This window comes from Chiloscyllium punctatum, chromosome 49, assembly GCF_047496795.1.
Source record: "Chiloscyllium punctatum isolate Juve2018m chromosome 49, sChiPun1.3, whole genome shotgun sequence".
Classification (NCBI taxonomy): domain Eukaryota; kingdom Metazoa; phylum Chordata; class Chondrichthyes; order Orectolobiformes; family Hemiscylliidae; genus Chiloscyllium; species Chiloscyllium punctatum.
The window spans coordinates 28,395,948-28,540,126 of record NC_092787.1 but is presented as its reverse complement, the minus strand read 5'-3'; the positions used below and the strand labels follow the sequence as shown (position 1 = coordinate 28,540,126).

General features: G+C 49.0%; 6 protein-coding genes and 3 non-coding genes across 14 annotated transcripts in view; 4 read left to right on the top strand and 5 right to left on the bottom strand.

The window, feature by feature from the left end:
- The window catches only part of ppp1r26 (protein phosphatase 1, regulatory subunit 26), an 18,637-nt gene extending 947 nt beyond the window's left edge, over positions 1–17,690 (top strand). For both annotated transcript variants that reach the window (XM_072566065.1, XM_072566066.1), the window contains exon 2: positions 10,565–17,690. In XM_072566065.1, the coding sequence (XP_072422166.1) occupies positions 10,619–14,650 (4,032 nt within the window). In that variant the 5' untranslated portion in view covers positions 10,565–10,618 and the 3' untranslated portion in view covers positions 14,651–17,690. The remainder of the gene's footprint in view (positions 1–10,564) is intronic.
- Positions 17,691–39,606: 21,916 nt separating this feature from the next.
- surf1 (SURF1 cytochrome c oxidase assembly factor) lies at positions 39,607–53,258 on the top strand. 3 transcript variants are annotated; one of them, XM_072566061.1, is made up of 9 exons: positions 39,607–39,706; positions 44,547–44,622; positions 45,240–45,367; positions 45,647–45,729; positions 46,315–46,506; positions 49,224–49,296; positions 49,588–49,750; positions 51,514–51,595; positions 52,545–53,258. In XM_072566061.1, the coding sequence occupies exons 1-9, from the start codon at positions 39,677–39,679 to the stop codon at positions 52,609–52,611; spliced, it is 894 nt and encodes a 297-aa protein (XP_072422162.1). In that variant the 5' UTR covers positions 39,607–39,676; the 3' UTR covers positions 52,612–53,258. The 3 variants fall into 3 exon arrangements, with proteins under 3 accessions (XP_072422162.1, XP_072422164.1, XP_072422165.1); XM_072566063.1 differs by lacking the exon at positions 45,240–45,367 and having other exon boundaries at positions 46,319–46,506; XM_072566064.1 differs by lacking the exons at positions 39,607–39,706; positions 44,547–44,622 and having other exon boundaries at positions 46,319–46,506.
- Positions 53,259–53,361: 103 nt separating this feature from the next.
- On the bottom strand, positions 53,362–58,223 carry rpl7a (ribosomal protein L7a; the record flags this gene model as incomplete). The annotated part of the gene is made up of 7 exons (XM_072565607.1): positions 53,362–53,527; positions 53,881–53,950; positions 54,313–54,443; positions 56,443–56,522; positions 56,716–56,856; positions 57,202–57,351; positions 58,088–58,223. Coding segments are annotated over 7 exons (813 nt in total), but the record flags the coding sequence as incomplete, so codon positions are not given.
- On the bottom strand, positions 54,032–54,104 carry LOC140469705 (small nucleolar RNA SNORD36). Its single transcript, XR_011956213.1, has one exon. It is a non-coding gene; the product is annotated as a small nucleolar RNA SNORD36 (small nucleolar RNA).
- LOC140469704 (small nucleolar RNA SNORD36) lies at positions 56,000–56,078 on the bottom strand. Its single transcript, XR_011956212.1, has one exon. It is a non-coding gene; the product is annotated as a small nucleolar RNA SNORD36 (small nucleolar RNA).
- LOC140469707 (small nucleolar RNA SNORD24) lies at positions 56,929–57,000 on the bottom strand. Its single transcript, XR_011956214.1, has one exon. It is a non-coding gene; the product is annotated as a small nucleolar RNA SNORD24 (small nucleolar RNA).
- Positions 58,224–63,734: 5,511 nt separating the features above from the next.
- dnlz (DNL-type zinc finger) lies at positions 63,735–75,513 on the top strand. The gene is made up of 3 exons (XM_072566060.1): positions 63,735–63,971; positions 65,787–65,926; positions 73,597–75,513. Exons 1-3 carry the CDS (start codon positions 63,759–63,761, stop codon positions 73,751–73,753), a joined length of 510 nt encoding a protein of 169 aa, XP_072422161.1. The 5' UTR covers positions 63,735–63,758; the 3' UTR covers positions 73,754–75,513.
- Positions 75,514–78,427: 2,914 nt separating this feature from the next.
- On the top strand, positions 78,428–107,084 carry med22 (mediator complex subunit 22). Of its 3 annotated transcripts, none has more exons than XM_072566058.1 (5): positions 78,428–78,517; positions 81,150–81,273; positions 84,814–84,894; positions 94,432–94,640; positions 106,043–107,084. In XM_072566058.1, exons 2-5 carry the CDS (start codon positions 81,151–81,153, stop codon positions 106,275–106,277), a joined length of 648 nt encoding a protein of 215 aa, XP_072422159.1. In that variant the 5' UTR covers positions 78,428–78,517; position 81,150; the 3' UTR covers positions 106,278–107,084. The 3 variants fall into 3 exon arrangements, with proteins under 3 accessions (XP_072422159.1, XP_072422158.1, XP_072422160.1); XM_072566057.1 differs by having other exon boundaries at positions 106,037–107,084; XM_072566059.1 differs by lacking the exon at positions 106,043–107,084 and having other exon boundaries at positions 94,432–100,085.
- Positions 107,085–113,571: 6,487 nt separating this feature from the next.
- pierce1 (piercer of microtubule wall 1) lies at positions 113,572–142,227 on the bottom strand. The gene is made up of 3 exons (XM_072565691.1): positions 142,052–142,227; positions 114,925–115,003; positions 113,572–113,844 (listed from the first exon to the last, which is right to left on the bottom strand). Exons 1-3 carry the CDS (start codon positions 142,204–142,206, stop codon positions 113,656–113,658), a joined length of 423 nt encoding a protein of 140 aa, XP_072421792.1. The 5' UTR covers positions 142,207–142,227; the 3' UTR covers positions 113,572–113,655.
- Positions 142,228–144,179: the final 1,952 nt, after the last annotated feature.

Sequence of the window (144,179 nt, the reverse complement as noted above, 5' to 3'; positions counted from 1 at the left end):
GGTGAGGGGGGGTGAGTGAGGGGAGGGGGGGGGAGGGGGAGGGGGGGTGAGTGAGGGGAGGGGGGGTGAGGGGAGGGGGAGGGGGGGGTGAGGGGAGGGGGAGGGGGGGTGAGGGGGGGGTGAGTGAGGGGAGGGTGAAGGGGGGGTGAGTGAGGGGAGTGGGGGTGAGGGGGGGGTGAGTGAGGGGAGGGGGAGGGGGGGAGTGAGGGGAGGGGGAGGGGGGGGGGTGAGTGAGGGGAGGGGGGGGTGAGTGAGGGGAGGGGGGGGGTGAGTGAGGGGAGGGGGAGGGGGGGTGAGTGAGGGGAGGGGGGGTGAGTGAGGGGAGGGGGGGTGAGTGAGGGGAGGGGGAGGGGGGATGAGTGAGGGGAGGGGGAGGGGGGATGAGTGAGGGGAGGGGGTGGGGGAGGGGGGGGTGAGTGAGGGGAGGGGGAGGGGGGGTGAGTGAGGGGAGGGGGAGGGGGGGTGAGTGAGGGGAGGGGGGGTGAGTGAGGGGAGGGGGAGGGGGGGTGAGTGAGGGGAGGGGGAGGGGGGTGAGTGAGGGGAGGGGGAGGGGGGGGTGAGTGAGGGGAGGGGGAGGGGGGGTGAGTGAGGGGAGGGGGAGGGGGGGTGAGTGAGGGGAGGGGGAGGGGGGTGAGTGAGGGGAGGGGGTGGGTGAGGTGGGGGAGGGGAGGGGGAGGGGGAGGGGCGGTGAGTGAGGGGAGGGGGGGTGAGTGAGGGGAGGGGGGGTGAGTGAGGGGAGGGGGAGGGGGGGTGAGTGAGGGGAGGGGGAGGGGGGGTGAGTGAGGGGAGGGGGAGGGGGGGGGTGAGTGAGGGGAGGGGGAGGGGGGGGTGAGTGAGGGGAGGGGGAGGGGGGGGGTGAGTGAGGGGAGGGGGAGGGGGGGTGAGTGAGGGGAGGGGGAGGGGGGGTGAGTGAGGGGAGGGGGATGGGGGGGTGAGTGAGGGGAGGGGGAGGGGGGGTGAGTGAGGGGAGGGGGAGGGGGGGTGAGTGAGGGGAGGGGGAAGGGGGTGAGTGAGGGGAGGGGGAGGGGGGGTGAGTGAGGGGAGGGGGTGGGTGAGGTGGGGGAGGGGAATGAGTGAGGGGAGGGGGGTGAGTGAGGTGGGGAGGGGAGTGAGTGAGGGGAGGGGGTGGGTGAGGTTGGGGAGGGGAGTGAGTGAGGGGGAGGGGGTGGGTGAGGTGGGGGAGGGGGGTGAGTGAGGTGGGGGGGAGGGGGGTGAGTGAGGTGGGGGGAGGGGGGTGAGTGTGTGGGGGGGAGGGGGAGTGGGGTGTGTGTGTTGGGGGGTAGTGGAATGGGGTGTGTGTGTTGGGGGGTAGTGGGGTGAGTGTGTTGGGGGGTAGTGGAGTGGGGTGAGTGTGTTGGGGGGTAGGGGAGTGGGGTGAGTGTGTGGGGGGTAGGGGAGTGGGGTGAGTGTGTGGGGGGTAGGGGAGTGGGGTGAGTGTGTGGGGGGTAGGGGAGTGGGGTGAGTGTGTGGGGGGAGGGGAATGGGATGAGTGTGGGGGGAAGGGGAGGGGGGTTAATGTGTGGGGGGAGGGGAATGGGATGAGTTTGGGGGTTAGGGGAGGGGGGTGAGTGTGTGGGGGGAGGGGAATGGGATGAGTGTGGGGGGGAGGGGGAGGGGGGTTAATGTGTGGGGGGAGGGGAATGGGATGAGTTTGGGGGTAGGGGAGGGGGGTGAGTGTGTGGGGGGGAAGGGGAGTGGGGTGTGTGTTTTGGGGGGTAGTGGAATGGGGTGTGTGTGTTGGGGGGTAGTGGAATGGGGTGTGTGTGTTGGGGGGTAGTAAGGTGGGGTGAGTGTGTTGGGGGGTAGTGGGGTGAGTGTGTTGGGGGGTAGTGGGGTGAGTGTGTTGGGGGGTAGTGGTGTGGGGTGAGTGTGTTGGGGGGTAGTGGAATGGGGTGTGTGTGTTGGCGGGTAGTGGGGTGGGGTGAGTGTGTGTGGGGGGAGGGGAATGGGATGAGTGTGGGGGGGGAGGGGAATGGGATGAGGTGTGTGGGGGGGAAGGGGGGGGCGCGAGTGTGTTGGGGGGAAGGGGAGTGGGGGCGAGTGTGTGGGGGGGAAGGGGAGGGAGGGCGAGTGTGTGGGGGGAAGGGGAGGGGGGTGAGTGTGTTGGGGGGTAGTGGAGTGGGGTGAGTGTGTTGGGGGAGGGGAATGGGATGAGTGTGTGGGGGAGGGGAGGGGGGGAGTGTGTGGGCGAGGGGGGGGGGAGTGTGTGGGGGGAGGGGAATGGGATGAGTGTGGGGGGGCAGGGGAGGGGGGTGAGTGTGTGGGGGGGAAGGGGAGTGGGGTGAGTGTGTTGGGGGGTAGTGGAGTGGGGTGAGTGTGTTGGGGGGTAGTGGAGTGGGGTGAGTGTGTTGGGGGGTAGTGGGGTGAGTGTGTTGGGGGGTAGTGGAGTGGGGTGAGTGGTGTGGGGGGAGGGGAATGGGATGAGTGTGGTGGGGGAGGGGAATGGGATGAGTGTGTGGGGTGGAAGGGGAGGGGGGCGAGTGTGTGGGGGGGAAGGGGAGTGGGGTGAGTGTGTGGGGGGGAAGGGGAGTGGGGTGAGTGTGTGGGGGGGAAGGGGAGTGGGGTGAGTGTGTTGGGGGGTAGTGGAGTGGGGTGAGTGTGTTGGGGGGTAGTGGGGTGAGTGTGTTGGGGGGTAGTGGGGTGAGGGTGTTGGCGGGTAGTGGAGTGGGGTGAGTGTGTGGGGGAGGGGAATGGGGTGAGTGTGGTGGGGGAGGGGAATGGGATGAGTGTGTGGGGTGGAAGGGGAGGGGGGCGAGTGTGTGGGGGGGAAGGGGAGTGGGGTGAGTGTGTTGGGGGCAGGGGAGGGGGGTGAGTGTGTGGGGGGGAAGGGTAGGGGGGCGGGTGTGTGGGGGGGAAGGGGAGTGGGGTGAGTGTGTTGGGGGAGGGGAATGGGATGAATGTGGGGGGGATGGGAGGGGGGTGAGTGTGGGGGGGAGGGGAGGGGGGTTAATGTGTGGGGGGAGGGGAGGGGGGTTAATGTGTGGGGGGAGGGGAATGGGCTGAGTGTGGGGGGAGGGGAATGGGATGAGTGTGGGGGGGGTAGGGGAGGGGGGTGAGTGTGTGGGGGGGAGGGGAGTGGGGTGTGTGTGTTGGGGGGGTAGTGGAATGGGGTGTGTGTGTTGGGGGGTAGTGGAATGGGGTGTGTGTGTTGGGGGGTAGTGGGGTGAGTGTGTTGGGGGGTAGTGGGGTGAGTGTGTTGGGGGGTAGTGGGGTGAGTGTGTTGGGGGGTAGTGGGGTGAGTGTGTTGGGGGGTAGTGGTGTGGGGTGAGTGTGTTGGGGGGTAGTGGTGTGGGGTGTGTGTGTTGGGGGGTAGTGGAATGGGGTGTGTGTGTTGGCGGGTAGTGGAGTGGGGTGAGTGTGTGTGGGGGGAGGGGAATGGGATGAGTGTGGGGGGGGATGGGAGGGGGGTTAATGTGTGGGGGGGGAGGGGAGGGGGGTTAATGTGTGGGGGGGAGGGGAGGGGGGTTAATGTGTGGGGGGGAGGGGAATGGGATGAGTGTGGGGGGAGGGGAGGGGGGTGAGTGTGTGGGGGGGAGGGGAGTTTGGTGTGTGTGTTGGGGGGTAGTGGAATGGGGTGTGTGTGTTGGGGGGTAGTGGAATGGGGTGTGTGTGTTGGGGGGTAGTGGGGTGAGTGTGTTGGGGGGTAGTGGGGTGAGTGTGTTGGGGGGTAGTGGTGTGGGGTGAGTGTGTTGGGGGGTAGTGGTGTGGGGTGTGTGTGTTGGGGGGGTAGTGGTGTGGGGTGTGTGTGTTGGGGGGTAGTGGAATGGGGTGTGTGTGTTGGCGGGTAGTGGAGTGGGGTGAGTGTGTGTGGGGGGAGGGGAATGGGATGAGTGTGGGGGGGAGGGGAATGGGATGTGTGTGTGTGGGGGAAGGGGGGGCGCGAGTGTGTGGGGGGGAAGGGGAGGGGGGGTGAGTGTGTGGGGGGGGGAAGGGGAGGGGGGGTGAGTGTGTGTGGGGGGGAAGGGGAGGGGGGGTGAGTGTGTGGGGGGGAAGGGGAGGGGGGGTGAGTGTGTGGGGGGGAAGGGGAGGGGGGGTGAGTGTGTGGGGGGGAAGGGGAGGGGGGGTGAGTGTGTGGGGGGGAAGGGGAGGGGGGGTGAGTGTGTGGGGGGGAAGGGGAGGGGGGGTGAGTGTGTGGGGGGGAAGGGGAGGGGGGTGAGTGTGTGGGGGGGAAGGGGAGGGGGGGTGAGTGTGTGGGGGGGAAGGGGAGGGGGGGTGAGTGTGTGGGGGGGAAGGGGAGGGGGGGTGAGTGTGTGGGGGGGAAGGGGAGGGGGGGTGAGTGTGTGGGGGGGAAGGGGAGGGGGGGTGAGTGTGTGGGGGGGAAGGGGAGGGGGGGTGAGTGTGTGGGGGGGAAGGGGAGGGGGGCGGGTGTGTGGGGGGGAAAGGGGAGGGGGGGCGGGTGTGTGGGGGGGGAAGGGGAGGGGGGCGGGTGTGTCGGGGGGGAAGGGGAGGGGGGCGGGTATGTGGGGGGGAGGGGGAAGGGGAGGGGGGGCGGGTGTGTGGGGGGGAGGGGGAAGGGGAGGGGGGGCGGGTGTGTGGGGGGGAGGGGGAAGGGGAGGGGGGCGGGTGTGTGGGGGAGAAGGGGAGGGGGGCGGGTGTGTGGGGGGGAAGGGGAGGGGGGGCGAGTGTGTGGGGGGGGAAGGGGAGGGGGGCGGGTATGTGGGGGGGAGGGGGAAGGGGAGGGGTGCGGGTGTGTGGGGGGGAGGGGGAAGGGGAGGGGGCGGGTGTGGGGGGGGGAAGGGGAGGGGGGGGTGAGTGTGTGGGGGGGAAGGGGAGGGGGGGTGAGTGTGTGGGGGGGAAGGGGAGGGGGGGTGAGTGTGTGGGGGGGAAGGGGAGGGGGGGTGAGTGTGTGGGGGGGAAGGGGAGGGGGGCGGGTGTGTGGGGGGGAAAGGGGAGGGGGGGCGGGTGTGTCGGGGGGGAAGGGGAGGGGGGCGGGTGTGTCGGGGGGGAAGGGGAGGGGGGCGGGTATGTGGGGGGGAGGGGGAAGGGGAGGGGGGGCGGGTGTGTGGGGGGGAGGGGGAAGGGGAGGGGGGGCGGGTGTGTGGGGGGGAGGGGGAAGGGGAGGGGGGCGGGTGTGTGGGGGAGAAGGGGAGGGGGGCGGGTGTGTGGGGGGGAAGGGGAGGGGGGGCGAGTGTGTGGGGGGGGAAGGGGAGGGGGGCGGGTATGTGGGGGGGAGGGGGAAGGGGAGGGGTGCGGGTGTGTGGGGGGGAGGGAGAAGGGGAGGGGGCGGGTGTGGGGGGGGGAAGGGGAGGGGGGGGCGGGTGTGGGGGGGGGAAGGGGAGGGGGGGCGAGTGTGTGGGGGGGAAGGGGAGGGGGGGCGAGTGTGTGGGGGGGATGGGGAGGGGGGGGCGAGTGTGTGGGGGGGAAGGGGAGGGGGGGGCGAGTGTGTGGGGGGGAAGGGGAGGGGGGAGCGAGTGTGTGGGGGGGAAGGGGGGGGGCGAGTGTGTGGGGGGGAAGGGGAGGGGGGGGCGAGTGTGTGGGGGGGAAGGGGAGGGGGGGGCGAGTGTGTGGGGGGGAAGGGGAGGGGGGGCGAGTGTGTGGGGGGGAAGGGGAGGGGGGGGCGAGTGTGTGGGGGGGAAGGGGAGGGGGGGCGAGTGTGTGGGGGGGAAGGGGAGGGGGGGTCGAGTGTGTGGGGGGGAAGGGGGGGCGAGTGTGTGGGGGGGAAGGGGAGGGGGGCGAGTGTGTGGGGGGGAAGGGGAGGGGAACGTGGTGAGTAAGGTGGGGGTGTGAGTGTGTTAGGAGGGGAGGGGAGTGAGTGTGGTGGGGGGAGGGGAGGGTGGTGTGAGTGTGTTGGGAGGGGAGGGGAGTGAGTGTGGTGGGGGGAGGGGAGGGTGGTGTGAGCGTGTTGGGGAGGTTGGGGAATGGGGTGAGTGTGTTGGGAGGGGAGTGGGATGAGACTGGTGGGGGGGAAGGTGGTGAGTGGTGGGGGAGGGAAGGGGGTGAGTGAGGTGGGGGAGGGGGTTGAGTGTGGGGGGCAGGGGAGCGGGTGGAGTGTGGTGGGGGGAGGGGAGCGGGGGTGAGTGTGGTGGGGGAGGGGAGCGGGGGTGAATGTGGTGAGGGGAGGGGAGTGGGGGTGAGTGTGGTGGGGGGAGGGGAGTGGGGGTGAGTGTGGTGGGCGGAGGGGAGCGGGGGTGATTGTGGTGGGGGAGGGGAGCGGGGGGCGGGGAGCGGGGGTGAGTGTGGTGGGGGAGGGGAGCGGGGGTGAGTGTGGTGGGGGAGGGGAGCGGGGGTGAGTGTGGTGGGGGAAGGGAGCGGGGGTGAGTGTGGTGAGGGGAGGGGGGTGAGTGTGGTGGGGAGGGGAGGGAAGGGGAGAGGAGGAGGTGGTGAATGTGGTGTGGGGAGGGGAGGGGGTAAGTGTGGTTGGGGGAGGGGAGGGGTTGTGTGCTGGGGCAGGGGAGGGGATTAGGGGGTTGGGGGCAGGGAGGGGATTGTGTGTGGTCGGGGAGGGGAGGGGGTTGAGTGTGGTCGGGGAGGGGAACGTGGTGAGACTGGTGGGGGAGGGGATGTGGGTGAGTAAGGTGGGGGAGGGGGTTGAGTGTATTGGGGAGGGGAGGGGGTTGGCTGGTGGGGGAGGGGAGGGGAGTGAGTGTGTTGGGAGGGAAGAGGGTGAGTGTGGGGGGGAAGAGGAGTGGGGTGAATGTGTTAGGAGGGGTGTGGTGTGAGTGTGTTGGGATGGGAGGGGAGTGAGTGTGGTGGGGGGAGGGGAGGGTGGTGAGTGTGGTGGGGGAGGGGAGGGGGTAATTGTGGGGGGAGGGGAGGGGATAAGTGTGTTGGGGAGGGTGGGGAATGGGGTGAGTGTGTTGGGAGGGGAGGGGGGAGGGGAGTGGGGTGAGTGTGGGAGGGGGGTGAGTGTGTTGCGGGGGAGGGGAGTGGGGTTAGTGTGGTGGGGGGAGGGGAGGGGGTGAGACTGGTGGGGGGGAAGGTGGTGAGTCTGATGGGGGAGGGGAAGGGGGTGAGTGAGGTGGGGGAGGGGGTTGAGTGTGGTGGGGAGGGGAGGGGGTTGAGTGTGGGGGCCAGGGGAGTGAGGTGAGTGTGGTGGGGGGAGGGGAGCGGGGGGCGTGTGGTGGTGGGAGGGGAGCGGGGGGGGGAGGGGAGTGTGGTGGGGGGAGGGGGGCGGGGGGCGGGGAGTGTGGTGGGGGAGGGGAGCGGGGGTGAGTGTGGTGGGGGAGGGGAGCGGGGGTGAGTGTGGTGGGGGAGGGGAGCGGGGGTGAGTGTGGTGGGGGAGGGGAGCGGGGGTGAGTGTGGTGGGGGAGGGGAGCGGGGTGAGTGTGGTGGGGGAGGGGAGCGGGGGTGAGTGTGGTGGGGGAGGGGAGCGGGGGTGAGTGTGGTGGGGGAGGGGAGCGGGGGTGAGTGTGGTGGGGGAGGGGAGCGGGGGGGAGTGTGGTGGGGAGAGGGAAGGGGTGAGTGTGGTGGGGAGAGGGAAGGGGAGAGTGTGGTGGGGGAGAGGAGGTGGTGAGTGTGGTGTGGGGAGGGGAGGGGGTAAGTGTGGTTGGGGGAGGGGAGGGGTTGTGTGCTGGGGCAGGGGAGGGGATTAGGGGGGTGGGGGCGGGGAGGGGGTTGAGTGTGGTCGGGGAGGGGAGGGGGTTGAGTGTGGTCGGGGAGGGGAGGGGGTTGAGTGTGGTGTGGGGAGGGGAGGGGGTGAGTGTGGGGGGGGGGAAGGGGAGGGGGGTGTGTGTGGTGGGGGCAGGGGTGTGAGGGGGTGGGGGGTGAGGGTGCTGGGGGGAGGGGAGGGTGTGAGTGAGGTGGGGTGAGGGGGTGGAGGAGGGGGTTGAGGATGGGGTGGATGAGTGAGGTTGGGGAGGGGAGAGGGTGTGTGGTGGCGGAGAGGATGAGTGAGGTGGGGGAGGGGGGAGTGAGGTGGTGAGGGGAGGGGAGGGGGGTTGAGGGTGCTTGGGGGAGTGGGGTGAGTGAGGTGGGGGAGAGGAGGGGGGATGAGTGTGGTCGGGGGATGGAGGTGGGTGTGGGTGCTGGGGGGAGTGGGGTGGGGGAGTGGGGTGAGTGAGTGGGGGGGTTGAGCGAGGGGGGAGGAGGATGGGGGGGAGTGAAGGGGAGGAGGGTGGGGTGGGTGAGTAAGTGAGGGGGAGGAGAATTGGGTGGGTGAGTGAGGGGGATGGGGTGATTGAGGTGGGGGAGGGGAAGGTGGTTCAGCCCTGTGTAAAGTGTGGGGAGGGAGAGAGGGTGGGCGGTCAGTCATTTGGAGACGATGCCTGGGCTCCCGTTGATGCCCAGGACTGTTCTCGGCAGCATTTCAGTAAGCTGAGTTCATTTTTAATCATTTGTTAACTAAAAACATGATCAGTGTTGAAACATCTCTTTGATATAATGTTTCTATCGGGACCCTGAGATATTCTTCAGATAATCCGAAATTTGGAGAATCAAGGTTCCTATGAATATGGACTTTAGGACAGCATTTGATAAGGTCCACGTGATAGGCTATTACACAAAATACGGAGTTTCAGGGTTGAAGGTGATTTAGCTGTTTGGATCAGAAATTGGCTAGCTGAAAGAAGACAGAGGGTAGTGGTTGATGGGAAATGTTCATCCTGGAGCTCAGTTACCAATGGTGTGCCGCAAGGATCTGTTTTGGGGCCACTGCTGTTTGTCATTTATAAAAAATGATCTGGAGGTGGGCACGGTGGCTCAGTGGTTAGCATTGCTGCCTCACAGCACCAGGGACCCAGGTTCAATTCCAACCTCAGGCAACTGTCTGTGTGGAGTTTGCACATTTTCCCCATGTCTGCATGGGTTTCGTCTGGGTGCACCAGTTTCCTCCCATATCCCAAAAATGTGCAGATCAGGTGAATTGGCCATGCTAAATTGCCCATAGTGTTAGGCGCATTAGTCAGGGGTAAATGTAGGGTAGTGGGTCTGGGTGGGTTGCTCTTCGGAGGGTCGGTGTGGACTTGTTGGGCCGAAGGGCCTATTTCCACACTGTCGGGAATCTAATCTAATAGAAGGATGGGTTAGTAAATGTGTGGATGACACTAAGGTAGGTAGAGTTGTGGATAGTGCCAAAGGATGTTGTAGGTTACACAGGGGCATAGATAAGGTGCAGAGCTGAGCAGAGAAGTGGCAAATGGAGTTTAATGTGGAAAAATGTGAGGTAGTTCACTTTGGAAGAAGTAACAGGAATACAGAGTACTGGGTTAATGATAAGATTCTTGGCAGTGTAGATGAACAGAAAGATCTCAGTGTCCAGGTGCATAAATCCCTGAAAGTTGACACCCAGGTTGATAGGGTTGTTAAGAAGGCATATGCTGTGTTCGTGTTTATTGCTTGGGGGATTGCGTTTTGGAGCCACGAGATCACACTTCAGCTGTACAAGATATTGGTAAGGCCGCACCTGGAGTATTGAGTACAGTTCTGGTCACCACCGCATTATAGGATGTGGAAACTTTGCAAAGGGTTCAAAGGAGGTTTACTAGGATGTTGCCTGGTATGGAGGGAAGGTCTTATGAGGAAAGGCTGAGGGAACTGAGGCTGTTTTCATTGGAGAGAAGGTAGTTGAGAGGTGACTTAATTGAGACGTATAAGATAATCAGAGGGTTAGATAGGGTGGACAGTGAGAGCCTTTTTCTGCAGATGGTGAAGGCTAACACGAGGGGACATAGCTTTAAATTGAAGGGTGAAAGATTTCGGACAGATATCAGGGATAGTTTCTTTACTCAGAGTAGTAGGAACGTGCCTGCACATTTGTAGACTCGCCATCATTGGACGTTTATGTGGATAAGTGAGCTGAGAGCAGTCTTATTTTACAGACAAAAACAGAAATTGCTGGAAAAGTTCAGCAAGTCTGGCAGCATCTGTGGAGAGAAATCAGAGTTAACATATTGAGCCAAGCAACCCTCAGAACTCACTTCACCTGATGGAGTAGCGCTTTGAAAGCTTGCGATCTCAAATAAACCTGTTGGACTATAACCTGGTGTTGTGTGACTTCTGACCTTGTCCACCCCAACTCCACATCTGTGTGTGTAGCGTGAGGATGATATCAGGTTTGCTGATATCAGCCGTGGTCCAATAACACGCAGACACCCACAATCTGTTAATGTGTGACACATGACCACAATCATACTGTACCTCACCAAGGGTCTGTGTTCTAAAGCTTTTGACTTCAAGTCTCACTGTGGAGATGAGCTATGATGGATGTTGTTTCTGCCAGATTCCTGGAGATGTCTTCTCTTAGGTGAGACATTAAACCAAAGTACCTTCTACCCTTTCAGGTGGATGTAGAAAGCGGGGAAATTCTCCCAGGTGCTTTGACTGATGTCTCTCCTTTAAACAACATGACTAAAACATGATCAAACTAGTTATTTCGTTACAGTTTGTGGGACTTTGCCACATTTTTCGGTTAGAACAGTTGAAAGGACCTTTATTGACTGTAATACACTCATGGATTTCCTGAGGCCATGAAAGGTGTTATGGAAATGCAACTCTTTTCTTGAGAAATGTTGAGGGAGAAACAGAGAGCAAGAATATTTCTGAAGCACACAGCAATTTTTAAAATGTCACCAGTTTGTGCCGCAGCCCTTTTGATTATCTTTTCTCCCCTGTGCTATTTCATTTACAGGATGTGAGTGGAGGAACTACAGGGACCACGTGTCTGGGATGTCACCCCTCTGCTATGATGTTCTTCACGGGTTTGCCACCTGTCCCTGTGGTACAGACAGATTGGCATCCGTTTGGGGCGTCCCGAAACTTCAGCCTCCCTGTGAGCTTCCCTGACTCTGGAGAGAAGTTCTCTCTACAGAGTGCTGTCAGCGTGGATGTGAAAATGATCATCGAAAACTTGCAAGCTACTGACTCAGCTTGTGCCATGAGCAGTGAACCCAGCAGCCAGGCACAAACCAACACAGCCCCAAAACGGCGAAGTGAGGGCATGTTAGACAGAAGCTCCATCAGAATTTTAAAAGGGGCTGCTGTGGAAGAGCTGAAGCCTGCTTATCCATCCTGCACACACGACACGGAGGAATCCAACTTGGGTCGCTGCACCCTGGAGTCCGACAGTGATGAGTCTGTTGACCGAGATATAGAAGAAGCAATTCAGGAATACTTGAAAAAGAAAACAGAAAATCCGTCCTTCACATCGAAAGCCGGTGACACAAATGTTCTCCCAGGGGCGCACAGAGCCATTGAGAGTTCTGCTGCAAAGATCAGCAATGGTATTTCACAGGGAAACGAAGGGGTGAACCCGCCCAAAACAGGGCTTGACCTTGCGAATATTGTCAGCCGAGAGTCTGCAGGATCCAGATGCTCTTCTCCCTGCAGTATCAGCAGCAACGACTCCTTTGAACTGAGTATACAGGCAGAGATTGAAAGGTTCTTACAGGAGAAGAGGAATAGGGAGACTGGCAGCAACAGCAGCCCCAAGAGCGAGGCTGTTTCGGTAGGGAGGACAGAGCAGAAAGAAAATCTGGTGAAGGTAGGACAGAAGAAGAGAAAGAGGTACATCAAATCCAGTGCAGGGAACCAACGCCATCCTGTTCCACAGCCAGTGATCAACACAAACTCTCAGGTTCCTAAATCAAGCCAGTTTAGGAAATCTGAAGTTGTCTGCAGCAGTGAGAAAGGCAGTGAAGGAAACCCCAAGAGTAATAAAAATGTGACTAGCAGGAAAAAGCCAAGATCTCGGCATCGCTTTAAGGAACTCCACAAGAGCAGCAATACCCGGTGGGGTCTCAGTGCTGAGTCAAGGGTGAATCCTATTAATGCACAAGTAGAGTTGTCTGATTCTAGCAGCGACGATGGGATTGAAGAAGCCATTCAACTTTACCAATTGGAGCAAAAGAAAGGGAAAACTAAGGATGTAGCCTTTGTCCTTGGCTTATTACCTCACAAGTCCCCTCAAAAATATGCTGATATGACTTCTCATATGAGAAGCAGAGAGAAAGAAAGACTGCAGACAGCTGTGAGCAAGAGAAATTGTATCCAGAAGCCTGGGCGACCTTGTCCTGCCAATCTTTCTGATACTGACACGAGTGACAGTGATGACTGTTTAATACAAACCAAGAGAAATACCACAGATTCCAGGCTTGGTTGGAAAGAAACATTTCATTCTGAGACTCTGTCAGAATCTCCCCCAAAACGGGAAAGGTCTCTTATGACCAAAGTGCAGTCACCTGCAGACAGTATATTAGGTGGTGCTCCTTCAGAAAAGGGAGAGCATGCGGGCAAAGGCAAGACAAGCTGTGAAAACACTAATGTTGCCTCCCAGCAGGTCACGCTTTCTTCAGATAGTGAAAGCAGTTCTGCAGACAGCAGTGACAGCATTGAAAAAGAAATTCAAACTTATTTGGCTCTGAAAGCAAGCCAAAGCAGTCAGAAATCCAGCAAAGTCGGGACTGTGAGTGATCTGGACAGAAACTTCTCCCAAGAACCAAAGATTGAAGACAATCTGAACACCTCTTCATCTTTGTTTATTTCTTTGTCTTCGTCTTCATCTCAGACATCATTGTTACAAAAGAAAAGGCTGAAGAATAATGTCAGTTCTGATCATAAACTTGAAAAGGAGAAACTGAGAGAAAGTCAACCAAGTGAGTCCAGTGTGGAAGCTCTTGTGTTAACTAACAATTCAACTGTTACCTCCAAGATTAATCTTAAAGATAGTTCATCAGGGCAAAACATAGCTGACATGAGTAACATATGGTACAGCATGACTCTTAGTCAAAATCAAGAAAAATTGTCTCCCAAGGATCGGGTTGGAGAGAAACAGTCCACTGTTAAGGCTGTCCATGACTCTTGGCAGACAGATGAGAAGAGTAGCTCACTGGATAGTGACGAAGACTTGGATAGAGCTACAAAGGATCTCTTGCAAACCAGGAAGAAGCTGGGGAAAAGATCAAGAGATATGAAGAACCGGTGCAAGAAACGAGTGCGGTTTACAGGAGCAGAGGTTCTTACTTACTCTGAGCAAAGCACAGGAATCGGTGACAAAACGCTCAGGACCGCTGGAGAAGGCTACACTGTTAGCCACGGCCCCTTAAAAAGCTGCTTATCAAAAAGTAACAAGAGCGCTTGCAGACGTTATTTAGACTTGAAGAGTAAAGGGAATAAGAAGACCGAAGAGCATTCAGAATGTGAAGGCAACAGCAAAATGACCAGTATCAGAAATCTCAAGATTGGTTTGTCATGTGGTACTGCATTCAGCACAGCTGATGGGCCAACTTGGAAAAATATAACAATTGAGAACAGCAGTTCTGCAGATAGCGATGATGGGATTGAGCAAGAAATTCTGAAGTTCCTTGCTGAAAAGGCCCGAGCAAATAGCAGGTTGAACGAGCCTACAGATGATCCAAACACAGTGCATGGATTTAAAAGACAGGAGGAGGAGAACAAACAGTCGGAAATGACAGACTTGGACAGGGCTCTGTCTACCCTCCCTCAACAAGCTGAGGGATCTCAGAGGGTTAATATGAAGGGGCCATGTCGCTTGGAAGATGAGCCCACAGCTGGGTATTTTCAGAGAGAAATGGAAAGGGCTGGGACTGAAAGCAAGACCAATATTAACCAGCAGGATTTGCTACAGAACATTCATGGTACCTGTCGTGCCCAGTGCCAGAATGAAGACAAACACACCTTAGGAGAACCACCAGCAACTTCCAAGACTGAGACTAAGGCTGGAATTGTTCTAGGAAGTTTGCAAGTTGACAACATAGTCTGCCCAGGGAAAGGTGTATGCCGCAGTGATGTCCTTGAGGACAAAAAGATGACTACTAGCCCAGAGAACATTCAGAGGAAAACAACGCAGTCCTTGGCTTCTGAGCAGAGTGTGCCATATGTCAACTCCAAATTGTTGCTAACAGGACAACCTAAACTGCAAGCTGGCCAAATCAGATCTCCCAAGCAAACTGTAAACAAATTGTGGAATATCTTCCAGACTGACTGTCTCAGTGACACTGAATCAGTGAGCCAGGAGAATGGAACCTGCAGAAGGGGACAGTATTCCAGGGACAGTTGGTCAGATCTTGGTCGTGGTACAAACCAAAGCTCACCAGCTGTGGTTAACACTCTCTCCCATGTAGGCTGGGCAGGTAGTGCGAAAATGAAGAGTGAGAAAGGTAAAAATCAAGGTCAACCTTTAGCATCTCTGATGCCATCAGTAAGTGTTGGTGCTCAGTGCAGTGAAGTGAGCCAGCTACCTAGTATTGTAGGGCAAGAGCAAAGTGACCATAATTATCAGAGTGGAGTGAAGAGTGAGGAGAGGGAGTACAGTGATGCGACATTCACACACTCTAACTGTGAGACTTTGCATCTCTGCGAAATGTCAGGAGCGTGCAGCTGTTTGCCGATTGCTGAACCTACCATAGCCTCAGCCCACAAGGAAGGCAGCAGTGTAGAACAGAGAGTCGACAGTGTAGGAGCAGCGAGTGCAACAGAAACACTGATTGCTGAGGAAGCTTCTAAAGGGGAGGCAAGCAGCAAGTGCAAGAGTGGAGGAACTGGGGTTACTCTCCTCAGCCTTCAGTGCCAGCCACTGAGCCAGACTTCGTCAGGATCTAAGATTGAGGAGCAAAACGACAGGGGCTCAAGAGCAGAGGAGGCAGCACAGGGGAACAGTCCTGAAGCTTTTTATGACAGAGCTAGCGATCATTCAGATGATGACAGTAGAGTGGACACTGACAGGTCAGGACTGCAGAGGCAGGGGGCTGAGGTGTAAGTATATTATACAGTAGCACATCTCTGAATTATTTATGATACGGTCACAATGTTCAGTCTAGATTTCTTTTGTGGGACAGGAAGGTTATGATATGTAAGCTTCTGGATTAAATCAATGTTGTTGAAGGTGTATCTTTTATACTCTGTTAAAAGTAATTAATTTGATTAAGAATGCAGCTCTTTAGATAAACAAATTTCTTTTCAGAGCTGTAAGACCGTCCCCTTATCCACCCAGTGAAATGTGGTTGGGGTAGGCACTTTGTCTAGCTTCCAGCTCAATCTCTGCATTTGCATCTCCTGATCTCTGTGGACACATTCCAATCATTATGACCACTGCAGGGCACACTCTTGTTCCATTCAGTGATACTGAAGCAGCCTAGCATGGGTTCAGCATTTCAGAAAGACCTGTGATGAGCTAACTGCTTAGAGCCAGGGATGTACCAGCCAGCCTCAGCATCATGGAGGTTATCAGAGGGGAGAGACCAGCCCCAGTCAGTGCCCCTGCTCTGGGATAGAGACAGAGTGGATGCTCTCCTCCATTGCCTCCTGTGGGCTCACGGGTGAATGACAGTCAGAGATGACAGTTGAGATGACAATAGGGTTATATATCTTGAATAGAAATTACACCCTTGAGTTTTTTTGAACTTGCCTGCATGTAGGTAGCTGACACCTTCTGTGTTCGAGCTTTCTTTAATGCCTGGAGACTAACAAGGCTGTGTTTAGCTGTGCTTCAATTTGAAACTGGCAGCATGTGACTCAGGACCCTGTGAAGGGGAAAGGGGTGAGCAACATGACAGATCCTGCAAGGGGGCATTAATTTTATGTGTTTTTGTGTGTCAGTGATTCTGTGTACACATGTGCCTGTGGAGATTAGGAATATAGATGTTGAGAAATCAGGTATTTCTGTTTTCTGCAGTGAGACAATGGTGTAAGGGCTGAACACTCCTAGGTCAATTACAGCATAAGCAGGTACAGAGTAAAGCCCCATCTGCTCTACTCCCAACAATGTGCCTTAATTCTCTAAGCACTTCACGCCCTACTGTACACAAGTGTAATAGCTTGTCATTTCCTGTGCACTAGCCATCTTTTGTAGACTCTCAGAACTGAGATTGCTGATTCCTCTGTCAGACTATGGGCAGTCAGTGGCTGGAACCTACTTGCCCCTCAGTATGGCCACCTGCATCAGTCTGGATGTGAATACCCATGCCCAAGGTGAGACTGCCTGTTTCACACCGATTGCTATAGATTCGGAGCCTACACTCTCATTGACAATATTCACTGGATCATGTGTTCTAATTCAGTTAGTGAAGATAGAGCCTGAGAACTGATTGTTTTTATTCCAGTTACCTGTTGTTTTGTGATTAATTTTATTTCCAAAAGAGACCTGAGGGTTTGGGGTCTCCTTTACCCTAAGCTACTTGGCGATGTTAGCATTGGTGAGCAATCTCTGATTCGGGAGTAACTTCATTAAGAAGAAAAGTAGGCCCCACAAGTTTACATTGACCTGAGGGTGATGTTTGGCCTTTGGCTAACTGCAGGAACTCTCATTACCACAAACTCATTCTGTAAAGATTTAACAGCTAAACATTACTGCAGAGGTTTTCAAATGTAATGGGAAATGCTTTTGACACCAAAATAAATAATCTTTCTTCCCCTACCTTTCACTGACTTAGCAAATCTCAGGCAAGGATAGGCACTGCTATTTGTGGTTTGCCTAAGGATCAGAAGGGGAGGTCTCTGAATACCATTCAGCTTCAGCTGAGGGGAAAATTGGCTCAGCTATGATACCCTCTGGCCTATAACACTCAGGGTGTATAAACAGGGTGAGGAATTGTGGGGCAATCAACATGTGTAGAAAAATACTGCAGGAATGGAGGGAAGAGAAGTTAAGCAAATTTTGATTTTATAGAAAGCCAATGTTGGTTCAGGGCATTGATATATATGCAGACAAACACGCACTGGAAGCAAATTCTGTATTTTCTCTGAATTTGATATTGAAATGTGAAATCTGTACAGATGGTTCATACTCCAAGAGTATAGGCTTGCATTGAATTTAATGAGTTTTCTTAATTTTTTAGGTCTTTATATGTATATGTGAAGTCAAATATCATTATGCTGCAAAATTCCACTGAGCAACCCATAATTAGGTTTAAATGTATGGGTTCCAACCCGCTCTCTGACTCTGTCACTGCTTTGCCACAGAGGTTCAATCAGGAAAACTAACAAGTAACATTCCTGAAGAAAACACCTTTACAGTGGATTTTATAAAATGTGTGAACTGGCACGATGCAAATAACTTGAGGAAGATTTATTCTGTGCTGTCTCTATCAACCCAAAATGACAGTATAACTCACCAGTAGAATTCTGACCGACTGAGTCTGGAGAGAGTATGTCTTTGATTTACATTTCTCTGTGACATATCTAGAGATACATCCAGCGACTTACCGAGAAATAGCAACCCATTCCCTAGGATCAGCCTGATTAGAGTGGTAGCTGCATCTTTCAAAACAGTGCTGTGGCTTTCCATTCATGTACAGCAGCACAAGTGATGTGTCAGGAAGGTGTATAACAGCAGAGAGGTGACACATAGAAATCTGGCAGGCCTCCTGGCTCCTCACAGCAACCTCGCCGATCCAGAGTTTGATGACCTTTGGACTGGATAGGCATTCCAATAGTTTTGGTACAATTCCTGATGTTGGGGTGAAGATGTGTTCAAAGACCTGTCCAGCAATGCTCATGAATTGTTTAAAGTGGGATTTTTTTCCCCTGATTTTGGTCATTCTGAATAAGCTCTGATGACAGCACTGATATTGGATATTCTTTATCATTAGAATGTTGCTCCTGTTTCTGTTTTACATCAATTTTTATTTTTAGTGTACATGTCGCCAAATGCTGTCTTGTGAAATTTGCTTCTGATGTTGAAAGTACTCCTTAGTTTTTGCCTGAGGGGTATTGATGCACATACTTTTTAACAAATTTGTGAAAATTATTTAAATTATACAGTCTACATGACATTTACCTAATAAATAACACAGACCAGGGTTTGTGATGGTGGTGGTTTTTGGAGATGAACCTCATGGGGACAGAACTCTGTTTGTCACTGACCATTCTCCCTCTTGCTGTCCCTCTTTCTTCCCACCCTTGCTGACCTTGTAAGTGTGTATGAAGACTTTCTGTTTGCTATTTCTAATGTCTTCATCATAGTCATAGTTTGTAAATACTACTCTTTCACCGCCTTTATTAAAATTCACTCATGGCACCTGGTTGATGCTGGCTGGGCCAGCATTTATTGCCTATTTCTTGAGAATATGATGGTGAACTGCCTTCTTGAACCACTGAGGCCCATATGGTGTATATACATCCGCAATGCCCATAGAAAGGGAATTCTAGGCTTTTGACCCAAAGACACGGAAAGAATGGCAATATATTTCCAAGTCAGGATGTGAGTGACTTTGAGGGGAACTTGGGATGGTATTCCCATGTCCTTGTCTTTCTAGATGGAAGTGATTGTGGCTTTGAAAGGTGAATTTTTGCAGCGCATCTTGTAGATAGTACACGCTGCTGCTACTGAGTGTCAATGGTGGCGGGAGTGGATGTTTTTGGGCATAGTGCTGATTAAGTGGGATGCTTTGTCCTGGATGGTGTCGAGATTCTTGAGTGTTGTTGAAGCTGTACCCTTCCAGGCAAGTGGGGAGTATTCCATCACACTCCTGACTTGTGCCTTTTAGATTGGGAAAGGCTTTGGGGAGTCAGGTGAATTACTCGCCACAGTATACCTTGCCTCTGACCTGCTTTTAGAAACGTAGAATCTAGGAGCAGGAGGAGGCCAGTTGGCTGTTTGAGCTGCCAGTGCCATTCAGTAGGATCCTGGCTGATCCTCTATCTCAATGCAATATCCCCCTTTCTTCCCTCATATCCCTTAATGCCTGTAAAATATTGTTTTAGAATCATCCGTCTCTTTCTTGAATATATTCAGTGATTTGGCCTCCAGAGCTTCCTGTGGTAGAGAATTCCCCAGGTTCACTAGCCTTCAAGTGAAGAAATGTTTCCTTACCTCAGTCCTGAATGGTCTACCCCATATCTTGGGACTGTCTTCCGTGGTTCTCTACTCCCCAACCAGGGATAACCTTCTCCCTGCATCTAATCCGTCCAGCCTTGTTGGAATTCTGTGTGTTTCAATCAAATCCTCCTCATCCTTCTAAACTCTAGTCAATTCAAGCCCAGTTGAACCAATCCCTCCTCCGAGGACAGTCCTGCAATCCCCAATATCAGCCTGGTGACCTTCCGCTGCATTCCCTCTGTGGCAAGTATGTTGTTTCTTAGGTGGAGATACCACCTGCAATACTCACCTGTCGTCTAACCAAGGCCCTATATAATTGCAAAACGATAGCCTTCCGAGTTGCTTGCTGCACTTACCTGACTACTTTCATTGACTGGTGTACAAGAACGCCCAGATCCCTTTGTACATCCATACTTCTCAATATATCACCATTTAAATATTACTGTTCCTTTTTTTTTCACACTGAAGTGTGTAACTTCACATTTAACTACATTGTACTGTAACTGCTGAGTTTTTGCCCAGTAACTCAACTCAAGTTACGTTGAAGTCTCTTTGCCTCCTCCTAACAACTCTCAATTCTGCCAAGTTTTGGCATCAGCCGATTTAGAAATGTTGCATCAGGTTCCCTCATCTGGGTCATTCACGAATAGTTGGGGCCCAAGCACTGATCTTTGTGCTACCCCATTAGTCACTGCCTGCCACTTGGAAAAGACCCATTAATGAGTTTTGAGAAGATTTGTAGCTCAGGTGGATGTTCAGGATGTAGGATCAGGCAGCACTGCTGATGATTTCTGCTTCCTATTTATATGTTCGAATGTCTTTGGGTTCATAATGTCATTTCCTGTTCTTTTTCTCAGGGATGGTAAATGGGGTCCAAGTCAATGTGTTTATTGATAGAGTTCAAATTGGAATGCCATGCTTCCTGGGAATTCTCGTGCGTGTCTCTGTTTGGCTTGTCCTAGGATGGATGTGTTTCCCAGTCGAAGTGGTGTCCTTCCTTATCTGTATGTAAGGATACTAGTGAGAGAGGGTCACTACTCAGACCCCTTGCCAGACTACTCAGACCCCTTGGTATCATGGTAGCCGACAAGCCCATCAACACACTAAAACAGCAGCTAATGAACTTGAAAGATCCTATTCAGACAACAAGCAAAACTAATGTTATTTATAAAATACCGTGCAAGAGCTATAACAAACACTATATTGGACAAACAGAAAACTAGCCATCAGGATACATGAACTTCAACTAGCCACAAAATGACATGACCCTCTCTCACTAGTATCCTTCCATACAGATAAGGAAGGACACGACTTCGACTGGGACAACACATGCATCCTAGGACAAGCCAAACAGATACACAGATGGGAATTCCTAGAAGCATAACATTCCAACTGGAACTCTCTCAACAAACACATCGAGTTAGACCCTATCTCCCACTCCCTGAGAAAAAGAACAGAAAATGACATAACCACAGGAAATGACATCACCAACCCCAAAAAACCCAAACATATAAATAGAAAGCAGAAATCATCAGCAATGCTTCGCCCGGAGGCCCACTGAAGATGTTACCTAGTAGGGTGATGATACATCTGGAAATGAACCTTCCAGCTCAGCGTGCAAATCTACATCCAAGACCCATTAATTCCCACTCTCTTGTCAACTAATTCTCAATCCATGCTAACATGTTACCCTTATCCCATGTGCTTTAACTTTGCCCATATACTTCATCAAAAGCATTCTAAAAATCCAAACGCATTCCTGGTTCTCCCTTATAAATTGTATTAGTTACATTCTCAAAAAAATCCAGTCATGTGTTAAATATGATTTACCCATGCTAGCTTTGTCCAATCCTATTAATGCTTTCCAAATGTTATCCTATCACATCCTTTATAACAGACTCCAGGATTTCCCCTGCTGACATCACCCTAACTACTCTACAATTCCTTTTTTCCCCCTCCCTCTTTTATTTAAATAATAGGGTCATAATTTCCACCCTCCAATTTGTAGGAGCTGCTCCAGAGTCTGTATAATTTTGGAAGATGACCAGCATCCAGTATTTTCAGAATGATGTCCTTCAGTACCCGGAGATGTAGATCAGGTCCTGGAGATTTATTAGCCTCTACCCCATTAATGTCACCAGTACCATTTACTTATTAATACTAATACTAATTTCTTTCAGTTCTGCCCTCTCACTAGACCCTTGGTTCCCTAACGATTCTGGAAGGTCCTTTATGCCATCCTTTGTGAAGAAAGAACCGCAGCCTTCTGTCATTCCTTTGTTCCTCATTATACTTTCCCAGCTTCTGCCCAAAAGAGACGTACATCTGTCTTTACAAATCTTTTTTTTCACTTTGCATATTTACAGAAGCTCTTACCACCAGATCCTATGGTTCCCTGCAATTTTACACTCCTCTGTTTTACCATGAAACATCTTGGCCTTTTTTGCTGAATTCTAACATTTGCCCAATCCTCGAGCTTGCTTTTTCTGACATTTTCATATGCCTCCTCCTTGGATCTAGTACCATCTCTTACCATCTTTTGTAGGTAATGGTTGAGCTTTTATTGTTGTGACTGACAGGAATGAATAATTGTAATCCATGCATGCATTCTTTAAATATGAGCCATTGCCTAACTACCATCAGCCCCTTTGGTAAATTTCCCTAATCCATCATTGCCAATTTGTGCCTCATAAGCCTTTAGTTCCCATTATTTGGATTCATGACCCTAGTTTTAGATTCATTGACATTAATCTCCATCTTAATGAAGAATTCTGCTATATTATGAGCACTCTTTACAAAGGGAACCCGAACAACAACTTTGTTAATGAATCATTTCTGTTTGCACAGTTCCCTGTCTAGAATAAACTCTTCTCTGGTTGGTTCCTGAATATATTGGTCTAAAACAACCATGAGAGAACCCCTCCAAGAACTCCTCCTCTATAATACCGTTGCTAGTGTAGTTTATCCAATCTAGATGTAAATGAAAGTCACCCATGATTACAAAATAAAAACCAAAGGAATTGTGGGTGCTGTAAATCAGAAACAAAATCAAATTGCTGGAAAAGGTCAGCAGATCTGGCAGCATCTGTGGAGAGACATCAGAGTTCAGTGACCCCTCCTCAGAATCCTACAAAATCATAACAGCTAATATCTATTTGTGCTGCACATTCATCAGCAAGTCCAGACCGACCCTCCAAAGAGTAACCCACCCAGGCCCGTTCCCCTATCCTACTATCCTATATTTACTCCTGGCTAATGCACCTTACTTACACATCCCTGAACACTATGGATAAGGTATCATGGCCAATTCACCCTAACCTGCACATCTTTGGATTTGGGAAGAAACTAGAGCATCCAGAGGAAACCCACAAAGAGACGGGGAGAAATTAGGGATACTACCCTAAGGAACTCCTGCAGTGATGTCCTGGTGGTGAGATTACTGACCCCTAACTATCAAAGCCATCTTGCTTTGTGACCAGCAGAGAATTTGTCCCCTGATTCCCAACAATTCTGGTGTTGCTTGAGTTCCATGATAGCATACATGATCGGATAACAGATATGGTTATCACGAGCTGTCCCTCTCCTCTCCCCTCTGGAAATCAGCTCTTGTCCGTGTTTGAACGAAGACTGTAATGAGGTCAGGAGGTGAGTGGCCCAAGGAGAACTCAAACTGTGCATCACTGAGCAGGTGCTACTCGATTGCACTGTTGATGACACCTTCCATCAGTTTACTGATGATCAAGAGTGAGACTGATGGGGCATTAGTTGGCCAGGTTGGACTTGTCCTGCTTTTTCTGTAGTGGTCATACCTGAGTATTTTTCCACATTGTCAGGTAAATGCCAGAGTTGTAACTACACTTGTTTAGGGTTGCAGCAAATTCTGGAGTGCAAGCCTTCAGTATTAATACCAAATGTTAATGTATTAATATGTACAGTAAATAATTGAGGACCTCAAATGAATCTTCATTGCAGTTCACAAGTTACATCTCCAAAATCTGAAAATAACCCATTAATCCCGACACTCCGTTCTATAAGGCGGGCATTTATTGCCCACCCCTAATTACCATGAGATGTTGTCGGCAAACCACGATGATTTTGCACAGGAACAACCGCAGTGCTGCTACGTTTGAGCTGATCTGTGCCTCAACCCTGCCCAATCCATCTCCTGTACCTCAACCCTATCCAGTTCATCACCCCTACCTCAGCCCTATCCAATCCATCTCCTGTACCTCAGCTCCAACCAATCCATCTCCCAAACCTCATCCCTATCCAATCCATCTCCTGTACCTCAGCTCCAACCAATCCATCTCTTGTACCTTAGCTCTATCCAATCCTTTCCCTATCTCAGCCCTATCTAATCCATCACCTGTACCTCAGCCCTATCCAATCCATCACCTGTATGTCAGCTTTATCCAATCTATCACCTACACCTCAGCCCTATCTAATCCATCTCCTGTACCTCAACCCTCTCCACTCCACCTCCTGTACCTCAGCCCTATCCAATCCATATCCTGTACCTCAGCTCCATCCAATCCATTTCCTGTACCTCAGCCCTATCCAATCCATCTTCTGTACGTCACCTTATCCATTCCATCTCCTGTACCTCAGCCCTATCCAATCCACCTCCTGTACCTCAGATCTATCAAATCCACCTCCTGTACCTCACCCCAATCCAATCCATCTCCTGCACCCATGCCCTATCCAATCCATCTCCTGTACCTCAGCCCTATCCAATCCATCTCCTGTACCTCAGCCCTATCCAATCCATCACCTGTACCTCAGCCCTATCCAATCCATCTCCTGTACCTCAGCCCTATCCAATCCATCTCCTGTACATCAGCCGTATCCAATCCATCTCCTGTACCTCAGCCCTATCCAATCCATCTCCTGTATCTCAGCCCTATCCAATCCATTTCCTGTACCTCAGCCCTATCCAATCCATCACCTGTACCTCAGCCCTATCCAATCCATCTCCTGTACCTCAGCCCTATCCAATCCATCTCCTGTACCTCAGCCCTATCCAATCCATCTCCTGTACCTCAGCCGTATCCAATCCATCTCCTGTACCTCAGCCCTATCCAATCCATCTCCTGTACCTCAGCCCTATCCAATCCATCTCCTGTACCTCAGCCCTATCCAATCCATCTCCTGTACCTCAGCCGTATCCAATCCATCTCCTGTACCTCAGCCCTATCCAATCCATCTCCTGTACCTCAGCCCTATCCAATCCATCTCCTGTACTATCAGCCCTATCCAATCCATCTGTTGTACCTCAGCCCTATCCAATCCATCTGTTGTACCTCAGCTCTATCCAACCCTTCACCTGTATGTCAGCTCTATCCAATCCATCACCTGTACCTCAGCCCTATTCACTCCATCACCTGTACCTCAGTCTTATCCACTCCATCAGCTGTACCTCAGCTCTATCCAATCCATCTCCTGTACTCCTGCAATATTCAATCCATCTCCTGTATCTCAGCCCTATCCAATCCATCTCCTGTACCTCAGCCCTATCCAATCCATCACCTGTACCTCAGCCCTATCCAATCCATCTCCTGTACCTCAGCCCTATCCAATCCATATCCTGTACCTCAGCTCCATCCAATCCATTTCCTGTACCTCAGCCCTATCCAATCCATCTCCTGTACCTCAGATGTATCCAATCCATCTCCTGTACCTCAGCCCTATCCAAACCATCTCCTGTACCTCAGCCCTATCCACTCCATCTCCTGTACCTCAGCCCTATCCAATCCATCTGTTGTACCTCAGCCCTATCCAATCCAGCTGTTGTACCTCAGCTCTATCCAACCCTTCATCTGTATGTCAGCTCTATCCAATCCATCACCTGTACCTCAGCCCTATTCACTCCATCACCTGTACCTCAGTCTTATCCACTCCATCAGCTGTACCTCAGCCCTCTCTACTTCATCTCTTGCACCTGAACTCTATCCAATCCATCTCCTGTACCTCAGCCCTATCCAATCCACCTCCTGTACCTCAGATCTATCAAATCCACCTCCTGTACCTCAGCCCTATCCAATCCATCTCCTGTACCTCAGCCGTATCCAATCCATCTCCTGTACCTCAGCCCTATCCAATCCATCTCCTGTACCTCAGCCCTATCCAATCCATCTCCTGTACCTCAGCCCTATCCACTCCATCTCCTGTACCTCAGCCCTATCCACTCCATCTCCTGTACCTCAGCCCTATCCAATCCATCTGTTGTACCTCAGCCCTATCCAATCCATCTGTTGTACCTCAGCTCTATCCAACCCTTCACCTGTATGTCAGCTCTATCCAATCCATCACCTGTACCTCAGCCCTATTCACTCCATCACCTGTACCTCAGTCTTATCCACTCCATCAGCTGTACCTCAGCCCTCTCTACTTCATCTCTTGCACCTGAACTCTATCCAATCCATCTCCTGTACCTCAGCCCTATCCAATCCATCTCCTGTACCTCAGCCCTATCCACTCCATCACCAGTACCTCAGCCCTATCCACTCCATCACCAGTACCTCAGCCCTATCCACTCCATCACCAGTACCTCAGCCCTATCCACTCCATCTCCTCTACCTCAGCTCTATCCAATCCCTATCCTGTACCTCAGCCCTATCCAATCCATTCCCTACACCTCAGCCCTATCCAATCCATCTCCTGTACCTCACCTTATCCAATCCATCTCCTCTACCTCAGCCATATCCAATCCATCTCCTATACCTCAACCCTATCCACTCCATCTCCTGCACCTCAGCCCTATCCACCCCATCACCTGTACCTCAGCCGTATCCAATCCATCTCTTGTACCTCAGCCCTATCAAATCCACCTCCTGTACCTCAGCCCTATCCAATCCATTTCCTGTACCTCACACCAATCCATTCCATCTCTTGTACCTCAGCTCTATCAAATCTACCTCCTGTACCTCACCCCAATCCAATCCACTCCATCTCCTGTACCTCAGCCCTATACAATCCATCCCGTGTACCTCAGCCCTATCCAATCCATCTCCTGTCTCCCAGAGCTATCCAATCCATCTCCTGTACCTCAGTCCTATCCAGTCCAGCGCCTGTATCTCAACTCTATCCACTTCACCACCTGTACCTCATCCCTATCCAATCCATTCCCTGTACCTCAGCTCTATTCAATCCATCCACATCTCATGACATATTTATACATCAATTTGAAAAAAAACCTTAATTTCATCCTACACTCCAACAGTAACTAACCTGACTCTGACACGATGACAGTAAGGAACATAATCCTGACCATAACTCCACAACAGTAACTACAATGAAACTTTAATCGAAACGAAAGTTTGAGTTGGCATTTCATGTTTGAAAGATCTTTTCCCAGCATAGAATCCCTGACTTCTCCCACATATAACATTACCTGAGGCAGGAATTCAGGAAAACAAATCCTATTTCCAGAGCAGCAGCTGGATTTTTAACCATGATAATGAGAACAACTTTCTTCCTTTTAATTTGCACCGAAGTTAGCCAGGGTTCCCCTGCATTGTAAAATCTGACAGCTTCATCAAGGCAACCAGCTGGGAAATGCAGGAGGTGAGTGCCTTTACATCTGCTTCCTCGATCTAGGCTGTAGAACCGCTAGAATTGGGCACAACAACACTGAGCTTCACCTCAAAGCCTCAAAATCTAAACAACCCACCCCAAAATAAACCAAGGATGTGGCAGCTCCCAAACAATCCTGTTTCTTGTCTTCTATAAATGCCGGAGGAAAGATCACAGAAGCGCTTCACAGGAGGCTCCCAAGCACTGAGGATGTCACCTAGACAGGGGACGAAACATCTGCAACACAAATTCCCAGCTCGGCGAACAGAACCACAACGAGCACCCGAGCTACAAATCTTCTCACAAACTTTGAAATGTTGTAACTGTATCTGTATCCTTACCACTTCCTCTGGCAGTTCATTCCACACACTAACCACTCTATATAAAAATGTCTCCCCTCATGTCCTTTTTAAATCTTTGCCCTCTCACCTTAAAAATATGCCGGCAGGTTTTGAACTCCACAAACCACCCCCCCCCCCCCCACCACCAGTAGGGAAAAGACCCTTGTCATTCACCTTATGTATGCTCCTATGACTTTATAAACCCAAATAAGGTGACCCCTTAACCTCCTACACTCCATTGAACAGAGTCCCAGCCTATTTTTGTATCTCAAACCTTCCATCCATGGTAACATCCTGGTAGTTGTTTTCTGAACCCGCTCCAGCTTAATAATATCCTTCCTATTACAGGAAAACCAAAAGTATATATGGTACTCCATGAGAGGCCTCACACATCCTGTACAAACTCAACATGATGTCCCAACTGGACTCAACAGTCTGAGCAATAAAGGCAAGTATCCCAAACACCTTAACCATCTTGTCTACTTGTGATGCAAATTTCAAAGAGTTATGTACCCTAACCCCTAGGCCTGTGTTCTACAACACTCCCCAGGGCCCTACCATTAACTGTATAAGTTCTGTCCTTGTTTGTTTTACCAAAATGCAGCACCTCCCATTTATCCAAATTAAACTCCATCTGCCACTCCTTAGCCCATTGGCACAATAGATTAGGATCCTTTTGTAATCTTCGGTACCTTCTTCACTGTCTACTATATCACCAACCTTGGTGTCATCTGCAAACTTATTAACCATTCTCCCTTCTAGTTCAACAGCAGAGTACAAGGTGAAACAATGAGATAGCCTGAATGGCTTCAGGATTGAATGGATGTGATCTGTAGACCTTCAGGAGAGCCCTGAGCAGGGAAGGAGCTGAAGGGAATGTTGATTCAATTATTCTAGAATTCCAAACTATTCGGGCAGTCTCCTGACCTCAGATTGTGTTTTGCCATGATCTACCTTCCTTCGCCAGTGGTTTATAACTGTATCAGAAGAACTTTAATGATCACATTTTCCACTTATTGAGCTAGCTTTGCTGAAACTTTGGATTGCACTGACAGGTGCATGTCCTAGTCACTCTGTCTGATTGGTTTGGAATGCTGGAAACAGAACATCAGAAGTCCTATGACACCAGATTATAGTCCAATAGCTTTATTTGAAATCACAGACTTTCAGAGCCCTGCTATTTCGTCAGGTGTAATGACTTCATCTGATGAAGTAGCAGCATTCCAAAAGCTTGTAATTTCATAGATCATAGAATGTTACAGCGCAGTATAGGCCCTTCAGCCCTCGATGTTGTGCCCAACTGTGAAATTAATCTGATGCCCATCTAACCTACACTGTTCCATTACTATCCATATGTATGTCCAATGCCCTTAACGTCAGCGAGTCTACTACTGTTGCAGGCAGGCCGTTCCAAGCCCCTGCTACTCTCTGAGTGAAGAAACTAACCCCGATATCTGTCCGAAATCTATCACCCCTCAATTTAAAGCTATGTCCCCTCGTGTTAGCCTTCACCATCTGAGGAAAAAGGCTCTCACTGTCCACCCTATCTAACCCACTGATTATCTTATACGTCTCAATTAAGTCACCCCTCGACCTTCTTCTCTCCAACGAAAACAGTGTCATTTCCTTTGGCCTTTCCTCATAAGACTATCCTTCCATACCTGGCAATATCCTAATAAATCTCCTCTGAACCCTTTCCAAAGCTTCCACATCCTTCCTATAACGCAATGATCAGAACTGCACGCAGTGCTCCAAGTGTGGCCTTATCATTGTCTTGTACAGCTGAAGCATAACCTTGTGGCTCCGAAACTTAATCCCCCTACCAATAAATGCCAACACACCATATGCCTTCTTAATAATCGTATCAGCCTAGGTGGAAACTTTCAGGGATGTATGCACCCGGACACCAAGATCTCTCTGTTCACCTACACTGCCAAGAATTTTACCATTAGCCCAGTATTCTGCATTCTCGTTACTTCTTCTGAAGTGAACTCCCTTACACTTTTCCACATTAAACTCCATTTGCCACTTCTCTGCCCAGCTCTGCAGCTTATCTATGTCTCTGTGTAACCCACAACATCCTTCAGCACTGTCCACACCTCTGCCTACCTTAGTGTCATCCGTACATTTACCAACCCATCCTTCTATGCCCACAATCCAGATCATTTACAAAAATGACAAACAGCAGTGGCCCCAAAACAGATCCTTGCGGCACACCACTGTTAACTGAGCTCCAGGATGAACATTTCCCATCAACCACCACCCTCTGTCTTCTTTCAGCTAGCCAATTTCAGATAAACCTGTTGGACTATAACCTGGTGTTGTGTTAACTCCTGACCTTGTCCACCCCAGTCCAAGATCGACACCTCCACATCATGAAAACAGATAGCACAACCCCACAGTGAAAAATGCGGCCCCCTCCGTACCCACCCAGCGCTATGATTAAAACAGCCTGATTGGGTCTAAAACATCTTGGGACATCTAAGAGCCTGCAAGGTGCTGAACAAAATGCAAGTTCTTCTTCCTTTGCCTTAGCAGCCATTATTGATTCAATTTCATTTTCACGTTTGCTGAATTATTTTAACATGCCTCGCATGACAGTACAGGAAACTGTAGTCTAATGGTTTTGTATCAGTGTATATAGTAATCTGGAATGATTCGGCAGCTTAAATTCCCCTGTCAACTGGGGAATTTAAATTCTATTAGTAAGTCTGGAGTAAAAAGCAAACGTAGTGACTATGAAATTTCCAAATCAATAAAACCCCTCTGGTGCAGAATGTCCTTTGGGGAAGAAAATCTTTGCCCCCAATCTGGCCTACATGTGACTCTGCATTCTGAAGGATTATAGAATCCTATTTGGCTCAACAAATTCACACCAATCCTCCGAAGAGTATCCCACCCAGACCCATTCCCCATCCCTATTACTTTACATTTCCCTGACTACTGCACCTAACCTACATCCCTGAACATCTTTAGATTGTGGGAGGAAACCCATGCAGACAAAGGGAGAATGTGCAAACTCCACACAGTTACTTGAGGCTAGAACCAAACCCAAGTCCCTGGCGCTGTGAGGCAGCAGTGCTAACTACTGAGCCACCATGCCAGATCCTGACAGATAACAATGTGTTTGACCCTTGGCTCTGTGAAATGGCCAAGCGTGGCACTAAATAATTCTGAGCTGCACAATGCACTTCCTCTTCAAATATCATGCAGCATATTTGTTGTGAATTTTTTTATTTGATACTGTGTGGATGATCCTGGGGCATACAAGCCCAAAAATTCATTTGTTCCAGTCTCTGCCTGGAGTTCAGGAACAGCACTGAATTTAAGGAATTCTTAAAATGCTACTGTCCGAATGCAGCACTGAATGTACATTAGTAACTCTTTCATACCTTCATTATAAGGCTCTTAATATGTCACATGTTCTTTCTGTCGAGAGGATCCATAACTAGAGGTGAGAAGTTCAAAAGATTGCAATGGGAGATGAGTTTTTTCCACTTGGAGACTTATAGGGATCTTGAATACTTGACCTCAAAAGGTGTTGAGAGCTGATTCCATTAATATTGTAACAGGGAGCTGCCCAGGTACTTAGGAATGAGAGAGATGGACAAAAAATAGGGCCTTGGGACTAAATATGACAGCTACTTCAAAAACCAGCGTAGGTATAGGGGTGGAATGGCATGCTTCTGTGTTGTAAGTTTTTATGATTGATTTCTCTGTATATCTGGCCCTCAGTTATAAGGTTTTTTTTTAACATTCACTCAACCTGCTTTCCTGACCCCCAAGTTAGATGGTATTATTCATCATTCCTTCTCCTTGTGTTGTTTCTCCATCTTTGATCTTCTGTGCTAGTTATTTACAGACCCATCTCCATCTCTGCAGAGCAGCTCCGATGAAGAGTTGCCTAGACTCGAAATGTTAGCTTGCTCTCTCTCCATTAATGCTGTCTGATCTGCTGTGATCTCCAGCATTTGTTGTTTTCGGTACAACTCCCACCTCACTTTTCTCTGCAACGTCTTTGAATATCCTCACTTCTCAAATCCATACACATCTTCCCTACAGTCCCATGTTTGAATCTGTCCAATCAGAAAGGCTTGCATTGCTGTAGCACCTAGCTGCAGGACCATCTGAAGCTCCTGACAGCTAGTGAATTAAATTGGAAAGTGTGTTCATTGTTGGAGGAAGGTGTTTATGGTGTAGAGGTTATTCTCTCCCTTTGGGGCTAGATACTTTAGGTTCATGTTCCTCTGATCAAACTGTTGGCCACAGAAGATGTGTTCGTAATGTTGCCATGGAGTGATTATCAGCCTGTAAACCTTTCCTAATCGCCTGATGCTGGGTGCGGATAACAGGAGATGGTTTCCTGGCCAGCCATAATGTAAAAGGAGTATTTCTGTTTCGGGAATAACTGATAAAGTACTAGACCAGAGAAGTTGCCTAAATTCCTGGGGAAACATGTTCAAGTGCCACTTTGGCACCTTGTGGAATTTAAATTCAGTTCATAAATCCAGAACGTAAAGTGCCTGCCATCATAACCATAACAATTATCATTGAATGTTGTTCACTAATATTTTTGGGGAGGGAAATCTGCCATCCTTGACCTGGAAGTTCCTGGGTGACAACACTGTCATTGAGCGTCTGAGGAGATGCATTTCTCAACATCGTCAGTTCTCCTGTTCCTCGGATGCTGCCTGACCTGCTGTGCTTTTCCAGCACCACACCTCTCAACTCTGATCTCCAGCATCTGCAGTCCTCATTTTCTCATAGTCTCTGTTTTCTGTTAGCCAGCTTATTTTCCTATCTGTGCTAAAGAGGCAATACATACTAATCCTCAGCTATCACACTCTTCCATCCCTTCACAGCACTGCAATGGCCCTGAGCAAACATCCACCAGATGACAATGATGACATTAAATTATGCTTTCCACTTTCTTCTTGAACTCTCTGCGGTCTTTGACACATTGACCAGACCTCCCTTCGCTACCATTACCCACAGTTGTCCAGCGAGGCCCTAACCAGCATCATGGTGAAGCAAAATTGCTGTTGTATAGCACCTTCAATATGAGATAACATCCAGACGTGCTTCTCAGGAGCGATTATCAAACAAAATTTGACATGGGCCCATGTAGAGTCATAGAATCATACAACATGGAAATGACTCTTCGGTCCAGCCTGTCCACGCTGACCAGATATCCTAAATTAACCTAGTCCCATTTGCCAGCATTTGGCCCATATCCCTCCAAACTCTTCCTATTCATATACCCATCCATATGCCTTTTAAATGCTGTAATTGTACCAGCCTCCACCACTTCCTCTGGCAGCTCATTCCATACACGTACCACCCTGTGTGTGAAAAAGTTGCCCCTTAGGTCCATTTTATATTTTTCCGCTCTCACCCTAAACCTATGCCCTCTATGGACTCCCCACCCCATGAAAAAGACCTTGTCTATTTATCCTATCCATGCACCTCATGATATTATAAATCTTTGTAAGGTCACCCCTCAGCCTCTAATGTTCCAGAGAAAACAGCCCTAGCCTAATTCAACCTCCCCCTCTAGCTCAAACCCTCCAGCCCTAGCAACATCCTTGTAAATCTTTTCTGAACTCTTTCAAGTTTCACAACATCCTTCCAATAGGAGGGAGAGCAGAATTGCACTCAGTATTCCAACAATGGTCTAACCAATGTCCAATACAGCCACAACATGACCTCCCAACTCCTGTACTCAATGCTCTGACTAATAAAGGAAAGCATACCTTCTTCACTACCCTATCTACTCGCGACTCCACTTGCAAGGAGCTATGAACCTGCACTCCAAGGTCTCTTTGTTCAGGAACATTCCCCAGTACCTTACCATTATGAATGGGGATAATCAGGTTATAACCAGAGGCCGGCTTAAAGAACTGGTTTAAGTAGTATGTTGAAGGAGGTAGGCAGGTGGAGAGATTTACCTTCCAGTCTTTTGTGTTCTGTGCCTCATGAAGTCTAAGATTATTAATATGACCTTTTTAACAGCAATGTTATTTTGTCAATAATGTGTATTTTGCTGTGCTTTTGCTACAGGACACATCTGTCTTCGTACATTGATCCCGGATTGAACATCGAGCCATACATTATTCTGAGCCCTAAACAGCTCCTGTGCAAACAGGCTGGAAGATATTTCCAGAAGAATGTGAGAAACATCTAGGTAATCCACAGAGTGGCATAGAGAAAGACCACAACCTGTTAATCCTAGATGTGATCTGAGGCTATGCATGAAGCAAGATGGTAGGGCTAACAATGGGTTTGTACAGGTCCTGAAAGTGGTCATGCAGCTCAAAAACGATGACAGATTCAAAGTGAGAAAATCTGTGGCCAGCCAAGCCACTGCTACATTAGCCAGACCCAAGCCGAGCAGTGAGTACTGGTAAGGAACCTAACTCCTATTTAAGGGCAATAGTTGAAATATTGGAATATTCAAATCAACAGTTACACATAAATATTGACATTACCTTTTGTAAAAATATAAAGACTTTCCCAATTCTCCTACAAATAGTACACGTAATCTTTTCTAACAACGTAAAAGAACAGGCAGGCAATGTTCCCACTGTGCAGCAAACCCTGTGTCCCGGCACAAGGCAGCTTTCGGTCACCAGCTAGTATGGCAATACAAGTATAATTCAAAAGGCCAGAACACTTAAATCAAATAGATCGCACTGATTTGAGAAAGAAGGCTATTAGAGGAATCAGCCCAAACACTGCTTTTCAGACAAACAGACGAATTAGGCCCAGACATAAACTATTCCACCCTTCGAACCGGCTCCATCACTCCATAAGACCGTTGCTGATATGGTTAGTCCATATTCTCACTGACCCTTATCACTTTTCACCCATTTGGTTCAGAGGAATCAATTTACCTCTGTCTTCAAATTATTCAAAGGCTGCTGCTTCCACCACCTTTTGAGGAAGAGAGTTCCAAAGACTCATGACACTGTGAGAGAAGACTTGTCCACTTCACTGTTTTAAAGAGGTGAGCCATTATTTTTAAACAGTGAACCCTCAGTTTCATAATTCTGCCTCAAGAAACAGCCTTTTCACATCCATCTGGTGAAGACCCCACTGCATTTTACATTTTACAATTAAGCTGCCACTGACTCTTCTAAACATGTACTACTTTTCATCATAAAACAACCCAATCACTCCAGGACTAGTTCAGTACACCATCTGTGAACTGCTTCTCATGCTTTTACATCCTGTTTAAATAAGAAGAGCAATACTGCACAGATTACTACTGATGTTGTCTCTGTAGTGCCCGGTGTAACTCTGGAGAATTGTATTCGCTGCAGTATAGCTCCCCCACACACTGACTCTCACAGGGGTACAGTCTCCCACACACACTGATTCTCACTGGGGTACAGCTCCCACACACACTGACTCTCACCGGGGTACAGCTCCCATACACACTGACTCTCACTGGGGTACAGCTCCCACACACACTGACTCTCACTGGGGTACAGTCCCACACACACTGACCCTCACTGGGGTACAGCTCCCACACACACTGACTCTCACTGGGGTACAGTCCCACACACACTGACTCTCACTGGGGTACAGTCCCACACACACTGACTCTCACTGGGGTACAGTCCCACACACACTGACTCTCACTGGGGTACAGTCCCACACACACTGACTCTCACTGGGGTACAGCTCCCATACACACTGACCCTCACTGGGGTACAGCTCCCACACCCACACCCATTGACTCTCACTGGGGTACAGCTCCTACACACACTGACTCTCACTGGGGTACAGTCCCACACACTGACTCTCACTGGGGTACAGTCCCACACACACTGACTCTCACTGGGGTACAGTCCCACACACACTGACTCTCACTGGGGTACAGCTCCCATACACACTGACCCTCACTGGGGTACAGTTCCCACACACACTGACTCTCACTGGGGTACAGCTCACACACACACTGACTCTCACTGGGGAACAGCTCCCACACACACTGACTCTCACTGGGGTATAGCTCCCACACACACTGACTCTCACTGGGGAACAGCTCCCAAACAGTGACTCTCACTGGGGTACAGCTCCCACACACACTGACTCTCACTGGGGTACAGCTCCCACACACACTGACTCTCTCACTGGGGTACAGCTCCCACACACACTGACTCTCACTGGGGTACAGTCTCTCACACACTGACTCTCACTAGGGTACAGCTCCCACACACACTGACTCTCACTGGGGTACAGCTCCCAAACAGTGACTCTCACTGGGGTACAGTTCCTTGTGCACCATCATGACTGTACTTTGTCTGTATACTTGATCAGGGACTATTAGTTTTGATCGTGGTTACTCTGTCTATTGGCACAGGTTTCTTCATACTGATGTTTTTGTCAAACTGTGTATTCTGGTGAGTTAAATCAAGTCTTTTAAGACCCGAATAGGCAACATTAACAAGATCTGTAGCAGCTCAACTTACAATCCAACAACTTTGGGAGCAGCTATCATTCCGGCTCAGTGAAAATGTTGTTAACCTGCAACAGAGATGTAATTGGGGCCATTTTCTGCCCATAAACATCCTTCTCAATACATAAGTGAACAGTAAAGATCCACAAAGTGCAGCATCACTGTGACGTGAGAAGGACTGATCTACAACGGGGTTCATATGGAACTGATGAATAACCTTCTTCGCTTGCCTTTTTTCTTGAGCAACATGATTCCAGACAAAGCTTTCCCCAGCCCAGCAGTCCAGCATGCTGCTCCAATATGAAGACTTGGTGCCTGGGAATCTTTCCAGTGACTTTATTTAAATAGTTCGCCTGCATTCCTGAAGACTGGGCATCAAACTAAAGGCATCAAACTGACATGAATCTACAAAAAAACAAATCATCTGCATTTATTTGTTTTGAAAAGGTCAGCTGAAGTAGAATGGGGTTTTCTGAATGTTCTGTACTGCATTGTACATGTACTAGAAAGCTAAAGGAAAACAGTGAATCCAAAATACCATGAACCCAAACTCTGAACCTCAAGCACCAAACACTGAAACACCAATGTTATAGACTGCAAAAAGTGAAGCCATACAGCTTGCTCCCCGAAAACACTGAACCCCAGCTGTCGAGATGGAATAAGGCTACATTCCAATTTTGCTAACATTCCCCTCCATTCAGACAAACCAAGAAAAAATAACTCCCAGGTAAATGCCAGGAACACTTCCCTAACATGAGTCTGTCTTAATAAAAGAAATACCTGAGTGTGTATCTATCATTGGATGGATCACTGGCAGCAAAGTTCATTAAATTAAACATGTTCAAGAAATTGTGTTAAATGTGTGCATTTCAGATTCCAGGATACTGAGAGCAAGGAAACTGCTTTATCATGGCAAGCACCTGAGTCTGGTGCTTCTGAAATTGTTCATTTTGTTTCATGTTCTATGCTTTTCCGTCTTTTGATTCTTTCTGAGAGTATTGCCAAATAAATATGTTGCTTGAAAAGTTTGGGCACATTGTTTTTGAATAATGCAATAGAAAAGTTGAAAATAATTTGTGACACCCCAACTGACTGCCAATATGGCCAGTTCAATATCAATTATGTTTTGTCCTACAAGTTGCTGTCTCTGTTGGTTGGAAGGTTCAGGGAGGAACTGAAAACAAAAGAAGCAAACAAACTGTATGAGAAGAGACTGATAACAACAAAAAAGGTGAATCCAGAAGTTCTGTATAGACACAAAAAGTAAAACCATAGTCAATAAAAGGAAGGGGATGATCAGAAACTATAAAGAGGATTTACACATGGAAGCAATAGGCCCGGCTGAATATTTAGCAGCAGTTTCCTCTGGAAAAGAGATTGCCCCAATCATAGAATCCCTACAGTATGGAAATAGGCCATTTGGCCCAACAAATCCATACCAACCCTCTGAAGAGCGACGCATTTGCCCTATTACTCTACATTTACCTCTGAATAATGCACCCAACCTACACATCCCTGAACACTATGGGCAATTTAGCTTGGCCAATTCACCTAAACTGCACATCTTTGGATTGTGAGAGGAAACCCATGCAGACACAGGGAGAATGTGCAAACTCCACCCAGATAGTCCCCAAGGCCTGAATCAAACCTGGGTCCCTGGCGCTGTGAGGCAGCAGTGCTAACCACTGTGCCACCCCATAGTGAACAACAAGATTGTTTAGACACTTGAAAGGTTTAAAATTGAAAAGGAGATGGTATTGGATAGGCTTTCCACACTTAAATGTTGTTCGGGCACCAGGACCAATTGAGATGCATCCAAGGATACTGAGGGAAGTAACACAGGAAATTGCAGAGGCATTGGTCATAAATTTTCAATCTTCTCTGGAATTAGAGGTGGTGCCAGAGGGTTCACAGTACTGCCTTTGCTGTTTGAATTCATGTATCGCTGGACATTGGAGTGCGTGTGGGAAAATTAAACAAACAGTGAAATTCACAAGTGATCTTGGAGGAACTGTTTGGGCGAAGTTCACAGCACAGAAACAGATAAGTTAATTGTTTTAAGTGGCCTACAGAAAGTCTGCAGTAGTGAGTAGAGCGGGTTCTTTCTTGATTATATGTTTTTGAGATATGTCTCTTGATTAAACTTAAAATATAAGCCGTAACTATTAATCTAACCTGGGGCAGTGTTTTGTAGAGGAATAAGACGGTGTTATTTTCTGCGTCTGTAGATTGTGAAGGAGCAAAAATGGCCTTTAGTAGAGTAATATGTGCTTCTTGTCAGATGTGGGAGTTTAAAGAGAGTTTTCTTAACCAAAGCCTCAATTTCTTTAGTCATCCAGCATTCCCTATATCTACCAGCCTTTCCTTTCACCCTAATAGGAATATACTTTCTCTGGATTCTCATTATCTCATTTCTGAAGGCTTCCCATTTTCCAGTCATCCCTTTACCTGCGAACGTTTGCCCCCAATCAGTTTTTGAAAGTTCTTGCCTATTACCGTCAAAATTAGCCTTTCTCCAATTTAGAACTTCAACTTTTAGATTTGGTCTATCCTTTTCCATCACTATTTTAAAACTAATAGAACTATGGTCGCTTGCCCCAAAGTGCACCTTTCAATAACACCTCAGTCACCTGCCCTGTCTTTATTTCCTAAGGGGAGGTCAAGTTTTGCACCTACTGAAAATTTTCTTGTACACATTTAACAAATTCCTCTCTATCAAAACCCTTAGCACTAAGGGTCCCAGTCTATGTTTGGAAAGTTAAAATCCCCTACTATAACCACCCTATTATTCTTACAGATAACTGAGATCTCCGTACAAATTTGTTTTTCTGACTAATAGAGGATCTATAATAAAATCCCAATAAGGTGATCATCCCTTTCTTATTTCTCAGTTCCACCCAAGTAACTTCCCTGGATGTATTTCCGGGTGTATCCTCCCTCAGCACAGCTGTAATGCTATTCCTTATCAAAAGCTCCACTCCCTCTCCTCTCTTGCCTTCCTTTCTATCCTTCCTATAGCACTTATATCATGGAACATTAAGCTGCCAGTCCTGTCCATCCCTGAGCCATGTTTCTGTAATTGCTATGATACCCCAGTCCCATGTTCCTAACCATGCCCTGAGTTCATCTGCCTTCCTTGTTAGGCCCCTTGCATTGAAATAATGCAGTTTAATATATTAGTCCTACCTTGTTCTCTATCCCTGTCTGTTTGACTCACTTCTGTTCTCAACTGTACCAGTCTCAGATTGATCTCTTTCCTCACTATCTCCCGGGGTCCCACCCCCCGACCTTACTAGTTTAAATCCTCCCGAGCAGCTCTAGCCCCCTTCCAATTTAGGTGCAAGTTGTACTTCTTGTACAAGACACTTCTACCCCAGAAGAGATTCCAATGATCCAAAAATGTGAATCCTTCTCCCAAACACCAACTCCTCAGCCATGCATTCATCTGCTCTATCCTCATATTCCTACCCTCACTAGCTCGTAGCACTGGGAGTAATCTAGACATTACTACTCTCAAGGACCTTTTTAAATTCCTGCCTAACTCTCTGTAATCTCCCTTCAGAATCTCAACCTTTTTCCTTCCGATGTCATTGTTTCCCATGTGTACAATGACCTCCTGTTGGCCCCTCTCCCCCTTGAGAATATTCTGCACCTTCTCTGAGACATCCTTAATCCTGGCACCAGGAAAGCAACACACCATTCTAATTTTTTGCTGCTGACCACAGAATCATCTGTCTGTACCTTGGACTAGAGTCCCCTAACACAATTAATCTCTTGGGACCTGACGTACCCCTCATTGCATTAGAGCCAGTCTACTTGGCTGTTTGTGCTCCATTCCCCTGTGAATCAATAACCCCCTACATTTTCCAAAACAGCATACTTGTTTGAAATGGGGATAACCACAGAAGACTCCTACATTAACTGCCTACCAAGATAATGTGTTTTACTGGTTAGGGATTCCAAAACTAGGGGCAAAGTCTGAGAATTAGGGCCAGACTGTCAGGAGAAATATTAGGAAGTACTTCTACATACAAAGGGTGTTAAAGTTTTGGAACTCTCTACCACAAATTACAGTGGATGCTGGAGCTGGTACGTTTGTTTGTGAATATTGTGTCACCATACTAGGTAACATCATCAGATGCAAACAGACTTACCAGGTTAGAGAGGAAGTCAACAACCTCAGAAGAAAAAGAATAGAATACCTTTTATTGTCTAATGGGCCAAGGCAAGTGTATGGAGTTAAAGTACAGGTCAGCCATGAACTCACTGATTTGTTTTCATTCACGGGATGGAGACATTGTTGGCTTGGCCAGAGAGAGCCCACCTCATTGCTGTGGGTCTGGAGTCACATACACTTGCAGCATCACAGGTCTAGCAGAGACATGATGGGCCGAATGGACTCCTGTGTAATACACAGAGTGTAAATGAGAAAGGGAATGAGTTTGGAGAAGGGACTGGGAAAACGGAGGTGAGGGAGACCACGTGGCCCCGAGTCCCCGCCCCATGCACCAAAAGGCCCCGCCCCTTTAACATGGCGCCGTCCATCTGACTGAGCCGGAAGTGAGGCTGAGGTTCCGCTTCCGGGTGAAGATGCTGCGGGTTCTCCGGCGCGCGCCCCGGGTGAGAGTCCACGATTTCTACCCTCCCCCCCCCCCGCGCACACCCTCCCCCCCCCCCCCCCGCGCACACCCTCCCCCCCCCCCGCGCACAACCTCCCCCCCCCCCCCCGCGCACCCCCCCCCCCCCCCCCCGCGCACACCCTCCCCCCCCCCCGCGCACAACCTCCCCCCCCCCCCCCCCCCGCGCACACCCTCCCCCCCGCGCACACCCCCCCCCCCCGCGCACACCCTCCCCCCCCCCCCCGCGCACACCCCCCCCCCGCGCACACCCTCCCCCCCCCCCCCCGCGCACACCCCTCCCCCCCGCGCACACCCTCCCCCACCCCCCCCGCGCACACCCCTCCCCCCCCGCGCACACCCTCCCCCACCCCGCGCACACCCTCCCCCCCCCCCCCCCCCCCGCGCACACCCCTCCCCCCCGCGCACACCCTCCCCCCCCGCGCACACCCTCCCCCCCCCCGCGCACACCCTCCCCCCCCCCCCCCCGCGCACACCCTCCCCCACCCCCCCCGCGCACACCCCTCCCCCCCGCGCACACCCTCCCCCACCCCGCGCACACCCTCCCCCCCCCCCCCCCGCGCACACCCTCCCCCCCCCCCCCCCGCGCACACCCCCCCCCCCGCGCACACCCTCCCCCCCCGCGCACACCCTCCCCCCCCGCGCGCACACCCTCCCCCCCGCGCGCACACCCTCCCCCCCCCCCGCGCACACCCTCCCCCCCCCCGCGCACACCCTCCCCCCCCGCGCGCACACCCTCCCCCCCCGCGCGCACACCCTCCCCCCCGCCCCGCGCACACCCTCCCCCCCCCGCCCCGCGCACACCCTCCCCCCCCCGCCCCGCGCACACCCTCCCCCCCCCGCCCCGCGCACACCCTCCCCCCCCCGCCCCGCGCACACCCTCCCCCCCCCGCCCCGCGCACACCCTCCCCCCCCCCCCTGCACCACGCACACCCTCCCCCACCCGCCCCGCGCACACCCTCCCCCCCCCGCCCCGCGCACACCCTCCCCCACCCCGCGCACACCCTCCCCCCCCCCGCCCCGCGCACACCCTCCCCCCCCCCCGCCCCGCGCACACCCTCCCCCCCCCTCTGCACCGCGCACACCCTCCCCCCCCCTGCACCGCGCACACCCTCCCCCCCCCGCCCCGCGCACACCCTCCCCCCCCCCACTCCGCGCACACCCTCCCCCCGCCCCGCGCACACCCGCCCCGCCCTCCCCCCTCCCCACCCCCCCCCCTCCCCACCCCCCCCCCCTCCCCACCACCCCCCCCTCCCCACCCCCCCCACCCCCCTCCCCCCTCCCCGCCCCTCCCACCCCCCTCCCCCCTCCCCGCCCCTCCCACCCCCCTCCCCCCTCCCCTCCCACCCCCCTCCCCCCTCCCCCCTCCCCGCCCCTCCCACCCCCCTCCCCCCTCCCCGCCCCTCCCACCCCCCTCCCCCCTCCCCGCCCCTCCCACCCCCCTCCCCCCCCCCCTCCCCCCTCCCCGCCCCTCCCACCCCCCTCCCCGCCCCTCCCACCCCCCTCCCACCCCCCTCCCCGCCCCTCCCACCCCCCCTCCCCGCCCCTCCCACCCCCCCTCCCCGCCCCTCCCACCCCCCCTCCCCGCCCCTCCCACCCCCCCTCCCCGCCCCTCCCACCCCCCCCTCCCCGCCCGCCCCTCCCACCCCCCCCTCCCCGCCCGCCCCTCCCACCCCCCCCTCCCCGCCCGCCCCTCCCACCCCCCCCTCCCCGCCCGCCCCTCCCACCCCCCCTCCCCGCCCGCCCCTCCCACCCCCCCTCCCCGCCCGCCCCTCCCACCCCCCCCTCCCCGCCCGCCCCTCCCACCCGCCCCTCCCCACCCGCCCCTCCCACCCGCCCCTCCCCACCCGCCCCTCCCCACCCCTCCCAACCCCCCGCTCCCCACCCCCCCTCCCCGCCCCTCCCAACCCCCCCACTTCCCGCCCCTCCCAACCCCCCCCCCTCCCCGCCCCTCCCAACCCTCCCCGCCCCTCCCAACCCCCCCCCTCCCCGCCCCTCCCAACCCCCCCCCTCCCCGCCCCTCCCAACCCCCCCCCTCCCCGCCCCTCCCAACCCCCCCCCTCCCCGCCCCTCCCAACCCCCCCCCCTCCCCGCCCCTCCCAACCCCCCCCCTCCCCGCCCCTCCCAACCCCCCCCCTCCCCGCCCCTCCCAACCCCCCCCCCTCCCACCCCCCCCTCCCCGCCCCTCCCACCCCCCCCTCGCCCCGCCCCTCCCACCCCCCCTCGCCCCGCCCCTCCCACCCCCCCTCGCCCCGCCCCTCCCACCCCCCCTCGCCCCAACCCGCCACACACACACACACACCATTCTTCCTCACCATTCTATAGAATGATCACTGGACACAGTGTTGATTCTGTTTCCCTACCACAGATAACGAGAATCCAGAGAAAGTATATTCCTGTTAGAGTGAAAGGGAAGGCTGGCAGGTATAGGGAATGCTGGATGACTAAAGAAATTGAGGGTTTGGTTAAGAAAAAGAAGGAAGCATATGTCAGGTATAGACAGGATAGATCAAGAAAATCCTTAGAAGAGTATAAAGGAAGTAGGAGTATACTTAAAAGGGAAATCAGGAGGGCAAAAAGGGACATGAGATAGCTTTGGTAAATAGAATTAAGGAGAACCCAAAGGGTTTTTACAAATACATTAAGGACAAAAGGGCAACTAGGGAGAGAACAGGGCCTCTCAAAGATCAGCAAGGCGGCCTTTGTGTGGAGCCACAGAAAATGGGGGAGATACTAAACGAGTATTTTGCATCAGTATTTACTGTGGCAAAGGATATGGAAGATATAGACTGTAGGGAAATAAATGGTGACATCTCACAAAATGCGGAAGTGCTGGATGAGGAGGAAGTGCTGGATGTCTGGATAAATCCCCAGGACCTGATCAGGTGTACCCTAGAACTCTGTGGGAAGCTAGACAACTAATTACTGGGTCTTTTGCTGAGATATTTGTATCATTGATAGTCACAGGTGAGGTGCCGGAAGACTGGAGGTTGGCTAACGTGGTACCACCATTAAAGAAGGGTGGTAAAGACAAGCCAGGGAATTATAGACCAGTGAGCCTGACATCGGTGGTGGGCAAGTTGTTGGAGGGAATCCTGAGGGACAGGATGTACATGTATTTGGAAAGGCACGGACTGATTCGGGATAGTCAACATGGCTTTGTGCGTGGGAAATCATGTCTCTCAAACTTGATCGTGTTTTTTGAGGAAGTAACAAAGAGGATTGATGAGGGCAGAGCAGTAGATGTGATCTATATGGACTTCAGTACGGCGTTTGACAAGGTTCCCCATGGGAGACTGGTTAGCAAGGTTAGATCTCATGGAATACAGGGAGAACTAGCCATTTGGGTACAGAACTGGCTCAAAGGGAGAAGACAGAGGGTGGTGATGGAGGGTTGTTTTTCAGACTGGAGGCCTGTGACCAGTGAAGTGCCACAAGGATCAGTGCTGGGTCCTCTATTTTTTGTCGTTTACATAAATGATTTGGATGTGAGCATAAGAGGTACAGTTAGTAAGTTTGCAGATGACACCAAAATTGGAGGTGCAGTGGACAGCGAAGAGGGTTACCTCAGATTACAACAGGATCTGGACCAGATGGGCCAATGGGCTGAGAAGTGGCAGATGGAGTTTAATTGGTCAGAGTATTGAGTACAGGAGTTGGGAGGTCATGTTGCGGCTGTACAGGACGTTGGTTAAGCCACTGTTGGAATATTGTGTGCAATCCTGGTCTCCTTCCTATCGGAAAGATGTTGTGAAACTTGAAAGGGCTCAGAAAAGATTTACAAGGATGTTGCCAGGGTTGGAGGATTTGAGCTATAGGGAGAGGCTGAACAGGCTGGGGCTGTTGGAGGCTGAGGGGTGACCTTATAGAGGTTTACAAAATTATGAGGGGCATGGATAGGATAAATAGACAAAGTCTTTTCCCTGGGGTCGGGGAGTCCAGAACTAGAGGGCATAGGTTTAGGGTGAGAGGGGAAAGGTATAAAAGAGACCTCAGAGGCAACTTTTTCACGGAGGGTGGTATGTGTATGGAATGAGCTGCCAGAGGATGTGGTGGAGGCTGGTACAATTGCAACATTTAAGAGGCATTTGGATGGGTATATGAATAGGAAGGGTTTGGAGGGATATGGGCCGGGTGCTGGCAGGTGGGACTAGATTGGGTTGGGATATCTGGTCGGCATGGACAGGTTGGACCGAAGGGTCTGTTTCCATGCTGTACATCTCTATGACTCTGAGATGCTGCCAGACCTGCTGAGTTTCTCTAGCAATTTTTGCCCTTGTAAATGTTGCTTGATAGCACTGCTGTTTATCCCTTCCGTTGCTTTTATTAATTATCGAGCGTAGACTGATGGGGCTGTAGTTGGCCTGGTTGGATTTGTCCAGCTTTGTGTGTACAGAATATACCTGGGCAATTTACCACACTGTCGGGTAGGCACCAATGTTGTGACTGTGCTAGAACAGCTTGGCTCGAGGAGCGGCAAGTTCGGGAGCACGCGTCATCAGTACTATTGTCAGAATGTTGTCAGGGCCCATAGCCTTTGCAGCTTCCAGGACCTCCAGCCATTGATCCAAAAGCCAGTCAGTCTCTAATTTCTAGAATCTTGCAGAGATGAATATTTCGTTCTGTTCACATGTGTTTTGTAATGAGATAGTTCTCTCTAAAGGTCTGGCTTTATTTGAATGGGCTGAATGGTCTCTTGAGCTGATTCTATTAAGCTGTGAGTTCACATTGAAAGAGCGATATTGGCTGTTGGATCAGTGAGGCCTGTGGGAAGTATCAGGGGTTAAGCCTTTTATAATCTTTGCTTTCTGTTTCACTCTCAGCTCCTGAATGCTTGTTCAGCAGAAGTTATCACTGGGACTGAGCTGGTCTCGCCCCATGTCAGAGCAAAACTCGCAGGTAGGCAGCTGCGGCCACAGCTCGGAAACCCTGGCATTCCTATTCCAGCGTTAACATTGTGCAAAAAGTGCCAACAGAATTCACAGGAAGATTGATCAAACTGAATTTGCCATTAGAATCATAGAAATGTATAGCATGGAGAGAGCCCCTTTGGTCCAACCAGATATCCCAAACTAATCTTGTCCCAACAGGCAACGGAATTGGGGGAGTGCTTGAGAGGCTGGGATTGGAGGTGTACAGATATGGGGAGAGGTTTAGGGTCTGAGGAGATGACAGAGATCGGAAAGAGGTGTAGGAGGCCGGGGAAGGTGACAGAGATGGGGAGGGGTTGTAGGGAGGAGACAGATGGGGAGGGGGTGTAGGAGCTGGAGGTGTTGACCGAGATGGGGAGGGGATGTAGGGGCTGGAGGGAGGAGACAGATGAGGGGGTGTAGGGGCTGGAGAGGATGACAGAGATAGCGAGGGGGTGTAGGGACTGGAGGGGGTGACAGCGATGGTGAGGGGGTGTAGGGACTGGAGGGGGTGACAGAGATGGCGAGGGGGTGGGGGAGGTGACAGATGGGGAGGGGTCTTGGCCTCTGGTTCCTGTGGGGGTTAATGCTGTGTCTCTGCTGAAGGGATTACCAAGTGGCGAAGTGGGGTGAACATCTCCACGGCAACTGTTGCCTCAGGGAGTGACGATTGGCTCCTGAAGTGGGCCCTGCTCCTGATCCCAGTCAGCACCTTCAGCCTCGGCACCTGGCAGGTAACCACTGGGGGAGGGGCGAGGGGGGTACAGGTGAAAGGGGAGGGGTGTAACATGCAGTGGGGGGAAGAGGGGTACATTCAGGGTGATGGGGAGAGGGGTATGAGCGGGAGGGAGTATGAACAGGGGGAGTGGGTCCGTGTGGAAGGGGGAGCAGGCGGGGGATTGGGGTCCATGTGATGGGGGAGGGGATGGTGTTGTCTCCAGGTGGGGGCAGGTTTGTGACAGAGTTGGGGGCTGTGCTGTGGCTGCGCTCTGAGACTCTCACTTTCTGCCCAGGTGCAGCGGCGGAAATGGAAGCTGCAGCTTATCAAGGATCTCCAGGAACGCACCCGCTCGGAGCCCCTGCCGCTGCCCATGGAGTAAGTCACACTGAGCCCCTGGTTCTCCCCCCCCCCCCCCCCTCATCCCGGGGTAACTCACACTGAGCCCCCTACCCCCCCGCACCCTGGGGGTAAGTGTACCATGTGAACCCCCACAACCCGTTGCCGATGAAGAGTCGGTGGGACAGTGTTTTGAGTATATTCAGTGCCCCAGCTCAGTTCGGGGAGAGTATTCCACAATGTCCCCCAGCCCTTGTTTGAAATGGAAGCTCCCTCGCTTCCCTCCCCCCCCCCCTACCCATGCGGAGTAACATTCTCCCAGTATCAGCCATGGCAGTCAGACTCTTCACTGATTCTCTGAAGTCTCCCTGCACACAGGCCCACAGTGCTGGGCCTCAAGGCAACAACAGCCCTTACCTTTACACACACACGCGTGCAGTATCTCATTGAGTCATGGCCATCCTCACTGTTTCCAGTCAGGAGCTGTGAGAGAGCTGACAGTTTCTCTGGACAGTTGCAGCCCTGACCCCCTGCTCTTGACCTGTTGGGTGGGGGTGCAGAGTGGGTTGTTATCAGCTGTTTCACAGTCACACAAACTCTGAGCCTTGCCCCTCTCTATCCCAGCCAGCTGGAACTGAAGCAGCTTGAGTACCGGAGGGTGAGGGTCCGAGGGAGGTTCGACCACTCCAAGGAACTCTACATCATGCCCCGATCGAGGGTGGATCCAGACAAAGAGGCCCAAGAGGCTGGTCGCCTGATGTCCAGCACTGAGACTGGAGCCAACGTGATCACTCCATTCCACTGCACCGAGCTGGGGTACGGATTCAGTCAGCCGCCTGCGTTTGACCATGACCACCTCCGAACAGAACAAGTCTGTCATACCATTCCATGACAATGTTTGTATGGAAACTGAGTGTTTGCAGATACTGACCCCATAGCATCACCGCACTCTCCCCTCCAGCATGGTTCCCAATACCTACCAAAGCTCCCTCTACACTGTCCCCATCAAACACTCCCAGGATAGTGTCAGCACAAGGAAAGATATAGAGTGAAGCTACCTCTACACTGTCCCCCCATCAAACACTCCCAGGACAGGGACAGCACGGGGTTAGATACAGATTAAAGCTGCTTCTACATTGTCCCCCCATTAAACACTCCCAAGGACGGGTTATTCTTCTTGCACTATAACACCACATGCCTTTTTTTGAGCTGCAGCAGTTGCCCTATGGTATGATTAGTTTAACATCTTGCATTAAAGAAAGCCTAAGTTTATTTGCTGTTAAAACATAAATTAGAGGTAAATCCAAAAATATGCAAGTAAACAGAAATATTCCAATCCATTTGTCTGGCAGGAATTAACTGTGAACCTTTGGATGATTCCATCCTGGCTTACATTGCAAATGCAGCAACTATTTGGAGAAACTCAATTGTGCACCAAGCTAAAAGGCATCTGTCCACTGCGCTCTGACAGGAACGGTGTTGACTTGTTTTCAGCAATCCAAGAATTTTTACTTGCCCACACAGGGATGACTACTGGAAGTTCTCAGCTCTGTCTGGGCCAACCCCTCCCCTCTCACCTCCATCCAAGGCCCTAAAGGAACCTTCAAACTTTCCTGCAGATCCAAACACCTCATCTACTGAGTCAGTTACTCTTGATGTGGTGTATTGTACATTGGAGAGACAGGACGCCAACTCGCAGAATGTTTCCGGGAACATCTCTGGGACACTGTACAACCCCACCGCCCTATGGCCAAACATTTCAACTCCCCCCTCCACCAAATTCTAGACACCCGATGCCTATAAGAATAACGTCTCATCTTACACCTTGGGACCCTCCAACCACACAGGATCAATGTCAATTTCACCAGTTTCCTGATCTCCCCTACCCCCACCTCATCCGAGATCCAACCCTCCAACTCGTCACAGCCCTCTTGACCTGTCCATCCTCCTTCCCATCTATCCGTTCCACCTTCCACTCTGACCTATGACCTTCACCTCCACCTTCATTTACCTATCGTATTCCCAGCTACCTTTCTTCCGGCCCCCCCACCCTCACCCCCTCCAATTCCTGATGAAGAGCTTATGTTCCTCAGATGCTGGCCTGACTGGCTGTGCCTTTCCAGCACCACACTCTCTTTACAGCACACCTTAGCCCAGTGGAACCTGAACCACAGGCGAGGACAGTATCAGTTCTCTCAAACAGAATCCAAAGGTTGCCTTTCTGTCAATTTGGTAGCAGACTGGGATACAATGCACAGGTAGCCATAGTTCAAGTGTTGAATGGCATTACTCCTTTTGAAGTGTCTGAAGTTCCCTTGGCGCTGCTTAGGTGCAACATTCTGGGTTTCTTTTGAATTCAGTGTAATCCGCACAGGCACTGAAGATACATCTCAGCCAGCTCTGCACACCTCAGGAAGGATAGATTGGCCTTGGAGGGAGTACAACGTAGGTTTATAAGAATGATACCTGAACTTTGGTGTTGAGTTATGAGGAGAGATTAAACAAATCAGGCCTGTTTTCTCTCGAATTAAGCAGGTTAGGGGGTGACCTAAGTCTTCAAGGTATTTACAGACGTCAGGGTAGATGAAGAGAAACTGTTCCCAGTAGTTGAGGATTTTAGAACTAGGAGCAGAGTCTGTGAATTAGGGCCAGACAGTTCAGGACAGTCATAAAATCATCCAGCATGCAAACAGGCCCTTCGGTCCAACTAGGCCAGGCCGACCAGGTTTCCTAAACTGAAGTAGTCCATTTGCCTGTGCCTGGTCCATATCCCTCTGAACCTTTCCTATCCACATACCCTGGATAACTGTTCAAGCAGACAATGATTCAACACTGACCTCCCCTTAGAAATCATTTTGACACAGAGCTGGATAGAGGTTTGGAACTCACTTCCACAAATGGCAGTGGATGCTGGATCAGTTGTTAATTTTAAATCTGGGATAGATATATTTTTGTTCAGCAGAAGTACTAAGGGGTATGGGCCAGAGGCAGGAATATGGAGTTAGGCCACAGATCAGCCATGGTCTGTCTGAATGGTGAGATAGTCCTGAGAGATTGAATGGGCAGCCCCAGTTCCTGCTTTGTCATGACCCCAAACACATAAAGACGACATGAACAGATTTTAATTAGTAACAGGCAACGTGGTTATGGGGAGTGAGCAGGAAATTGGAGTTGAGGCCGAGATGAGATTATCCATAATCATATCAAATGGTGAAGCAAGCTGAAGGGGCTGAATGGTCTCCTGTTTCTATGTAACTTTTGGCTTGTATCTCTTTCTTTTTAAATGCCCATGTGGCTAAATTTTCAACACAGTCACAAGTAATTTGGGATTATAATCCATTTTCATGACACCTGGTAGTCCAGACATTGAAGGTGACATGCACCATGAGCTGATGGTGCTTTGGGACAAAACCGAGAGTAAACCTGGTGCTCAGTGATAACCCATTGGCTCCCTCACTGCACCCACTATCAGTGTGTTTACAACATTGCCCTCTGTGATCCCTGGATGAACTTCCCCCATTGATTTATTTCAGGGTGAAGATACTTGTGAACAGGGGCTTCGTTCCCAGAATGAGACTCAAACCAGAAACACGGGCGAAGGGACAGGTGAGCGGAGCTGGGGAAAGGAAGACGTGAAGGAGCAGACCGTGCTGTGGGGAGAGTGGGCAGTAGGATTGCTGATTCTGGATTAGTGGTTTTGCCCAAATCGACGTTTTGGGCAAAAGCTTCGAAGCTACTTGGATGCTGCCTGAACTGCTGTGCTCTTCCAGCACCACTAATCCAGAATCAAGTTTCCAGCATCTGCAGACATTGTTTTTACCCAGTAGGATTGCTGAACCTTGAGGCGGATTCTTCTCTGGTTGTTCACTGAGGAATCTGTCACACATTGTCTTCTAGATCACAGACGAGGTGGAGATCATTGGTGTCATTCGACTGACAGAACGTCGCAGACCATTCACCCCTCAGAATGATGTTGAGAGGAATTGCTGGTATTATCGTGATTTGGAGGCAATGGCACAGGCTATGGGCACAGAACCCATCTTCATTGATGCAGACTTCAGTAAGTCCTGATCAAAAAGGTGTTCAATCCACTCACCTCTGAATCCAGCAATCGTAGAATTGAGTGCTGTCGGAGTGGGCACTGTCAGAGCATCAGTGCCGAGGGAGCACTGCGCTGTTGGAGCATGCACTGTCAGTGCTGAGGGAGCGATGCGCTGTTGGAGCACTGCGCTGTTGGAGCATGCACTGTCAGTGCTGAGGGAGCGATGCGCTGTTGGAGCATGCACTGTCAGAGGGTCAGTGCTGAGGGAGCACTGCGCTATTGGACCATGCACTGTCAGTGCTGAGGGAGCATGCACTGTCAGTGCTGAGGGAGCACTGCGCTATTGGACCATGCACTGTCAGTGCTGAGGGAGCGATGCGCTGTTGGAGCATGCACTGTCAGTGCTGAGGGAGCGATGCGCTGTTGGAGCATGCACTGTCAGAGCTGAGGGAGCGATGCGCTGTTGGAGCATGCACTGTCAGAGGGTCAGTGCTGAGGGAGCACTGCGCTGTCGGAGGATCAGTGTGAGAAGCAATAATTTTTTTTACGGTGCATATCAAAGATCTGAAAGGCAATAATGAAATGTCATCACAACATTTGAACTTCTGCCAACATCTCAAATCAGGTGTGATCTGGTAAATTGTTATTTGTGGGTGGCTAGGTGTACTTTTGTTCATTTTGTGCTAGCTCAAAGCCAGCATAGAGGTATTTCTCAAGGCCCCTTACTCTCTGCACAGCTCTACGTTACTGAAACCCATGTTAACCCCGTCTGCTGGATGTGTGTCAGTGACCTGATTGTCCGTGTACAGCCTCTCACACACCAACTGGTCATGGTGCCCGTTAGGTGTAACCAAAGTGAACTCAGCTGTGTTACCCCTTAGCTCCTACATCCTCACACTAATTACTCCTGCACATGGAATTCTTTTCTTCCCCTTAAACACAGCTAAGCTGTTCATGCTAGCCACCCACTGTAATTGTACGTCTCCCATCTGTAGAATCCCTACAGTGTGGAAACAGACCCTTCGGCCCAGCAAGTCCACACCTACCCAGACCATTCTCCTATTACTCTACATTTACCCCAGACTAATGCACCTAACCTACATATCAGAAATTTAGCATAGCCAATTCACCTAACCTGCCCAGGAAACCCACGCTGACAGAGGGAGAATGTTCAAACTCCACACAGTCACCCAAGGCTGGAATCTAGGCTGGGTCCCTGGCACTGAGACAGCAGTGAGCCACCATCCTCTGCACGCTCCCGGAATTAAATTTTTCCTAAACTTTTTACTGTGTTTATTCTCTCTTGTACCTGTAGTTGTCAGTTGTAGTGTCTCCCAAAATTGTATCAAATCTACATCATGTTTAACCTTATACAGGTCACCCTTCACCTGTCCATAATTATAATCTCATGTTTCTGAATATTTGCAGTTTTACCCTGATATCTACACACCTTACTCAAGTGTGATCTATCCATAGGCTTTTACAAGCTTAACTTCCCTGCTTTTAATTCTATCTGCTAGAAATTAACCAAATTTTATATTTTTCAAACTATGGCCTTTACTTTACCTGTCACACCTTTTAGACCTCCCTCATTGCATAAAGCTATACTTCCTCTTATTACGATTCAAGTTCACTGAGATGTACAATGGGAAATGGACAGTTCATGGGATTCTAATGCTTTTACACACCCATAAGCTATGACCCTGAGGTGCTGTTCATGGCGTAGTTTTGACCTTGCCAGCTATCTGGAAGTTTGAGCTGATTGTTGCCATTTCTTACAGGTAGTACAGTTCCTGGAGGTCCGGTTGGTGGGCAGACCAGAGTAACTCTGAGGAATGAGCACCTGCAGTACATCCTAACCTGGTAAGATCACTGGCCAACTGTCTGATATGAAATAGCAGAGCTAGATCATTGTAAGGTGGTCTGGAGTGGTGCTGGAAACACACAGCAGGTCAGCCAGCATCAACATTTCGGGCAAAAGCCCTTCATCAGGAACCATTTCTGATGAGGGCTTTTGCCCAAAAACGTCAATTTTCCTGCTCCTCGGATGCTGGTTGACCTGTGTGTTTCCAGCACCACTCTAATCTCCATCATTGTAAGATGGTGACTACCTGCTCCACAATACCCAAACTCTCCAATATTTCCAAAAATCTACCTACCTCTTAAATACACTGAGCAATCTAGCCTCCACAACTCTGGGGTACAGAATATTAGACATTCGTTACCTTCCAAGAAATTCCTTGGTGTCTCATCTACAGAAAACCTGTCTGTCTCCAGTTCAAGACTCACTACTAGAAATATTATGTTAAGCTTCTTCAGAATCTTAAATCTTTCACCCCTCCATTATGATTCTGCATGAATAAAAGTTAAGCATTTAATCATTTCATCCCAGGAATCAGCTGAATGAATCTAAAACCACCTCCAGTCCATTCTTAACATGCTGTATAGTTGTAACAAAGCTTTCCTGTTTTTCCCAACTCCTGTCAAAGTGAAAGCCAAAATAAATTCCACTGGCCTTGATTACTTGCTGTAGCTCTATGCTGTTTCTCTCAACACCCTGATCCCTTGGAGTTGTACTCTGGGAAGAATCAACACGAAGTGCATTTTCCTTCATTATTATCTGCCAAGTTGTGCCTGGCTCTTTAATAGCAGAAGTGTTTATTATATACACAATGGAAACATGTCAGATCTATCACACTTTTTCAGTTTCAATTTTTTCTGCCTTCCCTACCAGCCCCCATCCAGTCCTCTTTGAAGGTTAAAACCCCTCACTTAGGTATGTGTTTTACAGTTTGTATTTTTATTTTATTAGGTATGGGCTGTGTGCTGCAACCTCCTATATGTGGTTCCAGAAGTTTGTACGGAAAGCAGCTGTCTGATCTTCCTTGGAAATCTTAGCACTGTTTATGATGTTATAAAGGCATAATTTTTAAAAAACCGTCTCCAAGTCAGTTTATTACAGAGAGCACAGCACAAACTAGTCTACACCAGTACTTATGTTCTTGATGAGTCACTCACTGGAAAAGAGCTCCACAATTTCCCATCCTCAAATGATGAAAGACCCCTGTACATTAATGCTGTAAATGCTTCAGCTTTATGTTTTGTAATGGTCCCAGCAACATAGTCTTCAACATCTGACTCACTCCATGTGATATTAAAATGGATGGGAGGTCTGGATACAGTAAGGGCTGTGGGGCCTTGAAAACATTGCAAGAACAGTACTGAAGACTTGTACTCTAGAACTTGTCACAACCCTAACCTAGCTGTGACAATAGTTAAGATACTTGACAATGTGGAAAATTGCCCAGGTATGTCCCCTATAAAAAGAAATTGAACCTGTCCAGTTCCTTTGCTAGTCTACTCTCACTCATTCCAGTGCTGTCAAACAGCACCTGCTTAGCAATAACCTACACAGTGACACCCAGTTTGGCTTCCCCCAGGGCAACTTAGCTCCTGACTTCATCACAGACTTGGACAAAAGAGGAGAGTGACAGCCCTTGGCATCAAGGAGCCTTAGCAAAACTGGAATCAATGGGTATCTGGGATATAATTCCACTGGGTGGAGTCAGTCACCCCCCACTCCAGGACATTTATATTCCTACCACTGTGTAAAAAGATTAATCAGGCAGTTTTTTTAAATAATCAGTTTTACTGTTCCTTATATACACAACGAGCTGATAGCCCTTGGAGTTAGCCCAGTTTGGTTGCCAGTTCTTTAGCCTTGGCCTTCTCCAGCTTCGCAATCCGAGCCACAGATTTGGGGCCCAGAATGCCACCGCCCCAGTGACGCCGGATCTGAAAAAGAAAGGAACATGTCTGATCAACAAACCCTGCAGTGCCTCTATAATCAGACAGTTCCTTCACAGTGAGCTGACAACTCTCTCCCACCTCACCTGCAGAAAAGAGATCTCTTAATGACCCCATCCTCTGGGTTCAGGGAGACTGACACCCTCTCCTCACACTGGAGTGGTAACGTGTTTATAGGGTAGAGAGGGAATCTCTCACCAAAGACCCAAATCAGTATGCACATTTGGAACATCTCCCTCCCAGTCTGTTACAAACACCATTTCACCCAACCCCACCTTAAAATTTCAGACTAACGTTTCGTCTTGCTTTGACAAATGGGACTACAGCTTCAAGGATCATACCTCATCAAACCGCTCGTTGTAGTTTGTCCGCACAGCCTCGATCAGTTTGGCCATTGCTCCCTTATCCTCACTGCAAAAAAAAAATACCCAAAAAAACAGATTACTCGCTGCACTGACAAGACATGTCAGGAACTGGTTATCAGGTGAACCAACTGCTCAGGGTTAAAAAGCTCAAAATACCACATGATCATTCAGGTGAAGAAATTCATTTGACATCATCGCAGATTTAGTTCAATTCAATGGAAATTCCCAGAGCTGCTGAGTGTAACAAAGATTGAGCAGCCATAACCCCAGTATTACCACCCAGATGCTGAATTATCACCAGTTGGACACATGCACCAACTTCCCCTTGCCACCACAGCAGCCTGGACAAAGGGCAGCTTTATTTGGCTGGATTCTCCCCTCCCCACAGACTGCAAACAGGATACTCACGGATTGATCTGAGCCAGGGCAAGACAGGTGGCAGTTTTTCGATGCACGAGACGCCCAAGTCTGGCTTTGCCTTTGACAATGCAGTAAGGAACCCCCATCTTCCGGCAGAGAGCAGGCAGGAACACAACCAGCTGAGGGACAGGGATGTGACAAACAGGAAGTCAGTGAAAAGTGCACTTTTATAGCAGCATCAGCCTACCATATAGAAGTGCTTCACACCAGAAACTGAGCCACTAACATTTAGGACAGATTACCAAGGAGAGGAATGAAACATTCTTAAAGGAAGGTAATATAAGATAGGAGGTGATGGTTTTAGACTGGAACCTTGGTCTGAGCAGTTGAGGACAAGTATTCAAAAGGCATTTGATCAACAGTGCAAGACAGACTGGCAACTATCTTAGAGTTTCAGGAACATCGGGTGAGGGACAAATAATAAATGGCAAACAGCTTTTTCTTAGACTGCAGTACAGTCGCCAGTAGAGTTCTAGGTCTGTTAGCACCTCAGTTATCACGTTAATGACTGTGACCCTGCTGTACAGAGTTCCAAAATCTGTAAGATGGAATAAAACTTAGAAGCATTGTCAACTATGTAGATGACAATACTGACAGTATGGATGAGAGTGAGTGACCAAATGGCTAATGAAATTTACAACAAAGTATTAAGTGATTTGTTTGGTAGGAAGAATAGAGGTATAAAGGAGTACATTTGTAAGGAGGTGCAGAGGAGGATCTGAATATATATGTGCATTACTCATTACAGATGTCAGTGGTTTATAAATCCTCTGCATCACAGGTTTTATTAATACAGAGCACAAGGTTCCATTCAGACTATATAAAGTATTGGTTCAGTATCAGCTGGAGTATGCATCCAGTTCTGGGCAGCTCACTTTAGGAGAGGTTGAGACATTGGAGAAGATGCAGAAAAGCTTCAAGAATGGTTCCAAGAATGAGTGAGTAACTGGAGGTAGAAATCAGGGAGGACTGGAAGGAGATGGAGAGTTCTCACCTAGGGAGAATATTTTTAAGGTGAAAACAAAGATTTAAAAAACGAGGAGCAACTATTTTTTTAAAAACAGAGTGTTTTGTGTGTAGAATGATTATCGGAGGAAGTGGTGAATGCAGGTAGTTACAACATTTAAAAGACTTCTGGACAAGTACATGAATAGGAAATGGTTGGAGGGATATGGGTCTAAAGTAGGCAAATGGGACTAGATTGGTTTATGAAACTTGGGGGTCAGCATGAACACATTGGACCAAGAGCCTGTCTCCATCCTGCTCGACTACGATTCTATAAAACACAAGGGGTATAGACAGGATAGGTGGAAATTGTTACAATCACAGGACCAAGAATCAGGATGGAATGCACTTAAGGAACAAAAGCAGCAATGGAACAAGAAACATGCATTCAATCAGGAAAAATTGGAAAATCACCCAAAAAACAAAAAAGATTTGTAGGGAAAAGGCAGGGAGTAGGGCAAGTGATTTGCTCCTTCACAGGAGCTGCCCAAACTGCCTTCTGTGTTGTAACCATTAAGTGCAAATTGGAACAGGGGAATGTCACATTAACCAGAAGTCACATGTAAACATACCCTGGTAATTGGGGCAGGGTGGGGGACGACTGGAGGGGTTTAAGTTCCAAACCACAATATGATCTTGAACCACATCCTACCTAGCAGTGGCAGTGAATGTTGCTCAGGGTTAAAAAGCTCGTTTATTTGCTCTACATGTTGAGCTTCAGGTGAAGAAATTCAAGAACATCATTGCAACATCATCCAGGCCAGGGGAGAAAAATAAAGTCAGATTGGAGAACAAGGGAATAAACAAGACCTTGGATCAAGTGGTCAAAGCAGACTTTAAGCTTGGTCCACAAGGTCCATTCTTTGCATCAGTTCATAAAAGGTGAGAACTAGGATCTTCCTGTGCTGGAGGACAGGACAAGGTGGACAGTCAATGACTCAAGGACATCTGCCCGTGGGATAAGTGGCTTTCCCCTTAAATATTTAGAGAGAGCACAAAAGCCCTTGCTGGAGAGATGACCTCAGCTCTTACTCGACAAGTCCTCTGGAGTGTTGCAGGTTCGGCTCAGGGTTTGGAATGGTTCACTCGTGCTGGGTACATTTGCATTCTTACCTCAATGGGATCGACATCATGTGCGACAATCACCAGCTGAGCTTTCTTACTCTCCACCAGAGAGGTGACAGTGTTCACACCTGCCAGCAGAAGAGGGACAGAATCAGTGATGCAACCAGCTGGCCAGCCTCTGGAGCAAAGTCAGCCTGAATCAGCAGGTTCCTGTCCCCTTGAATCCAGAGGCAGAGCACAGGGTAGTCAGTTCACAAACAACAAAACTGCTCTTCGGCAGACCACTTATCCTCAAGCTAACTGAATCTGAAATGCACTCACCTGCTCGGAGAACTGCTGGCCTCTTTGTTGGAGTGTCAGCCTTCCCAGCTGCCTTGTGCTGGGCTCTGGCCAACAGCCGCTGCTTCTTCTCCACCTTGGTCTCAGGCCGGTATTTATGGGCCAGCTTGAAGAGCTGGGTGGCTGTAAAGACAACAGCAGTGTTACTTTGGACTGCAACTCAAAAGTACATGTCCTAGCATCAGGAATCTGGAGTGCATCAGCGATCTTGGTGGACATGTCATCAGTTATTGTCAGATAGCAAATATTCTGTTCACATCATATGCAATCTCCAGAATCCCAAGCTCCTTCCCTCCCTAACCCATAAATGCCTCATGCAGCTCCATGCCAGGCAGGATAAACAGGGCTCTAATCACCACATCCCAGAGTGAATCCAAGCTCACTGCACTTGGCTGGATCCAGACCAACCAGGATGATCTTCAACAATGCCCCCCAAATCCCATTCGCAGGTCCCTGTCTGAGACGCACCAGTCTGCCTGTCGAGGGCTTGAGTGAACTGATTAATTGCTGGAGGCACCTTCAGGCGTTTGTACAGAATGGCCCTTTGACGTTGAAGTCGCACATACCGAGGCCATTTCACAAACCGAGTCAGGTCCCTCTTCGGTTGGATATCCTGACCTACAGGAAAAAAGATAAATGCACTTTGAGGAGATGCCACACTTTAGCAAGATCCCAGAGTATTTCACACACATTATGGGACATTTTGAATTCCCTGTAATATTTGCTGTCAAGCCCAATGCTTGTCAACTGAACAAACTACTGGGCAGTCCAGCAATTTTGGGTTTGACCCATAACATTGGGCTACACAGTGGTTAGCAATGCTGCCTCAGTGCCAGAGGCCAGGGTTCAATTCCTGCCTCAGGCAACTGTGTGTGGAGTTTGCACATTCTCCCTGTGTCTGCGTGGGTTTCCTCCGGTTTCTTCCCACAGTCCAAAAATGTGCAGGTCAGGTGAATTGGCCATGCTAAAGTTGCTCATAGTGTTAGGTGAACAGGTATACGTAGGGGTATGGGTCTGGGTGGGTTGCTCTTCGGAGGGTCGGTGTGGATTTGTTGGGCCGAAGGGCCTGTTTCCACATTAAGTAATCTAAAACATCTGTAGTCTTACTGCTGTTAGCTTACATCAGTGCCCCTTTACAAAAGCTTAAGACTATGAACAAAATGGGAAAAAGTCAATCTCCAAGTTACAGCAACACCACAATGATTATTAAACAAAGCTCAAGTCTGACCACAGGAAGGGCCACTTCACAGGACAAACCCAAACCAGCAGTGACCTCACCATGAACAAGCTGATGCAACTTCTACTCACACTTTCACTGGAAGATGAAGATGCGCAAATCAATCCCTGAACTCACCAATTCCAAAATTTTTGGGTCTCTTCTCAAACAGAGGGTTCACGACCTTTTTAACCTCATGTTTCCTAACAACGGAAGGGGGTGGGGCCACCTTCTTCCCCTTGGCTTTCTTTCCTTTCGGCTGAAATAGCAGAAATCACAGGTTAACAAGGTCACAGCACAGGTCCACCAGGAGCCCAGGCTTCACCCCACCCTAGACCAGGGCAGATTCTTTCATTTACAGGAGCCAAGTTATGAATTAACCTCTTTACTGTATCTCTGGAGCCACACACCAAACCAGGTAACCATGAGTTAATTCACACGGACCAGCTGGATTCAAAACAGTTTGTACTCTACTGTTAGAATACTGAATGGGCTCAAAACTGTTAACAATTACCCATACTTGTGTTTTTGCCACTGTTTACCTATTATTTAACTCTGACCTGTCTGTATTGCTCACAAAACAAAGCTTTCCACTGTGCCTCAGTACACATGACAAATTCAATTCAATTACAATTAGTGAGATTAGCTTTCAAATCTAGATTTTATTAATTTAAATTGCAGCAAGTGGAGAAGTGGAATTTAAATTCCTGTCAATTAGCCTGGACACCACCTGACTATCAATTCCCCACCAGAAAAAAAAAACTGGAATGGGCCCCTTTAGCTCACTTCACTATTAAATGAGATCTTGGCTGGTGTTTGCACACTACCTTTTGGAGATCTTTAATATCCAGGAACCCAGTGATTTCTGAACTTAATGACTGCCCAGTGAGGTACAGGATTCCCAATTTCACTCAGTCCTAAACAAAGTCTGTACCACATTCCGAGACTACAGCCCATGACCTAGATCTCCTGCCCAGTTCGGGGGAACTGCTGCTCCTACATTTATCAGGTTGAGTCTTGTTAAGAATTTGGAGTCCGACCGCAGACACAACCAAGTCAGGTCACTGCTGAAAAGGACTGCATTTCTGTAGCGCAATGGATATCGATAGGATGCAAGGACAGAATTGAGTGTTTACAGAGACCCCGGCTGGCCATTCGACCCTAACCCTCCATTTCCAGGTGCCAGCCCACCCGAGGACATTCGGCCCCAGAAGTAAACCCCGCCCAATCCCTGCTATCCCCACAAACTCCCCGCTGCACCAAAACTCCCAAATTAAACAAACAACCACCGCCGCCTCGGCTCCAGGGCACCACACGCACAGGCGCCAAACAAATGCAGGAGGTTGCTGGCTCAATCCTCCCCCTCTTTCAGGATGGGAAGCTTCATATCGGGGCCTTCCCTTTCCCTCAACCCCGCTGCCCCAGTGAAGGAGCACAGCCTCCGCCCCGCGATACAGATGAATCCGGGGACCATCAACTCCCGCATCCTCGCTCCCAGCGCCGTCACGGTTAGAAATGGAAGCGCGCCGGGGTGGAAGAGTAACAGAGGATGGCGGTGTGGGCAGCACGGAGCTGGTGTGGCGGACAGGGAGGCGGATGGCAGTGGATTACGGCTCGGGGCCTGAAGCGGACAACACCAAAAAGAGAACTCACCATGGCGGAAAAAGAGCGCAGGGGCTGCCGGGAATCGCCTTTAACCTCGCCAACTCCCGCGTGACGTCAGCCAAGCGCCGCGAGATCTCCGCTTAAAGGGGCAGGCCATCCCAGATTCTCCCTTTGGGAGACAGTAAGGGGCTGACATGGTCACAGGTCACCAGGATATAGTCTAATAGGTTTATTTTAAATCACAACCTTTCTGAGTGCTGCCCCTTCAACAAGGAGAAAGTGAGGGCTGCAGATGCTGGAGGTCAGAGTTGAGAGTGTGGTGCTGGTAAAGCACAGCAGGTCAGGCAGCATCTGAGGAGCAGGAGAGTTGATGTTTCAGACATAAGCCCTTCATCAGGAATGAGGATGTGGGCCAGGGCCACCGCCAACCCATTACCACCTGACACCTGGAGAAAAATGCCTCATATTTCCGCCTTGGGAGCTTGCAACCACACTGGATTAATGTGGATTTGAACAGCTTCCGCGTTTGCCCTCCCTCCCACATTATCTCAGTCCCAAGCCTCCATCACTGCCCCCTCTGACCTATCACATTTTCCATCACCTTCATCCACCTATCGCTTTCTCAGCTACCTTCCTCCCCACCACCCCCCCCCCCCCCCTCCTCCCCACCCCCATTTCTCAGTCCCCGGCCCACGAGCCACATTCTTAATGAAGGGCTTATGCCCAAAACGTTGAATCTCCTGCTCCTCAGATGCTGCCTGACATGCTGTGCTTTTCCAGCGCCACACTCTTGACTCTGTCCCTTCGACAAACGAAGTCACTTTGGCTAGACCTTCTTCGTGTGACTGATACTGTACCTTTTATGTTATTTCCAGCCATTTGGTTTGTTTCTAGGACCACCCTAAATTTGTTTTTTTTGTAACTATTAATCGAATTAAAGGTCATCTCTTTATTTGCTAATCAGCTGTTGATACTTGACTCACACTGTCTGATGCTTTTGATCTCCTGCAAAAACTTGTTATTTCAGCCTGTCAACACTCCACTCACTGTTTGTATTAATCTTTTAATACTCTTAATTACCGAGTATTACCTTGCAATATAAATTACAATACCTCTGTTGTGGTTCTGTTCGCTGAGCTGGGAATTTGTGTTGCAGACGTTTCGTCCCCTGTCTAGGTGACATCCTCAGTGCTTGGGAGCCTGTCCGCTGTAATGGCCGAACTGACAACCGGAAGCGGCAGAGACAAACCACTGTAAATGCCGGAGAAAACAGCACAGAAGCGCTTCACAGGAGGCTCCCAAGCACTGAGGATGTCACCTAGACAGGGGACGAAACGTTTGCAAGACAAATTCCCAGCTTGGCGAACAGAACCACAACAACGAGCACCAGAGCTACAAATCTTCTCCCAAACTTTGCAATACCTCTGCATATAAATTCTGTGTATGTGCACTTCCCTCCATTTCACCTGACAAAGGAGCAGTGCTCCAAAAGCTTTTAATTTCTAATAAAACTGTTGGACTATAACCTGGTGCCATGTGATTCCTGATCCCTCATCCCTGGACAGGAGCATGCAGCAACCTTTTGATTATTTCAAAAATATACTTTATTCATAAAAATAACCTTATACACAGTCACTTAAGCAGTTCAGTTCTGCACAGTAGCATATGAAGAAATATCAGACTTTGACTCTACTCCATAAACAAACCCAAGGCATTTATTTCTTATACAAAACTACGCTTACCTAGATTTGAGGCACCAGGAGGGTCCGATAACTGAACAAACCCCCCAGTTAACTTTGGCTGAAAGAACTTAGGTTATGGTCTTTCCCCATTACACCTTAGTGGCAGCTGCTCCAAGTTTCAGACTATCCCTCTGCACGTAGTCCTGGACCTTAGAATGCATCTGTCAGCAACACTCAGTCAAGTTCAACTACTTGCCCTGGAAGACCAACAGGTTTTGGGCAGACCAAAGAGCGCCTTTCACCAAGTTGATGGTCCTCCAGATGCAGTCAATGTTTGTCTCGATGTGAGTCTCATGGAGCAGTCTGTACAGCACAGAGTCCTACATCACGGAGCTGTTTGGGATGAACCTCAACAAAAACCATTGCATCTTCTTCCAGATTTCATTTGCAAAGGCACATACCAGCAGGAGATGGTGAGAGTCTCTATCCACTGCAGTTGCTTCGCGGGCACACAGAGTCTGGATGTGCATGAAGGATCTTACAGGCAGTACCCTTCTCACCACCAGCCAAGTGATGTCTTGGTGCTTGTTGGAAAGTTCTGGTGATGAGGCATTCAGCCAAATTACTTGAACCATGCGACCCTCTCTGTTCCTGAAGGGTCTTGGGATACCACATGCTGAACACTTCCTGATGGATTGTGGTCAAAGGTGTTTTTCTTTGTAAATTTCTCCCTGAAGCACGGTGATATGGAATGGTCCAACTCCTTGGGGTGTTCTGTGGCACCAAGGACAGGCCTTTGCAACACCAGGGACAGGTAGAACCTTAGTACATAGTGACACTTCATGTTTGTGTACCAAGGGTCCATGCACACACAAAGATGGTCATCAGGATGAAGGCGATGTTGGGTACGTTGCTCCCCACTTAGCCTGAGTTTTGTAAACAGTGTCCCTGCAGACACGGTCCATCTTCAACCACCAAATGAAGTGGAAATGGAAGACAAATTGGGTGACTGCAGGGAATGGGCCAGTTCTGCACCACAGACAACAACAGAGTTCCTCACCCCTGATGACCAGCTTTTTACCTGGAATGGGAGAAGGAGCGGTGTTCTACCTCAGCTTAGTGATGTGCTCCTCCCAAGATTTTGCACATGAACCAGGCAGAAGCCCCTCCAAACCATAGTCCCAGCACTTTTAGGTGATCCACCCTGACAGTGAAGAGGATAATGGATCGGTCAGCCTAATTCCCAAAGAATATGGCCTTGCTTTTGCCTTGATTTACCTTGACTCCTGAGGCCAGTGTGAACTGGTGACAGATGCTCATGAATCTGTGCATTCTCAGCGACTCTGAGCAGAAAACAGCAACATCATCCATATACTGGGAGGCTTTAACCTGCAGGTCTCTGCTGCCTGGAATAGCCCTCCTTCTCGTCTCACATCCTTCCTGATGGATTCAGAAAAGATCTCTATACAACATATAAACAAGGCGGGAGAGAGGGCAGCCCTGCCTGACTCTGGATCTGATCGGGAAGCTTTCAAATTCGCACCCAATGTTGGTGTAAAGCAGTTTGATCCAACTGTGGATTCCGTCCGCAAAGCCCATTTTGGAGAGTACGTCCCACATGTAGGTGTACGATATCCTGTCAAAGGCCTTCTCCTGGTTCAGGCTAATGAGGCAGGTATCCACCCCCCTATCCAGCACATAGGTGATCATATCCCTGAGAAGCGCGAGGCTCTCAAAGATGGTACTGCCCGGTACAGCACAGGTTTAGTCGGGGTGGATCACCAATCCCAGAACAGAACTGACCTGGTTGGCGATCACCTTAAACAGGGTTTTGTAGTGTATATTTTGGAGTGAAATTGTGCACCAACTTGTAATTTCCCTCCTTTCCCACTTTTGCTTGTAGATGAGAGTGATGACACCTTTCCTCATGGATTCATACATCCTTCTTGTCAGAGGCATACTGTCGTACACCTCCAGCAGGTGCCTCCCCTCCTTTCCCAGTGCCTGGTTTAGACGCACTGCTCCTTTCTGACATTAGGACAATGCCATTAGAATTAGCTTTATTGTCACAAAGGAGTACAGTGATAAGTTTATATATCAATACTTAGGGTTCCATCCCAGGTAGAAGGACCTAGCTACAGATTCTTCAGTACAAATTGTTACTGAAAAAAAATTAGAAAACCAAAATATGAAGTTCAGAACAACAGTCCACACCAACACCAAGCCTTTAGTTCACACCAGGCAAGATAAATATCACATTTTCTCTGATCTGTGCATTAGAAATGATCACAGGTTTCTGAATTATTTTTAATCTTGAAGCTCACGTACATCAAACCGATCACTTTTTATTCAACAACAAGACGCTTTACCCTAAACTACCACAAATCTGAAACAAAACAGAGTCCGTTCGGCCCATTGGATCGTGACTAACCCAGTGGGAAACCCGCCAAAACCTCCAGTCATGACGCCATCCACCCGGAAGTACGGAAGGCGGTTTCCATGGTGACCGAGCTGCGGCCTAGATGCGCGCCATGAGCCTGGGCCTGGCGTTCAGCCGCTTCGGGAGAGCGGCGGCCGCGGTCCCCCGGCTGCTGGGGGCGGCCTCGGGACGCGGGGGGTCTCCGAGCCGCGGATTCTTCGTTTCTCCGGGCGGCGGTGGCCGGCTGTGGGTTCCGGGGACAGGCCTTGCCCAGGCCGCCGCCGCCAGCCACTACCAGCTGGTGTACACCTGCAAGGTGAGGCCCCGGCTCCGGGAGCTGCTTCAGGCCCCGGGGCTCGTCCCCTCACATCCCCCAGAGCACCCCCACCCCTCCAGGGGGAGAGGAGACACTCTCATTTGGTCCTGCGAATACTTCAATTATATTTGTAAAAATAACTGGACTAATTTCCGTAAAAACTCAACTCAGTCACCAAGTCACCATCAGCAATTCACATAAAAACTCAGCGGCTTCATTTAATGCCCCTTTCGGGAGGGTAATCTCCTTGGTCTGGATTACATGTGACTCCAGTCCCACAGCAATATGGCTGACTCAGTCAGGGATGGGATACAGACACACTGTACTCAGCTCCAATGGACATCACCAGAATGAGGTTAACAGGATGGAAGGGAAAATCATGGATATCCCAAAGGCAAATGCACATTTCAAAAGGGTCAGTGCTGAGGGAGTGCCGCACTGTCGGAGGGTCAGTGCTGAGGGAGTGCCGCACTGTCGGAGGGTCAGTGCTGAGGGAGTGGCGCACTGTCGGAGGGTCAGTGCTGAGGGAGTGCCGCACTGTCGGAGGGTCAGTGCTGAGGGAGTGGGCACTGTCGGAGGGTCAGTGCTGAGGGAGTGCCGCACTGTCGGAGGGTCAGTGCTGAGGGAGCGCCGCACTGTCGGAGGGTCAGCGCTGAGGGAGCGCCGCACTGTCGGAGGGTCAGTGCTGAGGGCGTGCCGCACTGTCGGAGGGTCAGCGCTGAGGGCGTGCCGCACTGTCGGAGGGTCAGCGCTGAGGGCTTGGGCATTTCGGAGGTGCCATCTTGTGGACAGAATATCCAATCTGTCTTCTTGATTCGATGTAAAGAATCCCATAACAGTGGGAGATTTGTCCTCATTGTCCTGGGGGCAATATTTTTTTTGATGAATCAACATAATTAAAAGCAGAATATCTGGTTATCTATCATGTTGTTTGCAGGATCTTGCTGTTTGCAAAGTGGCCACCATGGTTTCCTCCTTATAGCAGCTTTTCCTTTTCCTTTTGAGAGTTTTTGGGAGTCTTAGACCCATTTCTTGATTGTGACTGACAACATGCTTCAGGGTTTCTCTGAGTATTGTTTGATTTTAATAACCAGAGTTTGGGTAGAGAACATAGTGGATATAACACATTCAGCTTGACTCAGTTTAACAGGCACTGCAGTATCTAGCTGTATATGCAGGTTCAAATATGGTTTCTTTGAGTTGTATAGGAAAACATGGAAAATAACAATAAATAAAAGCAAATTACTGCGGATGCTGGAATCTGAAACCAAAAGAGAAAATGCTGGAAAATCTCAGCAAGTCTAGCAAGGAGAGAAAAGAGCTGACGTTTCGAGTCTAACTGACCCTTTCTCTCCTTACAGATGCTGCCAGACCTGCTGAGATTTTCCAGCATTTTCTCTTACGGAAAATAACAAATTGGAAATGACATACTGATTCAGCCAATATATCCCACACTGCTGTGATGCCTCGTGTTTTAGAAAACAGACGTTTTCCACCCACCCAAAATCTGTTGACAATGACAAAGAGCCAAGTATGATTTCAAGGCAAATGGAGCAGAACATTTTGCTCCAACCTCTAAGCAGTTTGTGTCAAATCCTGAACGGGGGGGTGTTCTTAGCTGTGTGACCTCGAAAAACTTTGTGGTTGTTTGCCTGAGCTCTGTGTTCTGTGCAAACAGGGAAGGCTAGCTACCAGAAAAAAGAATTAAAATTGAAAATGTGTAGAAGGGCTGGATAGTACGAGACAGAAAGCAACATAAGGAGCCTAATTGCTACCCTGTCTTTCTGTACAAATAAGCATTTTATCTTCTTTCAGGTGTGCCAAGCAAGATCTATGAAGAGGATCTCCAAACTTGCCTATCACAATGGAGTGGTCATTGTGAAGTGCCCTGGGTGTAGCAATCACCATATCATAGCAGACAATCTGGGATGGTTTTCTGACCTTGATGGGAAAAAGTAAGCTCATTTATCACTCCTTTGCTTACTTTAATTAGTTTAATTATACTTAATTATCTTATATTTAACAATGACCCCAGTTTTGCTGTGTGACTGTCAAGCCGGTAAGTGAAGTTACCAACAGTGCCTGACGCCCCTCGACCCCAGCATTGCCAGTGTACCATTCCTGCATCCCTTGCTCTATAGTCTGTAACCTCGAGCAATCCTTCACGGATTTGTGAAGGGTAGGTCTTGCCTTACAAGTCCTATTGAATTCTTCGAGGAGGTGACCAAGCATGTGGATGAGGGTAGAGCAGTGGATGTAGTGTACATGGATTTTAGTAAGGCATTTGATAAGGTTCCCCATGGTAGGCTTATGCGGAAAGTCAGGAGGCATGTGATAGAGGGAAATTTGGCCAATTGGATAGAAAACTGGCTAACCGGTCGAAGGCAGAGAGTGGTGGTAGATGGTAAATATTCAGCCTGGAGCCCAGTTACAAGTGGAGTTCCGCAGGGTTCAGTTCTGGGTCCTCTGCTGTTTTTAATTTTTATTAATGACTTAGATGAGGGAGTCGAAGAGTGGGTCAGTAAATTTGCAGATGATACAAAGATAGGTGGAGTTGTGGACAGTGAGGAGGGCTGTTGTCGGCTGCAGAGGGACTTAGATATGATGCAGAGCTGGGCTGGGGAGTGACAGATGGAGTTCAACCCTGCCAAGTGTGAGGTTGTCCATTTTGGAAGAACAAATAAGAATGCGGAATACAGGGTTAATGGTAGGGTTCTTAGTCAGGTGGAGGAACAGAGGGATCTTGGGGTCTATGTACATAGATCTTTGAAGGTTGCCACTCAGGTGGATAGAGTTTGTAAGAAGGCCTATGGAGTATTATCGTTCATTAGCAGAGGGATTGAATTCAAGAGTCGTGAAGTGATGTTGCAGCTGTACAGGACTTTGGTTAGGCCACAGTTGGAGTACTGTGTGCAGTTCTGGTCGCCTCACTTTAGGAAAGATGTGGAAGCTTTGGAGAGGGTGCAGAGAAGATTTACCAGGATGTTGCCTGGAATGGAGAGTAGGTCGTACGAGGATAGGTTGAGAGTTCTCGGCCTTTTCTCGTTGGAACGGCGAAGGATGAGGGGTAACTTGATAGAGGTTTATAAGATGATCAGAGGAATAGATAGAGTAGACAGTCAGAAACTTTTTCCCCGGGTACAACAGAATGTTACAAGGGGACATAAATTTAAGGTGAAGGGTGGAAGGTATAGGGGAGATGTCAGGGGTGGGTTCTTTACCCAGAGAGTGGTGGGGGCATGGAATGCGCTGCCCGTGGGAGTGGTAGAGTCAGAATCATTGGCGACCTTTAAGCGGCATTTGGATAGGTACATGGATAGGTGCTTAATCTAGGTTAGAAGTTCGGCACAACATCGTGGGCCGAAGGGCCTGTTCTGTGCTGTATTGTTCTATGTTCTATGTTCTATGTTCAATCCTTCGATTTTAAAACTCCTTGTTTTGGATTCCTACCCATCATCTCCAAGTTACTGCACCACTGTAACCTACTTTAATTCTGGTCTCTTCAGTATCGCCATTTTTTATTGCTCTGTATTAGTGACTGTGCCTTTATCCAACAGGTCTATAAGCTCAGGAATTCCTTCCTTAAAATTCTCTGCCTCTTCTTCTCTTTCATCCTCCAAGACTTTCCTTAAAATGTATCTTTGACCAAACATGGGCATCCATCCCAACATTACTTCATTTGGCTCAGTATAATAATGCTCCCGTGAAGTATTTTGGGACACTTCTATTACAATAAAAGTGCTATATCAATGCAGTTTGTGTTTGAAGTAGCCAGCAACCCAAATGACTATAAGAAGCTACAATGGCGCACCGAACTCTACACCACTGAAGCCAGGTGCCAACTCGCAGACACTTCCTCCTACTGACCACGACCTCACCTCCTCCTACCGACCACAGCCTCACCTCCCATCACCAAACCATCATCTCCCAGATCATCCACAACCTCATCACTTCTGGGGATCTCCCTTCCACAGCTTCCAATTCCATTGTCCGTGAACTCCACACAGCCCGTTTCCACCTCCTACAAAAAATTCACAAACCTGACTCCCTCGGTGGACCCATTGTCTCAGCCAGTTCCTGTCCCACTGAAAATGTCTCTGCATATCTTGACATCATCTTGTCCCCCTTAGTCCAGGAACTCCCTACCTACATTCAGGACATCACCCATGCCCTTCACCTCCTCCAAGATTTTCGTTTCCCCAGCTCCCAACGCCTCATCTTCACCACGGACATCTAGTCCCTGTCCACATCGATCTGCCATGACGAAGGACTTCTTCCTCCCTCGCCATCCCAACCAGTACCCTACCACTGACACCCTCATCCACATGGCTGAATTGGTCCTCACCCTCAACAACTTCTCCTTCCAGTCCTCCCACTTCCTCCAAACCAAAGGGATAGCCATGGGCACCCGCATGGGCCCCAGCTATGCCTGCCTTTTGTCTGGTATGTGGAATAGTCCATCTTCCGCAGCTACACTGGCACCAACCCCCACTGTTCCTCCACTACATCAGTGACTGTGTCGGCGCTACCTTGTGCTCCCACGAGGAGGTTGAACAGTTCATCTACTTCACCAACACCTTTCACCCCGACCTCAAATTCACCTGGACCATCTTGGACACCTTCCTCCCCTTCCTGGACCTCTCCAGCTCCAGCGACCGACGAACCACAGATATCTACTACAAGCCCATCGATTTCCACTCTACCTCCTATAAAAATGCCATCCCTTATTCCCAACTCCTCCGCCTCCACTGGATCTGTTCTCAAGATGACCAGTTCCACCTTAGAAAATCCCAGATGGCTTCTTTCTTCCAAGATCGGAATTTACCCTCCCATGTGGTCGATAATGCCCTCCAGCTCATCTCCTCCATTTCCCGCATCACTGCCCTTAAACCTTAACATTCAAGGCTACATGTGCTATCGTAAGGACAGACTGACGGGCAGAGGGGGTGGGGTGGCCTTGTTGGTAAGGGAGGATATTCAGTCCCTTGCGCGGGGGGACCTAGAGTCAGAGGATGTAGAGTCAGTGTGGATAGAGCTGCGAAATACTAAGGGTAAAAAGACCCTCTTGGGAGTCATCTACAGGCCCCCAAACAGTAGTCTGGATGTCGGATGTAAGTTGAATCAGGAGCTGAAATTGGCCTGTCGCAAATATGTTACTACAGTTGTTATGGCGGATTTTAACATGCAGGTAGACTGGGAGAATCAGGATGGTATTGGACCTCAAGAAAGAGACTTTGTGGAGTGCCTCAGAGATGGATTCTTAGAGCAGCTGGTGCTGGAGCCGACCAAGGAGAAGGCAATTCTAGTGTTGTGTAACGAACCAGAATTGGTCAGAGACCTCAAAGTGAAGGAGCCATTGGGAAGTAGTGACCATAATACATTAAGCTTCAATCTGCAATTTGAGAGGGAGAGGGTACAGTCAGAAGTGTTGAATAAAGGGAACTATGGAGCTATGAGGGAGGAGCTGGCCAAAGTTCAATGGTGCAATACCTTAGCAGGGATGACAGTGGAGGAGCAATGGCGGATATTTCTTTGTATAATGCAGAAGTTGTAGGATCAGTTCATTCCTAAAAGGAAGAAAGATCCCAGGAGGAGGCATGGGCGGCCGTGGCTGACAAGGGAAGTTAAGAAACATATAAAGTCAAAAGAGAAAAAGTATAACACAGCAAAGATAAGTGGGAAAACGGAGGACTGGGAAGCTTTTAAAGAACAACAGAGGATTACTAAGAAGGAAATACGCAGAGGAAAAATGAGGTACGAAGGTAAACTGGCCAATAATATAAAGGAGGATAGTAAAAGCCTTTTTAGGTATATGAAAGGCAAAAAAATGGTTAGGACTAAAATTGGGCCCTTGAAGACAGAAACAGGGGAATATATTACGGGGAACAAAGAAATGGCAGAAGAATTAAATGGGTACTTCAGATCTGTGTTCACTGGGGAAGACACAAGCAATCTCCCTGAGGTAACAGTGGCTGAAGGACCTGAACTTAAGGGAATTTATATTTGCCAGGAATTGGTGTTGGAGAGACTGTTAGGTCTGAAGGTTGATAAGTCTCCAGGGCCCGATGGTCTACATCCCAGGGTACTGAAGGAGGTGGCTCGGGAAATCGTGGATGCGTTGGTGATTACTTTCCAAAGTTTGATAGATTCGGGGTCGGTTCCTGCGGATTGGAGGGTGGCTAATGTTGTACCACATTTTAAGAAAGGTGGGAGAGAGAAAGCAGGAAATTATAGACCAGTTAGTCTGACCTCAGTGGTGGGAAAGATGCTGGAGTCTATTATAAAGGATGAAATTACGGCACATCTGGATAGTAGTAACAGGATAGGACAGAGTCAGCATGGATTTATGAAGGGGAAATCATGCTTGACTAATCTTCTGGAATTTTTTGAGGATGTAACTCTGAACTTGGACGAGGGAGATCCAGTAGATGTAGTGTACCTGGACTTTCAGAAAGCTTTTGATAAAGTCCCACACAGGAGGTTAGTGAGTAAAATTAGGGTGCATGGTATTGGGGGCAAAGTACTAGATTGGATTGAAAATTGGTTGGCTGATAGGAAACAAAGGGTAGTGATAAACGGCTCCATTTCGGAATGGCAGGCAGTGACCAGTGGAGTACCGCAGGGATCCGTGCTGGGACCGCAGCTTTTTACAATATATGTTAATGATATAGAAGATGGTATCAGCAATAACATTAGCAAATTTGCTGATGATAAAAAGCTGGGTGGCAGGGTGAAATGTGATGAGGATGTTAGGAGATTACAGGGTGACCTGGACAAGTTAGGTGAGTGGGCAGATGCATGGCAGATGCGGTTTAATGTGGATAAATGTATGGTTATCCACTTTGGTGGCAAGAACAGGAAGGCGTATTACTACCTCAATGGAATCCATTTAGGTAAAGGGGCAGTACAGAGAGATCTGGGTGTTCTTGTACACCAGTCAATGAAGGTAAGCATGCAGGTACAGCAGGTAGTGAAGAAGGCTAATAGCATGCCGGCCTTCATAATAAGAGGAATTGAGTATAGAAGCAAAGAGGTGCTTTGCAGCTGTACAGGGCCCTGGTGAGACCACACCTGGAGTACTGTGTGCAGTTCTGGTCTCCAAATTTGAGGAAAGACATTCTGGCTATTGAGGAAGTGCAGCGTAGGTTCACGAGGTCAATTCCTGGAATGGCGGGATTACCTTACACTGAAAGACTGAAGGCTTGTATACCCTTGAGTTTAGAAGACTGAGAGGGGATCTGATTGAGACATATAAGATTATTAAAGGATTGGACACTCTGGCAGCAGGAAACATGTTTCTGCTGATGGGTGAGTGCCGAACCAGAGGGCACAGCTTAAAAATACGGGGTAGACCATTTAGGACAGAGATGAGGAGAAACTTCTTCACCCAGAGAGTGGTAGCTGTGTGGAATGCTCTGCCCCAGAGGGCAGTGGAGGCCCAGTCTCTGGATTCATTTAAGAAAGAGTTGGATAGAGCTCTCAAAGATAGTGGAATCAAGGGTTATGGAGATAACGCAGGAAGAGGATACTGATTAGGAATGATCAGCCATGATCATATTGAATGGCGGTGCAGGTTCAAAGGGCTGAATGGCCTATTCCTGCAACTATTGTCTATTGTCTATAAACCCCACCCCTCCCAATGTAATAAGGACAGAAACCCTCGATCCTCATCTTTCACCCCACCAACCTCCACATACATCGCATCATCCTCCGCCACTTCTGCCACCTACAAACAGACCCCACTACCAGAGACATATTTCCATCCCCACCCCTATTAGTGTTCCGAAGAGACCATTCCCTCCGTGACTCCTTTATCAGCTCCATGCCCCCCCACCAGCCCAACCCCCACTCCTGGCACCTTCCCCGCCACCGTAGGAAGTGCAAAACCTGCGCCCACACCACTTCCCTCACCTCTGTCTAAGGCCCCAAAGGATCCTTCCACATCTGACAGAAATTTACCTGTACCTCCACCAATGTCAGCTACTGTTTCTGTTGCACCCGATGTGGTCTCCTCTACATCGGGGAGACAGGACGCCTACTTGTATATCATTTCAGAAAACATCTCTGGGGCATCCGCATCAACCAATCCCACTACCCCATGGCTGAACACTTTAATGTTCCCTCCACTTTGTCAAGAACATATAGGTCCTGGGCTTCCTCCATTCCCAAACCCCTACCACCTGATGCCTGGAGGAAGAAGGCCTCATCTTCCACCTTGGGACCCTGCAACCACACGGGAGTAATGTGAATTTAAACAGTTTCCTCATTTCCCTGTCCCCCACATAATCCCAGTCACAAGTCCCAACTCAGCACCACTCTCCTTCAACTTTCCCATCTACCTGCTCCACCCCCCTCTGACCTATCACCTTTTCCCTCACCATCATCTACCTATCGCTTTCTCAGCTACCCTCCCCCTCCCCCAGCCCCCTCCCATTTATCTCTCAGTCTCCCGGCCCACCAGCCTCATTCCTGATGCAGGGCTGATGCCCGAAATTTCGATTCTCCTGGTCCTCGAATGCTGCCTGACCTGCTGTGCTTTTCCAGCACCACTCTAATCTTGACTCTGATCTCCAGCATCTGCAGTCCTCACATTCTCCTACGAGAAGCTGATGACAGGAAAAATGTACTACTGCCAAGGTTGGGGTGACTCTCAGTATGATATCCCAAGGAACAAAAGTTTACATCTGCAATTGTGCTAACCTGTGTCCTTCTGGTAAATGCAGTGGTAACTAGAGGATATGTTTTCTGATCATTTGCAAAAGTACCAGAAGGAGATGAGAACTTTTTGCATACAGTGAATTGTGACCTGGAATGTGGTACCTGAGAGGACAATAGAAGCTGATACGACAGGAACTTTCAAAAGGAGATGGGAGGGCTCTGGCAGATGCTGTTTGGAGGGAGTGGGATGTTTTTGGATATCCTTTCAAAGTGCTGACATAGATACAAAGGTCCATATGGCCTTCTGAATAGTGACAACCAAGACCTCCTGACAACTATTTCCAAAATAAATTCCCGGCTCCGCATTTATTATAGCCTCACTGATGCACAAGTGATGACATCAGCTGACTCACTGAACAGAAGCTGCCATTTTATATCATTATGCTTCATCTATTATGTGTAAATTAATATTGGCAATTTTTCACCCTGAGCACTTTGGAATGGCATCAGCAATTGCTCGGTGCGTGCATGAACCACCGTGCCTGAACAGAATGGTCTCAGCAGTCACTACAATAGCCAGAGTCATACCAACTGTTCATGATATAAATTTTGTGTGTAAACATGTCACGTTGTGTTTACACCCACCTGCCAGGGACGGCACTGCACAGAGTCAGTCTTGTCTCCCAGCTCCTCCAGTCTGAACCCCAGAGAAACTTCCTGACTTCACCAAACAACTCCGCCTGGCTAATGATGTACATGATAAAACAGTACTAAATTTAGGCAAGCACAGAATATATCACTTTAAAACAGATTCTGAAGTCTGCCTACATGTCTTGTCCCAATAAATCCACACTGTTTTACCCTAAAGGAGACATTTGCTCTTGGACTTTGCTCGTGGATCTAATTATTTTTAAAATGTTTATAGTGCTTTCTTAACTTAAAATATTCTTTTCATTGGTGTCATCAGGAATATCGAAGAAATATTGGCTGCAAAGGGTGAGAAGGTTCAACGTATGGTTTTCGATGGTTCACTGGAAATTCCCACAAATGGAATCAACTGTGAGGAACCTGAGGGGGACCATTCTAACAAAGCTCTGGACTCTGGAGATCAACCAAAATCCTAATCCAATCTGAAACATTTAAGTGACAGAGAACAGTCATTGTGATCCTGCTGTGAGCAGGCCGTATTCCTTTGGTTTAGAGGGATCAAGTTCCACCAAGAGATAAAATTATACAGATAAATTGCAATAACTAAAGTTGATTTCTGCCGTTGCAGTCTATGCAAATCTCAGTTATTGCAGCCAAGCCAGAGAAATGTGTTTTCAAATGTATTGAGAACGATTTTAAAATTCCAAATGCCTGTTTGAGAAGCCGGTTGACAGCAGGATATTGGGCAATCAGTCTGTCCAGTCAGCAGTTTTGAAAATTCCTCAGCAGGCAGCCAGGTTTTTGAAAGAATTGAACCAGATCATTGTGGGGTTGACCTGGTGGAAGTAATTACTTTAATCCAGTAACAGTTTCTAAAGCTAGCAAGGAACTTCAAAACCTCTTTCTTAATCTCAGAGGTTTAGATAGTGAGCATATGGAAACTATCAGATTCTGGTTAGAGTCATAGAGATGCACAGCATGGAAACAGACCATTCGATCCAACTCATCCATGCTGACCAGATATCCTAAATAAATCTAGTCCCATTTGCCAGCATTTGGCCCATATCCCTCTAAACGCTTCATATTCATATACCTATCCAGATGCCTTTTCAATGTTGTAATTGTACCAGTCTCCACCACTTTCTCTGGCACCATACACGCACAACCTTCCGTGTGAAAGAGTTGCCCCTTAGTCGCTTTCAAATTTTTTCCTTCTCATCTTAAACCTTTGGCCTCTAGTTTTGGCCTCTGCTACCCTGGAGAAAACACCTTGTATATTTACCCTATCCATGCCCCTCATAATTTTATAAACCTATATAAGGTTTAGCCTCCAACACTCCAGGGAAAGTAGCCCCAGCCTATTCAGCCTCTCCCTCTCGCTCAAAACCTCCAACCTAAGCAACATCCTTGTAAATCTTTTCTGAACCCTTTCAAGTTTCACAACATCCTTTCTATAGCAGGGAGACCAGAACTGCATGCAGTATTCCATAAGTGACTTAACCAATATCCTGTACAGCCACAACATGACCTCCTAACTCCTATCCTCAGTGCACTGTCAAATAAAGGAAAGCATACCAAACGCCTTCTTCACCACCTGCAATTCCACTTTCAAGGAGCTATGAACCTGCACTCCAAAGTCTCTTAGTTCAGTAACGCTCACATTACCATTAAGTGCATAAGTCCTGTCCTGATTTGCCTTTCCAAAATGCAGCACCTCACATTTATCTAGATTAAACGCCATCTGCCACTCCTCTTATAATTTGATATAGATCATATCATACAAACTGTCAGTTGTAAAACCAGGTAATGCCGCGTAACATCTGACTCCAGATCAGCTGTGAATTTGTGACGCTGACCAAGGTACACCATTTTCAAAAGAAACAAAAGCCTGCATCATCTATATAGCACTTTCAATATAGGAAACATCCCTCTGTGCTTCACAGGAACAGTGTCAATGCTGATCCACAGGAGATATTAGGATAGGCAACAAAAGACTTCATTGATGGGTTTTTTTCCAGATAGAAAGATGAGTGAAGAGTTATGGAAAAATTATTAAAATCAGCAAGAGAACAGAACAAGGAACAGAATTAGGGTACAGATGTCTTGGAGTGAAGTGTTTACAGAGGGAAAGAAGGGTGAGAACATAGAGGAATTTGACCACATGGCTGATTGAGTCAACATTTGAACAGTGTTACTGTACTATCTGTGATTAGAATAAATGAGTGCATGAGATACAGATTTTTGTTATTATTTACTTGATCTCTGGCAAGGTGTGGGCTAAATGCTCTCCAATCTACATTGGAATTAAGCAATTGCATGAATATTTTCTTAATACAATTCAAATCACTAAATGTGGATACTAGGTGTGAGATTTCCAAGTGCAACAGTGTCCAACACTTAGACGTGATTATACAATTACACAACATATGCTGAACAATTCCGAGTAGGCAAAGAACTGGTTGACAGTGTGGAACACCTTGTACTGGAAGCTGCATATATTAATACGCAGACCCTGTTCTTAGCAGGTGGAAAGAACATGCACACACTGTGCCTGTTTCAAGTCAACAAAGTAAGTGACCAGTATTCTCTGGTTCCTTTCTCAGGGCAATCAAAAGTCAACCTGCTTGCTTAAAAGTTTAAACCAAGCCTGGCAATTAACAGACAATCGTCCTTAATTAGTGCACTCTCAATGGATGTGCTTCCACCCAATCAGAATCAACCTGCCATCCATGATGAAAGGCTTTGATGAATAAAGATTCGTGCACTTTGTGTCCTTCACTGTGTTTTACACCTGCACACACACACCATAAAAAAAGAGAAAAAAAAACAGGAGTGGGGTTACGAGAAAAAAAGAAGAAAAATGAAAGGCTTTGATGAATAAAGATTCGTGCACTTTGTGTCCTTCACTGTGTTTTACACCTGCACACACACACACCATGGGTGCTGGGGAAAAAATAAGCACTACCGCAGTTAGGCGGTAGTGTGGGGGGTTAAAAAAAGTTAAAAAAAAACATAAATCTTTGATGTGAAGGGCCACTGCTTGTCACTGCCCATTCGGGTGTTTAGAAAAAAAAATGAAAGGCTTTGATGAATAAAGATTCGTGCACTTTGTGTCTCTCACTTGCACACACACACCATGGGTGCTGGGGAAAAAATAAGCACTACAAGAGAAAAAAAAGAATGGGCATACCATGGGTGCTGGGGAAAAATAAGCACTACCGCAGTTGGGGGAAAAAAAAGAACAGGAGAAGAAAATACAGGAGTCTTACAGCTGTAAATGTTTTTGTAAGCTGTTTTGTAATTTGTTTAATAAAATATTATAAACAGGAGATTCAGAGTCTCCTCAGTTTAAAAAAAATAAACAGGAGTCTTGATTTTAGGGGACTGAATCTATGCTGGCTGGTGCTACAGTCAGTGTGTTACTGTTAGTTTCTGCTTCCCTTCTTTTCTGGAGAAAAAATAAATAAATAAATAGGAGATTGTTTTGATCACACAGCATTGCCCTTTGATGTGAAGGGACAATGCTTGTCACTCGGGTGTTTTCCCCCTTTTGGAAAAAAAAAGAAAAAAAAATGAAAGGCTTTGATGAATAAAGATTCATGCACTTTGTGTCTCACACCTGCACACACACACCATGGGTGCTGGGGAAAAAAATAAGCACTGCCGCAGTTAGGTGGTAGTGTGGGGGTTAAGCGAAAAAAATAAGAAAAAAATAAATAGGAATCTTCATACAGTATTGCTGACAAAAAAAAATGAAAGGCTTTGACAAAATATATTTTTTTAAACATTAGACATGTTGCTTGCTATCAAAAGACTGATGATTTGTGGACCTGTACCCTCAAGTTCCTTTATGCCTCTACTACCACCTTTAGACCTTTTTTTCCCAAGGAGAAGAATGGTTTATGGGAATGTAGGATGTAATGTCTGTGCTGGCCAAAATAGTGGAATCCATCCTAATCGCCTGCCCAGCAAAATGTACTAACATACTCCAGTAGGGTCTGACCAACTTTGGAACATTCAAGTTTCTAAAAGGCACTTGAATCAATATTTGTAGTCTTTTTTTTGTTCCATGTAACACAACACTTAATGCCTTCTGATGGATCTTGACTCATTCATAAGCTTTAAAAAGGTCACAGCTAAGATGCCACTCACCATTTCTGGTCACTCACCTAAGAGTACTGAGCTCCTGGAGGCCAGGAATCTGCTATCCATGAGAGGAGATGGAAGCAGAGATTGCCAGTGATTTGAAAAGGAAATCGTTGGGGTTTCCAAGTGAATAAATGTGGAACTGAGATTCCAGCAGGGAAAAAAGGTATTGGCTGATTTGCAGTACGTGAACCTGATGAGTCAAAGGGCCTCTGTCTATGCTGCAATGGCAGTGCAACCCACTGTGGTTCTGTAATTTCTTATTTTTGTGGTTTTTAATTTGATGGCCTCTTGATGCAAGTTATTTACTCGAACTGTAAGAGATTTGGAGACCTTCAACAGCAAGTAGTTGTGAAGGCTTTTTGTGGGGCAGTGGTAGTGCAGTTGCCTCTGAGCCAGGAGGGACAGGCTTGAGTCCAGTCATAAAGTTATTAGATTCCTCTACAGTGGAAACAGGCCCTTCGGCCCAACCAGTCCACACCAACCCTCTGAAGAGTAACCCATCCAGACCCATTCTCTGACTAATGCACCTAACACTATGGGCAATTTAGCTGGCCAGTTCACACGATATGCACATCTTTGGACTGTGGGAGGAGACCCACACAGACACAGGGAGAATGTGCAAACTCCGCACAGTCACCCAAGGGTGGAATCAAACCCATGTGTGGCAGTATTGCTGACCATTGAGCCATCTCTGAACATGTTGATGAGGAAAGTATTGATCAAATGTTGGGGTTACCAGCTCTGTTGGTCCTCAACAGAGAACCACAGTAACAGGTTTTTAACAATGAATTGCCTCTGCCTTTGTGTCACAGTCACATGTACCTCCCAACTAGATGTGACCTCACTGGAGGTGACATTGCCCTCACCAAGGTGGCGGGGGACGGTCACGTGACCTAGAACACATGCTCTATTGGGTAGATGGATGTGATTGATGTCCAACTCAGCCACACCGATTACCAAGATTATATCACGTGTACGGCCTGACGTCCAATCAGCGGCATCGGGAGGCGGACTTCCGGCGACTATCTTTCGAACCGCGGCCTGTGATGGGCTTCAGTTGATTCGGATTCTTCATTTGTTTAGCGCCTGAGGTGAGGATAATAATAACCAAACAAAACCGCTCATACCGCTTCTTCCAAACATTGCGGGGTCTCCGACAGTGCGGCGCTCCCTCAGCACTGACCCTCCGACAGTGCGGCACTCCCTCAGCACTGACCCTCCAACAGTGCCCACTCCCTCAGCACTGACCCTCCGACAGTGCGGCACTCCCTCAGCACTGACCCTCCAACAGTGCCCACTCCCTCAGCACTGACCCTCCGACAGTGCAGCACTCTCTCAGCACCGACCCTCCGACAGTGCCCACTCCCTCAGCACTGACCCTCCGACAGTGCCCACTCCCTCAGCACCGACCCTCCGACAGTGCCCACTCTCTCAGCACTGACCCTCCGACAGTGCCCACTCCCTCAGCACTGACCCCCCGACAGTGCCCACTCCCTCAGCACTGACCCCCCGACAGTGCCCACTCCCTCAGCACTGACCCTCTGACAGTGCGGCACTCCCTCAGCGTTGACCCTCCGACAGTGCCCACTCCCTCAGCACTGACCCTCCGACAGTGCCCACTCCCTCAGCACTGACCCTCCGACAGTGCCCACTCCCTCAGCACTGACCCTCCGACAGTGCCCACTCCCTCAGCGTTGACCCTCCAACAGTGCCCACTCCCTCAGCACTGACCCTTCGACAGTGCCCACTCCCTCAGCACTGACCCTCCGACAGTGCCCACTCCCTCAGCACTGACCCTCCGACAGTGTGGCACTCCCTCAGCACTGACCCTCCGACAGTGCAGCACTCCCTCAGCACTGACCCTCTGACAGTGCCCACTCCCTCAGCACTGACCCTCTGACAGTGCAGCACTCCCTCAGCACTGAGAGTATGATGTTGACTGTAAATCACAGTCCCTACTCTCAGGATATTTAGAGACTAACTTTTTTATTTTTTGTACTTTTGGTTTGGAATGAAATGAGAAACTCTGTTTTTAAACTCCACTGATTGTTGATGACATTGCTGCAATATTTGAAATCAGATCCCAGCACTCCTCGTTGTACAAATGCTGGAGATCATAGCGGGTCAGACTGCATCCGTGGAGCGTAAACAAGCTAACATTTCAAGTCTAGATTACTCTTTGTCAGCATCTGCAGTAGTTTACTCCTCCTCCTCCTCCTCATTGTAAACTCTGATACTGCTGTGTTCATGCAAAAATGGAAGTGCTACAGATGGGCTGGCATCAGGGGGTGTGAACACAGTGAGATTCTGCCAGCACCAAGTTGCTGGTCAATGGTGAGATGACCACTTGTCAATGACAAAGCCTTCTGCCTACCAACAGCTATGTGATTGGTTGTTGCCTTTAACCAGCAGCTAAGAGACTTTGCAAATTGTGAATGAGTTGCTCAGTGCCTCCTGCTAGAAAGTCGAAAGTGTTTAGAGCAGGATTTATGGGTAAACAGCGAATCCTGGCAAGCAGTATCAGTTTATTTGGCCTGTAAACAGTGATCATTGAACTACCTTCCCAGATTTCCTTGTACCCACGATACCAAGTTTTTTTCTGTCTGCAGCTCACTTGGCTGAATGGCTGGTTTGCGATGCAGATTGACATCAACAGCACAGGTTACATAGAACATAGAACATAGAAAAATACAGCACAGTACAGGCCCTTCGGCCCTCGATGTTGCGCTGACCGAAGCCTACCTAACCTACACTAGCCCAATAACCTCCATATGCTTGTCCAATGCCCGCTTAAATGATGAATGCAGTTCAATTCCTGCATTGGCTGGGATTACAATGAAAGACTGTCCTTCTCAAACTCATTCCCCCGCTGAGGTGTGGTGACCCTCCTGTTAAACTCACCGTGATTTCACTCTTTCTAATGTGAGAGCAACCCTATGGTCCTCTGGGATTATGGCAACTTTACTGTGTCTGTGTGTCGGGGAAGATTTACAAGTGGGTTCGTTACAGTAGTGAAGTTATGTAAAAAAAAACAGAAATCGTTAGAGAAACTTAGCAGATTCGGCAGCATCCATGGAGAGAAAACAAGGTTAATGTTTCAAGTTTGGTGACTCTTCAATTCTTCAGAAATAACATGGTAAAGTGACTTGACTAAGTGGATGCTGAGAGTATGTTTGCCTTCCTCAGGGAATTTAGAGCAAAGGTCATTGAATGAATGACCTCTCATTTAAGATAGAGATGAGAACCTTTCTTCCGAGGATCATTTAGTATTTCAGTTCTCTCCTACATTCCCTCTAATTTCACTACCAGTTTATGGATCCTAGCAGTGCCTGCTTGACCATACACTTTAGAGGAAACATTGATTATCTCCCCAAAAATCAGTGGTCAGCGATTTCACCTGAAGCTTTGTCTTAGTGATTTTTGATCTACAAAGCAAGTCGAAGGTTATGGGATGTTCAGGAAGGATATGGAGTTTGATGCCATGATCTTATTGCATGAAAGAGCAAGCTTGAAGAGCTAAACAGCTTTCTTTTAGTCATATGTTCTTAACGTTCTCCTTGTCAGCACCTGAGATCCAGGCCTTGAACCTTGGCAGTTTAGTTCCGGTACTAGCAGCTGACCTACATTTGTGCACCTGTGCTTAGGAAATATTTCAAATGACGACAGAAGATTTTGAGAAAATTGTGATAACGTTGCTTAGTGAATTTTTATATATCGATGCAGGATGTCACAGCAACGAACACTACCTCAGAGTAAAGAGCTTCTGCTCCAGTCCTACAACAAGAGACTGAAAGATGACATCAAATCTATTCTGGATAACTTCACAGAAATTGTTAAAAGTGCTCGGGTAAGTAGCATCAAGACGGGCCAGTCAGGCTTGCAGCAGTGGTCTGAGCAAATGTTCTTAATTTCCTACAGTTTATCTTGAGAAGATCAAATTTCTCATGCCGAGTAGTGTTAAGTACTAAATCAACAGTCTTTGTATTTCAGTGACATTCTAAGTATAGAATATTTAGTACAGAAGCAGGCCATTCAGCCCATTAGCTCATCACCAACTTTCCCACCCACTCCCTATACTCGTTTTTTTTAAATGTTTCTCTTTCTGCAATTTCCTTTGAAGTGAATGCAGAGATTTGCTTCAACAACAATTGTGACAGAGTGCATCACAGAATCGCAGCATTGTTGTGATGCAGGAAGAGGTCACTCAGCCTATGGTGTCTGCATTGGCTCTGAGCATTTGACATAGTGCCAGTCTGATATTCTGAGCCAGTCAATAAAACTAATTTTTTGTGATTATTTAAAAAATTTGCTTCCCCTTCCTGTTTCCCTGACCTTTCAGACCAACCTCTGACCATTTAGCCCCACTGTAAACTTCTGTCATTCCAAACCCTTAAAATAGGCTCACTTCTAACCTTGTCTTTCCGCGGGATAATAGACCATAAGACATAGGAGAAGAAATTAGAGGATTTGGCCCATTGAGTCCACTCCGCCATTTAATCATGACTGATAAGTTTCTTAACTACATTCTCCCACCATCTCCCAGTAATCTTTGATCCCCTTAACAATCAAGAACCTATCTAGCTCTTTCTTAAATATACTCAATGACCTGACCCCCACAGCCTTCTGTGGCAGTGAACTGAATAGATTCCCTACTCTCTGGCTGAAGAAGTTTTTCCTCATCTCTGTTCTAAAAGGTCTTCCCTTTTACACCAAGGCTGTGCCCTTGGGTCCTAGTTGCTTCGGCTAATGGAAACATATTCCCAATGTCCAGTCTATCCAGGCCTTTCAGTATTGTATAAGATTAAATTGGATCCCCCCAATCCTTCTAAACCCATCAAATATAAACCCAGAGTCCTCAAACATTCCTCATGGATAAGCCTTTCATTCCTGTGAACCTCCTGTGGACCCGCTCCAGAGCCAGTACATCCTTTCTGAGATACAGAGCCCAAAATCGCCACAATGCTTTAAAGGTAGTCTGACCAGAACTTTATAAAGCCTCAGAAGTACATCCCTGCTTTTATATTTCAGTTGTCTCAAAATAGAGGCCAACCTTGTATTTGCCTTCCTAACTACTGACTCAACCTGCAAGTTAGCCTTCAGAGAATCCTGGACTAAGACTCCCAAGACCCTATGCACTTCAGATTTCTGAATTTTCTCCCCGTTAGAAAATAGTCTGTGCCCCTATTCTTCCAACCAAAGTGCATGACCGCACACTTTGCCCACGTTGTATTCCATCTGCCACTTCTTTACCCACTCTCCTAACCTGTTTAAAACCTTCTGCAGCCTCCTGCCTCCTTTCACCTATCTTTGTATCATCTGCAACCTTAGCCAGAATGCCTCATTTCCTTCATCTAGATCAATAATGTATAAAGTGAAAAGTTGTGGTCCCAATGCTGACCCTTGAGGAACACCACTTGTCAGTGGCTGCCTTCCTGAAAAGGACCCTTTTATCCTACTCACCGATTTCTGCCAGACGGCCAGACTTCTGTCCACCTTGCCCCTAACACCATGGGCTCTTAACTTACTCAGCCACCTCCTGTGCAGCACCTTGTCAAAGGCCTTCTAGAAGTCCAAGTAAATAACATCTGTTGGCTCTCCTTGGCCTAACCTACTCATTACCTCCTCAAAGAATTCCTACAGATTTGTCAGGCATGATCTCCCCTTGATGAAACCATGCTGACTTGGCTCTATTTTACCATGCACTTTCAAATATTCAGAAACCTCATCCTTCACAATGAACTCCAAACTTTTACCAATGACCGTGGTCAGAATAATCGGTCTATAATTGCCTGTCTTTTGCCTCACTCCTTTCTTAAACAGGGGGACTACACTAGCAATTTTCCAGTCCTCTGGAACCCTCCCTGACTCCAATGATCCCTGGAAGATCACTACTAAAGCCTTCACTATCTCTTCAGCTATCTCCTTCAGAACTCTGGGGTGTAGTCCATCTGGTCCAGGTGATTTATCCACTTTCAGACCTTTCCGTTTCTCAAGCACCTTCTCCTTGATGAAGGTGACCTTACTCACCTCTGCCCTCCAACTCTCTTGAATGTTTGGGATATTACTCATGTTTTCCCCCATGAAGACTGACACAAAGTATTGGTTCAGTTCCTCCCCCATTTCTTGTTCCCCGTTACTACTCCTACAGTGTCATTTTTCAGCAGCTGACTGGCAACTTTTGCCTCTCTTGTACCTTTGTATATCTAAAGGATCTCTTGCAATCTTTTTTCTTAGCTTGCCCTCATATTTAATCTTCTCCCTCCTTTATTTCTGTTCTGGTTGTCCTTGGTTGGTCTGTGTAAGCCTCCCAATCCCCTGGCTTCCATTGCCCTTCGCTGCTTTACAGAGGAACCTCGATTATCTGAATCAGATGGGCAGGCACTATTTCATTCGGATAATTGATTATTCAGTTAATTGATTTCCTCTGATCTGTGAAGTCTGCTCCCCGTTCAGGAGACTAGGCAGCAGCAGCACTGCGTGAAAGACCTCTCCTCCCCCTGTCCAGCACCATCCCCCACCCCCCCCAAGCCTGCCTCCAATCCTGCTGATTTTCCTAGTCCACCAGCATATTGAAATCCCCCATGATCACTGTAACCTTGCCTTTCTTACACACCTTTTCTATTTCCTGGTGTATCTTTTGTCCCACATCCTAACTACAGTTTGGAGGCCTGTACAAACTCCCATTATGGGGTCTCTTTACCTTTGCGGTTCCTCAACTCTACCCATACAGATTGTACATCATCTGACCCTATGTCATTTCTTGCTATTGATTTAATTTCCTTTCTTACTGGTAAGGCAATCCTATCCCATCTGCCAACCTGCCTGCCTTTTTGATAAGGTGTATATATTTGGTTCCCAATCCAGATCCCCTGCAGCCATTTAGCTCTAATATCTCAAACCTCCACATTGATTAGCTTAAACATTTCAACCTGTACGTCCCATCCTTTCCCAGAGAAAAGTGTTTCTCTGAGTGAGTCCTGAGCTTTGGATAGAACAATGTTTTAAGTCTTACACACACAGATCCCAAATTATTGGGACCACAGCAAATATTCAACTGTCTTTATCATTTTTGTTCTTGTGATAATCAGGAATTGAAGCCTTGTTACATTAAACCCTGGATTCCTGTGCAGTTTATTAGTCCCTTGCCATGTTTGAGATGCCAATCACTCCTCATCTGATTGAATAGGGTATCAGATTTTTAAGAGATGAATGGCCTCTTGCTATTGCTGTACCTACTCTGCTTAGTTCCATGATCCACACAATGATCAAACTGGGAGTCCAGCAGCCAGCTTGGAACTGTGTATTAAGGCAATGGTCAGAAGCTTAATATAACGTTCCTAAGACACTGGTGATAAGTGTTCACTGTAAGCTGAACCTTCAATCACAGGTTGAAGATGAGACGCAGGTATCCCGGGCGACACAGTGTGAACAAGATCACTATGAGATGCATGTGAGAGCAGCAAATATTGTAAGTATTGCATGGATCAAATGCATGCCGTTCAGTCTTTTTGTGTGGCTTTTTTTAATCAAACTACCTTGCTGTGTTCTGTTTCATACATGTAAACTCTGGCTGGGGTACAGGTCTCACTCTCACATACTGACTGTCCCTGGAGTTTGCATTCCACATGCACAGACTCTGGCTGGGGTAGGGATTCCACATGCACAGACTCTGGCTGGGGTAGGGATTCCACATGCCACTCTGGCTGCGGTAGGGATTCCACATGCACAGACTCTGGCTGGGGTAGGGATTCCACATGCACAGACTCTGGCTGGGGTAGGGATTCCACATGCACAGACTCTGGCTGGGGTAGGGATTCCACATGCACAGACTCTGGCTGGGGTAGGGATTCCACATGCACAGACTCTGATTGAATTACAGATAACTCATTCATTCGCTTGTTGATTCGTTCACTCGTTCATACGTGCATACATGCACATTCAATATGCACGCACTCTGACTGGGATATGGGTCCCAATTGGCACAGACTCTGGTGGAGGTATCGGTATGGTATTACCAACAGTTTGGAGTGGCTGGAATTGCTTGAGGAGATACAGGAGCCTCTGCATCTAGGACTCAAACAGAGGTGATATTTGAAGAGAAAACAGAGGTATGACACCAAAGGGAAGCAGGTAAGTGAATGTCTGGTGAGTATTGTTGCTTAGTGACTATGTGTAAATAACCAGAAGTTATGAAAATATTAAAACTATTAAAAGCAAGTGAGCAGCTGGTAAGCTTTATCATGTATTTATCAGGAAGGAGTATTGTGTAATAGCATTTAACCTTTTCCATATCACTTGCTGATAGTGGTTTATTGTTTAAGATTATGCTTAAGTAGTATTGATGAGGTTTATTAGCATTAATAAGCTTTGTCAGAGATAACTAGGATTTTAGTTAATACATAAAATGATTTTGAATCTTGTGAGCTTTGTGGGAACTCCATGATGCTTCTCATGTTATGACTAACTATCTGTGCAGAAATTATTGCCAGCTGCAGCAGCTCAAGGTCCAAGCTTTGGAACTTGTACAGCAGCTTGGAGTCTGCAGTCTATCCATGAGGCTGACAGTGATGTCAATAGCAGGTTTATGAATTGGTCATCCTGCAACTTAACCTGCAGGGAGATTTGAATGGGTGACCAGATTAGCCAGAGCCAAGTCACTGGTACCACTGGTGGCTCTGATGTATAGGACATACAAAAAAGTTTTCAAGAACATTAGTGACAGGCTAGTGTGTGTGAATCCATTTCTGTCCATAGTCACAAGTTATTTCTCATTTATATAAATGATTTGCATGTGAATATAGGAGGTATGGTTAGTAAATGTGCAGATGACACCAAAATAGGTGGTGTAATGGACAGCAAAGAAGATTATCTCAGAGTACAGCAGGACTTTGATCAGATGGGCCAATAGGCTGAGGAGTGGCAGATGAAGTTTAATTTAGGTAAATGTGTGCAATGTTATACTTTGGTAAGGCGAATCAGGGTAGGACTTATACAGTTAATGGTAGGGCATTGGGGAATGTTGTGGAACAAAGAGACCTTGGAGTGCAGGTGAATAATTCCTTGACAGTGGAGTCACAGATAGACAGGGTGGTGAAGAAGGTGTTTGGTATGCTTGCTTTCAATTGGTCAGAGCATCAAGTATAGGAGTTGGGAGGTCTTGTTGCAGCTATATAGGACATTGGTGAGGCCACTTTTACAATACTGCATTCCATTCTGTTTGTCCTGTAGGAAGGATGTTGAGAGGGTATGAAAAAGACTTACAAGGATGTTGCTGGGACAGGAGGGTTTGAGCTACAGGGGGAGGCTGATTAGGCTGGGGCTTTTTTCCCTTGGAGGTTTGGAGGCTGAGGGGCAACCTTATAGAACTTTATAAAATCTTGGAGGCAAGGATAGCATGAATAATCAGGATGAGGGAGTTCAAAACTAAAGGTTTAAGGTGAAAGGGGAAAGATTTAAAAGAGACCTAAGGGGCAACTTCGCCATGTAGAGGATGGTGCGTGTATGGAATGAGTTGGCAGAGGAAGTGGTGAAGGCTGGTACAATTCCCACATTTAAAAGGCACCTGGATGGGTTACACAAATAGGAAGGGTTTGGAGAGATATGGGCCAAATGCTGGTAAATGGGACTTGGTCAGATTGGGATGTCTGGTTGATGCAGATGGAACTAGACTAAAGGGTCTATTTCCATGCTGATTGACTGACTATACAGAAAAATACAAAGATATCGTCTTTCCATCTAATGGAATAGATTTGCAAGGAAATTGTGAAATTTTTGAAGCGTTGTTATGGAGAGCTATAATTGTCAGAGTACAGACGAGGATAATATTATAAAGGGCAAAGAAAGGCAAGGATTCTTGGAGTGTGTTTGGAAAAATTCACTCCAGTGGTATATTTCCAGTTCAGTGAGAAAGGAAGTTGTGATAGACCTGATTTTTAGGAACGGGACACTGTGTCATGAGCAGGGTTCCCTCTAAGCTATGCACGTGAGCAGTTGCTGTGATATTCCACGCATGGCAATCAGTGTCGGCATACTGATTGTGGCATTGACATGCAATTCTGAAAGTCACAAATAGGTCTCCTGGCCCAGCCAGCCATAAAGTTAGAGAGAATGCTGGTTACAAAGTTTAGGGTGATCATAGAAACTGATAATGAACTATTTAGAGTCAGAATATTTAATTGGGAGAAAGGCATTTTCAAGGTATTGGATGTAAGTTTGTTCACTGAGCTGGAAGGTTTGTTTTCAGACATTTTGTCACCATAATAGGTAACGTTATCATTCAGCTTCTGGTGAAGCATTGGCTGTATGTCCTGCTTTCTACTTGTGTTTAGGTTTTTTCGGGTGGGTGATGTCGTTTCTGATTCTTTTTCTCAGAAGTTAGTTATTATGACATGGGGTGAACCTGTCTAATTTAAACCCAACACACAGAGAAGCTCACCTCGCGCCATAATTGGTTAAGTTTTGAGAGGTAAAGAACTATCCCAGAGATCATTATTTAAAGTAAAAATTAACAACTTTATTCTTTAAGTCCAATAGAGAATATTAAAACCAACAACTATTTACAACTCCTTTCTCTTAGACCTATCTTTTACTTCCCCGCTGTACAACACTGGTCTGATTTTAAAAACCCCAATTAAGATTGACAAAAAAAATTCTAATTTCAAAACCAGCCAGCTGTCAAATCTTCTGTTTGTATCTTCCTCTGTAGATTGCCTCTGTCATCTTTTCTTTAGCATTCTGCTTCACCGGTCTTTCGTACAGGCAGGTACCTTTCAGAGAGCTGTTCTGCTAGCATCTATACTTGTTGGTTTTCTTGGCAATTCTCCCCCTAACTATTCAAAATGCCAGGCTTTATGCCCCAAAACATCAGATCATTTCACTGGTTTTATGTTGTCAAAATGCTAAATTTGAATTTGTTGTTATATCGTGGCACCTCATCTGCACCATTGGTTTCACAGTCAAATGTTACATTTTAAATTCTTTCAGCACACTTTGTGCCTCTCTAAGTCCATGCCAGCTTCCAATCTCTCTTAAAAGTACAGTACACACCTACACCTTAACAATGGTAAACGGGGTCCAAATTGATGTGTTTGTGGTAGAGTTCCGATTGGAATGCCATGCTTCTAGGAATTCTCGTGTGTGTCTCTGTTTGGCTTGTCCTAGGATGGATGTGTCCAAATTGATGTGTTTGTTGGCAGAGTTCCGATTGAAATGCCATGCTTCTAGGAATTCTCGTGTGTGTCTCTGTTTGGCTTGTCCTAGGATGGATGTGTTGTCCCAGTCCCAAGTGGTGTCCTTCCACATCTGTGTATAAGGATACTAGTGAGAGAGGATCATGTCGTTTTGTGGCTAGTTGATGTTCGTGTATCCTGGTGGCTAGTTTTCTGCCTGTTTGTCCAATGTAGTGTTTGTTACAGTCCTTGCAAGGTATTTTGTAAATGACATTAGTTTTGCTTGTTGTCTGTATAGGGTCTTTCAAGTTCATTAGCTACTGTTTTAGTGTGTTGGTGGGTTTGTGGGCTACCATGATGCCAAGAGGTCTGAGTAGTCTGGCAGTCCTTTCAGACAAGTCTTTGATGTAGAGTAAAGTTGCTAGGGTTTCTGGGTGCGTATGCTTGTTTGGGTTTGTTGCTGAGGAATCGGCAGACTGTGTATTAGGTAAAAACAATGACTGCAGATGCTTGAAACCAGAGTCTAGATTAGAGTGGTGCTGGAAAAGCACAGCAGGTCAGGCAGCATCCGAGGAGCAGAAAAATCGACGTTTCAGGCAAAAGCCCTTCATCAGGAATAGAGGCAGGGTTCCTGCAGAGTGGAGAGATAAATGAGAGGGGGGCGCGGGGGTGGAGAGAAAATAGCTTAGAGTACATTAGGTGAATGGGGGTGGGGATGGAGATAATAGGTCAGAGAGGAGGATGGAGTGGATAGGTGGAAAGGAAAATAGGTAGGACAGGTCATGAGGGCAGTGCTGAGCTGGAAGGTTGGAGCTGTGGTGAGGTGGGGGAAGGGGAAATGAGGAAGCTGTTGAAGTCCACATTGATGCCCTGGGGTTGAAGTGTTCCGAGGCGGAAGAAGAGGTGTTCTTCCTCCAGACGTCTGGTGGTGAGGGAGTGGCGGTGGAGGAGGCCCGGGACCTCCATGTCCTCAGCTGAGTGGGAGGGAGAGTTGAAATGTTGGGCCACAGGGCGGTGGGGTTGATCGGTGCGGGTGTACCGGAGATGTTCCCTAAAGCGCTCTGCTAGGAGGCGTCCAGTCTCCCCAATGTAGAGGAGACCACATTGGGAGTAACAGATACAATAAATGATATTGGTGGATGTGCAGGTAAAACGTTGATGGATGTGGAAGGCTCCTTTAGGGCCTTGGATGGAGATGAGGGAAGAGGTGTGGGTGCAGGTTTTGCAATTCCTGCGGTGGCAGGTGAAGGTGCCAGGATGGGAGGGTGGGTTGTAGGGGGCGTGGACCTGACCAGGTAGTCACGGAGGGAATGGTCTTTGTGGAAAGCAGAAATGGTTGGGGAGGGAAATATATCCCTGGTGGTGGGATCTGTTTGGAGGTGGCGGAAATGTCGGCAGATGATGTGGTTTATGCGAAGGTTGGTAGGGTGCAAGTTGAGCACCAGCGGGGTTCTGTCCTTGTTACGGTTGGAGGGGTGAGATTTGAGGGCAGAGGTGCAGGATGTGGATGTGATGCATTGGAGGGCATCTTTAATCACGTGGGAAGGGAAATTGCGGTCTCTAAAGAAGGAGGCCATCTGGTGTGTTCTGTGAGGGACCTGCTCCTCCTGGGAGCAGATACGGCAGATGAATTGGGAATACGGGATGGCATTTTTGCAGGAGGTAGGGTGGGAAGACGTGTAATTCAGGTAGCTGTGGGAGTTAGTGGGTTTGTAAAAAAAAAAAAATGCCAGTGTCAAGTTGGTCGTCATTAATGGAGATGGAGAGGTCCAGGAAGGGGGGAGGGAGGTGTCAGAGATGGTCCAGGTGAATTTAAGGTCAGGATGGAATGTGTTGGTTGGGTACCCATTCTTGTTGAATAAATGGTATAGGTATTTCTCTTCTGCTGTCTGTAGTTCCTCGATCCTGCAGCGTGTGGTGGCTCATTGAAATAGTATCCTAATGCAGCTTCGATTGTGAGTGTTGGGGAAATGACTGCTTCTGTAGTTCAGTATTTGGTCCGTGTGTGGTGTTTTCCTGTAGATACAAGTTTGAAGTTGAGGGTGTGGTGTTGAAAAAGCACAGCAGGTCAGGAGGCATCTGAGGAGTAGGAGAATCAACGTTTTGGGCAAAAGCCCTTCATCAGGAGTAGGTTTGATGTTTCCCATTGATTGTTTGCTCTACTGTGACTCTAGGAATGGCAGTTGTTCTCCTCTTCTTTAGTGAATTTTATGCCAGTGAGGATATTATTGATGGTGTTGTAAGTTTCCTCTAATTTGTTTCATTTGATGAAGACAATGGACCTAAAGTTTGGGTTGGATGGTTGGTAGAGCTGTTTTTTCCAGTCTCTGCATTACTGCTTTTGTTAGGAATCCTGATATTGGTGATCACGTGGGTGTTCCGTTGATTTGTTTGTAGGTCTTGTTAATGAATGTGAAGTGGGTGGTAAGGCACAGGTCCATAAGCTTGATGATAATTTTGCTGATGAAGTTGGCACTGCCTTGTGTTTGTGTCTTTAGTTCTTCCAGTAGTGTGATCAGGGATTTTTGGTCAGGTTGATGTATTTGGATGTGAACAGGGCTATTACATAAAAGGAGACCATTACTTCTTCCTCTTCAGGGTGTCTAGGTCAAATAAAGTTGTCAAAGGTTGGACAGGAAAAACGGTAGCTGAACAATGGGCCACAAAGAAGATGGTTACAGTCAACACTTATTCTTTCAAATCCAAAGCTTCCTGGATGACAAAAGGAATAAAACTTATGATTAAAAAGGAAAAGTGTGCTTGTGACATGTCATATGGAAAATACAGATGAGGACCAGGCTGAATGTAGAAGGTTCAGATGGATAGTGAGCATCAAATGAGAGAGGCAGTTAATATCGAGGCAATCCCAAAGTCTTTACACAGAAGTAGTCAGGTGGTGAAAGAGTGGCATGGAACCAATTTTACATGGAGTCAAGGGCATGGCTGAGGTATTAAATTCATATTTTATCTTTATGGAAGAAGGAGATGCTACCCAGGACATTATGAAAGTGAAGGAAATTTAGTCACTAGAAAGGCTTAAATTTGATAAGGAGGTGATAGATTGCTGATAAAAGTTTATAAGATAATTTTAAGGTGATTGGAGGAGGCTTTAGGGGAGATGCCAGAGGGAGATTCTTTACACAGAGGGTGGTGGGTGTGTGGAATGCACTGGTGGTGGTGGTAGTAGAGTCGGATTAACTAGGGACATTTAAGTGACTCTTGGATAGACACATGGAAGATAGGTTAGTTTGACCTTAGAGTAGGCTGAAATGCTGGTACAATAACAAGGGCCGAAGGGCCTGTGCTATGTTGTACTGTTCTGTGTATCAGGACCCAGTGAGATACATCCAATTATATTGAGGGAAATGAGAATGGACATTGCAGAGCCACCAACGATTTTTCAATCCTCCTTCATCTTGGCGATAGTAGCGTGGAACTGGAGAATTGAAAACATTACAAACTCAGGAAAAAAAATGGTGTCAAGATAAACCAAGCAGCTACAGACCAGTCAGTTCAATTTGGGAAACTTCTAGAAACAATAACTTGGGAGATATGAATAATCACATAGACAAAAGGAGATTTGATTTCTGAAGGGAAAACAAAGTTGAAGTAACTCACAAATGATTTTTGATGAAGTGACAAAGAGGGTTGTTGAAGGTAATGCTGTGGATGTGGTGTATGTGGACTTTCAGAAGGTGTTTGAAGCAGTGCCTCACAATAGACAGGTGAACACAGTTAGGGCTCATGGAGTAAAAGGGGCAGTAGAAACATCAATACAACATTGGCTGAGTGGCAGGAAACAGAAAGTGATAAGTAATTGACAAAGGAAGCATAAATGTTATGAAGGAAAATATTTTTGTGCAGTGAGTAGTTACAGTTTGAAATGTACCGCCTGGGTGTGACAGGGACAGGTCTGATCAAGGTATTCAAAAGGGAATTGGCTGGTTGTTTGAGGAAGACAGTAGAATCTCAAAAGAACATAGCCTGACCTGGAAGAGAATGGTCAGTGATAGATGATGTTCAATGCAGAGAAATATTAGGTGATACATTCTGATAGGAAGCTAATGAGGAGAGAGAGGAGGGGGGGGGGGAAAGCAGTGTACAATTATGAAGGTGGTGAGAACTGGGTTCACGTGTGCATAAAAAAGCGAAAGTTGACAGGTTGAGAGAGCAGTTAATAAAGCATACAGTCACCTCGTTTTCATTAACAGCAGCGTCGAATACTGGAGCAATGAGGTCCTGTTGAACTTGTATAAGACATTGATTCAGCCTAAGCTGGAGTATTGTTTCTGTTCTGGGTGCTGCACCTTTGCAACATTGGGAGGATAATGGAGAAACTGCAGGTAGGCCAACCAAAGGGAAATTTTGATTATGAAGAGATTGGAGAAGTTAGAAATTGCTGGAGAAACTCAGCAGGTCTGGCAGCATCTGTGGGGGAGGAAAAAGAGTTAACTTTGCAAGTCCAGTGACTCTTCATCAGAACACCATGCAATTAACTGTTTTCTCTTACAGATGTTGTGATTCCGGCTGAGTTTCTGCTTTTGATTCAGATCTCAAATTTCTGCAGTTCTTTATTTTAGTTTGGGGAGGTTAGGAGTGTTTTCCTTGAAGAAGGCTGAGTTGAGCTCTGATTGATTGATTGATTGTTTTTTGACCGATTAAAAGGGGAGAAAGGACCATTTGTGAAAGGATCAAGAACAAAAGGGCAGAGTTTTAAAGCTGTTAACAAAAGAAGTAAAAGTGGCATAAGGAAAATATTTTCCACACAGCATGTGTTTAGGATCTGGAATGCACTGCTTGGGAGTGTTTTGGAGACAAGATCAATCGGTGCTTTCAAGTTGGAGTTAGATTGAGCAAGGATCTGGGGAGAAAGCACAAAACTCGAACCAAGTCAAATACTGAGTTGTAGAGTTTACACAAACATAGTGGACCGAGTGTCCTCGTTCTGCACTGTGTTAGTTCTGTGATGAGTGGAGTGAATCTTCTCTGATCTTCTAATGCAGTTTTCCTTTCAAACAGAGACCACAACAATACACACGACTCCAGATTTGTACCTGTAAGCTGCAACAAACATCCCAATATTTATATTTCACTTGTCTTGAAATAAACTTCAATATTCCATTTGCCTTCCTAATCACTTTCTGTACCTGCATAACGACTGTGTTTGATTAATGTTCCAGCGTTCCACAATCTCTCTCCATTTAAATGGTAACTGCTTTCTATGCTGTCATATAAAGCAGAAATTTGCATTTTCCAAATTCCTGTAAAATTTTGCCCGTTCTCCGAACGTATTTATATCCCTTTGCAGACTCTATGACCTCTTTACAATTTACTTTCCTGCCTACTTTGGTAACATCAGCAAACATAGCTGTCATATTCATAGAATCCCTCCAGTGTCGAAAGAAGCCATTTGGCCCATGGAGTTCACACCGACCCTCCAAAGAGCATCCCACCCAGCCCCCGCCTTACCTATTCCTGTAATCCTGCATTTCCCATGGCTAATCCACCTAGCCTGAACATCCCTGGACACTATAGAGAAATTCAGCATGGCCAATCCACCCTAACCTGCACAGCTTTGGACTGTGGGAGGAAACCGGAGCACCTGGAGATAACTCCACACAGATGATCACCCTTCACCTAAGTTATTGCTATAAAACATTGCATAAGCAGTGTGATCCCTGTGGCACTCCATTACCTCCAGGTTCCCATCATGTTTGTGGTAATATGTAACTCTGTACATTATATGCTGTTTATTTTGTGTAGTAATCGTTATCACACCTTCTCGCATGGCGCAGTTCATGATTTTGGCTCATGTTTATCTGCTGCCCTGGTGTTAGGTGCGAGCTGGTGAGTCTTTGATGAAGCTGGTGTCAGACCTGAAACAGTTCTTGATCCTGAATGACTTTCCCTCGGTGAATGAAGCCATTAATCAGCGGAAGCAACAACTACGAAATCTGCAGGAAGAATGTGACAAGAAATTGATTACCCTGAGAGACGAGATTGCAGTCGATCTGTATGAGCTGGAAGAAGAATATTACTCCTCCAGGTACAAATAACACGCAACTGTCCTCGGCACAGCCTCCAGAATGTTTCCTGAGCAAGCACAACAGAGTGCCTTTTACCACTGACATAACCACAATGTGAGCCAGCCTCATTCACTTACACTGTAACACACTCCTAATCTCTCACTAACCTCCTCAAACAATAACAATTCTAATCCCACACTATAATACTCTTCAATTCCATGATATATACTGCTTTGGGTAGGTGAGGCTGTACCTCTGTTTTTAAGCTGCTTCTTTTTAGTCATTAGAAATGCGAGTCTTTCTCTTTTCATTGTGGCATGAGTTGACTTTGGGTTCAAGTTGAGGCTGTTTAATAAATACTCTTTCCAGCTCATCTTCGGTTGAGATTGATCCTGATCTACCAGAACCCAAATATTACATCAGGTGTTGGGAAGGGTGGGGCTGGGTAGATGGTGGTTCCATTTATTTGCACACCTTCCCTTCTTTACAGAACAAATTCCCGATTCCTGACTGTAAATCATTTTGGGGAACTGATGGAGTCTCCCCACCATGTGTTTATTGCCGTTGATTTAATTCATTCCTCACAAGTCAAACCCTAACATCCCAAAATGTCTCAAAGCAACTGTTTTTTTTTTAAATGCAATCTGCACAAAAATGCTCACCAATTGGCAAAACATGAAACATTCCCAGGCACTACACATTTCACTAAAACATCCTTAAGTGCAATTTGTGAAGCAGCCCCCTGTGCTTTGGCATCTCCTGTTGGAATTTGCTCTTACTGCCATCTTGTGTGTATCAGGGACTACAAAGGTGCTCCTTTAATGTTGAACCAAATAAGGCGTTTATAATTGGGCGATAGTGTCTGCTCAGCTTTTACTGCAGTAAGAATCTGAAAATTTTTACTCCATAAACTGGAATTTTATTGTAAAGAAACATTACCCAATTTAGTAAAGAGATTCTATTTATCTCAAATTTTATATTAGCTCTTCTACAACATGATATTCATGCACATTACGAATGTACAAGCACCCTGTTTATCAGACTTTAAACTTCTCAAGTCTAATCTTCTGTGTCAGATTTGACGAGGAAACATTTTTCGATTTGTTTGAAGTAATAGAACACTGGCCTTAATGATGCACAGTTCCTTCACATGAGGATAATCAGTTTAAATGATGTATTGTGACTGACTGTGTTATTATTTATATGATAATCACTTCAACAGCCATCAACATTTTCTCCAATATGCATTGAGTCTCTGCGCTATAGTTCTTTGAGGCTGGAGAATTGCCCAGAATTGTCTAATTCAGAATCCCTTCCTTCCCTTCTCACTGCCAAGTATCTCATTATTTGTAATGATCCAACTCCTTCTGACTACCACATATTAATACAGGGATCGTGAAGTAAGATGGCTTAGTCATAGGAGACAGAGGGTAGTGATGGAAGGATTCTTATCACAATGGAGGGTTGTGACTGGTGTTGTTCCACAAGGATCAGTGCTGGGGCCTCTGCTGCTAATAGTCAACAGAAATGATTTGGAGAAAAATGTAGCTGGTCTAATTAGTAAGTTTACAGATGTCACACAGATTGATGGTCAGGTAGTGAGGAGAATTGTCAGAGGATACAGCAGGATATAGAATGGAGATAAGGAGGAACTTCTTCAGCCAGAGAGTGGTGAGTCTATAGAATTCACTGCCACCAAGTCATTGATTATAGTAAAGACTGAGATAGATAGATAGATAGATAGATTCTTGAGTAACAAGGGCTATGGGGAGAAAGCGGACAAATGGGGTTGAGAAATTTGTCATGATTCATGGTGGAACAGACTCAATGGGCTGAATGGCCTAATTTCTGCTCCTATGTCTTATAATCTTATGGCCTAACTTTAGAATTGTACACAATTTCCAAGTAGGCCATGCTTGGAAATTGTGTACAATTCTGGTCACCACATGACACTCCAGGGTGGAGGGGTGAATTACTAGGGGGTAAAGGTCAAGGTGCAGGGCAGGAAGTTTAAAAGAGAAATGTGAGGGAGGTTTTTCACACACAGGGTGGGGAGTGCCTGGAATGTACTGCCAGAGGAGGGGGGTGGAAGCAGACACAATAGCAGGATTCAAGAATCACCTGGATGAAAGCGTGAATAGGAAGACAATAGAGGGATAGAGATCATGTAACTGAAGACAGTTTTAGTCAAAATGTGTCATTTTAGTCAAAATGGGTACCAAAGGGCCTGTTCCGGTGCTGTATTGCTCTTTCTTCTAACAGCTTTTCTCTATGTTAAGGGAGTCTAAAACTAGATGGCGTGGGTTTAAGGTGAGAGGGGAGAGATACAAAAGGGATCAGATGAGCATTGGTTCACACAGAGGGTGGTAAGTGTGTGGAACGGGCTGTCAGAGATAGTGCTGGAAGCAAGTATGATTTCATCATTTAAGAAACATTTAGACAGGTACATGAAGAGGCTAGGTATGGAGGGACGTGGACCAAACATAAATGAGACTAGGTTAATTGTGAAAACTGGGCAGCATGGGCGAGTTAGACCAAAGGGCCTGTTTCCATGCTGGTGACCTCAATGACTTTATCACATCCCATAATATTAGCACTGTAACTTATGAAGTTGCTATTGCCTGTAATGGGTCAAGGTAATTAGGCAGAGCCAACATCATTTGGTCAAAGGGAAATCATGTTTAATTAATGGAACTCTTTTTAACAAGTAACCTATACAGTGGGTAAAGTGAAACCAATGGATATGTTGTGCTTAGGTTTACTGAAAGCATTTGATAAGGTGCCACATCAAAGACTGTTCCAGAAAATAGAAGCTCATGTTGTGGATAGTAATAAACCGGAAAGGAAGGTTGAAGCTTGACTGACTGGCCTCTTTCGTTTATACAAACGATTTGGATAAAGAGACGGAAGGTTTGGTAGTTAAATTTACTGACGATGCAAAGATAGGAAAGTGAGTTGTGAAGAGGAGATAAGGAGCCTACAAAGGGATATAAATAGGTTAAGGGAGTGGGTAAAGATCTGGCAGATAGAGTGCAATATGGGAAAGTGGAGATTATACATTTTGGTAGAAAAAGTAAAACGGAACATATCATCTAAGAAAGGTTGCAGTCACAAGATGCAGAGGGATGTGGGTGTCCAAGTGCAGAATCACAGCAGGTTAGTGTGCAGGCACAGCAAGTAATCTGGAAAGCTAATCCCCACGCTGTTTTACAGCGAGGGGAACTGAAAACAAGAGTAGGGAGCTTATGTTTCAGTTGTAAAGACCAAGGTTAGACAATATCAGGAGTATTGTGTGTGGTACTGGTCACTGCCCTTAAGAACTGATGTTAATGTGTTGGAAGTAATTCAGAGTTAAGGTTTACTAGGCTTTCTAGGTATTTCCTGATGAAGGGCTCCTGCCTGATACGTCGATTTTCCTGCTCGTCAGATGCTGCCTGACCTGCTGTGCCTTTCCAGCACCACTCTAATCTTTGCTAGGCTTATGCCTGGAACGAGCAGCTTGCCTTCCAAGAAAAAATTAGACAGGCTCAGCCTGTATCCTTTAGAGTTTGGAAGAGTCATAGGTGACTTATTTGGAATTTATAAGATCCTGAGGGGACTTGACTGGGTAGATGTGGAAAGGATGTTTCCTATTGTGGGAGAATCTAGAAGTGGGGTTATAGCTTAAAGACAAGGAGTTGCCCATTTAAAACAGAGGAGGAAACTTTTTTTTTCTGAGATTGAGAATATTTGGAATTCCCTGAAGGGCAACGAATGCAGATTCTTTAAGACAGAGTAGATTCCGGATTATCAAGGGAATGAAAGATAATCAGGAGGAATGCAGAGTCGAGGTTAAAATCAGATCAACCATGAGCTTAATGGCAGCACAGGCTTGAAGGGCTGAATGGCTTACTCGTTCCCTGTTTATATACACATCATGTAACGTTTCAGTGTTACCTTTCATAAATATATCAGTCTGAATTAACTGTACATGCCAGGATATTCTCCACACATCCTGTAATAATCTGTTGTGTTATATGTACATTTCATAATATTCCCCTTTAGTATGTTCACTGTACATTTCTGCAATTGTCCGTATGTAGCTTGTAATATCATTCTGTACAGTTTAAGATTTAGCACAGTCCCAGCTGTTCAGTGAGTAACTTTTGCTTCATTATTGGGAATTAAAGAGTAACTGTGGGCCTCTGCTGAAGCCTCTGTTCTGGGCCACTGGGTTCAGGATCATTTTGCAACCACCAGATTAAGGAGAGGCCACGTTCTGTCTCCAACCTGAGTTGAGTTCACGCGTTCCACTATGGCTGCATCAAAAACTAACTGCGCCGTGTGCCTGAGCTAGTGAGAGAAATGGGATAGGAGGAGAGGAGCCCAGCCAGAGCTCCCATTCCTGATCAGCTTTTAGATTAGATTAGATTCCCTACAGTGTGGAAACAAGCCATTTGGCCCAACAAGTCCTGATGCTCTGAAGAGCAACCCACCCAGACCCATTCCCCCACCCTATATTTACCCCTGACTATGGGCAAATTTAACATGACCAAATCACGTAACCTGCAGATCTTTGGATTGTGGGAGGAAACCGGAGCATCCAGAAGAAACCCATGCAGACACAGGGAGAATGTCTGCGTGGAGTTTGCACAGTCACCTGAGGTGGGAATCGAACCTGGGTCCCTGGCGCTGTGAAGCAGCAGTGCTAACCACTGAGCCATCGTGCTGCCCCAGTTTTAGTGAATCCTCCCACGTGCACACATGTCCACAATTTAGCAACAATCAGGCTGGGTTTAGCTGTGATACCACACAGTCAAATAGTAATGACAGAAACACGCACATTGACATGGAGAGGTGAGAATGCAGAACTGCCACTGACTTTCTCTGATGCATCATCCTCAGAGAATCCCAAACTATATCCATCCCAGACCCCTAACCCCTTTCAGCCAAATGAGCCATTTCAAATCAATGTGACCTCCTCCTTCATGTGTAATTGAATCCATTTCTGTTAAATGCATGCTTTAATCTAAAAAGGTGTTGTCACTCAATCTCCCACCCAGAGCTACAATGATTGAGTGTGGACTAAAACTGCGATCTGTTTTTAGTTATTGAGCCTTGCAATAGTGAGTGTTTCATTTAATAATTGTCATTGTGCCTTGTTCACTGTTCCCAACATTTTCAAGATGAAATTTGTTTTTATATCTGTACTTTATGTTTATTTTTGCTTTAAGATTTATATATAAATTTAAAAACCGTATCCTTCATTCGATTAAACATTCCAGTCTCTCACTTTAACGAGTCAGCATTTTAAATACTTCCTAAATAAAAGTCAAAACATATAATCACCAATCTCTGTCTTTCTGTTTCACATCAACTCATTGGCATTTCCTCAGCTTTGCACCTGCTATTTGCTTCTGCTGCCTTTCAAACACTAGCCATTGATCAATTAAATTAAAATATCCTTTTAATCACAGACCAGATCCTTGGAAGATTTCAGTCAGTGAAAACACTGCCTGGTGTGTAACCGAGCTGAGCAGAACAGCTCCTGTCCTCCGGCTGTGCTGGGTTGGGGGATTGTTACTGGGGAGAGGAAGAGGGTCATGAGTATTGACACTTGTTGATTTCAGGGTTAGAGTTACAAATACTGACCAATTTCTGGTGGTTGTCAGTCCAGATGTGTGATCCCTCTTAGTTATCACCACTGTACCTACCCTGGGAGTGTTTGGGGACAGTGTCGAGGAAGCTTTATTTTTAGATTAAAAGAGTAGAGGGAACTTTATTCTATATCCAATGCTATTGTCCCTGATATGGGAGTGTTTGGGGACAATTTAGAGAGAGCTTAACTTGCTGTTAAGAGTAGAGGGAGCTGTATATAATGCAGTGCTGTACCTGTTCTGAGAATGTTCGGGGACAGTCAATAGGGAGCATTACTCTTTATCTAACCACATACTGTCCTTATCCTGGGAATATTTGATAGGGACAGTGTGGAGGGAGCTTTACTTTCTGTTGAAAATAATAGAGGGAGTTTTACTCTGTATCGAACCCTGTGCTTGCCTTGTGCTGAGAGTATTTCAGTGCAGTGTATAGGGAACTTAGGGAATCATATGAAGCAATGCTGTACCTGTCCTGGGAATTTTCATATGGCCTGTATTGTTGTAGGGCTCATTTTCTAAAGCAAATCCACATTCAACAACAAATTGCATTTATATTGTGCCTTTTATGTAATAAAACAGCCAAAGGTGCTTTACAGGGTTGTTACAAATCAAGTTTGACAGTGAGCTACATGCTTTGACATCTCCTGGTCTTTCACAGCAATATTATGACTGTTCATAAAAAGCCCAAAGAGAAATTTCAGGAGTGACATCTAGGAGCAGGAGGTACAGAGCAGTTCAAGCAGAGATTTCTAGGTTCTGGATTAGTGGTGCTGGAAGAGCACAGCAGTTCAGGCAGCATCCAAGTAGCTTCGAAATCGACGTTTCGGGCAAAAGCCCTTCATCAGGAATAAAGGTAGTGAGCCAGAAGTGTGGAGAGATAAGCTAGAGAAGGGTGGGGGTGGGGAGAGAGTAGCATAGAGTACAATGGGTGAGTGGGGGAGGGGATGAAGGTGATAGGTCAAGGAGGAGAGGGTGGAGTGGATAGGTGGAAAAGAAGATAGGCAGGTCGGACAATTCCGGACAAGTCAAGGAGACAGTTACTGAGCTGGAAGTTTAGAACGAGGGTGAGGTGGGGGAAGGGGAAATGAGGAAACTGAGTCCACATTGTTGCCCTGGGGTTGAAGTGTTCCGAGGCGGAAGATGAGGCGTTCTTCCTCCAGGCGTCTGGTGGTGAGGGAGCGGCGGTGAAGGAGGCCCAGGACCTCCATGTCCTCGGCAGAGTGGGAGGGGGAGTTGAAATGTTGGGCCACAGGGCGGTGTGGTTGATTGGTGCGGGTGTCCCGGAGATGTTCCCTAAAGCGCTCTGCTAGGAGGAGCCCAGTCTCTCCAATCCGTTGCTCCCGATGAGGAGACCGCATCAGGAGCAATGGATACAATAAATGATATTAGTGGATGTGCAAGTAAAACTTTGATGGATGTGGAAGGCTCCTTTAGGGCCTTGGATAGAGGTGAGGGAGGTGTGGGCGCAGGTTTTACAGTTCCTGCGGTGGCAGGGGAAAGTGCCAGGATGGGAGGGTGGGTTGTTTGGGGGAGTGGACCTAACCAGGTAGTTGCGGAGGGAACGGTCTTTGCGGAAGGCAGAAAGGGGTGGGGAGGGAAATATATACTTGGAAGAGGGGTATGTTTGGGGGTGGCGGAAATGTCGGCGGATGATTTGATTTATGCAAAGGTTGGTAGGGTGGAAGGTGAGCACCAGGGGCGTTCTGTCCTTGTTACGGTTGGAGGGGTGGAGTCTGAGGGCGGAGGTGCGGGATGTAGACGAGATGCGTTGGAGGGCATCTTTAACCACGTGGGAAGGGAAATTGCGGTCTCTAAAGAAGGAGGCCATCTGGTGTGTTCTATGGTGGAACTGGTCCTCCTGGGAGCAGATCCGGCGGAGGCGGAGGAATTGGGAATAAGGGGTGGCATTTTTGCAAGAGGTAGGATAGGAAGAGGTGTAATCCAGGTAGCTGTGGGAGTCGGTGGGTTTGTAAAAAATGTCAGTGTCAAGTCGGTTGTCATTCAATGGAGATGGAGAGGTCCAGGAAGGGGAGGGAGGTGTCAGAGATGGTCCAGGTAAATTTAAGGTCAGGGTGGAATGTGTTGGTGAAGTTGATGAATTGCTTAACCTCCTCACGGGAGCACGAGGTGGTGCAACGCAGTCATCAATGTAGCGGAGGAAGAGGTGGGGAGTGGTGCCGGTGTAATTACAGAAGATCAACTGCTCTACGTAGCCAACAAAGAGACAGGCATAGCTGGACCTCTCCTTCCTGGACATCTCCATCTCCATTAATGACGACCGACTTGACACTGACATTTTTTACAAACCCACCGACTCCCACAGCTACCTGGATTACACCTCTTCCCACCCTACCTCTTGCAAAAATGCCATCCCGTATTCCCAATTCCTCCGCCTCCGCCGGATCTGCTCCCAGGAGGACCAGTTCCACCACAGAACACACCAGATGGCCTCCTTCTTTAGAGACCGCAATTTCCCTTCCCACATGGTTAAAGATGCCCTCCAATGCATCTCGTCTACATCCCACACCTCCGCCCTCAGACCCCACCCCTCCAACCGTAACAAGGACAGAACGCCCCTGGTGCTCACCTTCCACCCTACCAACCTTTGCATAAATCAAATCATCCGCCGACATTTCCGCCACCTCCAAACAGACCCCACTACCAGGGATATATTTCCCTCCCCACCCCTTTCCACCTTCCGCAAAGACCGTTCCCTCCACGTCTACCTGGTCAGGTCCACGCCCCCAAACAACCCACCCTCCCATCCTGGCACTTTCCCCTGCCACCGCAGGAACTGTAAAACCTGTGCCCACACCTCCTCCCTCACCTCTATCCAAGGCCCTAAAGGAGCCTTCCACATCCATCAAAGTTTTACTTGCACATCTACTAATATCATTTATTGTATCCGTTGCTCCCGATGCGGTCTCCTCTACATTGGGGAGACTGGGCGCCTCCTAGCAGAGCGCTTTAGGGAACATCTCCCGGACACCCGCACCAATCAACCAAACCGCCCCGTGGCCCAACATTTCAACTCCCCCTCCCACTCTGCCGAGGACATGGAGGTCCTGGGCCTCCTTCACCGCCGCTCTCTCACCACCAGACGCCTGGAGGAAGAACGCCTCATCTTCCGCCTCAGAACACTTCAACCCCAGGGCATCAATGTGGACTTCAACAGTTTCCTCATTTCCCCTTCCCCCACCTCACCCTAGTTCTAACTTCCAGCTCAGTAACTGTCCCCATAACTTGTCCAGACTTGTTCTACCTGCCTATCTTCATTTCCACCTATCCACTTCACCCTCTCCTCCTTGACCTATCACCTTCATCCCCTCCCCCACTCACCCATTGTACTCTATGCTACTTTCTCCCCGCCCCCACCCTCCTCTAGCTTATCTCTCCACACTTACGGCTCACTGCCTTTATTCCTGATGAAGGGCTTTTGCCCAAAATGTCGATTTCGAAGCTACTTGGATGCTGCCTGAACTGCTGTGCTCTTCCAGCACCACTAATCCAGAATCTGGTTTCCAGCATCTGCAGTCATTGTTTTTACCTCGAGAATTCTAGGACTGAGTGTCTATAAATCTGAAACCCCAGCTGATTGAACTGAGGACTTCAGAACTATTGGAGGGTTCTGGGTCCAACTGGGGTATTTGGGATGAGTTTGAGTGAGACCATGGAGAGATTTGAAAACCAAAGTGTGAGTATTTGAATAGAGGCATTACTTATTAGTTGTTTTGAGAGGTAACAATACAAGATAGGTAAAGGGAATCCAATAATAAATACTTGGATTTCCAGGTGGCATTTGATAAGGCTTTTATTGAGTCTGTGGTGTTCCGAGTAGTATATTAGTATGGATAGGGAATTGGCTCACGAGCAGGAAGAAGCGAATGGGAATAAGGGGATCTTCATGTTGGCAACCTGTGACTAGTGGATTCCACAGGGATCAGTGCTGGGGCTACAGCTGTTTACAATATATATTAATGACTTTGGGAAGGACAGGAATCTACTGCAGCCAATTTTGCAAACAAGTTTTTTTTAAAAGGGGGCAAGTGAATTATCAGAATATTACAAACTGTTGACAGAGAGATATTGACAAGTAATTGGGCAAAATGTTGACAATTGGAGATTAATTCGGGCAGATGTGAAGTTGTTTAGTTTGGGAGACAAAAGAACAAGTTATTATTTAAATGGGGAAAAACTGTAGAAAGCTGCAACACACAGGGATTTGGGCCAGGGAATTGTGCACAAAACACAGCAAGCGAACACACGGGCGGCAGGTAATCAGGAAGGATCATGGAATGTTGGGGGTTGGAGTATAAAAGTAGGGAAGTCTCACTACAACTGTACAAGGCTCTGGGGAGACCACATCTGGAGTACTGTCAGCAGGTTTTAGTCCCTTATTTAAGAAAAGATGTCATTTCATTGGAGGGGGCAGAGACAATTCACTTGGATGAGAGAGAATCTGGATGTAGGTTTGCTTGCTGAGCTGGAAGGTTCATTTTCAGATGTTTCGTCACTATACTAGGTAACATCTTCAGTCTGCTTCCAAATGAAGCACTGGTGGTGTAGCCTGCTTTCTAGTTATATGTTTGAGTTTCCTTGGGTTGGTGATGTAATTTCCTGTGGTGACAACATTTCCTATGGTGATGTCATTTCTTCTTTTTCTCAGGGGGTGGTAAATGGGAGCCAAGTCAATGTGTTTGTTGGTAGAGTTCCAGTTGGAATGCCATGCTTCTAGGAATTCTCTTGCATGTCTCTGTTTGGCTTGAGCTAGGAGTTGTCCCAACTGGAACTCTTATCAAAAGAACAAGAAATGACCACCACAGGAAATGTTCACAGGAAATGACATCACTAACCCACAGAAGCTCCTACATATAACTAGAAAGTGGGCTACGCCACCAGTGCTTCATTCAGAGGCTCACTGAAGATGTTACTTGGTATGGTGAAGAAATGTCCGAAAATGAACCTTTTCAGCTCAACGAGCAAACCTACATCCAGAACCTCAACCTGAGCTACAAATCTTCTCAAAACTCACTAATAGAGAGTATCTTAAAAACAATGGTTGAACAGATTGAGACTCTACTGACTGGAGTTTAGAAGAATGAGTATTGTTCTCATTGAAACAAATAGGTTTCTTAAGGGGTTATCCAGGGTCAATGCTAAAAGGATGTTTCCCTTCATGGGTGAGTCTGGACCAGAGGGTACCGTCTCAGAATAAAGGGGCATCAATTTAAGATTGAGATGAGGAGGGATTTTTTTCTCTGACGGTTGTGTGTCTGTGGAACTCCTTACCACAGAGAGCTGTAGGGACAGATTACTTGTGGATATTTAACTCTCAGATAGATTTTTGATCATTTAGGGAATTGAGGGTTATGGAGAAAGGGCAAGCCAGTGGAGGGTGAGTGCTAATGGAGGGCCATGCTGTCAGAGGGTCCACATGGACTAGAGCAATTAAGCTGAGGCCACATCTGACCTGTAAGGTTGGTGTAAAAAATCTAAAGGTTTTACAGAGAAGTGGAACTTGAGCAATCTCCCCAGTGTTCCTGGGATGATAGTTAGCCATTATCTGTTATCACTCAGACTGCTGATCTGGTCATTATCACATTGCTCATTGTGGGATCTTGCTGTGCACTCATTGGCTGTGAAGCATTTTATTAAAGGCACCATAAAAATGCCAGCACACCTTTCTTTGTCACTAACAGCCTTGATGTTTTGTTGTACTCTTGACTTGTTCTTGCATCCTTTCCCCTTCTTTCTTAATACCATTTTTTTTCCTGGCCAAGCTACAGCCTGTGGGATGGTGCTGACCTCCCACTTTGTGAAGCATACCGGAGAGGGGAGGAGGAGGAGGAAGAGGAAGAGGAGGAGGAGGGGGTGGTCACACCCGAAGAAGAGATGGTGACAGAGATGGCCGGGTCTGCGTCAACGGTTGCAGGAGAATCTAATGGCAGAGTGGCTCTGAGCAATGCCACCACCCAACCACAGGTGAACGGACACAGCTCAGGGAGCACTGATCCCGTTTGAGGATAGTGTGGGTGGGGAGGGGAGTAACAGCAGACTGAGGCTGGTCAGGAAATGAACAGCACACTGTCCAGTCCTAACTGTATCTCCTCCCTTCATGATGGGTCAGCTCAGGCCTTCAGATACACTGGAATAATCAGACACCACAACAATGAAACTTCACACACTGCCTGACCCAATCTATACTAGATGTGTTTGACGGGGATTGTGGAAAATTTAAAGGAAATGGCATCTTACAGGTGTGCAGTGCCCAAACTAGACTGACCCACCAGCATCTGATAAAGCCTGTTATCTCCATATATGGTTGTGTGGGTGAGGTGGCAGGAAGTGGTGAAATGAACCCATCGACCAGTTTCACACTCTGCATCTCCTGGGACTGGGAGACCCCCCATCCAGCCTCCACCACACATTTTCAACTTTGTTTTTGAAAAGTATTTTTTAGCTTGCAATCTAGTTTGACATCAATTTCTCTCGTTGACTGAGCATGTGTTGTATGAATGGGAGGGGTCTGTCTAATATAGAAAAAGGGTAAAGCTGAAAGAGGGTCTCCCTTGGAGGTGAACTACTTAAATGAGAGAATGCAAGGCAAGTAGTAAGTTCTAGAAATAGATGGACATTAAAATGAACCGTGTAGCGCTAACCAACCTCATTGTAAACCAGAACAGTATTAAATGACATGGCCTGACCTTGTCAGATAAGCAGAACATTTTTTTAAAGCAACAAGAAGTTTTAGTTTTACACGGTAACAGGAATTGTACATACTAAGTCGCATTCTGTAAGGCTTGAATTTGTTAGTAAACTTAAATCTGACACGTTTGTCTGTTTGTTTTTCTGTCAGTTGTTGGAGTGGTATTGCAATGTTGATGATTGAGAGTTTTGAGTGGGTTTAATTTATGTAACCCAGTCGAAGATGTAACAAAGGTGCCACAATCTGAAAAAAGCAACACTTCAGTCCAGAGGCTGTTGCTAGACAATGAGCAGCAACAATTGCTATTAAGTCATAAAATCCACCTCTTAATCTCTTAAAAGCCTTTAACAGATTCTTTCTTCCAAAGTTACCTGTCTTTCCAAATAAGAACAAAAAATCTGACCTTCTGACTTGGTGTTTTTAAAAAAAATCACACAATAAAGCATCACATCATGTTCTAAACGATTCGTTGCCAATTCCACAGGAACGTCCTGTTTCTGGGCAGTGTGAACCTTGGAATCTAGCAAACAAGGGCAGCTTGAGAATTTTAGTTCAGTTTTGAAAAGGTCTGGAAATATAAATCTGGCATCAGTAAACCTGGACGAAGGGGTGGAAGATATAGTTGCTTAATTTCCCAAAGAGACAAAGGTAAGTAGGAAATGAAGTTGTGAGAAGGTCATATGAGGCTGCAAACAGATAAAGATGTGAGTATGTAAAAAAATCACAGATGGAGTATAATGTGGGAAAATGTGAATGTGTCCACATTTGCAAGAAGAAGTGATAATGACTATTTAAATGGAGATGGGTTGTACAATTTTGAGTATAGAGGAACCTGGTTCCCTGGTACACAAATCACAAAGTCAATATGGAGGAACAGCAAGTGATTAGGAAGATAAAATGGAATGTTGTCATTTATTGCAAGAGGAATGGGGGAAATATGTAGGAAGATTTTACTGGTGTTGTTTAGAGCATTGTTGAGATCACCTCTAGAGGACTGTATTGATGATGTGTGTGATGGAGGAGATAGGTAATGAGGAAAGGTTGGATAGATTGGGTCTGAAACTACAGTGTTGTAGATTAGAAGAACAAGAAGTGAACTTATTAAGACCAATAAGATCCTGAGGGGACTTGAAAATGGATACTGAAAGTATGGTGTCCTGAGTGAGAGAGGGACACAGTTTAACATCAAGGTGTCTCCCATTAAAGACAAGTGAGAATTTCCTGCTGTGAGGATCATTCCCCATGGGAGTGATGGCATCTTTGAGTATTTTCAAGACTGATGTAGGTGGATTCCTTGCTAACGAAAGGGTCAAAGGTCATTGGAGGTTGACAGGAGAATGGATTTGAAACGCTATTCTTATCAGCCATGATGTTATTGAATGGGAGAGAAGACTAGATGGGCCAAATGGCCTAGTGTTCCTAATGTATATGTTTGTGAGAATGATACTGAATTATCATAAAAATCCCCCTGAAGTCCTTTCACGGGTAGCCACCTGCCAGCCTGACCCAGTCTATATGTAACTCCAGTCCCAGGGTGTGATTGATAGCTCAATAAAATGGCAAATCAGTTGCTTCCTGCATTGATTGAAGGGAAAGTTCCACAATTACCCATTAAGGGCAATGGAACATCAGCAATAAAGCCCAGCAGCACATTTTAAAAATGAATAAAAATAATTGCCAAATCATATGATTTAAGCTATTGGTTAAGGCATAAACATTGACAAGGAGTTTGGGGTCATTTAGAACTATCAGAGAGAGACCTGGGATGTCAGAAGATATGGGCCTAGGAGCAGAGAGAGGCCGTTCGGCCTTTCACGTCTGCTCTGCCATTCAAATTTGGTTGATAAGTTTCTTAGTCCTGCTCTCCTGCCTTCCCCAGTAACTTCTGATCCCCTTACCAATCGAGAGCCTATCTCTGTCTAAAAGGCACTCATTGATTTGGCCTCCATAGCCCTCTGTGGCAATCGGTTCCACAGATTCACCACCCTCTGGCTGAAGAAATCCTAAGCAAAAGTGAGGACTGCAGATGCTGGAAATCAGAGTGGTGCTGGAAAAGCACAGCAGGTCAGGCAGCATCCGAGGAGCAGGAATGGATGAAGGGTTTCTTCCTCATCTCATCCAAAAGACTCCACCTCTCCCAGTGTACCACTGATCCTGCAATAGTGTAAAGCTCCCTCCGTACTGACCCTCTGATAATGTTGCAATGTTTCAACACTGACTCTCTGACAATGCTGCACTTCCACAGCACTGACTCTGTAAGACTACAGTGCATCTTTAGTACCACCCTTCAATGCAGCTCTCCCTCAGCAGTGACTGACTGTCTGACAGCATGGCACTCATATCAGTTCTGCACTGGGAGACATTTGTACCTTGGCATCAGCCCTGCTTAACAGCGCACAAGAGGGAGCTACAATGTCATTTTTTCACCGTTGCAAGATGCTACAAGTGAACAGCCATTCTTTTGTGCTGTTCAAAAAAAATGTAGACAAACTTGTTTTGGGCATTTTCAAATGCAAGTCCCTAACCTTGGACTTAAAGAGAAAGTGAATTTGAGACTGTGGGGCAAATGTCTTTTTAATGAATATATCTGGTATTTTTTCCAAGTGTTTTAAAATTTGATGCTGGTTTAGCTAGAACAGATTCAAAGAAATATTGCTGTTGTTCTCCAGTCCAGACCTTCAAACTAAAGCCAGGCTATTGATGTCAGGAAAAATTTGTCAATTAGTTTCAGGAAAATCTGAAACTCTCTTCCTCACAAAGGCTGTGAACGCTGGAGGGCTACTGAAATTTCTAAACTTGAATATATTTCTCTCAGTGAAACAATTTAGGGGATTACAAACTGATAAAAATGTCAAATGCCAGGACTCTGGTTTTTTAGCTGAACTTAAAATTGGCTCTGCATGTTCCCATCATTCAGTGACTGAAAATAAAGTGAACTGTTTGACAAGAAACTAAAAGAATGTTGATGTGACTACAGAATCTGAGCAATGAAGTGATTTGTGATATGTGAGAAAGTCAGACAATACTTTGGAACTTAGACACAGATTGGCCGTAGTCCAAACGAATGGGAGAAGAGGATCGATCCCTTTCCTGCTGTTCCCACTGGCAGGAGGAGGGTTTGGGAAGTGAAGCTGTATGTCTGCAAGCTGTACTGAAAATGTCTTAAGCATCAAAAATGGTCAGTTTTCTTTCTGGTTTTTATTGTTAACGAAAGCAAGATGTTTTCACTGGTCATTTCAATAAACCCAAAACTAACGCATTTATTACAAACAGACCACTTTGTTAAACAAGTGGAAAGCTGCTTCTTAACTAAACTATGTGAATGGAATGATAGGCCTGCCCTGATACCAAACATACACACATTCTTACACTGAAACGACAAAGGAAACTGCTGTCAACCATGAAGCCTGACGAGAAAGTAAGAATGAGGTGACTTTATCGTGGTTCTTTTAGTTTCTTGTCAAACAGTTCACTTTATTTTCAGTCACTGAATGATGGGAACATGCAGAGCCAACTTTAAGTTCAGCTAAAAATCCAGAGTCCTGGTATTCGACATTTTTATCAGTTTGTAATCCCCTAAATTGTTTCACTGAGAGAAATATAGACAATGCTGTGTTTGGCTCTAAGCTCTGACTCAGACAAGCTGAGACAATAATTCAACCTTCAACTAAACTTCTCTCACAACTGTCTACAGTTTCTAGGAACAGGAGTAGGCCATTCATCCCCTCAAAACTGTTGTGCCATTCCGTAGAATTGTGGCTGATCTGACATTGCTTTCATTCGTTTTCCTGCCTTTTCCCTGTAACACTTGATTCACTGATTCAAGAATCCATCTATCCTTGCTTTAAATATACACAGATTCTGTCCCCCCAGCTCCCTGTGGAAAGGAGTTCCAAAGATGCTTAACCCACTGAGAGCAGAATTGCTCCTCATCTCAGACTTAAATTGGTGCTGCTTTATTCTGAGACTATGCCCTCTGGACCTAGACTCTTTCATGGGGAACTTATCCTCTCAGCATTTACCCTGTCAAGTCTCATGATGGTAGGCAAGAGGCTGTTGATAGGCTATGGCAGCATAGATCCATTAGGGTTTTTTCAGGTCTGTTTGCTCAACAACTAAAGCAATAAAACTCCACATTTACCTCCTCTGTAACTTCTGTAGGCACTACTTTCCAAATTCACTTATTTTACTCAGTAAATAGACTGTAGTCTCCTTTAGTCTTTGAACTGCTCAGCTCCAAGTAATCACTGATAAATCCTTTGCAATCAGTAATGTCTAATTCCCATTCTCATATTCCATTAATATATGTGTTGCCAATGCTGTTGCTATGGGTAATGGCCTAGGGGTATTATTACTGGACTGAGAATCCAGAGACCCAGGACATGTCTGAGGGGCCCATGACAGACAGTGGAATTGGAATGCAACAGAAATCTAGATTTCAAGGTCTGATGATGACCGTGAAAACCATTGTTATTGTTGGAAAAACCCATCTGGTTCATCTGGTCTGGCCTACGTGTGACAGCAACATGGCTGACTCTTAACTGTCCTCTAAACAACCAAAGATGGGCAATAAATGCTGGCCCAGCCAGCAATGCCTTCATCCTGCAAACTAATTATAAAGCAATAACAGGCACAAAAGGGTCTAATGAAAGACCCTGGGACAAGGTGTTCAAACCCTTTGTTAAAATACTGGGCACATTAAAATTTTGCAATTGAAATTTTAATTGAATTGTACACCCTGGTCAAGAAATGTAAAACATGTATCAGCGAGACTTCTCACGATATTCAGAATAAGGTCTGAGGGAATGTACACTTTAGAACAGTTCAGAAAAATGTCAAAAATCACACAACACCAGGTTATAGTCCAACAGGTTTAATTCGAAGCACTAGCTTTTGGAGCACTGCTCCTTCATCAGGTGGTTGACAACACCAGCGTCTCCAAATCAGAAAAATGTCAACTGTGAAATAGTAAACAGCTGCAAAGGCTGTGTGAAGGAAAGTTTCACTTTGACCATGGGAGCTTGAAGGTACATTTTATGCCAATCGCTGTGTTACTGAAGACATAAGCAAGTAAGGCGTAGAAGCACAATGATAAATATGTGATGGTGCCCAGTTGCCAAAACTTCTGGTGAACTTTGGTCTTTTTCTGCAAAATGCCAACAGGAAACTTGTGGAGGTTGGATATGTGCATTGAAAATGTTATAAAAGATCTCTGAGTAGGAGTAACAAGAGACCAAACAGGTTCGATAAACTCTAACCTGACCTAATAAAGGACAAGAACACGGTCCACAAATGTAGAAGAGGGAGAGAGAAAACAGAAGCATTTATTTTTTAAAGGCCAGGAGCCAGTTTTAGCATCAGCATTCTACAGTCTGGAGTCTGAAACTGGAAATGCTTCATCTTACTGTGTTTGATTTCTGGTAATTATATTTAAGCTTACCAATGTTCCTGTAGCTCTTTAGCAACGGGTGCACATTGCTCAATCCATAGAGAGTGATCACAGCTTCAACTTGTGAGACTGGAATTACGTAAGGCTCATCTCTGGCCAGCACAGCCCTGCTTTCCAACACTCACCACAGAGTGGTTTGATATCTTGCATTCAGCAACATTCCAGCACTTTCAAAAGTATTCGGATAATGTCATCCTACAGAACAGTCTGTAGTATGCTCACTCATTATTTTGAGAAACTGCAGGAAGGGAATGATAGCCAGTAACTGTAACACTCCAGCAGTGAGTCCCCAGAAACACTAGTAACAGGTCAATGGACTTTCGCAATGAGGGAAACAATTGGGATCGGAACACAAGTAGAAAAACGCAAAAAAAAATCAGTTCTTGGATTAATGTTTTATCTAAAATATATGGTGTCTTTAACTGAGAAACACTCTGTCAGCAATGACCCTCCGACAGTGCGTCACTCCCTCAGCACTGACCCTCAGACAGTACGGCACTCCCTCAGCACTGACCTTCCGACAGTGCGGCACTCCCTCAGCACTGACCTCCAACAGTGCGGCACTCCCTCAGCACTGACCCTCCGACAGTGCGGCACTCCCTCAGCACTGACCCTCCGACAGTGCGGCACTCCCTCAGCACTGACCCTCCGACAGTGCAGCACTCCCTCAGCACTGACCCTCCGACAGTGCGTCACTCCCTCAGCACTGACCCTCAGACAGTACGGCACTCCCTCAGCACGGACCCTCAGACAGTACGGCACTCCCTCAGCACTGACCCTCAGACAGTACGGCACTCCCTCAGCACTGACCCTCCGACAGTGTGGCACTCCCTCAGCACTGACCCTCTGACAGTGTGGTACTCCCTCAGCACTGACCCTCTGACAGTGCCCACTCCCTCAGCACTGACCCTCTGACAGTGCCCACTCCCTCAGCACTGACCCTCTGACAGTGTGGCACTCCCTCAGCACTGACCCTCTGACAGTGTGGCACTCTGTCAGTACTGACTGTGTCTAAATTAGGAACTAAATCTCTGTGATTTGAATTGCTATCTCTGATTGAACACCAGTTGTAACGGTTGAAACAATGTGATTTTGTTTTAAATTAAAAGACAAATAGTTTTGAGTTTGTATTTGAATAAATCTTTTTAATACAATGAATGACATGTTCCACAGAGGGTTGGCAGTGTTTTGGACACTGCAGCAATATGTTTGAGTTTGGAGTTTGCGTGGACACAGGGCCTTGCCTAATCGGTGTAGGAAGGACCAGCGGAGAAATAGGAGCGATGAAAGTTCAGCCGATCCTGGAATGTGATCAGGTTTTCTGGTCCAGTGACCAGCGACTTCTCCGTGCCCACATTAAATCCGTGGTCCTTGTACATCCCACACTTACTTAAATGTTCAGAAAGTTTCTGAGATACTGTAAAGTAACTGGTCTGGAAAGACAAGTGGTCAGCAACAATGAGGATGGGAGCAAATTACACCCACCGCAATCTGCTACAAATCTCCTACCCTCAACCCACTCTCAACCCCCACTCCTCCCCACCCTCAACCCATCCCCACCCTCAACCCACTCTCCTCCCACACCCTCAACCCCCACTCCCCCCCACCCTCAACCCATCCCCACCCTCAACCCACTCTCTTCCCACACCCTCAACCCAGTCCCCACCCTCAACCCACTCTCCTCCCACACCCTCAACCCATCCCCACCCTCAACCCACTCTCCTCCCACGCCCTCAACCCATCCCCACCCTCAACCCACTCTCCTCCCACACCCTCAACACATCCCCACAATCAACCCACTCCCACACCCTCAACCCAGTCCCCCATACGCACCCTCAACCCAATCTTCCCCACCCTCACAAAATAAACAAATGTGTGCTGGAGACTCACTTTAAAAACTCTTAAAATGACTTACTCCAAGGAAGGAATAGATTCAACACACACTGACTCTCCCTGGAGTACAGACCCACACACACTGACTCTCACTGGGGAACAGCTCCCACACACACACTGACCCTCATTGGGGTACAGCTCCCACACCCACTGACCCTCACTGGGGTACGGCTCCAACACATACGGACTCTTACTGGGGTACAGCTCCCACACACACTGACTCTCACTGGGGTACAGCTCCCACACACACTGACTCTCACTGGGGTACACTCCCACACACACTGACTCTCACTGGGGTACAGCTCCCACACACACTGACTCTCACTGGGGTACAGACCCACACACACTGACTCTCACTGGGGTACAGCTCCCACACACACTGACTCACTGGGGTACAGCTCCCACACACACTGACTCTCACTGGGGTACACTCCCACACACACTGACTCTCACTGGGGTACAGCTCCCACACGCACTGACTCTCACTGGGGTACAGCTCCCACTTATGTTGAATGTGTTAAACTGGACAGAAACTATAAATAGTCTATTTCACTCCATTGGGTTTTACATTTCTCTGAAATGACTGAAACCAGCTGATTTCAGGAAGTGACATTTCTTACCGGCATTTCATGAACAGTTGGTTGCTGGCTGCCGTAAGTCTGGTTTGTCGTTCTGTAGAGCGGGTTTGTTGGCTGAGATCTGTCAATTGTCAGTCAATGAAAGGTAATTGTGGTGATGATCAGATATCAAACGCATGTCGTTCTATAACCACTGTCTCTTGGGCTGCCACTGACCAAATGCTAATCAGCCAATCACCTTCCCATTGTTTGCCAACTGCATGCATCCAGTACATGTGTAATCCTAACCATGTGATTGGAGCTCCCATGTTTCTCACCCTGGCTGTTGATCAAACTGTGTCCTGGAGGATTTTCCTGCTACTCGGATGCTGCCTGACCTGCTGTGCTTTTCCAGCACCACTCTAATCTTGACTCTAACCTCCAGCACCTGCAGTCCTCACTTTTGCCCTGTGTCCTGGAGGAGGCCATTCAGCCTCTCTTCCTATTCTTTCATTCTATTGTTGAAGGTTGACAGATGTTTTAATCTCCAGGATCTTGAAAATTGTTGTTGAACAACAATGTATGAATCTCTGGTTTGACTTTTTTTCTCCTGACAGTGGTTTGCTGCTAACACTCAGGATTCATGCTCACTCAGACACAGTTCAATCACTTGGTTTTTGTTTTGAGTTTTGGGGGAAGGAGAAGAATTCCAAATTTCCGTTCCCTTTTGTGAGAAATTACCACTCGATGCTAACCCTGAACAGCCCCAGGCCCCAATGTTCAGGTTCTGCACTGGACCCGCCCACCCCACAAACCTTGTTCTCGAGTCACTCCGTGGCACCCCCCCACCCCTCCCCCACCAATCCAGAGGAATTAGCTTATCTTTGCAAATCTTATCAGGTATTATAATTCCCTTTAATGCCCTAACTAAACCAGACAGATGTGGAGGTGTCAGTGTTGGACTGGGGTGGACCTGTTATAGTCCAACAGGTTTACAGAGCAACCTCGGTTATTCGAACCTTGATTATCCAAATTTCGGATTATCCAAACAAGATCTCAAGATCCTGATGTTTGGCTAAACTGTAACAATGACAAAACCTGAGACCTGAGAGCTTACAAATCTTCTGCTCCATCTTGTATCACTCGAAGTGTGATACTCTATTTGAAACAAAGATCCTGTGTCACAGCATAATAGCTACATATTAAATTAAAGCTGAAATATGGGAGTGAGAGAAGCTGGATCTGGGACCACAGCGTTACCGTAGCAACGGGAACATGTGACACCACTGGCCAATCACCAGGGGAACTGCAACCTGGTCTCACACTCGCTCTCCGTGGGTGCGGCCAGTAGATCAGTTATCCAAACATTTGATTATCCAAACAAAATACTCCCCAAAGCTGTTCTGCATTTGAAATCACGAGCTTTCAGAGCGCTGCTCCTTTGTCAGGTGAAGTGAAGCACACAGGCACAGAATTTATAGGAAGAGAGATGTAAAGGTTGAACAAACGGTGTGAGTGGAGTGTCGACCCGCTGAAATGACGGGTCTCTGCAGGTGATCAAAAGTGTCAGACGGCAAGAGTAAAGTGTCAACACATGAATAACAGGTGAAGGGATGACCTATAGTATGATTAATTGAGACAGATAGTTACAAAAATAAAATAAAATGGTTCTGGAGACAAATCAAATGTCTGAAATAACATGATAGGTATCAGAGTCACAGGCTGAGGGTCTGTGGACAAGCCTGACATATACACAGGATCTGCTCAGACTAGGAGGAATGCAATAGACACCGAAAGATTTTGAAGGATGCCCTCATAAGAATGGGATATGATGCTCAACCCATCAATTGCCAGTTCCAATATGCCACAGTGAAAAACTGCAATGACCTCCTCAGCATTTGGAGAAGCCGGTGTTAGACTGAGGTGTCAAAGTTAAAAATCACACAACACTAGTTTATAGTCCAACAGGTTTATTTAAAGGCTCTAGCTTTTGAAGCGCTGCTCCTTCATCTACCTGATGAAGAAGCAGCACTTTGAAAGCTAGAGCCTCTAAATAAACCTGTTGGACTATAATCTGGTGTAGTGTGCTTTCTAACTTTGACCTCCTCAGAAGACAGACACAGGATATGACTGATAGAGTGCCCCTTGTCAGTCAGTATGCCATGTTCTTCACAGCCTTCAGCACGTCATCAATGATGACCAATATCTTGTCAACACCATCCCTACACTTCCACTTCTCACCTTCAAACAATCGCCAAACCTTAAACAGACCATTGTTCGCAGCAAGCTACCCAGCATTCAGGAGAACAACATTGACCACAATATAAAACAGCCCTGCCGTGGGACCTCTGCAAGACATGTGAGATCATCAACACTGATACTACACCTGGGGACACCACCCACCACATACATGGCAGATACTCATGTGACTCGGCCAATATTCTTTACTTCATATGCTGCAGGCAAGGATGCCCCAATGCCTGGTATATTTAGTGAGACAATGCAGACTCTACAGCAGTGGATGAATGGACACTGTGCAACAAAGGCCAGACAGAAATGTTCCTCCTCAGATGGAGAACAGGTCCAGTGGGAAAGGGCATGCAGCCTCTGATCTTTGGGTAAGCATCACCCAAGGCAGCCTTCGAGATACACAACAACACAGAATTGCCAAGCAGAAACTACTAGCCAAGTTCCATATCCATGAAGATGGCCTCAACCATGATCTTGGGTTCATGACGCGCTACATGTAACCCCACCACACTGTTCTCTATTTGTAAAATCTTCCTTACTGTCCTGTTTTGACACCATCGCCTTGATAATTTGTTATGATCTCTCCACCTTAATTAGTTGGTGCAGTTTTGGATTACTTGTTACTTTGGTTAGACCCTCAGCATGTTTTATTCCTGATGAAGGGCTTTTGCCCGAAACGTCGATTTTGAAGCTACTTGGATGCTGCCTGAACTGCTGTGCTCTTCCAGCACCACTAATCCAGAATGTAACTCTGATACCTATCATGTTATTCCAGCCATTTGGTTGGTCTCCAGCACCACCTTTATTTTTTGTAATTATCTCTGACCCTCAATTAATCGGATTATAGGTCATCCCTTCACTTGCTATTCAGCTGGTGACACTGTACTCTCGCCGCCTGACACTTTTGATCACCCGCAAAGACTTATTGTTCAGCCTGTCACACTCCACTCACACCATTTGTACAATCTTTTGATCTCTCTGCCAATACATTCTGTGCCTGTGTGTTTCCCGTCACTTTACCTGATGAAGGAGTAGCACTCCAAAAGCTTGTGATTTCAAATAAACCTATTGGACCATAACCTTGGTGATTCCCCCATTATCCTGAGACTGTGCCCCTTGTTCTATGGTCCCACCCAAGAGGAAACCCCCCTCTCAGTGTCGACCCTGTCAAGCCCCTCATCATCTTCAATGTTTCAATGAGGTCATGTTATGTGACTTCTGATCTAGATCAGAAAGAATCACAGCATTTTTATAATGCAGAAAGAAACTTGCCCATTATGTTCTGTACTGGCCCTCCAAAGAGCAGTCTGATTTTGTGCCATTTCTCTGCACATTGTTTCTTTCCAAATTCCCGCTTGAATGGCTCAGTTGAACCATTGTACCACATTTCCAGGCAGTGCTTTCCACACCACATCTACTCACTGGGTGAGAAATCAATGCCCTTTTGTCTTTTACTAAAAATCTAAGAGTAGACCATTTGGCCCCTTGTGCTGAGACCCCATTTCACCATATCTCTTTATTTCCTGGGAGACAAGTTATCTGTCTATCCCAACTGTAAATACACTCAGGAAACACCTTCTGGAGGGTTCCAAAGATTCACAACTCTCTGAGTGAAGAAATGTCTCCATATCCCAGCCCTCGGTGATTCCCCCCTTATCCTGAGACTGTGCCCCTTGTTCTATGGTCCCACCCAAGAGGAAACCCCCCATCTCAGTGTCGACCCTGTCAAGCCCCTCATCATCTTCAATGTTTCAATGAGGTCACCTCACATTGAGCTGAACACCAGCGAGTACAGGCCCAATTCACTGAGTCCTTTATCCCAGTGGCTAATTTCCTGAACCTTTACTGTAAAGGATTAGCCTTTCTTCAATATGGAAATTGCACATTGTTGGGATGGTCCCACCACAACTCTGTTGTACTGTAAAATGCTTTCTGCATTCTTGTATTGCAAATAAAGGGTACATGCCATTGGCCTTCCTAATGCCATGCTCTACCTCCATGCTAGCTCGCTCTGAACATCAACATGAAGAAGTTTCATCCCTTTCAAACATATTCTGCTTTTCTATTCGTATTCTCAAACAATAACCTCACAATTCCTGACGTTACACTCCATCCAATAGCTCTTTGCAGATACTGTGGTCTCCGCACTTAGCTTTGTATAATCCTCAAACTCAGATACATCACTCTGCCTTTTCATCAAAGTCATTGATATTGATTGTAAGCAATTGGAGTGCCAGTCCTTGCATCAGTCCAATGAGAACATCCTGTCACTTGTATATGCTCTGTTCATCCCTAATCTCTGATTCCTGTCCACTAACCAATCTTTTGTCCACATGAACACATTACCCAAACTTCAGGACCCTTCTTTGACCTATTGATCCCAATCCATGGATATTGGAAATCCACATTACTACATTTCCTGATTCACCTTTACCCTGTTAATTACATTCTTTAAAATCGAATACTCTCTGAAATTCAAGGGCAAGTTGGATCTATGTAATTAAAACTAAAACGTTCAAACTTAAAATCAAACCTTCAAAGTCCCAGTGTAATTTTGATGCTTCACTATTACACTCATTTTAAAGCAAATACATCTTTATGTAGGTGTCCTTAAATGTTTATAATGAACTGTACACTTTCCATTTGACATTGGTCCCATAAATTAGATAAATTGTCACATAAATTGGTACACACACGAGCTATAGATTTGTATAAAAACTGATACACTCACCTCTTCCCAGCGATTCCTGTAAATACTGACACATTCACCCCCAGGGATTCCCTCTATATAGTAACTCACTTCCCCCCCAGGACCCCCCTGTAAATACTGACACACTCCCCTCCCTCCCAACTAACTCCCCACCCACCCCCGGGAACCCCCTGTAAATACTGACACACTCCCACTCCCCCCAGGAACACCCCCCTGTAAATACTGACACACTCCCCCGGGGACCCCCCCCACCGTAGGTACTGACATATTCCCCCCAGGGATTCCCTCTAAATACTAACACACTCTCCCCCGGGACGCCCCTGTAAATACTGACACACACCCCCCCAGGGACCACCTGTAAATACTGACACACTCCCCCCAGGTACCCCCCTGTAATTACTGACACACACCACCCAGGGACCCCTTATTCCTGTAAATACTGACACACTCCCCTCAGGGACCCCCCCCCCCTGTAAATACTGACACACTACCCCCCAGGTACCCCCCTGTAATTAAGGACACACACCACCCAGGGACCCCCCCCCCCTGTAAATATTGACACACTCCCCTCAGGGACCCCCCTCTGCAAATACTGACACACTACCCCCTGGGCACCTCCCTGTAAATACTGACACACTCCCCCAAGGGCCCCCTGTATATACTGACACACTCCCCCCAGGGTCGCTCCTGTACATACTGACACTCTCCCCCGGGGACCCCCCTGTAAATATTGACACACTCCCCCACCCCCCCCCCCCCCCCCCACCCCCGCCACGTGGAACCCCCTGTAAATTCAGACACACTCCCCCCGGGGACCCCCCTGTAAATACTGACACTCTCTCCCAGGACCGCCCTGTAAATACTGACACACACCCCCCAGGGAACCCATCAAATATTGACACACTCCCCCCCGGGACACCCCTGTAAATACTGACATAGTCACCCTAGGGGCCCTGTGTAAATACTGACACACTCCCCCCCCAGAGACCGTCCTGTAAATGCTGACATAATCCTCCCCCTCGGGGCCCCCCTGTAAATACTGACACACTCCCCCTGGAACCCCCCTGTAAATACTGACAAACACATCCCAGAGACCCCCCTGTAAATACTGACACACTCTCCCCAGGGACCCCCCTGTAAATACTGACACACTCTCCCCAGGTCCCTCCTGTAAATACTGACACACTCCCCCCAGGACCCCCCTGTAAATACTGACACACTCCCCCCAGGGACCCCTCAGTAAATACTGACATAGTCATCCTAGGGACCCCTCTGTAAATACTGACACACTCCCCCCGGGACCGCCCTGTAAATACTGACACACACCTCCCAGGGACCCCCCTGTAAATAATGACACACTCCCCCGGGGACCCCCCTGTAAATACTGACACACTCTCCCTGGGGACCCTCCTGTAAATACTGACACACCCCCCCGGGTCCCACCTATAAATAATAACACACTCCTCCCGGGGATGCCCCACTGTAAATACTGACATAGTCACCCTAGGGACCCCTCTGTCAATACTGACACACTTCCCCCGGGACACCCCTGTAAGTAATGACAACCCCCCCCCCCCCCCCCCCACAGAGACCCCCCTGTAAATACTGACACACTCCCCCCGAGACCCCCCTGTAAATACTGACACACTCCCCCCGAGACCCCCCTGTAAATACTGACACACTCCCCCCAGGGACCCTCCTGTAAATACCGACACACTCCCCCCAGGACCCCCCTGTAAATACTGACACACACCCCCCAGAGACCCCCCATGTAAATACTGACACACTCCCCCCAGGGACCCTCCTGTAAATACCGACACACTCCCCCCAGGACCCCCCTGTAAATACAGACACACTCCCCCCAGTGACCCTCCTGTAAATACCGACACACTCCCCCCAGGACCCCCCTGTAAATACAGACACACTCCCCCCAGGGACCCCCCTGTACATACAGACACACTCCCCCCAGGGACCCCCCTGTACATACAGACACACTCCCCCCAGGGACCCTCCTGTAAATACTGACACACACTCCCCAGGGACCCTCCTGTAAATACTGACACACTCCCCCCAGGGACCCCCCCTGTACATACAGACACACTCCCCCCAGGGACCCTCCTGTAAATCCTGACACACTCTCCCCAGGACCCCCCTGTAAATACTGACACACTCTCCCCAGGGACCCTCCTGTAAATACTGACACACTCCCCCCAGGGACCCCCCCTGTACATACAGACACACTTCCCCCAGGGACCCTCCTGTAAATACTGACACACTCTCCCCAGGGACCCTCCTGTAAATACTGACAGTCACCCTAGGGGCCCCTTTGTAAATACTGACACACTCCCCCCCCCCAGAGATCGTCCTGTAAATGCTGACACAATCCACACCCCCCACCCCGGGGCCCCCCTGTAAATACTGACACACGCCCCCTCGGGACCCCCCCCTTTAAATACTGACACATCCCCCCCGGGACCCCCCTGTAAATACTGACACACTCCTCCAGGGACCCCCTGCAAATACTGACATAGTCACCCTAGGGGCCCCTTTTTAAGTACTGACACACTTCCCCCCCCAGAGACCGTCCTGTAAATACTGACACACTCCCCCTGAAACCCCCCTGTAAATACTGACACACTCCCCATTGGGGATCCCCCTGTAAATACTGACACACTCCCCATTGGGGATCCCCCTGTAAATACTGACACACTCCCCATTGGGGATCCCCCTGTAAATACTGACGCACTACCCCCAGGAACCTCCCTGTAATTACTGACACGCACCCCCAGGAACCCCCCCGGTAAATACTGACACACTCCACCTGGGGACCCCCCTGTAAATACTGACATACTCCCCCCGGGACCCCCCTGTAAATACTGACATACTCTCCCCAGGACCCCCCTGTAAATACTAACACACAACCCCAGGGACCCCCCTGTAAATACTGACACACAACCCCAGGGACCCCCCTGTAAATACTGAGACACATCCCTGAGGACCCCCCTGTAAATACTGACACACTCCCCCCAGGGACCCCCCAGTAAATACTGACACACACCCCCCCAGAGACCCCCCTGTAAATACTGACACACTCCCCCCAGGGAACCCCCCTGTAAATACTGACACACTCCCCCCAGGGACCCCCCTGTACATACTGACACACTCCCCCCAGGGACCCCCCCTGTAAATACTGACACACTCTCCCCAGGGACCCCCCTATAAATACTGACACACGCCCCCCAGGGAACCCCCCTGTAAATACTGACACACTCCCCCCAGGGAACCCCCCTGTAAATACTGACACACTCCCCCCAGGGACCCTCCTGTACATACTGACACACTCCCCCCAGGGAACCCCCCTGTAAATACTGACACACTCCCCCCAGGGACCCCCCTGTAAATACTGACACACACACCCCAGGACCCCCCTGTAAATACTGACACACACACCCCAGGACCCCCCTGTAAATACTGACACACTCTCCCCAGGGACCCTCCTGTAAATACTGACACACTCCCCTGAGGACCCCCCTGTAAATACTGACACACACCCCCGAGAGACCCCCCCTGTAAATACTGACACACTTCCCCCAGGGACCCCCCTGTAAATACTGACACATACCCCCGAGACCCCCTTGTAAATACTGACACACTACCCCCAGGGAACCCCCCTGTAAATACTGACACACAACCCCCAGGGAACCCCCTGTAAATACTGACACACTCTCCCTGGGGACGCCCCTGTAAATACAGACATGCATGCCCCAGGGACCCCCCCTGTAATCCCCCCTGTAAACACTGACACGCTCCCTCCCCCGGGGACCTCCCCCCCGTAAATACTGACACACTCTCCCCGGGGACGGCCCTGTAAATATGGATACATTCCCCCTGGGACACCCCTGTAGCCCCCCTGTAAATACTGACACACTCCCCCCTAGGGACCCCCCCAGTAAATAGTGACACATACCCCCCAGAGATCCCCCTGTAAATACTGACACACTCCCCCCAGGGACCCCCCCCGTACATACTGACACACTCCCCCCAGGGACCCTCCTGTAAATACTGACACTCTCCCCAGGGACCCTCCTGTAAATACTGACACACTCCCCCGAGGACCCCCCTGTAAATACTGACACACTCCCCCCAGGACCCCCCTGTAAATACTGACACACCCCCCCCCAGGGACACACCTGTAAATACTGACACACTCCCCCCAGGGACCTTCCTGTAAATCCTGACACACTCTCCCCAGGGACCCTCCTGTAAATACTGACACACTCCCCCCAGGACCCCTCTGTAAATACTGACACACTCCCCCCCGGTCCCCCCTGTAAATCCTGACACACTCCCCCCAGGGACCCTCCTGTAAATACTGACACACTCCCCCCAGGGACCCTCCTGTAAATACTGACACACACCCCCCAGAGACCCCCCTGTAAATACTGACACACACCCCCCAGAGACCCCCCCTGTAAATACTGACACACTCTCCCCAGGGACCCCCCTGTAAATACTGACACTCTCCCCAGGGACCCTCCTGTAAATACTGACACACTCCCCCGAGGACCCCCCTGTAAATACTGACACACTCCCCCCAGGACCCCCCTGTAAATACTGACACACCCCCCCCCCAGGGACACACCTGTAAATACTGACACACTCCCCCCAGGGACCTTCCTGTAAATCCTGACACACTCTCCCCAGGGACCTCCTGTAAATACTGACACACTCCCCCCGGGGACCCCCCCTGTAAATACTGACACACACCCCCTAGAGACCCCCCTGTAAATACTGACACACTCTCCCCAGGGACCCCCCCTGTAAATACTTGACACTCTCCCCAGGGACCCTCCTGTAAATACTGACACACTCCCCCGAGGACCCCCCTGTAAATACTGACACACACCCCCCAGAGACCCCCCCTGTAAATACTGACACACTCTCCCCAGGGACCCCCCTGTAAATACTGACACTCTCCCCAGGGACCCTCCTGTAAATACTGACACACTCCCCCCGAGGACCCCCCTGTAAATACTGACACACCTCCCCCCAGGACCCCCCTGTAAATACTGACACACACCCCCCCCCAGGGACACACCTGTAAATACTGACACACTCCCCCCAGGGACCTTCCTGTAAATCCTGACACACTCTCCCCAGGGACCCTCCTGTAAATACTGACACACTCCCCCGGGGACCCCCCTGTAAATACTGACACACACCCCCTAGAGACCCCCCCTGTAAATACTGACACACTCTCCCCAGGGACCCCCCCTGTAAATACTGACACTCTCCCCAGGGACCCTCCTGTAAATACTGACACACTCCCCCGAGGACCCCCCCTGTAAATACTGACACACTCCCCCCCAGGACCCCCCTGTAAATACTGACACACTCCCCCCAGGGACCCACCTGTAAATACTGACACACTCTCCCCAGGTACCCCCCTGTAAATACTGACACACTCCCCCCAGGGACCCCCTGTAAATACTGACACACTCTCCTCAGGACCCCCCTGTAAATACTGACACACACACCCCTAGGGGACCCCCCAGTAAATAGTGACACATACCCCCCAGAGATCCCCCTGTAAATACTGACACACTCCCCCCAGGACCCCCCCGTACATACTGACACTCTCCCCCAGGGACCCTCCTGTAAATACTGACACACTCCCCCCCTCAGGGACCCCCCCCCTGTAAATACTAACACACGCCCCCCCGGGGGACCCCCCTGTAAATATTGACACACTCTCCCCAGGGGACCCCCCTATAAATACTGACACATTCTCCCCAGGGACCCCCCTGTAAACACTGACACACACCCCCCAGAGACCCCCCTGTAAATACTGACACACTCCCCCCAGGGACCCCCCTGTAAATACTGACACACTCCCCCCAGGGACCCCCTTGTACATACAGACACACTCCCCCCCAGGGACCCTCCTGTAAATACTGACACACACACACCCCAGGACCCACCTGTAAATACTGACACACTCCCCCCAAGACCCCCTGTAAATACTGACAACACTCTCCCCAGGGACCCCTCTGTAAATACTGACACACACCCCCCAGAGACCCCCATGTAAATACTGACACACACCCCCCAGAGACCCCCCTGTAAATACTGACACACTCCCCCCAGGGACCCTCCTGTAAATACTGACACACTCCCCCCAGGACCCTCCTGTAAATACTGACACACTCTCCCCAGGGACCCTCCTGTAAATACTGACACACTCCCCCCAGGGACCCCCCCCTGTACATACAGACACACTCCCCCCAGGGACCCTCCTGTAAATCCTGACACACTCTCCCCAGGGACCCTCCTGTAAATACTGACACACTCCCCCGAGGACCCCCCTGTAAATACTGACACACACCCCCCAGAGAACCCTCTGTAAATACTGACACACTCCCCCCAGGGACCCCCCTATAAATACTGACACACACTCCCCCCAGGGACCCCCCTGTAAATACTAACACACACCCCCCAGGGACCCCCCTGTACATACAGACACACTCCCCCCCAGGGACCCTCCTGTAAATACTGACACACTCTCCCCAGGACCCCCCTGTAAATACTGACACACTCTCCCCAGGGACCCCTCTGTAAATACTGACACACTACCCCCTGGGCACCTCCCTGTAAATACTGACACACTCCCCCAAGGGCCCCCTGTATATACTGACACACTCCCCCCAGGGTCGCTCCTGTACATACTGACACTCTCCCCCGGGGACCCCCCCTGTAAATATTGACACACTCCCCCACCCCCCCCCCCCCCCCCCCCCCCCGCCACGTGGAACCCCCTGTAAATTCAGACACACTCCCCCCGGGGACCCCCCTGTAAATACTGACACTCTCTCCCAGGACCGCCCTGTAAATACTGACACACACCCCCCAGGGAACCCATCAAATATTGACACACTCCCCCCCGGGACACCCCTGTAAATACTGACATAGTCACCCTAGGGGCCCTGTGTAAATACTGACACACTCCCCCCCCAGAGACCGTCCTGTAAATGCTGACATAATCCTCCCCCTCGGGGCCCCCCTGTAAATACTGACACACTCCCCCTGGAACCCCCCTGTAAATACTGACAAAACACATCCCAGAGACCCCCCTGTAAATACTGACACACTCTCCCCAGGGACCCCCCTGTAAATACTGACACACTCTCCCCAGGTCCCTCCTGTAAATACTGACACACTCCCCCCAGGACCCCCCTGTAAATACTGACACACTCCCCCCAGGGACCCCTCAGTAAATACTGACATAGTCATCCTAGGGACCCCTCTGTAAATACTGACACACTCCCCCCGGGACCGCCCTGTAAATACTGACACACACCTCCCAGGGACCCCCCTGTAAATAATGACACACTCCCCCGGGGACCCCCCTGTAAATACTGACACACTCTCCCTGGGGACCCTCCTGTAAATACTGACACACCCCCCGGGTCCCACCTATAAATAATAACACACTCCTCCCGGGATGCCCCACTGTAAATACTGACATAGTCACCCCTAGGGACCCCTCTGTCAATACTGACACACTTCCCCCCGGGACACCCCTGTAAGTAATGACAACCCCCCCCCCCCCCCCCCACAGAGACCCCCCTGTAAATACTGACACACTCCCCCCGAGACCCCCCTGTAAATACTGACACACTCCCCCCGAGACCCCCCTGTAAATACTGACACACTCCCCCCAGGGACCCTCCTGTAAATACCGACACACTCCCCCCAGGACCCCCCTGTAAATACTGACACACACCCCCCAGAGACCCCCCATGTAAATACTGACACACTCCCCCCAGGGACCCTCCTGTAAATACCGACACACTCCCCCCAGGACCCCCCTGTAAATACAGACACACTCCCCCCAGTGACCCTCCTGTAAATACCGACACACTCCCCCCAGGACCCCCCCTGTAAATACAGACACACTCCCCCCAGGGACCCCCCTGTACATACAGACACACTCCCCCCAGGGACCCCCCCTGTACATACAGACACACTCCCCCCCAGGGACCCTCCTGTAAATACTGACACACACTCCCCAGGGACCCTCCTGTAAATACTGACACACTCCCCCCAGGGACCCCCCCTGTACATACAGACACACTCCCCCCAGGGACCCTCCTGTAAATCCTGACACACTCTCCCCAGGACCCCCTGTAAATACTGACACACTCTCCCCAGGGACCCTCCTGTAAATACTGACACACTCCCCCCAGGGACCCCCCCTGTACATACAGACACACTTCCCCCAGGGACCCTCCTGTAAATACTGACACACTCTCCCCAGGGACCCTCCTGTAAATACTGACAGTCACCCTAGGGGCCCCTTTGTAAATACTGACACACTCCCCCCCCCCCAGAGATCGTCCTGTAAATGCTGACACAATCCACACCCCCCCACCCCGGGGCCCCCCTGTAAATACTGACACACGCCCCCTCGGGACCCCCCCCCTTTAAATACTGACACATCCCCCCCGGGACCCCCCTGTAAATACTGACACACTCCTCCAGGGACCCCCTGCAAATACTGACATAGTCACCCTAGGGGCCCCTTTTTAAGTACTGACACACTTCCCCCCCCAGAGACCGTCCTGTAAATACTGACACACTCCCCCTGAAACCCCCCTGTAAATACTGACACACTCCCCATTGGGGATCCCCCTGTAAATACTGACACACTCCCCATTGGGGATCCCCCTGTAAATACTGACACACTCCCCATTGGGGATCCCCCTGTAAATACTGACGCACCTACCCCCAGGAACCTCCCTGTAATTACTGACACGCACCCCCAGGAACCCCCCCGGTAAATACTGACACACTCCACCTGGGGACCCCCCTGTAAATACTGACATACTCCCCCCGGGACCCCCCCTGTAAATACTGACATACTCTCCCCAGGACCCCCCTGTAAATACTAACACACAACCCCAGGGACCCCCCTGTAAATACTGACACACAACCCCAGGGACCCCCCTGTAAATACTGAGACACATCCCTGAGGACCCCCCTGTAAATACTGACACACTCCCCCCAGGGACCCCCCAGTAAATACTGACACACACCCCCCCAGAGACCCCCCTGTAAATACTGACACACTCCCCCCAGGGAACCCCCCTGTAAATACTGACACACTCCCCCCAGGGACCCCCCTGTACATACTGACACACTCCCCCCAGGGACCCCCCCTGTAAATACTGACACACTCTCCCCAGGGACCCCCCTATAAATACTGACACACGCCCCCCAGGGAACCCCCCTGTAAATACTGACACACTCCCCCCAGGGAACCCCCCTGTAAATACTGACACACTCCCCCCAGGGACCCTCCTGTACATACTGACACACTCCCCCCAGGGAACCCCCCTGTAAATACTGACACACTCCCCCCAGGGACCCCCCTGTAAATACTGACACACACACCCCAGGACCCCCCTGTAAATACTGACACACACACCCCAGGACCCCCCTGTAAATACTGACACACTCTCCCCAGGGACCCTCCTGTAAATACTGACACACTCCCCTGAGGACCCCCCTGTAAATACTGACACACACCCCCGAGAGACCCCCCTGTAAATACTGACACACTTCCCCAGGGACCCCCCTGTAAATACTGACACATACCCCCGAGACCCCCTTGTAAATACTGACACACTACCCCCAGGGAACCCCCCTGTAAATACTGACACACAACCCCCAGGGAACCCCCTGTAAATACTGACACACTCTCCCTGGGGACGCCCCTGTAAATACAGACATGCATGCCCCAGGGACCCCCCTGTAATCCCCCTGTAAACACTGACACGCTCCCTCCCCCGGGGACCTCCCCCCCCGTAAATACTGACACACTCTCCCCGGGGACGGCCCTGTAAATATGGATACATTCCCCCTGGGACACCCCTGTAGCCCCCCTGTAAATACTGACACACTCCCCCCTAGGGACCCCCCAGTAAATAGTGACACATACCCCCCAGAGATCCCCCTGTAAATACTGACACACTCCCCCCAGGGACCCCCCCGTACATACTGACACACTCCCCCCAGGGACCCTCCTGTAAATACTGACACTCTCCCCAGGGACCCTCCTGTAAATACTGACACACTCCCCCGAGGACCCCCCTGTAAATACTGACACACTCCCCCCAGGACCCCCCTGTAAATACTGACACACCCCCCCCCAGGGACACACCTGTAAATACTGACACACTCCCCCCAGGGACCTTCCTGTAAATCCTGACACACTCTCCCCAGGGACCCTCCTGTAAATACTGACACACTCCCCCCAGGACCCCTCTGTAAATACTGACACACTCCCCCCCGGTCCCCCCTGTAAATCCTGACACACTCCCCCCAGGGACCCTCCTGTAAATACTGACACACTCCCCCCAGGGACCCTCCTGTAAATACTGACACACACCCCCCAGAGACCCCCCTGTAAATACTGACACACACCCCCCAGAGACCCCCCCTGTAAATACTGACACACTCTCCCCAGGGACCCCCCTGTAAATACTGACACTCTCCCCAGGGACCCTCCTGTAAATACTGACACACTCCCCCGAGGACCCCCCTGTAAATACTGACACACTCCCCCCAGGACCCCCCTGTAAATACTGACACACCCCCCCCCAGGGACACACCTGTAAATACTGACACACTCCCCCCAGGGACCTTCCTGTAAATCCTGACACACTCTCCCCAGGGACCCTCCTGTAAATACTGACACACTCCCCCGGGGACCCCCCTGTAAATACTGACACACACCCCCTAGAGACCCCCCTGTAAATACTGACACACTCTCCCCAGGGACCCCCCTGTAAATACTGACACTCTCCCCAGGGACCCTCCTGTAAATACTGACACACTCCCCCGAGGACCCCCCTGTAAATACTGACACACACCCCCCAGAGACCCCCCCTGTAAATACTGACACACTCTCCCCAGGGACCCCCCTGTAAATACTGACACTCTCCCCAGGGACCCTCCTGTAAATACTGACACACTCCCCCGAGGACCCCCCTGTAAATACTGACACACTCCCCCCAGGACCCCCCTGTAAATACTGACACACCCCCCCCCAGGGACACACCTGTAAATACTGACACACTCCCCCCAGGGACCTTCCTGTAAATCCTGACACACTCTCCCCAGGGACCCTCCTGTAAATACTGACACACTCCCCCGGGGACCCCCCTGTAAATACTGACACACACCCCCTAGAGACCCCCCTGTAAATACTGACACACTCTCCCCAGGGACCCCCCTGTAAATACTGACACTCTCCCCAGGGACCCTCCTGTAAATACTGACACACTCCCCCGAGGACCCCCCTGTAAATACTGACACACTCCCCCCAGGACCCCCCTGTAAATACTGACACACTCCCCCCAGGGACCCACCTGTAAATACTGACACACTCTCCCCAGGTACCCCCCTGTAAATACTGACACACTCCCCCCAGGGACCCCCTGTAAATACTGACACACTCTCCTCAGGACCCCCCTGTAAATACTGACACACACACCCCTAGGGACCCCCCAGTAAATAGTGACACATACCCCCCAGAGATCCCCCTGTAAATACTGACACACTCCCCCCAGGGACCCCCCCGTACATACTGACACTCTCCCCAGGGACCCTCCTGTAAATACTGACACACTCCCCCCCTCAGGGACCCCCCCCTGTAAATACTAACACACGCCCCCCGGGGACCCCCCTGTAAATATTGACACACTCTCCCCAGGGACCCCCCTATAAATACTGACACATTCTCCCCAGGGACCCCCCTGTAAACACTGACACACACCCCCCAGAGACCCCCCTGTAAATACTGACACACTCCCCCCAGGGACCCCCCTGTAAATACTGACACACTCCCCCCAGGGACCCCCTTGTACATACAGACACACTCCCCCCAGGGACCCTCCTGTAAATACTGACACACACACACCCCAGGACCCACCTGTAAATACTGACACACTCCCCCCAAGACCCCCCTGTAAATACTGACACACTCTCCCCAGGGACCCCTCTGTAAATACTGACACACACCCCCCAGAGACCCCCATGTAAATACTGACACACACCCCCCAGAGACCCCCCTGTAAATACTGACACACTCCCCCCAGGGACCCTCCTGTAAATACTGACACACTCCCCCCAGGACCCTCCTGTAAATACTGACACACTCTCCCCAGGGACCCTCCTGTAAATACTGACACACTCCCCCCAGGGACCCCCCCTGTACATACAGACACACTCCCCCCAGGGACCCTCCTGTAAATCCTGACACACTCTCCCCAGGGACCCTCCTGTAAATACTGACACACTCCCCCGAGGACCCCCCTGTAAATACTGACACACACCCCCCAGAGAACCCTCTGTAAATACTGACACACTCCCCCCAGGGACCCCCCTATAAATACTGACACACACTCCCCCCAGGGACCCCCCTGTAAATACTAACACACACCCCCCAGGGACCCCCCTGTACATACAGACACACTCCCCCCCAGGGACCCTCCTGTAAATACTGACACACTCTCCCCAGGACCCCCCTGTAAATACTGACACACTCTCCCCAGGGACCCCTCTGTAAATACTGACATACACCCCCCAGGGACCCCCCTGTAAATACTGACACACTCTCCCCAGAGACCCCTCTGTAAATACTGACACACACCCCCCAGAGACCCCCCTGTAAATACTGACACACTCCCCCCAGACACCCCCCTGTAAATCCTGACACACTCCCCCCAGGGACCCCCCTGTAAATACTGACACACACCCCCCAGAGACCCCCCTGTAAATACTGACACACACCCCCCAGAGACCCCCCATGTAAATACTGACACACTCCCCCCAGGGACCCCCCTGTACATTCAGACACACTCCCCCCAGGGACCTTCCTGTAAATACTGACACACTCCCCCCAGGACCCCCCTGTAAATACTGACACACTCCCCCCAGGGACCCTCCTGTACATTCAGACACACTCCCCCGAGGACCCCCCTGTAAATACTGACACACACCCCCTAGAGACCCCCCTGTAAATACTGACACACTCTCCCCAGGGACCCCCCTGTAAATACTGACACTCTCCCCAGGGACCTTCCTGTAAATACTGACACACTCCCCCCAGGGACCCTCCTGTAAATACTGACACACTCCCCCCAGGACACCCCTGTAAATACTGACACACTCTCCCCAGGGACCCTCCTGTAAATACTGACACACTCCCCCCAGGGACCCCCCCCTGTACATACAGACACACTCCCCCCAGGGACCCTCCTGTAAATCCTGACACACTCTCCCCAGGGACCCTCCTGTAAATACTGACACACTCCCCCGAGGACCCCCCTGTAAATACTGACACACACCCCCTAGAGACCCCCCTGTAAATACTGACAATCTCCCCAGGGACCCTCCTGTAAATACTGACACACTCCCCCGAGGACCCCCCTGTAAATACTGACACACTCCCCCCAGGACCCCCCTGTAAATACTGACACACCCCCCCCAGGGACCCACCTGTAAATACTGACACACTCTCCCCAGGTACCCCCCTGTAAATACTGACACACTCCCCCCAGGGACCCCCTGTAAATACTGACACACTCTCCTCAGGACCCCCCTGTAAATACTGACACACACACACCCCGGGACCCACCTGTAAATATTGACACACACGCCCCAGGGACCCCCATCAAATATTGACACACTCCCCCTGGGGATTCCCCTGTTAATACAGACACACTCCCCCCGGGACGACCCTGTAAATACTGACACTCTCCCCCCGGGGATCCCCCTGTAAATACTGACACTCTCTTCCCAGGGACCGCCCTGTAAATACTGACACACTCCCCCAGGGGACACCCCTGTAAATACTGACATAGTCACCCTAGGGGCCCCTCAGTAAATACTGACATAGTCAACCTAGGGACCCCTCTATAAACACTGACACACTCCCCCCAGGGAACCCCCCTGTAAATACTGACACACTCTCCCTGGGGACGCCCCTGTAAATACAGACATACACGCCCCAGCGACCCCCCTGTAATCCCCCTGTAAATGCTGACACGCTCCCTCCCGCGGGGACCCCCCCCCTGTAAATACTGACACACTCTCCCCGGGGACGGCCCTGTAAATACTGATACACTCCCCCCCAGGACACCCCTGTAAGTACTGACAACACCCCCCCCGTGACCCCCCTGTAAATACTGACACACACCCCCCCGTGACCCCCCTGTAAATACTGACACACTCCCCCCAGGGACCCTCCTGTAAACACTGACACATTCCCCCCGGTAAATACTGACACACTCTCCCCAGGGACCCCCCTGGAAATACTGACACACCCTCCCCTCACAGGAACCCCCCCTGTAAGTACTGACACACACCCCCTGTAAATACTGACACACACCCCCCGGGGACCCCCCTGTAAATAATGACACACTCCCCTGGGGACCCCCCTGTAAATAATGACACACTCCCCCGGGGACCCCCCTGTAAATAATGACACACTCCCCCGGGGACCCCCCTGTAAATACTGACACACTTCCCCCGGGACCCCCCTGTAAATACTGACACACTTCCCCCGGGACCCCCCTGTAAATACTGACACACTTCCCCCGGGACCCCCCTGTAAATACTGACACACTTCCCCCGGGACCCTCCTGTAAATACTGACACACACCCCCCGGTAAATACTGACACTCTCTCCCCGGGGACCCCCCTGTAAATAATGACATAATCACCATAGGGGCCCCTTTGTAAATACTGACACACTCCCCCCCCAGGGACCCTCCTGTAAATGCTGACACAATCCCCCCGCCCCCCGGGGCCCCCCTATGAATACTGACACACTCCCCCCAAGGACCCCCCTGTAAATACTGACACACTCCTCCCTGGGACCCCCCGTTAATACAGACACATTCCCCCCGGAGACCCACCGGTCAATACTGACACACTCTCCCTGGGGACCCTCCTGTAAATACTGACACACCCCCCGGGTCCCACCTATAAATAATAACACACTCCTCCCGGGGATCCCCCACTGTAAATACTGACATAGTCACCCTAGGGACCCCTCTGTCAATACTGACACACTTCCCCCGGGACACCCCTGTAAGTAATGACAACCCCCCCCCCCCCCCCCCCCCCCAACCCAGGGACCACCCTTTAACCCCCCTGTAAATACTGACACACTCCCCCCAGGGATCCCCCGGTAAATACTGACACACTCCACGTGGGGACCCCCCTGTAAATACTGACATACTCCCCCCGGGACCCCCCTGTAAATACTGACACCCCCCCTCCCTCAGGGACCCCCCCCTGTAAATACTAACACACTCTCCCTGGGGAACCCCCTGTAAATAGTGACACACTCTCCCCAGGGACCCTATTGTAAATACTGACACACCCCCCCCAGGGACCCCCCGGTAAATATTGACACCGCCCCCCCCCTCCAGGGACCCCCCTGTAAATACTGACACACTCCCCCCGGGGACCCCCCCTGTAAATACTGACACCCTCCCCAGGGACCCCCCTGTAAGAACTGACACACACCCCCCAGGGACCCCCCTGTAAATACTGACACACTCTCCCCAGGGACCCTATTGTAAATACTGACACCCCGCCCCCAGGGACCCCCCTGTAAATACTGACACACTCCCCCCGGGGACCCCCCTGTAAATACTGACACACTCTCCCCAGAGACCCCCCTGTAAATACTGACACACTCTCCCCAGGGACCCCCCTGTAAATACTGACACACTCTCCCCAGGGACCCCCCTGTAAATACTGACACACTCTCCCCAGGGACCCCCCTGTAAATACTGACACACTCTCCCCAGGGACCCCCCTGTAAATACTGACACACTCTCCCCAGGGACCCCCCTGTAAATACTGACACACTCTCCCCAGGGACCCCCCTGTAAATACTGACACACACCCCCCAGAGACCCCCCTGTAAATACTGACACACACCCCCCAGAGACCCCTTTAAATACTGACACACTTCCACCACGGGGACCCTCCTATAAATACTGACATAGTCACCCTAGGGAAAGTACTGACACACACGGCCCCAGGGATCCCCCCCTGTAAATACTGACACACTCCCCCCCACGGAACCCCCCTGTTAATAGTGACACACTCCCCCCGGAGACCCCCTGTAAATACTGACACACTTCTACCCCAGGGACCCTCCTGTAAATACTGACACAGTCACCCTATGGACCCCTCTGTAAATACTGACACACTCCCCCCGGGGACCCCCCTGTAAATACTGACACTCTCTCCCCGGGTAAAAACAATGACTGCAGATGCTGGAAAACAAATAATGGATTAGTGGTGCTGGAAGAGCACAGCAGTTCAGGCAGCATCCGAGGAACAGTAAAATCGACGTTTCGGGCAAAAGCCCTTCATCAGGAATAAAGGCAGTGAGCCTGAAGCATGGAGAGATAAGCTAGAGGAGGGTGGGGGTGGGGAGAGAGTAGCGTAGAGTACAATGGGTGAGTGGGGGAGGGGATGAAGGTGATAGGTCAAGGAGGAGAGGGGGGAGTGGATAGGTGGAAAAGAACATAGGCAGGTCGGACAAGTCCGGACAAGTCAAGGAGACAGTTACTGAGCTGGAAGTTTGAAACTAGGATGAGGTGGGGGAAGGGGAAATGAGGAAGCTGTTGAAGTCCACATTGTTGCCCTGGGGTTGAAGTGTTCCGAGGCGGAAGATGAGGCGTTCTTCCTCCAGGCATCTGGTGGTGAGGGAGCGGCGGTGAAGGAGGCCCAGGACCTCCATGTCCTCGGCAGAGTGGGAGGGGGAGTTGAAATGTTGGGCCACGGGGCGGTGTGGTTGATTGGTGCGGGTGTCTCAGAGATGTTCCCTAAAGTGCTCTGCGAGGAGGCACCACTCCCCACCTCTTCCTCCGCTACATTGATGACTGCATTGGCGCCACCTCGTGCTCCCGTGAGGAGGTTGAGCAATTCATCACTTGACCAAAACATTCCACCCTGACCTTAAATTTACCTGGACCATCTCTGACACCTCGCTCCCCTTCCTGGACCTCTCCATCTCCATTAGTAACGACCGACTTGACACTGACATTTTTTACAAACCCACCGACTCCCACAGCTACCTGGATTACACCTCTTCCCACCCTACCTCTTGCAAAAATGCCATCCCGTATTCCCAATTTCTCCGCCTCCGCCGTATCTGCTCCCAGGAGGACCAGTTCCACCATAGAACACACCAGATGGCCTCCTTCTTTAGAGACCGCAATTTCCCTTCCCACGTGGTTAAGGATGCCCTCCAATGCATCTTGTCCACATCCCGCACCTCTGCCCTCAAACCCCACCCCTCCAACCATAACAAGGACAGAACGCCCCTGATGCTCACCTTCCACCCTACAAACCTTCGCATAAACCAAATCAACCGCCGACATTTCCGCCACCTCCAAACAGACCCCACTACCAGGGATATATTTCCCTCCCCACCCCTTTCCACCTTCCGCAAAGACCGTTCCCTCCGCGACTACCTGGTCAGGTCCACGCCCCCAAACAACCCACCCTCCCATCCTGGCACTTTCCCCTGCCACCGCAGGAACTGTAAAACATAGGCCACACCTCCTCCCTCACCTCTATCCAAGGCCCTAAAGGAGCCTTCCACATCCATCAAAGTTTTACTTGCACGTCCACTAATATCATTTATTGTACCCGTTGCTCCCGATGCGGTCTCCTCTACATTGGGGAGACTGGGCGCCTCCTAGCAGAGCGCTTTAGGGAACATCTCAGAGACACCCGCACCAATCAACCACACCGTCCCGTGGCCCAACATTTCAACTCCCCCTCCCACTCTGCCGAGGACATGGAGGTCCTGGGCCTCCTTAACCGCCGCTCCCTCACCACCAGACGCCTGGAAGAAGAACGCCTCATCTTCCACCTCGGAACACTTCAACCCCAGGGCATCAATGTGGACTTCAACAGCTTCCTCATTTCCCCTTCCCCCACCTCATCCTAGTTTCAAACTTCCAGCTCAGCACTGTCCCCATGACTTGTCTGGACTTGTCGAACCTGCCTATCTCCTTTTCCACCTATCCACTCCACTCTCTCCTCCTTGACCTATCACCTTCATCTCCTCCCCCACTCACCCATTGTACTCTATGCTACTCTCTCCCCAACCCCACCCTCCTCTAGCTTATCTCTCCATGCTTCAGGCTCACTGCCTTTATTCCTGATGAAGGGCTTTTGCCCGAAACGTCGATTTCGCTGCTCGTTGGATGCTGCCTGAACTGCTGTGCTCTTCCAGCACCACTAATCCAGTACTCTCTCCCCGGGGACCGCCCTGTAAATACTGACACACACCCCCCAGGGACCCCTCAGTAAATACTGACATAGTCATCCTAGGGACCCCTCTATAAACACTGACACACTCCCCCCAGGAACCCACTGTAAATACTGACACACTCCCCCCAGGGACCCCTCTGTAAACACTGACACACTCCCCCCAGGGAACCCCCCCCGTAAATACTGACACACTCCCCCCAGGGAACCCCCCTGTAAATACTGACACACTGCCCCCCGGGAACCCCCCTGTAAATACTGACACACTCACCCCAGGGAATCCCCCTGTAAATACTGACACACTCACCCCAGGGAATCCCCCTGTAAATACTGACACACAACCCCCAGGGAACCCCCTGTAAATACTGACACACTCTCCCTGGGGACCCCCCTGTAAATACTGACACACTCCCCCCGGGACGCCCCTGTAAATACAGACATACACGCCCCAGCGACCCCCCTGTAATCCCCCTGTAAATACTGACACGCTCCCTCCCCCGAGGACCCCCCCCTGTAAATACTGACACACTCTCCCCGGAGATGGCCCTGTAAATATTGATGCACTCCCCCCGGGACACCCCTGTAACCCCCCTGTAAATACTGACACGCTCCCCCCGGGGATCCCCCTGTAAATATTGACACACTCCCTCCAGGGACCCCCCTGTAAATACTGACACACTCTCCCTGGGGAACCGCCTGTAAATATTGACACACTCCCCCCAGGACCCCGCTGTAAATACTAACACACTCTCCCTGGGGAACCCCCTGTAAATAGTGACACACTCTCCCCAGGGACCCTATTGTAAATACTGACACCCCGCCCCAGGGACCCCCCTGTAAGTACTGACACACACCCCCCGGTAAATATTGACACCGCCCCCCACCCCCCCCCCCCCCAGGGACACCCTGTAAATACTGACACACTCCCCCGGGACCCCCCCTGTAAATACTGACACACTCCCCCCGGGACTGACCTGTAAATACTGAAACACTCCCCCCGGGACCCTCCTGTAAATACTGACACACTCTCCCTCGGTACCCCCCCGTAAATACTGACACACTCCCCTGGGGACCTCCCTGTAAATACTGACACACTCCCCCCGGGACCCCCCTGCAAATACTGACACACACTCCCCAGGGTCCCCCCTGTAAATACTGACAGTCACCCTAGGGACCCATCTGTACATACTGACACATTCCACTCCCGGGACCCCTGTAAATATTGACACCCCACCCCCAGGCACCTCCCTGTAAATACTGACACACTCTCCCCAGGGACCCCCCCTGTAAATACTGACACTCTCCCCAGGGACCCTATTGCAAATACTGACACACACCCCCTCCAAAGGGACCCCCCTGTAAATACTGACACACTCCCCCCGGGACCCCCCTGTAAATACTGACACCCCCCCCCCCCCCAGGGACCCCCCCCAGTTAATACTGACATTTTCCACCTGGGGACCCCCCTGTAAATACTGACACACTCCCCCCCCCACCACCCCCCCAGACACCCTGTTAATATTGACACACTTCCCCCAGGGACCCCCCTGTAAATACTGACACTCTCTCCCCGGGGACCCCCCATGTAAATAATGACATAGTCACCATAGGGGCCCCTTTGTGAATACTGAAACCCCCCCTCCCCCCCCCCAGGGACCCTCCTGTAAATGCTGACACAAACCCCCCCCTGGGGCCCCCCAATAAATACTGACGCTCTCCCCCCAGGGACCCCCCTGTAAATACTGACACACTCCCCCAGGGACCCCCCTGTAAATACTGTCCTACTCCCCCCAGGGACCCCCCCCCGGTAAACACTGACACACTCCACCTGGGGACCCCCCTGTAAGTACTGACACAAATCCCCAGGGACCCCCTGTAAATACTGAGACACTCCCCCCGGATACCACCCACTGTAAATACTGACATAGTCACCCTAGGGACTCCTCTGTCAATACTGACACACTCCACCCGGGAACCCCCTGTAAGTACTGAAAATCCCCCCCCCCCCCCCCCCCCAGGGACCCTCCAGGGACCCCCCTGTAAATACTGACACACTCTCCCCAGGGACCCTATTGCAAATACTGACACACACCCCCTCCAAAGGGACCCCCCTGTAAATACTGACACACTCCCCCCGGGACCCCCCTGTAAATACTGACACCCCCCCCCCCCCAGTTAATACTGACACACTCCACCTGGGGACCCCCCTGTAAATACTGACACACTCCCCCCAGCACCCCCCTGTAAATACGACACACATCCCCAGGGACCCCCCTGTAAATACTGACACACTCCCCCCGGGACCCCCCTGTAAATACTGACACCCCCCCCCCCCAGTTAATACTGACACACTCCACCTGGGGACCCCCCTGTAAATACTGACACACTCCCCCCAGCACCCCCCTGTAAATACGACACACATCCCCAGGGACCCCCCTGTAAATACTGAGACACACCCCCAGGGACCCCCCTGTAAGTACTGACATCCCCCCCCCCCCGTAACCCCCCTGTAAATACTGACAGTCACCCTAGGGACCCGTCTGTACATACTGACACATTCCACTCCCGGGACCCCTGTAAATACTGACGCGCTCCCCCAGGGACCCCCCCTGTAAATACTGACAGTCACCAGAGGGACCCGTCTGTACATACTGACACATGCCACTCCCGGGACCCCTGTAAATACTGACACCCCACACCCAGGCACCGCCCTGTAAATACTGGATTAGTGGTGCTGGAAGAGCACAGCAGTTCAGGCAGCATCCAACGAGCAGCGAAATCAACGTTTCGGGCAAAAGCCCTTCATCAGGAATGTAAATACTGACACACTCTCCCCACGGACCCTATTGTAAATACTGACACCCCTCCCCCAGGGACCCCACAGTAAATACTGACACACATCCCCCGGGACCCTCCCGTAAATATTGACACACTCCCCCCCTGGGACTCCCCTTTAAATAGTGACACACTCCCCCCGGTAAATACTGACACATTCTCCCCAGGGTCCCTATTGTAAATACTGACACACTCCCCGCGGTAAATACTGACACACTTCCCCCAGGGACACCCCTGTAAATACTGACACACTCCCCCCGGGGACCCCCCTGTAAATACTGAGACACTGCCCCGGGGACCCCCCCCTGTAAATATTGACACTCTCTCCCCGGGGACCCCCCCTGTAAATATTGACACACTCCCCCGGAGACCCCCCTGTAAATACTGACACTCTCTCCCCAGGGACCCTATTGCAAATACTGACACACTTCCCCCCAGGACCACCCTGTAAATACTGACACATATCCCCAGGGACCCTCCTGTAAATACTGACACCCCCCGCCCAGGGACCCCACTGTAAGTACTGACACACACACCCCAGCCCCCCCCCCCCTGTAAATACTGATGCACTTCCCCCAGGAACCCCACTATAAACACGAACACACTCCCCCCAGAGTCGCCCCTGTAAATACTGACACACTCTCCCCAGGACCCTATTGTAAATACTGACACCCCCCCCCCCGCCCCCCCAGGGAGCCTCCTGTAAATACTGACACAATACCCCCAGGGACACCCTGTGAATACTGACACACACCCCCCAGGGATCCCTCTGTAAATGCTGACACACTCCCCCCGGGGAGCCTCCTGTGAATACTGACACACTCCCCCCAGGGACCCCCCCCGTAAATGCTGACACATTCCCCCCCGGGATCCCCCCGTAAATACTGACACACTCCCCCGGCCCCCTCCCCAGGGACCGCCCTGTAAATACTAACACTCTCTCCCCGGTGACCCCCCCTGTTAACACTGACACACTGATTCACGTTCCGTGCCCCTTCCCGGTGTGAAATCCCAAGCCCGTACCCGTATCCCTGGAAACAGCTCGGATGCTCGAATCTCTCGGGAACGCCAGGTTTCACCCGGTAATACTGGCTGGTACGGCCCGGGGCAGTGGGTTCAGGCTCTGGGCTGGTTTTCAGGTATTTCACGGTTGGTTCCTTCACTCCGCACAGAGACATGGCGAGAAACTGCAACAAGACCGTTACCAGGCAACAAACCGATACATTCCAGACCGGAAGTCGCCAATGGGAGGCTCTGAAAGATGCTCACTGGGGTATAGGTCCCACACACACTGACTCTCACTGGGGTATAGGTCCCATACACACTGACTCTCACTGGGGTGCAGCTCCCACACACACTGACTCTCACTGGGGTATAGGTCCCACAGACACTGACTCTCACTGGGGAACACTCCCACACACACTGACTCTCACTGGGGTACAGCTCCCACACACACTGACTCTCACTGGGGTACACTCCCACACACACTGACTCTCACTGGGGTACACTCCCACACACACTGACTCTCACTGGGATACACTCCCACACACACTGACTCTCACTGGGATACACTCCCACACACCCTGACTCTCACTGGGGTACAGCTCCCACACACACTGACTCTCACTGGGGTACAGCTCCCACACACACTGACTCTCACTGGGGTAAGACTCCCATGAGTCAATCCCCTTGTCCAACAAATCAGTTTTGTAAAGGTCCTTTGCTCTCTCTCTCTCTCTCTCTCTTCAGCAACATGGATTTGCTTCAGGAAGGTGACCTGGTGCTCCGTGATGGAACTGGACCTGGTCTTCTGTCCAGATTACTGCAAACTAGTTATAGTAACATGTCGTTCTGCATAACCATGTTCACCGCATGCTCTGATTAAATATTATATTTGTGTGATTTCTGAAACCTGGTTCCTCTACAGCCTAATCTTTCCGAATCTCCCACCTTCTGTTTTATTCATGATAACTTTCCATGTTGCTGATTGCACCCCAGTTTCTGCATTCACACTGTCTGTCTGGTGCTGTGTAGAGCACTTTTCAATCTATTACATCCTCTTATAATTGAGTTGCCCAGCAATATTTGAAACCTCAGCAAATGTAGGCTGAGGATTAGATTAGATTAGATTACTTACAGTGTGGAAAAAAGGCCCTTCGGCCCAACAAGTCCACACCGCCCCGCCGAAGCGCAACCCACCCATACCCCTACATCTACCCCTTACCTAACACTGCGGGCAATTTAGCATGGCCAATTCACCTAACCTGCACATCTTTGGACTGTGGGAGGAAACCGGAGCACCCGGAGGAAACCCACGCAGACACGGGGAGAATGTGCAAACTCCACACAGTCAGTCGCCTGAGGCAGGAATTGAACCCAGGTCTCTGGCGCTGTGAGGCATCTGTACCATCCTATAATGGATTGACCTTGATTAAATATAAATATAAATATAAATAGCTGTGGTCAGATCATTGAAAACTGGGGGCTTCCCTTTCTTTGAATTCTTCAAATTTCCAGAATTTCCCATTTCCTCACCTGACTATTTCTGAGCATCAGGAAACCGAAAGCTGTTTGAGATGAATTTGATATTTTCTTGCAGTTACCAATCACTCATTCCAAGAGTTGCAAAGTCAGCGATCAGCCCTTAGCTTGCCAAGAAATCATTTGCACAACTCAAAGTTGCTCAAATTCTTTAAATATCCCAACATTTCACAATACACTACTTTCCAGTAATTTGTCATCTTATAATTTCAAGCACTATTATAGAGTCCTAGAGATGTCCAGCATGGAAACAGACCCTTCGGTCCAACTCATCCATGCTGACCAGATATCCCAACCCAATCTAGTCCCACCCGGCCCACATCCCTCCAAACCCTTCCTATTCATATACCCATCCAAATGCATCTTAAATGTTGCAATTGTACCAGCCTCCACCACTTCCTCTGGCAGCTCATTCCATACACGTACCACCCTCTGAGTGAAAAAGTTGTCCCTTCGGTCTCTTTGTTGATGTGTGGGGGCATATTAGCAGGATAGCCATTGAGCAGTTCACTGAAATGTCAATGTGGTGGATTTGATTCGCACTGCGCTGAGGTTGACCTCTGGCCAGCCCTCTGCCTCCCCAAAAGGCTGGAAAGGAAATGGCAAAGCA

Bases quoted from the DNA above. Each gene is read 5' to 3' on its own strand.
- surf1 (XM_072566061.1), top strand. From the start codon at position 39,677: ATGCTGCGGGTTCTCCGGCGCGCGCCCCGG. The intron at 44,623-45,239 runs GTAGGCAGCTGC...TCTCTGCTGAAG, and splicing joins TGTCAGAGCAAAACTCGCAG to GGATTACCAAGTGGCGAAGT. The intron at 49,297-49,587 runs GTGAGCGGAGCT...ATTGTCTTCTAG, and splicing joins AAACACGGGCGAAGGGACAG to ATCACAGACGAGGTGGAGAT.
- dnlz (XM_072566060.1), top strand. From the start codon at position 63,759: ATGCGCGCCATGAGCCTGGGCCTGGCGTTCAGCCGCTTCGGGAGAGCG. The intron at 63,972-65,786 runs GTGAGGCCCCGG...ATCTTCTTTCAG, and splicing joins AGCTGGTGTACACCTGCAAG to GTGTGCCAAGCAAGATCTAT. The intron at 65,927-73,596 runs GTAAGCTCATTT...TGGTGTCATCAG, and splicing joins TCTGACCTTGATGGGAAAAA to GAATATCGAAGAAATATTGG.
- med22 (XM_072566057.1), top strand. From the start codon at position 81,151: ATGTCACAGCAACGAACACTACCTCAGAGTAAAGAGCTTCTGCTCCAG. The intron at 81,274-84,813 runs GTAAGTAGCATC...CTTCAATCACAG, and splicing joins AAATTGTTAAAAGTGCTCGG to GTTGAAGATGAGACGCAGGT. The intron at 84,895-94,431 runs GTAAGTATTGCA...CCCTGGTGTTAG, and splicing joins ATGTGAGAGCAGCAAATATT to GTGCGAGCTGGTGAGTCTTT.
- pierce1 (XM_072565691.1), bottom strand. From the start codon at position 142,206: ATGTCTCTGTGCGGAGTGAAGGAACCAACCGTGAAATACCTGAAAACC. The intron at 115,004-142,051 runs GTACGGGCTTGG...GACAATTGACAG, and splicing joins AGCTGTTTCCAGGGATACGG to ATCTCAGCCAACAAACCCGC. The intron at 113,845-114,924 runs GTAAGAAATGTC...TTGTCTTTCCAG, and splicing joins CAACTGTTCATGAAATGCCG to ACCAGTTACTTTACAGTATC.